General features: G+C 41.7%; 1 protein-coding gene across 1 annotated transcript; it reads right to left on the bottom strand.

Moving 5' to 3' along the window:
* Positions 1–20,538: 20,538 nt before the first annotated feature.
* Positions 20,539–104,582, bottom strand: PDK3 (pyruvate dehydrogenase kinase 3). The gene is made up of 12 exons (XM_080718649.1): positions 104,390–104,582; positions 78,210–78,351; positions 70,697–70,768; positions 64,790–64,974; positions 60,878–60,967; positions 43,690–43,767; positions 31,650–31,726; positions 30,150–30,251; positions 29,088–29,198; positions 25,519–25,632; positions 23,796–23,935; positions 20,539–20,627 (listed from the first exon to the last, which is right to left on the bottom strand). Exons 1-12 carry the CDS (start codon positions 104,493–104,495, stop codon positions 20,597–20,599), a joined length of 1,248 nt encoding a protein of 415 aa, XP_080574775.1. The 5' UTR covers positions 104,496–104,582; the 3' UTR covers positions 20,539–20,596.
* Between the last annotated feature and the right edge of the window lie 15,664 nt (positions 104,583–120,246).

Here is a 120,246-nt window from a genome sequence, read left to right as displayed (position 1 = left end):
CTGCCAGGACCAAGTCATTTGCAATAGAGGTGGCAAAGTGCTTCCAAGAGAGTCACGTCAAAGATGACTTCAGCCACTCAGACCCAACGTGGCGACGCACCAACTCTTTCCAGGGCCAGGACGGCGGCTCAGAGCCCAAGCCGCGCTTTGGGTCAGATGTGAAAGGTGACCTAGTGTGAACCTTAATTTGTCCTTCAGAGGATGGAGTTGTCGGGGACTCTGCGTCAGGCCTAATGTGCTCCTGGCTGTATCTTTTCATTATTGGTTTGACTTTATTGTTTTCCAGAAATTAGCTTAATCGGTAGGAACTGCAATAAGAAAAAAAGAAATATCCCGTATAAAAAAAAAAAAAAGAGGAGCTGCTTTGCTTTGGCTCCAACTTTGGCAGATGAGAAATGTCTCCTGAAGCTTCTCCTTAAAGGATGCTCTTACGGAATGGCTCTTCCCATTTCTGACCCATTAACAGTTTCCTAGACCTCAAGTAACAGTTTGACGTACCAAACACATAGTATACCGATAGGGGGTGCTACCTGCACGTAACTGTTCTATGTATGCTCCAAATATGCCGCCCCAGGGTGTAGACCATATGCAATATGAATATGTGGTGGTGGCACTTTACGATGCACTCCTCTCCCGCTCATATCCTGCTGAAATCCTTGCTCTGAAGGACCATCTGGTTCCCTTGACACTTTGGGCACTTGGTCAAAAAGCTCATGTCAGATCCCTGTAGAAATGTTTTGTCCCAAGCAGAAATCACTGCTGTTCTCATGGCCTCTCATAACATTTTGGGGTGAAGGGGGGGCTCGGAAGAATTTTGCAAAGAACTGTGGGCTAAGTTCTTCGACTGGTCCAGGTAGCATTAAAGATATCTCTGGCCCTGGGTTTCATGAATGGGACAAAGACTAGCAGATTCCCACGGGGTCATCTGAAGTTACTGCTCCCTAGTGACACGTAGACAATAAGCAGGGCCGGTCAAGGTTTAGAAGTAAATTCTTGGCTAGAAGTAGATACTGCCTGGTTATCCTGGGAAAGTCAGAGCTGGGCCAGACAGCGCAGGGGTGCCAACCAGCTGCTTGTGGGCCGACCAGGCACCTCTTGGGTCAGGAGCGCCTCTTTCAGAGGCCTTAGGAACCAGCCTTTTGGGGGCAACCAGTGAAGGAGGTGGCATGTCTTTCCCATTCATGTTAGGGTCAAACTACCTCCCTGCCCACCTGGTCTTCGTAGGAAAGCCAAACGAGGTGGCTAAAGCACCTTCAAAGCCCTTTGTTCCTGGCGCTTGCTGCAGAACTCTGAAAGTGCTCGCACAGGGCGCGAGGCTGGCAGGAACATGGCTGGCGAGGAGGAGAGTTCTTTCTGCAGAGCATTGCTCCACAGAGACAGGCCAGGACCCCATCCTCCCTTCGGGCCCATTTGGGCCTCTGCCTTCCACTGTGGCCCTAGGACAGACTGCGCAGGTGTCGCAGGCCTGCGTTTCAGTTGATTGACACTTGTAGCAGTGAAAGGACTAGAGGACCAGCTGGGCCAGGGAAGGTGGTGAGAAGATGGAGAGAGAAAACCAGAAAAGACGCTCCTGGAGAGAGAAAAGGGGAATGAAGGAAACCTGCTCTTCCCACCCATTTCACGACCTCATCTTGTGTGTGACAGTCTCTCTTGAGGCCTTTCAAAGCCCTTACTCCCTGGCCCGGGGCAGATAGATGAGCCTCCTTCACCTGAGCCCTACTTTTAGGCAAGCTGTGGGGTTACTCTATCAGGCTGACTATAGGTTTTCAGGCCTTACACACCATAAAGTCAGGGGCCACGTATGTGGCTCATCGGACAGTGCCACCATAGCTGCCAGCTCTTGGAAATGACCAGTGCCTGAGATATCCTAGAAACGGGCCAAAATGACCCATAATGTCTTCCTTCTGCCCACGATACCACTTGCCACCTTCCTGAGGCCGCGGCCTACTGCGGAGGGAGTGGGGAGGATTCTGTGATCCAGCGCTCATCGCTTCTTGGCCATCTCTTGGTCTCTCTCATCCCCTGCCCCCCTGCCCCACACCCAGGAGGTGCTGGGGTCCCACCTGTTTGGGCCATCCAGCCAACTGTTGGCCACGGCCAAGAGTGTGCTAAGGCTGGAATGGAAAATATAGAAAGTATGCTACAAACTCGGAGTAGACAGAAGTGACGGAAATCAAGATTCTTTTAGGAAGAGAAAGAAGCTTCAGACCCAGGGAGGCTAGAGGACCACGATTTAGGATTGTGGTCGGGGCAGGTTACGAAAAGCACGAGCCTGAAGAAGGGTGGGAGCAGGAGGTGGTAGCGTCAGCCCCTTCCAGGTGAACTTGGCCCCTAACAGGTGAGAGAGGACGGGTACCTGCTACGCACCTCCGAGGTCAGCGGACATGTGCTAGCAGGCCAGGCCCCCGTCTCTCGGGCTACTGCGTTCTGGCACTTTTACCTCCCCTTTCCGAGGACCCTGGGATCAAATGTGGACCCCTGCTTACAACAGGGGTGGAATTGTGACACCACCATCACACTTCCAAAGGCCAAGGAGCAGGACAGATGCGGCCTGGCTCCGACTTACCTTGGTTGCAAGAGACACAGCTGGGGAGTTTGGATTTTGCTCTATGCTTTAGGCTACTAGATACTGTGGTTTCATCCTGGAAGCAGGGGAGGCAGGAAGAGCATAGGTTTCTTTTCTCTCGGTCCTCAGGACTCATTTTAACACCCAGTCATACCCCAGGGGGAGATGCAAGATGGTGTCACTGGCTCAGATGAATGAGACGAGCCCCTGTCTAGCAGAGAGGTGCCTGTTCCTCAGGCTCCATTCAGCCTTAGTCCTGCCTGCCTGATTAAAAACAGAAAAAAAGAAATCGCTCACGAAGCATTTGCAATTCTCCTCCTCTCTAGTTTTTGTTGTGTCACTGCGATGTATCCAGGGACAAAGCCATAAGAAGAGCATACATACTTAAGACTCTGCTGTACATATAAGACAAGAAGACAACGACTCGTCTGGGTTAAAGCACGACTTTATGCCCAAGTATTTGTTCTGGTGCTGAATAATGCAAACTACTGGAATCAGCCCCCTACCCCGCCGAGCCCTGTCCCCACCCACCCCTGCTCCCGAACAGCACATGGCATTCCCAACTCGTTTATAAATAAAGGGATGCAGAATTGCACTTTGGCTTGTCGTGTTTCTGAAGTGTGCCGTTGGGTGTTCCAATCTGGGAGCTGTAGCTCAGCGTGGAAAAACGCAGGCACAGTAGCAGCTGTCTCTGCCCGCTGGCTGGCTCTGCCCTCTAAAGGAAGGCTGGCGGGCAGGTGAGCACTCCAAAAGAAGGCCTGGCTCTGCCCTGGGCCAAACCAGGGCTGACTCTTGGGGTTTTCAGATGACCCACATCTTGATGATTTCTTTTGGCAGTGCTGGGAATTAAACCTAGGGGCATTCTACCCCTGAGATATACCCCCAGCCCTGTTTTTTATTCTTTATTTTGAAACAGAGTCTTACTAAGTTGCAGAGGGCCTCACTAAGTAGCTGAGGCTGGCTGTGAACCTGGGATCCTCCTGTCCTAGCCTCCTAAGTACTGGAGTTACAAGCGTGCACCACCACGCCCGGCTACATCTTGACTTTTGTGTTTGTGTGTGTGGTACTGGAGATTGAAGCGAGGGGGGTTTGACCTCTAAGTTACACCCCCAGCTCCTCCTTTTAAAATAGATGTTTGTTGGTGCATTGTAGTCTCCCAGGTCTCAGCGTGAGAGGGACATCCGTGCACACAGCCCTTGGTGAGCCGCCCCTCGGCTCCCTGCCACCCCTCCCCTGCCCCATACAGGGTACTGTGGGTGGCATCGGTATTCTCACATATGTACATAATATCAATGGGAATCGTGCCTTCATTGACTCTTTCTCTCCCTCTGCCCCTTCCCCTAGACCACCTCCCTCGCTCCACTGAAGTTTCTTCGCCATTATCAAGAGTCCCCATTCAGATCTCGATCACTCCCCAGCTTCCGCATGGGAGAGAAAACAGACGACCCTTCCCTGTGACCGGCTGATATCACCTACCACAATGTTCTCCAGGTCCACCCATTTTCCTACAAATGACATCTTTTTGTTCTTTATTACGGAGTAGAATTCCATTGTGTGGGTATCCAGCCCAGCCCCCCTTTTTGCAGTACTGGGGATGGAACCCAGGGACATTCTGACTCTGAGCTGCACCCCCGGCCCTATTTTATATTCTTTATTTTGAGACAGGGTCTCCCTGAGTTGCAGAGGGCCTCACTACATAGTAGCTGAGGCTGGCCTCGAACCGTGATCCTCCTGTCTCAGCCTCCCAAATGCTGGGATAACAAGCGTGCGCCGCCACGCCTGGCTCCAGCTCTTTTTTATATTTTATTCAGAAACGGTTTTGTGCTAGCTTCAAACCTACGATCCTTCTGTCTCAGCCTCCCAAGTACTGGGATTACAGGTGTGTCCCATCTCGATTGAAAAGATAAGTCCTGAACAAACCCACCTGGAGGGGAGGTCAGTTGGGAGCCAGTCGGGACCCTGAATCGGCTTTGTGAACTTGCCAAACCACTCCACTTCTCTGGCCTCAGTGTCAGCTTTTGTAAAATGAAGGCGTTGTAGGAAATGGCTTCTGGGGTCTCCTCCTTCTGGAAATGTCTCTGGTTTGTGAAGCAGTGTGCAATGTCCCTTTGCTGTCACTGAGTGACCAGTCAGAGCTGGAGAGGTGGCCCCCAGCCCCCAGGGCCACCACAGCCAGCCGCACTGGTGACCTCACTCCCACACTTGGAACCTGCGCGCTCGGAGTCTGCGCACAAAAACTCTCAGTTTCCACCCACCTTTCTTATCTCACCACTTATTGAATGCTTTTCAAGGGCTCCTACACTTTGGGAAGTAGCCATTTCAACCACTTTTCCATCTTTGGGGAAAAGCTCCTTTGATCAGCTGGAGACCGACAGATGGAGGTGGATGTCCTAAATCAGGCCCAAATGTCAATAGTGAAGGCAGATGTCGAAGTTCTGGGAACTCTGCTCACGCCCTCCCCGCGCCCAGTTTAGGGGTTTCCATTAAGTCCATCTGGAGAGGTTTAGCCCTTTGAAATGACTACAGTCCTAACATTAGCCCGGGCTCCAGAAAGCCAGGGTTAGAGTCAGCAAGGGAAGCAATTTTAGAATACATAGTATTCATACACTACAATATTTGGCTTTTCCACACATCACATTCTTGACAAACTGTAGAGCTATTGGTTACTCTTGACTTTTATGACGCTTCACACATGTTCTCAAAGGGGAAAACAGCAAGTTCTAAGGTGTGATAAAACTCATATTTAAGAACCTTGATATTTGACCCAAAGAGAATTAGCCTTTGTTAATAAACAGAACTCCTGAGAAAAAGGTACACTATAAAAGATGCCCCCGCCCCACATACAAAATCCTCTTGTGCTGGAGTCCACATTGGCTACTGGAGTTAAATGTTTGAGAAATTTCTGCAGGGGTCCAGCAGGAACTATTAGATCAGAAGACTCCCATCAAGATATGTTTTCAGCAGAAAACACCAAAGTATACTCAGGGATCAAATTCTTTAAGAAACCAAGTCCCAACCAATAAATAAACAGTAAAATCTGAAAATATCTGTAGGTGTTAGTTAAAATAGACATTAGGCCTGTCATAACTTGTATTCTAGAAAAGATGTCACATTGACTGAATCTCAGCTTCCGTTAACCAATGTGGGAAAACAGAGATGCTTAGAGTAGGGATGACTTGTACTGTCCCCTCCAAACAATTCTGTCTCCTTAACTTTATGATCTTTCTTGAGTGGTGGGGGAGAAGGAATTAATCCACGAGGTTTCTGTACTCTATTCATAAAAGGAGAGTTCTGATGAAGGAATTAGATACAACTAAAATATTTGATATGTAAACTTTCATTTAAAAAGAATTAATGAATGTGGCATGGTGACACATACCTGTATTCCCAGTATTTGGGAGGCTAAGAAAGGAGGATCGCAGGTTCAAGGCCAGCCTCAGCAATTTAGTGAGGCCCTATGCCACTCAGTGAAATTCTTTTTCAAAATAAAATGTAAAAAATAAATATAAATAAGAATTAGTGAGCAAGGCATGGTGGCGCACACTTGTAATCCCAGTATTTGGGAGGCTGCGACAGGAGGATCACAGGTTCACAGCCAGCCTCAGCAACTTAGTGAGACCCTGTTTCAAATAAAAAATAAAATAGGGCCGGGCGTGGTGGCGCACACTTGTAATTCAAGTGCTTGGGAGGCTGAGACAGGAGGATCTCACAGGTTCAAAGCCAGCCTCAGCTACTTAGTGAGGCTCTCAGCAACTTAGTGAGACCCTGTTTCCAAATAAAATATAAAATAGGTCTGGGACTGTAGCCCAGAGGTAGAAAAGCCCCTGGGTTCCACCCCCAGTACCACAAAAAAAAATTAAATAAAAAATAAAACAGGGCTGGGAGTGTAGCACAGAGGTAGAATGCTCCTGGGTTCAAACTCCAGTGCCCAAACCAAACTAAAACAACTCTATAGATGAAATGGCTGTAGACAATTGCCCTGTCTAATATAATCCCACTAGCCACAAGTAGGTATTTCAATATTGTTTTAAAAATTAAAATTTAGGCCGGGTGTGGTGGCGCACGCTGGTAATCCCCGCGCTTGGGAGGCGGAGACAGGAGGATTGCGCAGGTTCGAAGCCAGCCGCGCTGGCTTAGGAGACGCTGTTTCCAAATAAAAATGTAAAAATAGTTCTGGGAGTGTAGCCCGGAGGTAGAAGGGCTTCCAGGAGCCCTAGTACCACCAAAAAAAAAAAATTAATTTACATTCTTTTTTGGTACTGGGGATGGAACCCAGGGGCATTCTACCTCTGAGCTACACCTCCAGCCCTGTTTTTTGTTTTGAAATAGTGTCTTTCTAAATTGCTCTTTAAGAGTCTTGCTACACTGCTGAAGCTGTCCTCAAACCTGCAGTCCTCCGGTCTCAACCTCCCAATGTTGCAATTACGGGGTTGCTTGCCACCGTGCCTGGTTAAAAATTGAAATTTAAAATTCACTTCCTCAGTTGCACCAGCCATACTTAAACCATTCGGGTGGCTAGTGGCAGCCACAACGAGCGGCGCCAACACAGCACTTCCTGTCCGCAGAGTGGCGGCGGATGGTGGTCTGCAGAAGCCCTTCCCAGAGGCGACCTCTGCTACACAATGCCTTATGATTTATTCATGTGATCAGAGCAAATCTATGTGTTATTATGAAGTGAACATCTGAAAATATTATCAGCAGATAATCACTTGTAAGCATACATTATTAAGTCATTTGGGAAAGATTTTGAGATGAAGGACAAGAAAGGAAAACTATAGACTGAAGTGCGATGCTCTGCGGTAGCTTCGCGGTCCGCAGGTTGGAGACTCTCCATGCATCTCAAACAAGGGGAGGGTGGCTGCCATTCCCATCACTCATGATGTCCTAGCACAGGGATTGATTTTTGGTAAGATATATATGGCTGTTTTTGAAATTCTGAGTAAAGCCACAGTCGCTTTTTGTGTTTTGTTTTGTTTTTGTGGTACTGGGGATTGAACCCAGGGGCATTCTATCTCCAAGCTATGCCCTCAGCCCTATATTATTTTTTAAATTTTGAACCAGAGTCTTAAGTGGCTAAGCCTTGCCAAGTTTCTGAGGCTAGCCTTGAATTTGTGATTCTCCTGTCTCAGCCTCCCAAGTATAGATTACAGGCATGTGCCACTATGCCTGCCTCTATTTTATTTTTTGTTCTGGTGTGTGTGTGTGTGTGTGTGTGTGTGTGTGTGTGTGTGGTATTGGGATTGAACCCAGGGGCATTCTACCTGTGAGCTACACTCCTTTTATTGCTTCAAAATAGGTTTCTGAGACTCTTGCTCCATTGCTGAGACTGTCCTAGAACCTGCAATTCTTCTGTCTCAGTCATCCAAGAACTGAGATGACAGGTGTGTGCCTCCACATCCAGCTTATTTAGGTTTTAAACAGCACCATAAAATATCTAGCTGGGTAAGAGCTTTGGAATCCAGTAATCCAATTCCCTAATTATACTAATGAGGAAACTAAGGTGCACTTAGTTAGCTGGTGGCAGAACATGTTTTTATGATATTAACCCTCCTAGGGAATCATTCAAATGTAAGGTTTTTGCCTCAAATTTTCAAGAACTTCATGTTTGGGGGGTAGATATACAATATAACAGTTAAATAGGTTTCATATTAAGTTAAAGACACGCCCTTTACTACTGAATGTTTAGTAACAGGACACATTATTAAATAACATGAAGATGGCCTCCTTTTAATAGTTTCAGACACACAGAATTGCCTCTAATTATCTTTAGGGGTACCGGATTCTGGTGTTGCTGCTGCCCCAATTTCCTCATAAGAGACCTTGGAACCAATATCCCTTTAAGTGAAAACTTCAAGTTGTTTATCTCCAGAATATTCCGTGTGGCAGTAGGTCCCAACTTATACTTTGTAAAAGAATTCTCCTGGAACATTTAAAATAGATTCATAGACCACAACCCCCCCCCCAAAATACAAATCAGTAGAGCTGAGGAAAAGCCTCCTCAGTTAACCCGCATTTCAGATCATTCTGGCACAAGTGGCCTACGACCAGGCCGTCCCAGTGTGTACGGCACTGTCCCAGTTTTGACCTGCTGACACACTCATATACCTGTTTATACATTTAAGGCAGAATTAATAATAGTGCTCTTATTTGCTCTCAAAATGTCCCGGCATGGACAATATATGATCCTCTTTCCCCACGATCATATTTTGAAAAACACCACTGAACAGTTTAACTGTTACACAGCTATATTTTGTTTCTAGATGTTTCCCCAAAAGTTGAGTTTGGTGTTTTCTGCTACAGAAAATTCAAATGACTTATTTTTCTTTGATTGATCATAAAAATTTAAGTCAGCTTTCATGTGCATTCCTAGCAACCTGCAGAGGTGCTTGCTGCTATTTATGTACTGAGTTTCCGAACCCGAGGGAGGAGATGAAGTTTATGGTGGAAGAATGAAAATACAGAGCAGGGCTCAGAAAGCACCACGCGATGCGCTGTGAATCACAACTACCATTTTATTGTTCCGTTTCTGGGGGTACAGAATTGTCCATGTTCTCCAAGACGAGTTTGGCAGGATGGACACCGCAGACGCTCCGCGACTTACAGGGAATATACCCAGCCACACACTCCTCTGGGTGTGTTTTTCCAACCATGACAACAAAACACTTTTCTTCGTGGAATATGGAAGGATAAGTGACAACATCCAAAGTTATCCTTCATTTGTGACTGAAGCCAGAGCCAGCCCGCCCACAGCACAGCACGGAACTTGGGGTCTGGGCCTTACATCTACAAATGGCAAGGCCGCCCCAAACAGGGACATGTATTTACACTTATTACTATCACTACACAGAGGCACAGAGTGAACCAATCAGGTCTGATTTGGACTTCTGGGGGCAAATAACTGTAATGAATGTTTATTTCATGTATACTTTAGTGGTTTTTTTTCTCTTATCAAATCAGTAATCATTCCCAGTTCAGATACCATTTTTAGAAATCAAGGAGTTAGGATGAAAAATTGGCAAAGCAAGGGACTTTTTCACTTAACTGCAGCATTAGGTATATTTACCAAGCTTTATTTTACCCCACGATGTCTTCCTTATTCAGTCCAAGCATTTATTAGGCATTCACAAGCTGTGTTCTAAATCTGGACAATATTGAAATTTCCAGTACTTGCATACTTTTGTGAGGGTGTGAACCCAGGGCAGCAGGTGGTGTGTCTATAAACCCAGCAAGGCAATTATAACCTCAAATGATTTCAACACCAAGGAATGCTGCAGAGATTATGGCTAGCCAGAATGCTAAAGCAGTATGTTCTGTTCTCAAAATGTGTCCTGTTGTCCAGGACAGACTCCGGCACAACTTAGAACCAGAGCATAGCATTCAGTTCTCGTGTAGCACAGCACGAGGCGAGGCATGACTGTCATGATGAATTAACTGGAAACAAAGGCCATAAAACTTGATTCCTCCAACACCATGATTAAAGCCCATTCCAATTTTATTCTTTTGCAGGTACCACTGAGCTACATCCCAGATGAGTCCATTGCCATTTTTAAATGACTCAGTACTTTATACTTTCTAAGTAAACCTTGCCTTGGCCATCAACTCAGGAGTCAACATACATTTAATTTAGTTTTAAGTATATGCACAATGTATTGGTCGAAATCACATGTTGGCAATATGGAAAACAAGCTAGCAAAGGACTTTAGGTGATGTTGTCCCCAAGAAGAGTTACTGGCATCCAGGGTAAAAGGGAACAGATACAGGGCCTTGTGTCTCTTCTATTTTTTTTTTTTTTTGGTGGTACTGGGGTTCCTGGAAGCCCTTCTACCTCTGGGCTACACTCCCAGACCTATTTTTTATATTTTGATTTGGAAACAGGGTCTCTTAAGCCAGCGAGGCTGGCTTCAAACTTGTGCGATCCTCCTGTCTCCGCCTCTCAAGCGCGGGGATTACAAGCGTGCGCCACCTTGCCTGGCTTTCCATTTTTTTTTTTTTATGCTGGTTACAACAGAGAGAAAATCCTACTTTCTGAGAGGATTCAGCAAGTGAGGCCCACAAGATTCAGCCTGGTCCCTCTTCAGTGGTAGGCGGGCTCAAGTCTTTGGCTCCCTACAGGTGCTGGCTGATATTCTAAAACATTCTAATTAAACATGTGGGATAGGAGCCGTGGCGTCATGTAGATAAGAACATAAGCCACTTCTCACGTAAGCATAGAGTGTATTTTTAAGGTAGCTGGAGGTTGCTTGCAGTTGTAACAAGTGACAGCATGCAAATGGAATTCATGAGGAAAGAATGCCATGCTTTACACAATATCGGTGTGTGTGTGTGTGTGTGTTAGTGGGACTGAACCTGGGGGCATTCTACCTCCAAGCTACAACTCCAGCCCCATCTTTTATTTTGAAACAGGGCATGGTGGCACACACTTATAATCCTGTACTTGGGAGACTGAGACAGGAGGATTGCAGGTTCATGGCCAGCCTCAGCTACTTACCTGTGCAACTTAGCAAGACCCTGTTTCAAAATAAAAAATAAAATTAGGGCCAGGCGTGGTGGTGCCCGCTTGTAATCCAGGCATTCAGGAGGCTGAAACAGTAGGACCGTGGTTCGCGGACAGCCTCAGCTACTCAGTGAGGCCCTCTGCAACTTAATGAGACCCTGTTTCAAAATGAAGAATACAAATAGGGCAGGGGGTGTAGCTCAGAGGTCTAAAGCCCCTGGGTTCCATCCCCAGACTTACACACACCCCAAAAATTTAGGGCTAGGAGTACAGCTTGGAGGTAGAATGCCCCTGGGTTCTATCCTCAGTACCCCCCCCACACACACACACACAAAGAGATGAAACAGGGTTTCACTAAGTTGTGAGCGCCGTCAAAATAGCTGAGGCTGGCCGCGAACCTGCCATTCTCCTGTCTTAGCCTCTCAAGTACTGGGATTACAAACATGGGCCACCACACCCAGCTACAATATAACATTTCAGACTCATCCTGCCTGGTTTCATTAAACTTCTTTTGTGACCTTCAGCATGGCTAAATGGTGAATGACACCGACTTGCAGTCAGATTTGACTTTTGCCACATCCTTGTTGATGTCTAGTCGATGTGAACATCCTGAACAGAGTCAGCACTGGATGCTAAGGTGGTTCTTTTCTCTCTCCAAGAGTCAAGGTACGAGGATGTTAAACATTAAGTAGCTCTCATAAGAGTCTCCATTCCATTCTAGGTTTTTCATTTTCAATCAACTGAGAACATGAAGATGAATTAAAGAGCAATTAAATCAGTCCTTCCTGCCAGCTAGACAGTACTTTGCTGACTGGAGGACAAACATTGCTTAGTGTGTGTGTGTGTGTGTGTGTGTGTGTGTGTGTGTGTATGTGACCTTTGACATGTGTGCTATTTTGGCCCATCTGTAAACATTATCCAGAGTATTTAAACTAACAAGCCACTTTTAGGTTAACAGAAGTTATTATTACTAAATGGAATGTTCTTTTAAGGGAAGTTTATCATCCCTAAAGGAATCAGTTCCAATGGGAAACAATTCTCACTGAAAATCCAAGAAGATGAAGCAAGTTATCAAATGATCAGATTGCAGGGTTTTCTCCCTAGGGAAACTTCAGAGAAGTATGATACTGAGCTCCTGATCACCTCCGGTGTCAAGGAAATATGGGTGTGATTTATCACAAAAAGGGCAAATTCAAGTTTCTTAGGTAAACTTGTGTTCCTGAGATGATACTTCTTTTGAAACTCTAGCTCTGAAACTTAGACAAGAACTATCAAATCTGAACACGCTGTGATACACTTCCAGAGATGCCCATGGGATTCTTGTCTTTCAAAGGTTATTCCCTGAGAGGTGAGGGTAGTGAAAATGTATCTCTTTGAGTACAAAAAATAGACATATGAAATCAATTTCATCTCTTTGCTTTTCTCCTTAAAGAAATTACAAAAATAAAATTTTTATCATTAGAGCCCAAACTCTTGTGCCTTATCTTTTTCCACATTTTTTTCTTTTAAATGCACATGTATTGTGAAGCCACTCATAGGCTAGATGCTTTTACGTACATTATCTTGACTCACACTTCTCTTAAAACCCTCAGAAACAGCCAGGTGTGGTAATACATGCCTGTAATCCCAGAACCCGGGAGGCTGAGACAGGAAGATCATAGGTTCGAGGCCAGCCTCAACAATTTAGTGAGTCCCTTTGCAACTTAGCAAGATTATATTTCAAAGTAAAAGAATAAAATAGGGGTAGGGGTGTAGCTCAGAAATAGAATGTAACTGGGTTCAATCCCCAGTGACAGACACACACACACACACACCCCTCATAAAGAAAAATACAGATCTTACAATTTATACAAACTTAGTGGAATCCTAAGTGAATTAAAATGCAACTGTAATTCTTCATTTTTGGAAACCTTAACAGGAAAAGTTAAGCAAACTTAATGGAATCCTAGAATGATTAGAACTTTTAAAGAATGCAAGCATAATTCTGTACTTTGGGAAAATATAATGTGAAAAACAAATCCAAAATACCTCACTATGTAAATTAAAGCTCAAGCCATGGTATTCAAAATTAAAATGATTTACATAATCTACTATACTTTGTGTTTTTTTAGTAATTAACCTTCCCGAGGCTGATTTTGTTCTCCTTAGTGTTTGCTTAACTAAAGTGCTTAATAAAATTTCTACAGAATATATTACACTCTCCATAGATGAATATTATTTTGAACTACAATCTGACAAAAATCTAACTACATTTAATTATGCTTGATTAATTCAAATGTCACTGCGAGATTTATAGAGAAACAGTTTGCAGGTTGAGCTCATTCTCTTTTTCACCGGAAGCTTCCTGGATCCGGTATTACCACCGATTTCCCATCTCAGTTCTCTAACATTTTTTTTTAAAAAAAAAGTTCCACAAAATATATCCTCCACAGTCCAAACTGGACCCTGGGACTCCTGACATAAAACTGATTCTTCTCATTTTTTAGAGACATGCAGACAGACCTCTATAAAAAACTGAGGTTACCACTCGGAGCTGGGAAGCGCCGTGTCTGTGGGGAGGCTCACACAGCAGAGGAAAAACTGAGGTCAGTTCACCATCTTGCCTAGGATTTTTGAACAAGGAAATGTACGAATAGACTTAATTAAAACACTGAAAAGGTGTTAATGTGAGACCAGGGGGTCACTTTGCTTCCCTTTGCGGTAGACACCATCAGACATTTGTTTGGAGACTTTCAGTAATGATGTTCCAGGGTGCTTTTGTTTATATGCAAATAAGTTCATTTAAATTGGTCCAACCTATGGGAATAATTGAAAGGTATCCATCTCCCCCATCAGCTACCCTTCCCACTGCTGGGTCACTGAGCTCTACACCAGGGTGACAAGAGAGATGGGTGTGGAGAACTAGGAGTGCCCATTGAGATTCTGGGGTTCCCTTTGGGGGAAAGTGGGACCCCTGCCATGAAGAGCCTTTGTGCACACGGAAAGGCACTGCTGTGTCCTCACCACACTGTCCCTATCAGGGAGATGGGAGGATTTGAATCTTTAGGAACAGATAAAAAGAGGTATCTCAAGAGTTCTGTGGTAAAAAGTTACCTTTCTTTTCTTTTCTTTTCTTTCTTTCTTTTTCTTTTTTTTTTTTGATGGTACTGGGGTTCCTGGAAGCCCTTCTACCTCCGGGCTACACTCCCAGACCTATTTTTATATTTTTATTTGGAAACAGGGTCTCCTAAGCCAGCGCGCGCGGCTGGCTTTGAACCTGCGCGATCCTCCTGTCTCCGCCTCCCAAGCGCGGGGATGACAAGCGTGCGCCACCACGCCCGGCGTAAAAGTTATCTTTCTATTGTCTCCATTTTTGGGGTGGGCACAGCTGACCTGTGGGCTTCAGAGAGGAACCTTCTAGGATACTCCTTTCCTCCACCTCTAAATGAGCTGGGAAGTATTGAATAGGGTCTCTTCTAAGCAGCTACTTGATCTGCAGTAGCAGCAGCAGCCAGATGCTTTAAATTTTTGCTTAGTTATTTCTGACATCTGAAAAAGATCTATCTGGAGGTTGTGGGGACTGTGCCTTTGTTGAGGAAACAGAAACCCACACCATTGTGTGCAATTTGACTGACGAGCTGGCTCTTCTCCCTGACCTCTGCCCCCTGTCAGTCAGCAGGACAAGGGTTGAAATGGAATCGGCCCCTGTGTCTACCTGAAGCTGCAGTGCGGGGACCTCGACAGGGTCCCCAGAGCCGAGCGGCACAGTCAGAGGCACAGAAAGTGGACTCTCTAAATTCAGATCAAGAACTCCGGAATCACTAACACTTCCTGCTCTGAGGAGCGCACCTGCCCGCGATGAAGGCGACACTCAGAAGGCTTCGTGCTGCACCCACGCCATCTTTCTTCATGGCACTCATCTCCCAATGGAAGCATACATGCTCCTCGTCTGCCTTCCCTAGCAGAGCATGAGCTCATGAGGAAGGGCTTTCTCTCTGATCCCTGCCATGTGCAGGGCCCTTAGCATGGTACTGACATGCAGTAGACACTAGCTGCCATTCGCAGGGACTGCTGCACATTATCTCCTTTCCGTGACACCTCTGCTGCCACCTTCGCTTCGTTAGTCTCCCTTACGTGAGTTCGAGTCTCCATTTCACACTAATGCGGGCTAGGGCAAGACCTGAGGTCAGCTCAGGAGAAGGCCCTGCTTTGGTGGAGTTCAGGGTAAGCACGAGGCCGTCACTTGTGCCTCTCGTGACCATTCTGCAGAAGCTCTGAAGGTGGTAAAAGTTTGCTGCCAGTTTCTAGTAGAATATGCTGGCAAGGGAGGCCAAATAAAATAAGTTGGCCAAATAAAACCCCACCCCAAGATCTATCTGCAAATCCACTTTTAAAAACATTAGTCCCTGAGCTTCCATGGTAGGCCCTGGGCCTCCAATCTGAATGGATATTCATATAAAACAACAACAAAATCCTGATAAAGACCTCAGCATCATTCTATTTCTTAATGAGCCACATTTAAAAATGGGTTGAATTAGCCAGGCGTGGTGGCGCACGTTTTGTAATCCCAGTACTTGGGAGGCTGAGACAGGAGGATCATGGTTTGGAGCCAGCCTCAGCTACTTAGTGAGGCCCGTTGAAACTCAGTGAAACTCTTTCAAAAAATAAAGACTGAAAAATAGGGCTGGGGGTATAGCTCGAAGGTAGACTGCCCCTGGGTTCCATCCTCAGTACTGCAAAAAAAAAAAAAAAAAAAAAAAAAAGGTGAATGAAAAGATGGGAAAGGAAGGCTGTGCCACACAAAACTCTGGAAAGGTTAACTGCCTTACTGAGACAGCTCCACTACAACCTGTTAATAAAAAGAGCTCATGTTTCTCTTGATCACTCTGATTACATACAAGTTTGAAATATTTGATTATAAATTTAATTAACTCAGTAATCACTGCCAATGGCCAATAGCTTCTTAACTTCATGAAAATGTCACATGTCTCATATTTCCAAACCAGAAGGTGTAGGAACCTGAGTTAAAGGTCATTTTTCTACACAAAATAGCGAAAGAAAATCTGATCCCATACTGTTGTTAATGGTGCTTCCATTCTGGCAACAGTAGTTCATTCTGTTTAGTAACATATAAATTAGTGTGTGTGGTGGGGGGACTGAGGATGGAACCCAGGGGCTTTCTATCTCTAGTCTACACTTCCAGACCGATTTTCTATTTTATTTGGAAACAGAGACTCACTAAGATGCTGAGAGCCTCACTAAGTAGCTGAGGCTGGCTTCAAACCTACTCAATCCTCCTGTCTCAGCCTCCCAAGCGCGGGGATTACAAGCGTGCGCCACCACGCCCGGCTGCAACATATAGTTCATGGAGGACATTATCTTTAAAGCCAACGTTTAGGCATCTGGACCACTGAAGGACGGCTGAACAAATGAATGGTCTGTTTGTCTATGTATTTGTTTTTGGTACTGGAGATTGAACCCAGGGGCATTCTACCTCCTAGCTATACCTCTAGCCCAATCAATCAATCAATCAATCAATCAATCTCCTTACTTACTTAGCTTATTTTGAAGTAGGGTCTCGCTGACCTGTGTTTGATCCTCCTGTCTTAGCCTCCCAAGTACTGGGATTACAGGCATGTGCTACCACACCCTGCTGAATGCATGTTTAGACTAAGTGTTCCTACTCTCCAACACGCATCCACAAACTGAGCAAGAAGCTGTCTACAGTGAACCTAAGAAAGCCACAAGCCCATTCCATGGACTCCAAAGGAGTGTCTGACAGAAAATGAAGCCCGTGAAATGGAGAATAAGACTTCGAGGGGGAAAAAATCACACAGCATGAATAAGGAGATGAAATGTATGGAAGGAAAGATAAAGAAGTCAGACAACAGAACCAACAGGATGACAAATTCTTGACAAACAGAACAAATGAGTTCAGAATGCTGTGAGGCCTGAAATGACAACATCGAATGCTCACTGTGTACCAGAGAAAACTAACACAAACTGTTAATCCTGATTTACATTCAAATGAAGTTAATGAATTTCAAGGATAGACAGAGTCACATGTATCCAGGGCAAGCAGGTCATCTGCAAAGGGGGAAGAAATGTCCATCTGCATCTGGACTCAGACCTTTCAGCATCACCAGATATAGGCAACAAGAAAGCAATGATAGTGCAGAGTCAAGAAAAAAGGATGTGATCCAAGAATCCAATAGCTAGCCAAGTTACTGTTCATAAGTAACGGCAATAAAACACATTTGTAAATATGCAAGAGAATCTAACTGAAGCTATAATCTAGTCCACCAAAAGATAAAAGCCTCAACTCTCAAATGTGAAGTCTTTGTATGAAGGGGCTGGCAGTGAGCACTGATTTCATTCAAACATAGAATTAAGTCTAAATAACTCTAGTAATTACCTGCAGCTATACACTTTAAGTTGCCTATCTTTCGAGGTAAAAGCTGCCAAATCCATCTGATTATCTCCTCAAACTATGCCAAAATGGAAATACACAAAAGCAAACCTCTCCTGAGCAGAATTACCTTGCATTATAGAAAATTTTTGGTTTAGAGCTTACCCTTCAGGATTAATACGTCCAAGAAATTCCTCAAAAGGGATAATGCTAATTACCTGATATACTGTTCAGAGCACTAGCCCAGGAACAAGAAGACCCAACTCCTCTCTTTGGTTCTTCTATTCGCTTACCATGCCACCCTGGCAAACCACTTAAGTGCTTTGGGATTCATAAGAAAAGTAGAGACATTCCTGTGTGGTCCACCTCATGGCATTGTAAGGATGGAATCAGAGGCTGATTGTGAAACTTCTTTGGAATCTATGAGCAAGGCTGTAAAACCATGTCACTGTCTGAAGGGGCAGAACTCCCGAATTATGGAGCCCCAACTAGATACTCAGAGACAGAGAAAGGATCAGATGGCTCTTGCGGATCTATCTCTACCTTTCACCATTTCTCTACATTTTAAAGACTTCTCTTAGCACTATAAAAAGGAAAGTTGGTACTTCCATGATTCTTGACCTGAACTGCTAATGATTAATTTGGCAACAAGGATCGCTTAAAACCTTAGAAAGACGATTCCCTACCACCCAGGGTAAATGTCTGGCCATTTTCATTCTTTGATTCAGTGAATGTTAATTAAGTACCTAATATATGCCAGGCACTATTTCAATTAGTAGACATTCCCTGCGTACTTAAAATAGATAAATGAGCGGGTGTTATTGAGGAATGGGGAAGATTTTAGCTGAGAAGGGGTCAAATTCCTACTTGTATTACAACCTATATGTAGAAATCTGACCATCTGCTTATGGACAAACCCAGCAACCACGAGAGATGCAGTTAGGTTCAGAGGAGCATGAAGAGCTGACAAGAAGAATAAATGAGTACAGGTACAGGGGCAGACAAACTGAGGAGCCTTTCTCTGGCTGCTTCAGGAGCAAAGTTAAATTTTTAATGAAGAAAACAAAGGAGAAGCCAGATGGTACTGGGGTCAGACGGGTATGAGTAGCCCTAAAGTATACTTAGTAAAAGACTAACATTAAGACATTAAAACAGATTTTTTACATTTGCCAAAAGGCTTGTAAAGAATGTGAGAGGAATGATGTGAGACTATAATGCAGGAGTAAAGGCATTTTTTAAAAAAAAGAATGTGATAGGATTTTTCCACACCAAGTTTCCCATTTGCTTGTTGTGAGGGCATGGCAATCAATGGGCATTCCCCGAGCATTGAAGACTCTATCTGAACAGGGCAGCAACATGACCCGAATCTGTTGCCTCCTTCCTCCTACAGTATATCACACGTGAGAGTGTAAAGCAGAACGGTTGGAAGTTAAGGCCTAGTAAGACATTCATATACTATCTAATGATTTTTAAGAAAGCTAGGGTCTTTAAATGTAAAGGAGCATTATTTTTACATCTTTTACTTCACAAAACAATAATCATGTGGAACAGCTCCATCTCCAAGACACTGACTCAGACCTCAAACCAACATGGCCCATTTCTCCCTAGTCACTCCAAAGTACATAGGTATTTATTCTGCCTGAATGATTATATGTGGGTTCTCTGATGAGATCTTTCTAACCATGGAAAAGAAAAGATCCTTCTGAAAGATGAAGGGAGCTATCTTGAGCGTAGGAAATACAATAAAAGAAAAGAAAATCAGACTCAGTGGAACTATGAGAAACATAGTGGCAACCAAGCCAAAGGTCCTTCCAGGGACCTCCCCGCAGGGGAGTAGTGGGGATACCTGCATTGCTACTATTGTAGGACTAAAGGAAGAGAAATACCTTACAAGTTAAAACTTCAAAATAAGTGGACTCAATACTTAAAAACTGACCCCAAACATTTATATGGACATTCAATGAGAGAAGTCAAAGGAGATGATATATATGAAAATTTATTGTATATATAATATGCTGGTTTTAATTTGGATTCTCAGATAGCTTCTAGTACTAAAGGTGAAATATAATGCACTCCTCTTCCCTTACCCCAATCCTCTGCTAATTCCCATTTCCTACCACTAGCAAAAAAGTAAAGGATTGTGAAAAAACAGACTGATTTTCACCTTAAACCTGGCTAAAATGAGTGACGATGAAAAGCATGAAGACTGGTAGCATTTTTCAAACTAAACTAGAAAGAACTTTTCTCTCCAGTGGTCTATCTTACAACTAGTCAGTGCGACACACGCGAACTTTCAATTCCTTACAAGACCACAGAGGAATATAGTGATGAAGAAGAGGATTAGATTAGTGAAGGTTTTATGCAAATGTAAAACTCTACTTCCCATTCCTTACAAGCTTGATATGGACTACTAGAAGGCAGTTTTTCACTTAAGATCTTCGAAACCAAGCTGTTAAGTGAAAAATTCCAAGACAACTTTTGGAATGTTTTAATCAATGGAATGGAAGTGTACAAATGGATTTTAAAATAAAATCAATCCACTGATTGGACAAAATCCAACACAAAAGTACCCTCGCTCACAATGAGAATACAATCGGATGGAAGAAGGCAGAAGTCTAAATTGGAACGAGGAGAGGGGATGCGTATGAGAGAGGAAGCACCTGAGGACTGAATGAGCAAGACATGTTCAGCTGATGTCTTCCACTTCCAGAATCCCCAGGTCCTAGATGGAGGTTTTGAGACAAATATGGCATTTGGTCAAAAGGGGCAGCTGTTGGATCTGCTGTGTCTGGAATGGGGAAGGGTCTCTCGACAGGGGGAACTTTAGACATTAGGCTACGACAGTGAGATGGGGCGTGCGAGGATATGAGAGCTCTACCAAGTCTCCGTGCCCTTTTGGTAACAGGCGCCAGTCACACCACAGCAAGATACCATGAAAAATGACTCAGGTTTACTACGTTAGTGGAAGATCTGGCTGCAATAACGACACGAAGGGCTCCACAGAAAGGTCCAGCTGGGATGAAGCAAATAGACTGTAAGCACTGGGAATAACTATGGTGCCACACTCAGAGTTGAAGAAGAAAGTTCTCTCTGGTTGACTTGGAGCACATGATCTTTCTTCACAGAGATGATCAGAGCATTTGGTTCTCTAGAAAGTTCTATTAGTCTTGATCTTGTCCCTATAAAAAATAATGGAAATATCCATAGTGAGTTTATGAGTATAACCACCTCTATTACAACCAATACTTACTGAAAGCATTTAGTTATAATAATAATTCCGAGAAATCCTTGCCTTAACTCAGAATTATTTTCTGTGGTAAACACAAAAAATTATCATTTAATTACATATGTATACTTTTAAAACAGTTCTTTACTCTCAGTTAAAAACCTGAATAGAAATGAAAGTGACTGTTAATGGATACGGGATTTCTTTTTGGTCTGATAAAAATATTCTAAAATTAGATGGTGGTTAGGGTTGCAAAACTCTGAATACACTATAAACATCTTAAATGTATACCTTAAAAGGGTGAATAGTATGACATGGGAATTATATCTCAATAAAGTTGTTACTTAAACAACTATCTAGGGAGTACATTTGCTTAGAATTTCTCATGTATAAGTACTCATCCCATACCTACTACTTTTCCAAGATCTCTAACAATTACTCTCTCTGTATAGTTTAACAGTTTTAATTGTCAAGCTAAAAATTTCAGAATTTACAAAAATGCTTTTCTGCTAAAGCTAAAATTCATTTGCCTAACCATAGGCTAGAAATTAAGACTCATATTTATAATCTACTATTTTGTTTCAAAATTGCCTTAAATACAATATTTGATTAAAGCTACCATTTCACAGCTGAATTGGACCTTATTATTTATAAAGATGGCTTCTATACTACAAAAATTATTCCATCTACCAGAATAATAGTTTGAACTAACGAAGCACAGATGCCCAACATGCTATCTGGTTTACAAACAGACTGCAATGAGGTCACGGGGAACCGATGCGATTCAGGTATTTCAAGCTGATTAGCTTCATCTTGGCTGCGAATGGTGGGTGAAGCCAGGTATGGTGGTGTGTATTTGTAATCCCAGTACTTGGGAAGCTGAGATAGGAAGACTATAAGTTCGAGACCAGCCTCAACCTTTGTGAGACCCTATTTCAACATAACAATAAAATCAGACTGGAAGTGTAGCTTAGAGACAGAATTCCCTTGGGTTAAATTCCCATTAACACACACACACACACACACACACACACACACACACACACACCCCGGAATGCTATGTAGTGCATGGTGAGAATGTGTAAGTGGAACTAAGGGAAAGAGATGCAAGCAAGACACCCAGGGAAAAACCCTTCACCGTGGTAGCAGTAGGGACACCTGTATTTCTACAGTCATATGACTAAAGGAAGAAAACTAACTCCTCTAAATTTCATCATTCTAGGCCTCCTTTCTGAACAGGTGTATTATCTGTATAAATATATATATATATATATGAACATATATACAAATTCATATTGATATTTTCATTCTATTTTAACTGTATTATTCCTCCCAATATATTTTTTATTATATATGTTTCTTCTTACCCTGAAAACCTGGGCCCTTAACATCATTAACACAATATAACAGAATGATTTTTATGCAAATATAGTTCAGGTAACTTTGAAATTTCATACCATTATAGTAACATTGGTCTTTTCGGGGTTTTTTGTTTGTTTATTTGTTTGTTTGTCTTGTAGGTCTGGGGATGGAACCCAGGGGCATTCGACCTCTGAGCTACACCCCCTGCCCTATTTTTATTCTTTCTTTATTTTTTGGGTGGTACTGGGGTTCCTGGAAACCCTTCTACCTCCAGGCTACACTCCCAGACCTATTTTATATTTTTATTTGGAAACAGGGTCTCTTAAGCCAGCACGGCTGGCTTCGAACCTGTGTGATCCTCCTGTCTCCGCCTCCCAAGCATGGGGATTACAAGCGTGCGCCACCACGGCCGGCAATTCTTTATTTTGAAACAGGGTTTCATGAAGTTGCAGAGGGCCCAAGTAGCTGAGGTGTCCGCGAACCATGATCCTCTAGTCTCAGCATCCCAAATGCTAGGATTACTAGTGCGCGCCACCATACCTGGCAACATAGGTCTTTTCTGATGAGGGATATAGAAGGTAAAGGTTATCTCTACTGATCCTTATTAGAAAAAATATGTTGGGAGAAATAACGCATAAATGAGGCTGTAATGGCAATCTCTGGGTTGTGGGAATACTGTAATTTTTCTTTTTTCACTTGTTTTCTAATTTTTTCCTATATATATGTATATATATATATATATATATATATATATATATATATATATATATATACTGCTTTTCTATTAACAAAAGGTCATTTTACAGTAAATAAATAAAAGAATCTTTATTCTTGCTAGTAGATTTTGAGCTTAAGGGTAGTCAGGAAAAAAATGAAAGCCAAAAATTAGATTGCGTTCCCTATTAATATAAAATAATGATAGTTGTTATTCTGTGATGACAACTTCTTTTTTCAGTTTTTATTGAGATAAACTATACATAAGATAGAACTTAACCATCTAAAGCATTGTTGTGTATAGTTTAGTAGCATGCAGTTTTATAAGTATTACCACTAGCCATATCTAGAATTTTTCATGATCCCAAACTGAAACTTCATACTCATTAAACAACTCTTCATTCCCTCTTCCTCCCAGTCCCTGGCAACCACTCTTCTACTTTCTGACTCTATAAAATGGATTGCTCTGGGCATCTCATATAAGTGAAACCAAGCCATATTTGTCCTTTTGGGTCCGGCTTGTTCACTTAGCATTAATGACTTCAAGATCGTTCACATTGCCGCACATGTCAGAATTTCTTTCCATTTTAAGGCCAAATGTTCGACTTTATAGATGTATCACATCTGTTCATCTTAATTGATAATTTTAACATGCATATTTCTTCTAGTTTCAACTCACAGAATTTCTCTAAACAGTTTTCTCTCAATCTCTAAGGATGACAACAAATGTCACACTTAATTGCTTTTTAAAGAAAATTCATGGCAGGACAAATCTCTTCTCACTGTCGTCAACACTTCCATAGTGCAAGGTTTCCTAGATGAGTGGCACCTCTACTTAAATGATAACTCTGGCTACCTAGTTCTTGCCATCCAAGTGCCTGAAGGTAGGTGAATAGCCTCCAGTCGTTCTTTCTCTAGTGATCACTATGCTTTTCAGTAATAAAACTGCAAAGAACATCTGGCAGACAATACCACTCAACTGTCTGGTGGCACATTCTGCGGACAAATCAGGTACTTTGTAAGGGAAAGCAAAGTGGTACATTACTGTTTAGCTTTGTATTTTGATGCATCTCTGGGTTCACTGCTGGGATTGCTCCAGTCATCAGCTTCAGGTGTGGTCTTGTAATGGCGCCACGCAGACTTATTGAAAACTGGCAGCCTCTCAAATGATTCACTTGAAAGAGCCTATTGGGAAAAAATATAAGGTATGTGGTGCCATTGTTCTCATGTGAAATGCTGACACAAATTTTGCTACTTGAAACATCAGAAACATTGACGTATGCCTTTAGAATCATATTAAAATTATATATTAGCAGTTAGATTGGCCAGGAAAACATTGATGCTATTTTAAAGGAATGAAACATGCACTCATTCAAAATCAGTATTTTAAAGTACATAACTAGAACAAAACATATTTTAATATGGTTAATCCTGATTTGAGATGCTCGATCTTTTTTGACTCTATATTCTTAAATCAAGCACTATTTTTCAGCAGGCAGCTGTTCCCCAAAAGGGCCCAGGAAGAAATAGAGTCTCATACATACCAGATTTATAAATATGCGCCATCAAGTGATACCAAATATCACATCATTTAGGGCCTGGGAATGTAACTTAGTGGTAGACTGTGTACTTAGCATGCACAAGGCCCTGAGTTCAATCCCCAGCACCGAAATAAACAAACAAATGAACAAATAAACAAACAAACCACATCATGTAGATGCCTTGGCATCTAAGACAAATGCTTCAAATAACTGGTTAAAGTATGTTGTTGCATAGTAGCATATTATGCCACGGTTAAAAAAGAATGAGCCCACCAGGCGCTGTGGCACATGCCTATAATACCAGTACTTGGGAGACAAAGGCAGGATGATGACTGTAGGTTCAAGGCCAGCCTCAGCAACTTAGTGTGACCCTCTTTCAAAATGAAAAATAAGAAAGGCTAGGGGTACAGCTTGGTAGAATACCCCTGGGGTTCAATCCTTGGTACCAAAGGGGAAAAAAGAATGAGCTGGTTCTATATAAACTGATATGGAAAGCTCTGTACAATATAATCAAAAGATAAAAAACCAAGGTGCTGAAAGTACATTTATGTGGGAAAATATTAGATTTTTCCATATGTTTATAAATGCAGAGGCAATTCTAGGAGGATCCATAAGGAACTGGGACCTGTGTTTACCTCTGGGAAAGAGAATTAGATTTAGAGCCTCTTGTAGTTTTAAAATTTTGTATTATGTGCCTTTATTACCTATTAAAATACTCCAAATACTCCAGAGTTTAGAAATAAAAATCTAATACTACCCACAAATGAGAAAAACTGTTATAAAGAACTTTGTTACTAGATAAGTGTTTTATATAAGCATATTAATCATTACTAAATTTGTATAACTTGGGAGAGACAGCAATTGTTAAAGCAAAAAGGACTTCGCATTACTGAAAATCTGCCTCCTTCTAGATTAGATCTTTCAATGAACATGCAATTTTGAGAAGTTACAATTCTGAACTATGGTTTGAAAAATCAGTATTTTAATTTTTATATCCCTGTGTTTCCTGTTTTGGTGTGTGTGTGTGTGTGTGTGTGTGTGTGTGTGTGTGTGTGTGTGTGTATATATGCATAAAATCAAAGGTGAGCCATTACATGATTTTCATGTGAAATGGAGGTAAATTTGAACTGACTGTAAGAGATGATAAAGTATTATCCTAGTTATTAGAACTACTTAAAGCTTTAAAATATAAAGAGGCTTTCACATTAATAGACAAAAATGTAGTACCTTCAAATAAATGACAGCATCAGTACCCACGCCTTCCATGGAATACAGTTTTAGGTCTCCCTGAAAATATCTGGCATACAGACGAGAAATTGGCAAACCATAACCAAATCCGGCCTAGAAAGAAAAGGCAAGTAGTACAGTGAGACAGGCACAGATGTTTCATATGAGGACCATTCAGAGAAGATGAAAATGAATTCTTGATTCAGATTTAAATCATATGAATTATTGATTCAAGCTTTACAATGATATGTATGCTTATCTATGGCAAACAATCTCTTCATCTTGCAAAAACACTTCTCAGACATTTAGATAATAACAGAAACATTCCAATTTTTTTTTTTGCAGCACTAGGGATGGAACCCAGGGGTATTCTACCTTTGTGCTACACCCCCAACCCTATTTTTTATTCTTTTTTTTTTTTTTTTGCGGGTCTGGGGATGGAACCCAGGGGCATTCGACCTCTGAGCTACACCCCCTGCCCTATTTTTAAAAATTCTTTAAATGAAACCGGGTCTCAAAATTCTCAAAATGAAACCGGGTCTCACTGAGTTTTAGAGGGCCTCACTAAGTAGCTGAGGCTGTCCGCGAACCATGATCCTCCGGTCTCAGCCTCCCGAATGCTGGGATTACAAGCGTGCGCCACCACGCCCAGCTTTTATTCTTTATTTTGAAAGAGGGTCTCACTGAGTTGCAAACAGCCTCACTAAGTAGCTGAGGTGGTCTGTGAACTGTGATCCTCCTATCTCCACCTCCCAAATGCTGGGATTAAAAGCGTGTGCCACCACACCCAGCTTTCCAATTTTTGATTAATGCTGTTTAGCATTTTGAAGTAAAATTTTAGCACTTTCTAAAAGCATATCCCACATCAAATGGAATTTGATCTAATGATAAAATGTCAACCACATTCATTTCAAAATTCCATTCTAAGATTTCTTTGCTCTCTTGAAGTGAAAATTAATAACACAAGAGTTCAGATTTACCATAATAAGGCTAAAATGCTAGAGAAAAAACAATTTCCTGAAAGGCTACTTCCTAAGCTCTGATAATGCTATAGTATGTTGATATATTATAGTTCTAATATTTTTAGAGGTAAGAAAAATATTTTAGTATCTTCCTGTATCTCTGTCATGGAACCCTGATGGTCAATAACAGTAATTTTTTAAAGGTCTCAAATACTTATAAGAACATTAAGAATAATGAAGACAAAATTCAGTATTCTGTGGTAGTCATGGGTGAAGGACGAAAGATGTTATCTTACCAAGCTTTATTACCTCTAAGTCTGTGATCAAGGTTATGGAAGGAGGTCAGTGGGTAAGGCTTTAGATTCAGAAAGACCTGAGTTTAAATCTACCTTTTTTGTGCAACTGAGAAGTATACTCAACCTTTTTGAGACTGTTTCTCATTTAAAACAAAAGAAAACTTATCTTAGAACTGCTATGAGGATCAAGTGATATAATAAGTGTAAAGTCTGTGTGCGTGGGGGGGGTACTGGTACTGGGTTATTGAGCCCAGGGGCGCTCTATCACTGAACTACACTCTCAGTCCTTTTTATTTTGAAAAAGGGTCTCACTAAGTTACCGAGAATGGCCTTGAACCATTGATCATCCTGCCGTATTCTTCCAAGTATTGGATTCGAGGTGTGTGCCAGCATGCCTCGCATAAGTGTAAAGTCTTGGCATAGTGCCTGACACATAGTAAGAATAAATATATGGAAGGTGGTATTATGGCTACTAAGAGCAGCAATTTTACCAAGATATATGTTTCTGCCATTTTCTAACATCTTAATAACGTTGATATCTTCCTCAAGGTTGGGTCTTGCTGGAAGTGTGGGGGCAAAAGAACACAACCTGTCATTTCAAAGCTTCAGGCCTGGCTGAATGTGGCTAGCAACGAAGATGAGATATCCGCGGCAGAGACTCAGGTTACTGCAGTAAATCAAAGGATGTGCTCCAGAAAGAGACCAGAAAGAAAGGGATCTCTCCCTGTGTTCAATGAAGGCCTGGAGCCTGCCCTCAGGTCTAACAGGAGCAGCTGAGAACACAGCAGTCCCTGTGAGGAGGCAGGGAAGCCCCAAGTTCTGACAAACACAGAGGAGGGGCCTCTGTCTTGGATTTACTAAGGTTCAGGAAAGGTTTCCCAGAATGTTAAAGGATCAGTAGGAGTTAGCTGGAATGCACAATCCTGGAAAAAAATGCACGTGTCAAGGCACAGAGGTATAAAACACTAAGTTGGTCAATGAGATAGTTATGTTTTCTAGTAGTCTATATCCATGTGCCCACTTTGAAGCTGTGAAGTTCACTAACTGGGGAAGGCACCAGGAGAAACCTTTGTTCAAAAGAAGCCATACAGGATACTGGGAAGAACTCAGGAGGAGCCATCCAGCTCTACCACTAATTAGCTCAGTGACCTCGGGAAGGTACCAATCTCACCTCCTCATCTGCAAGATGGGAAGGGTGTGGGTCCATATTTTATGGTTTCTTACTTCAATTCCTTAGTTTCATCATTGGCCTAACAGCGACTCTCAGGATGCTATTTTAAGGCCTAGAATAGACAATCCATATTCCTTTTAAATAACTGGGGAAGGCACTGGACTTGTTTGTAGTGCCCTTTTCCCTTCTGATGTTTATTTAAGTAGGTACCGGAACCTGGTCAAGGCAATGCCTTTCTAAATTGATCTTTCACGAGTTTTCCTGAATCCTATATAAATGATTTCCTCTCTGTTTTCCACATGCTGAGTTAACAAACTCTGTCTCAAATAAACGATGCAAAGTGTTTGATTTTATTCATACAAATACAATATAATCTTATGTGCTTATCAGTCAGGTAGGACTTTAAAATGAAACTTAATTTGTACCCTGAACCATTTTGCAGACTGATAGATATGTTGCTGTGTTTAATGACAAAGGGTTCAATTGTTGTTTGTCAATTAGAAACACTCAGCAGGGGAAGGAAGTGTGGCCCTACCAGGATCTAACTGCTGCCATGGTAACCAGAGGCTTTTCTCACTGCCTTAATAGGGCCCAAGGTTATTTCCCGAGTGCTACAGAAAGGGTTCTGAGAATGCATGCACCACCTATATTTTGTACTTAGGTTATTTAATATGAAAAATGTAATGTTTTCAAAATTGAACATTTTAATTATATAAACAAATTTAAAGGCAGAGATTTGCAGGGCCTCTATGATATGCATCACCCAAGTGCCCGGGACCAAGCTGCAGCTACACACCCTGCACGGTCCCTCTGCTCAACCACTGGTAACTTCCACCCCATCCAAGGCTAGCGCTAGGTGGTAAATGATGCTCCGGGAGCAGCCTTACCACAGCGAAATGCTTTTTCACCGTATTGGGAGTGAGGCACTCAGCTCAAGAGTGCTTCTTAGACAAATTAGAGAAGCAATCTAAGTCCAAAGGACACACAAAGAAAGTAGCCAAGGCAAAAAGTTCCCCTTCTTTCAAACCATACAGGAAACATCGTAATTCAACAAGGCTAGTTCAACAACCTGGGGAGAGGGGCAGCTTTCTCCCCCACCACGTTAATGACCTTCCTTCAGCAGCAGTTTGCAAAGCTTACCAAAGGGGCAGCTCTTGTGGGCTCCAAGCTAGGTCTAGGAGCAGTTGAATACATGTAGTTAAAAAGACGATCTATTTTTCGAAGTGGGACTCCACCACCTTGGTCACTAATCTGCAGTATACAAAATGTTAGCAAAAAGATGTCAATCTATACTTAGTAGGAGGCAATGAGTTCATTAAATAAAGTCCATGCTAGAGTGCTCTAAAACCCACGAGAGATTTGGACCTCCCACTGAAATATGATTCTTTTGGGAACAGTATAAAACAAGATAGGCAGAATAATGCAGTAGGATTCAACTGGCTTGGGGTTGAGGTCTTGTTTAGTGAACTTTATTCATCTGTTTTGCAGAACTGGGGATTGAATTCAGGGGCATTCTATCGCCAAGCTACACTCCCCCAGCCCTATTTTTTATTTTTATTTTTTGGTACTGGGGGTGGAAGCCAGGGGCTTTTCTACCTCCGGTCTATACTCCCAGACCTATTTTATACTTTATTTGAAAAAACAGGGTCTCACTAAGTTGCTGAGAGCCTCACCAAGTAGTCGAGGCTGGCTTCCAACCTGTGCGATCCTCCTGTCTCAGCCTCCCAAGTGCTGGGATTAGAAGCATGCGCCACCACGCCCAGCTTATTCTTTATTTTTTAAATAGGGTCTCATTAAGTTGCTGAAGCTGGCCACGAACCTGTGATCCTTCTGTCTCAGCCTCCCAAGTAATGGGATTACAGGCATGCGCCACTACACCTGGCTTCAGTGAAGTTTAAATGAGGTCAATCAAGCTAAGAATCCAGCACAGTACATTCACTTAATGATAGGGGTGTCACTTAATGACATGGATACATATAGAACATGCTTATACAACCTAAATCAGCTAAAATGTTACCAGGCAATATAAGCTTATGGGACACCATTGTATATGTGGTTGGCCCATTACCTACTGACCATCATAACATGATGATATTTGTAAATGAGACACAAAATAAACGTCAGTTTTATTCCCTTTCCTCTGATTTTTCAATGTCTAGATGCTATTAAATCAACTGATAATTAAAATATAAATGCAGGTACCTTAATAGACAAGTCTTCTTTACCCAAAGTAACAAGGGTTTTAACAGCCGGGTAGCCCTCTTTTCTATCTTCATATAGTTCGACTGTCGCTCTCATTGAATTCTAAAATAATAAGACCTTTTTAACTGTACTGTTGACTCACAAACTACATTTACTTGTTTATTTGTTGCAGGGGGTTGAATCTAGGACCCCACACATGTTAAACATGCACTCTACCACTGAGACATTCCTCCAGCCCCTACAAAACACAATTTAAAAAAATAAGCATGAAATTACTTCTATCCAACAGTTTACTGCAGGCCAAATATTCGGTGAATTTATATGGAATTTTTCTCTCTAAAGAGCATGTCTGAACCTGTGTTCAGATCAAGGAATCTCCTGCCACTTTCTTTTGTTTTGCAGCTAGTTTTAGCTCCATCCCACATGTTAAATATTTATTTTTCTTTCTTTCCTTCTTTTTTAAAATTTTTGCTTTAGGGTATTTAAAATATTCAACTCAACCTGGAGGAATGTTTTTTTATCACCTGTAACGAAGCTGCAGAGGCTAATTTGTGCACTTTACATCCTATTTATCAGTCTGCATTTCTAGAGCGCCTTTCCTCTGAAGGAGGTGGGAAAACTGCAAATATTCATACTTCCCACAAAAATTAATCATTTGGCGGAAAAAAAGTCGAAGTATCAGTTTAAAAGAAATTCTGAAAAAGCCACAGCTGTTGAGGAGAAAGTTCACAATTGAATGCCCATCTCTACCTTAAAGTGTTACATCAGTAACATTCTAATTTTTGGAAGCAAACCAACATAACTGATTTTTCAGGTGTTCAATTTAATGTTTTACACATTGGAAAAAATGCAAATCTAGCTCAAACGCCTTGTGTCTGTAATCCTACTGCTCTCAACGCCACTTGCTACCGGGTAACAAAAGCAGTAGCTTAGGTCACAGAGAGTCTAGAGAGATGGAGTTTGTTCTGTTGGTGTTTTTGTTTTTGTTTTTCTGTCCTTTTTGGTTCAGCCTATCCACATCTTTCTCCTCTGCCTCTGCTGGATCTTCTAAATTGATTTAAATATGTAAAAGGTTTAAAGACCCTCTTAGGACTGGAACAACTACTAATACACCGACACAGTGATCAGATGCATAGATATGCATAAATATGTTTTTATTTTGGTCTAGTTACTACCAAATAAAGCCTTTGCCAGGTTGAAAAACTAAAAAGCATCCCTAATCTCATAACTGAAGAGAAACAGTATGGATTTTATGTAAAGTCGCTAAAGTACAATTAAGTCTCCAAATCAATATGTACTAATATTCATGAAAACTATACTGTACACAGCAATTTTTCATCTCACAGTGTACAAATTATAAAACCCACAGGATATCAGAAATAGAATTTTAAAATGGTTATGCAAAACCTTTTTCTTATGCTAATCTAATGAATCCATTATGCCCTGAATCAAAGTAATTTAAAATGAAGACTTCTTTCCATGTTTTTAAATTCCACTTACCTTGAACAACTCAAATAGCATGTGAAATAGATGTGAGGGCACATAAACCACCTGAATAGGTTTGTCAGGCGCTTTGGCTGAAAACAGAGACAAAACCGTCAATGAATAAGGGACAAAACTAGAAGACAGTCAAGAATGATGTTTGCATTCTATTTTCCAAGAATACAAAACAGAACGCTATAAAAGGCTAATTTAGGTCCCCCTCCTCTCAAGGCAGGAATAACACAAACACATGATTCGGAATCAAACAAACCAGAGGTAAAACCCAATTCCTTCACGTACCAGCAACTCACTCAGGCCCTTCGAAACTTAGTTGAATCAAATCAGAATGTTATCCTATCATCTATGCCATGATGTCCTGAGCACTGCATAAGTCCATTCAAATACCATTTGGCATTTTTCAAACTGGGAGGACAACCCTGTCACCAACATTAGTGGTCAGTGGTCAGCTGGGGACATGGGAAACCACAAGAGAAAAAGAACTGGTGAACTAGAATAAACAGCAGTGTTCAGTTTTGTTAAAACATGGTAAATTGGGTTTATTGTACAGTAGAATATGCAAGGCTCACATAACTTTTATCTACTAGCACCTAGAAGCTAAACCCCAGGAGACCTACAGTCTCTTCTCCTTGCCTCAGGGATCTTCTGAGGAAACTGAGAAACACTGAATCCTGTGTCAAATGCTAAGAACAGCGTGGGGTGGAGAGGAGGTGCTCAGAAAATGTAGTCCTTCCTCCTCCTCATGACCCGAAATCACTTAAGAGATTGAAATTACAAGAACTTTCTCAAGTAGAACACAGACATATCTTAGAATCTCAGCCCAACTACTTCCTCTAATACAGTAAATAATTAACAATAATACAGCAGAATGTGGTAATGTACACGTGTAATCCCAGTATGTGGGAGGCTGAGAAAGGAAGATCATAGGTTCGTGGCCAGCCTCCACTACTTACTGAGACCTTCTGCAACTTAGTGAGACCCTGTGTCAAAATAAAAAAGAATAGAGCCGGGTGTGTTGGCGCACGTTTGTAATCCCAGCATTCGGGAAGCTGAGACCGGAGGATCGCAGTTCGCGGACAGCCTCAGCTACTTAGTGAGGCCCTCTGCAACTCAGTGAGACCCGGTTTCAAATTAAAAAATAGGGCTGGGGGTGTAGCTCGGAGGTCGAATGCCCCTGGGTTCCATCCCAGACCCAAAAATAATAATAATAAAAAAGAATAAACATAGGTCTGGGGGTGTAGCTTGAATGTAGAATGTCCCTGAGTTCAATACCTAGTAACACACACACACACACACACACACACACACACACACACACACACAAATAGAAATTAAGAGTTAATACTTGTTAGCTTTTTAGCAATTTACAAAGAGTTTTCACACACACCATCCAACTGAATCCTTGTGACCTCGTGGCTCATGGGTAGGTAGCATTATTGGCAGGTGAGCAAGCAATCTTTGGAGAGAAGCTGACCTCCCCACACAAAAAGAAGTGATGCTAAAACTGAGCACATGGACCAAGAGTGTTTTAGGGGAGGGGTGATAAACCCAGAGTCTTGCTCATGCCAGGCAAGTACTCTACCACTGAGCTATATCCCAGGCCCATCTTTCTTTTGTTGCTGTTTTTGAGTCAGGGTCTTGCTAAGTTGTTGATGCTGGCTGCAAACCTGTGACCCTCCTTTCTTAACCTCCCAAGTACCGGAACTACAGGTGTGCACCACCACACCCAGCTCCTCAAGAGCTCTTGATTCTAAAACCTGAACTCTCCGACGATCAGTTATTTTAAAATAATTTAGTTATATATAAATAACTAGATAAATATATATAAATGACAAGATATTTTTAAAAGAAGAAACCAACAGTCCCTCCACCCTTTCCCATCTCGTTCCTTCATCTGTGCCCAGAGTCAGATACTCTTTACTATTTCTGCTATAGTCTTTAGTTAATATTTATATGATGTTCTGTAGCTCTTATTAATTTATAGGCTGTCTATGGGTTCTTTTCAGAAAGTAGAAAATCAGTAATATTGGTCAAATGATAAATTTACAAATGTAGATCACTACAGAGCAACCACAGCAGTGTACCTGGGTGACACTTCCTTCCCTTGTGAGTCCAATGATATGACTCCCATGCCACTTGGAGGACAATGCTCTCACCCTCAAAGTGAAACGGATTCTCTACATTCTTCCAACTGCTCAATATCAGCTAGCCTTTTTATGCTGCTTCCTATTCAGTCTGCATCTTTCTGTGTAAGCTGTGTATTTTCCCTGGAGTTTCTAACTGCCTCTCCTCTTGGGCAACCGGACAAGAAACATGCTTTCCCCACTGCCTCACCAAGATCTGCCAGCTGCTGCTTCTTTTGCATGGTATCCATCCATTCTTTAAGATTTTTCAAATTGGAATTGATTGCTTTCCATAATGGTGCAAAGCCATCATCCTTAATATTTTTTTTTTGGCGGTATGGAAAATGGAACCCACGGGCATTCTACCTCTGAGCTACACCCCCAGCCCCATTTTTTTATTCTTTATTTTGAAACAGGGTGTCACTGAGTTGCAGAGGGCTTCATTAAGTAGCTGAGGCTGTCCATGAACCACGATCCTTCTGTCTCAGCCTCCCAAATGCTGGGATTAAAGCATCCGCCACCACATTCAGCTCTAAAATTGTTTTTTGTTAGCTGGGCGTGGTGGTGCACGCTTGTAATCCCCGCGCCTGGGAGGCTGAGACAGGAGAATCGCGCAGGTTCGAAGGCAGCCTCAGTTACTTAGTGAGGCTCTCAGCAACTTAGTGAGACCCTGTCTCCAAATAAAATATTAAAAAGGTCTGGGAGTATAGCCCGGAGGTAGAAAGCCTCTGGGTTCCACCCCTAGTGCCACAAAAAAATTGTTTTTGGTTGAAGCTATAGACTGTTTCCTCCTATATTTTATATCCATAATATTCTCCCCACTGAGTCAGTCGGTAACATACCCCAGTAAGGTGTGTGTGAGAGCTACATCTCTCAATCCTTATATTTATGATTCACTTGATTGAAGGTTTAGCTAGGTAGAGCATTCTGAGTTTGAAATCATTTTCTCCCAGAATTTTATAAAGGGAGGTCTTCTGGAAATAACAGTGGAGCTGATAAGTTATTGTTATATATGTGTTTCATTTATACGAATGGCTTTTGCCAATATCTGATAACGCCATGTTTGAAACATTCTTGTTTTAATAATGAAGAACTGAGCTGGGCCTGGTTGCACACACCTGTAATCCTCGTACTTGGGAAGCTGAGACGGGAGGATTACAGGTTCAAGGCCAGTGTCCGCTACTTAGCAAGGCCCTCGGTAACTTAGCGAGCCCCTGCTTCCAAATAAAAAATAAAATAGGGCTGGGTGTGTGACTCAGAGATAGACTATCCTGGGTTCAATTTCTACAACCACAATATCAACAAATAATAAAGAATTGGATTCATCGTTCAAGGTAGATGATATTCATTTCCTACCGATGATCTTTCCTAAGTGAGATAGCCTAGAGATAGAATGCTTCTGGGTTCAGTACTCAGTACCACAAAAAAAAAAGAAGTTTTTATAGAGGGGTTCCTTCTTTAATCAGTTGCTTTAATTTTTTTGCACTTTTGGGTGTGTTGGTTATAAAGCTTCTGTTTAGATAGGCATTCTTGATTGGGTTTTATTTTTTCTATTTCCTTTTGTGTTTTAATTGTCTTATAGCATTTTAAAACTGTTGATATGTTTGCATTATTTACAAGTTAAAAACCTAGTAGCATAGAGCTATCTTCCATAGCCCTCTCACACAAAGTTTACAGTTGTTAAAGTTGCCGTATCCTTTGAAGTGCTAACAATCACCATTTCTTTTTTAAACATTAATTTTTTAAAAGTGGTATTAACTCTGTAATCTAGCCCAGATCTGTTTTAGATTCTGTTCTGTAATCATGAGTTTGGGTGGATTAATTTTCCATAGATAATATTCTACTGAAATGCCTAAAGAACTCACAAGCTGGCTTCTGTTTTATTCAAGGATTTTTTTTTAAAGTCAGAAAAGGGATACTGGAGCGTCTTCATGTATGTAACAGCATATTAAACTGGGGATAGTGATAAATTAGCTACAAAGGTAATATTGTATTAAAATGTTTAAGATAGCTGTAAAAAAAAAAAAGCTGACTTGGAGCTCTGTATACCTGACCAAGACTTTTCAAGGCTTTAGGATGAACAGCTAGTAAGCTGGCCTCTGACCAAACAGCTTCCTCTTCTCTGGTTGCTACTATTCTGTCCTATCAATTGGCATACTCCCTACCATCTGGTTACCCTGGAGTTGGGATTGGTTGCCCTGGGTTCAGTGTTTGTCCCCCTCAATTCACACACTGAAACTTAATCCTTAAAGAAGATGGGGTCTTTGGGAGGTGATTAGCTCATGAGGGTAAAGACTTCATGAAAGGGATTAGCAATCTTATAAACGAGAACCTAGAGAGCTCCTTGGCCCCCTTTTCCATGTAAAGACAGAGCAAGAAGCCACTTATCAACCAGGAAGTGGGCTTTCACCAGACACCAAATTTTCTGGCACCATGATCTTGAATTTTCACTCTCTAGAAACATGAGAAATAAATGTCAATTGTTTAAGTCATCCAGTTTCTGGCATTTTTGTTATAGCAGCCTGAAGGAACTAGGACAGTGGTCCATTGATGAAACCCTCTGGTTTTCTTTACTGTTTTTCTCTGATTCTTTTACTGTCATTTTTTTTTTCTGGTACTGGGGATTGAACCCAGGGGTATTCTACCTCCAAGCTACACTCTCAGCCCTATGTTATTTATTTATTTTTATTTATTTTTTGGTGGTACTAGGGATGGAACCCTTCTACCTCTGGGATACACTCCCAGACCTATTTAATATTTTATTTGGAAACAGGGTCTCTTAAACCAGCGAGGCTAGCTTCGTGAACCTGCGCGATCCTCCTGTCTCCACCTCCCAAGAGTGGGGATTACAAGTGTGCACCACCATACCCGGCGTTTATTTTGAAACAGAGTCTCACTAAGTTGTGGAGGGCTTCACTAAGTATCTGAGGCTGGTTGCAAACCTGTGATCCTCCTGTCTCAGACTCTTAAGTACTGGGATTACAAGCGTGTGCCACCATGCCCAACTTTTTATTGCCAATTGTTTTGTGTAGTACTGAAGACTGAACCCAGAGGCATTCTGCTTTTGAGCTACACCCCCAGCTCTATTTTATTTTTTATTTTGAAATAGGGTCTCACTAAGTTGCTGAAGCTGGCCACAAACCTTCAATTCTCCTGTCTCAGCCTACCAAGTACTGGGATTACAGGCATGACCCCAGCTCTTTATTGTCATTTTAATGGGGTATGAGGAACAAGCTGAATGTTTAATCTATCTTGTACCAAAAGGTATGATTAGTTATATACACAGCCTCTGAATTCAACCTCTTCACTCCAAATCTCAAGGAAATGAAAATGACTTTTACAGTGTATACTTTTTTTTTTAGTTCAAACAACATTCTCTAGGAGCCATCTAAAGGCCTGCTCAATTACTTGCACTTTTCTTTGGGAATATTATAGTTTAGATTTCTTTCCTTTCTTTTAAAACCCTGTCAAGTGTTTTTGTCCATGACTCCTCTTTTTTCCCAGGTCTAGTAGCTATTAAATAGTGAATGTTTAATAGATGTTTGTGGACCTTCTAAAATAAGACACAAACAGAATATTAAATTTCCATCTAATAGTATATTTTTAAAAGTCAATGGAAAAAATGATCCAGGCTTTTCATGCTCAAGACCCAAGAAATAATGAAGACAATCATGGTCGTCACTGAAAATACCATTAGTTGAAACAACAATTAATAAATACCTATAGAACTCTAAATAGACATGAGGAACTGTATTTTCAGATAGATCTATAAGAATAAAAAAGGGAACTGGAGGCTAAGCAAGAAACTGTACTGAAAAGAAAAGACAGCAGTGCACTTAAGCACGGCTAATAAATCCTCAAAGTTAATTGATAAGGCTATTAACAACAGAATATGAAGCCAGGCATGGTGGCACACACCTGTAATCCTAGTACTTAGGAAGTTGAGACAGAAGGATCACAGGTTTGAAGCCAGCCTCAGAAATGTAGTGATGCCCTTAGCAATGTAGTGAGACCCTGTTTCAAAAAAAAAATAAAATAGGGCTGGGGGTGTAGCTCACAGGTAGAATGCCCCTGGATTCAATCCTGAGACACACACACACACACACACACACACACACACACACACTATAGTTCAAAGTCACACTGGGAACAAGTCTCACCTCTACCACTTGATAGCTATATACACACCTGTAATCCTAGTACTTAGGAAGTTGAGACAGAAGGATCACAGGTTTGAAGCCAGCCTCAGAAATGTAGTGATGCCCTTAGCAATGTAGTGAGACCCTGTTTCAAAAAAAAAATAAAATAGGGCTGGGGGTGTAGCTCACAGGTAGAATGCCCCTGGATTCAATCCTGAGACACACACACACACACACACACACACACACACACACTATAGTTCAAAGTCACACTGGGAACAAGTCTCACCTCTACCACTTGATAGCTATATTAATAGGTATTTGACCAACCTGGCCCTCAGTACTCTATTTATGAAGTGGACCCAATACATATTTCACTGGGTAAATACAAAGATTGTATCACATAATGATAACTTGGTATACACGGAACCTTCCACAGAGTAAGTACTTGATATATGTTGGCTATTATCATTACTAAAAATTAATTTCTCAAAGTTAACAAAGCCATCAGTAATAGCTTTCGGACTATATGAGACCACTTGATTTAGATGTTGGTTATTATTATCATTACTAAAAGGTAATTTCTCAATATTAACAGAGCTACCAGTAATGGCTTTTTTTTGCTACTGTGGATTGAACTCGGGGGCATTCTACCTCTGAACTACATCCCAGCCTTTTATTTATTATTATTATTAGTAGTATTTATTATTATTATTATTATTAATTTGTGGTACTGGGATGAAACCGAGATGCCTTCTACCACTGGGCTATACCCCTAGACTTATTTTATTTCTTATTTAGAAATAGGGTCTCACTAAATTACTGAGGCTGGCTTTGAACCTGTAATCCTCGTATCTCGGCCTCCCAAGTACTGGGATCACAAGCACTCACCACCACGCCCTGCTATTATTTTATTTTCAAATAGGATCTCACTGAGTTGCTGAGAGCCTCACTAAGTTGCTGAGGCTGCCTGTGAACTTGTAATTCTTCTATCTCAGCCTTCCAAGTACCAGGATTATAGGTATACGCCACACACCCAGCTTGTAATAGCTTCTGAACTGTATGCAACCACTTGATAGTATCCATAAAATGATCAAGTACGGAGAAACTAGACACTGCAGATCCCAGGATAAGGATATGCCTTTCATATAAACCGTCTCCAGTTATCCATGACATGAAGTGAACATTTTGTTTCCCCCTAAGCCCAAAGCTATGAATATCCTCTTAGCTGGAAAGACTGATGCATAAATAAATAGTGAAGAGATGCAATAGATGTGTGTGTTATCTCTCCTAACTCAACCTCGACTGCCAGTAGCCACTCTACTAAATAACCAGCATGCGCCAGAGCAGTATTTGAGGAGCTAAAGACATTCTCCTTCTACTGCCCTGCAAGGCAACCTTACGAGTGAGGAAGCTGAGCGCTACGTAGAGAGACTAAGTGGTCTAAGACCATGTTGCTTAGGCATCAGCATCAGGATGTCAATCACCTGGTAAGCTACGAAACTTACATCTTTCCGCTAAGCCAGGCTGCCATGCCGCATGGATGGAATAAAGGTAAAGCGATAGTGGTTATTTGCTTCATGTTTTGGAACCTGAATGAGAAGAGCAAGATCATGAGAACCAGTATGATTAAATCATATCTGGACTTCCAAGAAACTGATCATGGGCTGCCACATGTGGACAGTCAAATAGAAAGTAGAATGGGGGTACAGCTCAGTGGTAGAGCATGAGCTTAGCAAGTGTAGGCCCTGCATTGGCTCCCCAGCACCAGAAAGAAAGAAAAAAGTACTTCAAACTAGAGCTCAAACAAAATTCTGTTATTTTGAACGTTCCTGCTGAATTTGTTACAGAGGGCTGGGGAGTACAGTTCGGTGGTGGAGTCTTTGCCTAGCATGCACAAAGCCCTGGATTCAACCTCTAGTACTGACAAAAGTGTTACAGAAAAAAATGAAGAAAATTCACCACAGCTTTCCCCTAACACCCAGAGCTCTAGCAATGACTGGTAAATATTGGTGGTATTGCCCCTGTGTGTTCTCTGTAATTCTGGTTACTACTCTCTTAAAAGGCCATCCTGGGAAAAGGGAAAAACTCCAAAAAAAAAATCAGAAAGAAAAGATAATATGCCAAGCTAATAGAATTTCAGTTCTCAGGAAGCAAAAAATTGGTGTGTGTGTGTTTGTGTGCGCGCGCGTGTTGTGTATATGTGCACGTGCATATGTTACTGGAGATTAAACCCAGGGACATTCTACCTCTGTGGTACACCCTCAGTTCTATGCTATTTTTCATTCTGAAACAGGGTCTTGCTAGGTTGCTGAGGGCCTCACCAAGTTGCTGAGGCTGGCCTCAAACCTGTGTCCTCCTGTCTCAGCCTCTCAAGTACTGGGACTTCAGCTGGGTGCCATCGGACTCAGCTAATAAATTGTCCTTTAGTGGTAGCCTCGCTCACCTGAAGGCCAAGCAAGCGCTATCATTCTATGGTTAAAGGCACGCATTGTGGAATGGAAGCATCCTGAAAGGGAATGCTGTGTAGTTTAAATGAACTGTGAAAGTGCATCCATATGAAAGTGGACCTGACTCCTCCCTAGAAAACAGAGTCAGCTGCCCTACTGTGGGGATCACACAGTCTTTCATCACAAAGCAAAAGCATCTACTTAAGGCATTCAGGATCCCTAATACAGAATTGGTAAGAGCTCAAGTGCACTCCTTAATCATGCTCACGAAGAGCCTTGGCAGTCAAGAAATCATAAATACGGATCATAACTACTGCCTATAACCCCCAGCATTCACACTTCTCTCAATGATGGGGAAAAAAGAGTTATACAGCCGGGCGTGGTGGCGCACGCTTGTGATCCCCACGCTTGGGAGGCTGAGACAGGAGGATCGCACAGGTTCGAAGCCAGCCTCAGCAACTGAGTGAGGCTCTTGGAAACTTAGTTTCCAAATAAAGTATAAAATAGGTCTGGGAGTACAGCCTGGAGGTAGAAAGCCCCTGGGTTCCACCCCCAGTACCACACACACACAAAAGAGAGAGGTGTATCATCCATGAGATAGGGCCCCAAAGAGTTGTAAAGCTCTTGTTGTGGCTGCTCAGCATGCCGGCCTTGGCTGGGGAGGAATGTGCTGACCAAGCCCGCTCTGGGACAGCAAGCACAGGCCCACTGCTCTGCCTGCAGAATGAGCAAGGCTGGGGCACACGAAGGAGACGCGTGTTACTACCCGAGACTGTAAGCACCGTTGTTTGACCAGTACAAATCTGGGCAGTTAGGCCAGGTCCAGACCCAACTAGGCCAGACCTTGCCAGTAGGGGAAACAAGACAGGATGCTGACATGCTTCAAAATAGACGTATCCAAGCCAGGTCCACTCAGTTCTGACCGTGTATTTACTCAAAACAGAGGCACTGCCCTTCCCAGAAAACACAAGGAACTTTGAAAGCATCTCTGACTTTACACATTGAGCAAAAGTCCTTCAATGGTCACATTTTGGTCCTACTACAAGGCAAATACTACCTTTGGAACATTTTTAAGAGGGAATATATATATATATATATATATATATATATATATATTTTTTTTTTTTTTTTTTTGGTGGTACTGGGGTTCCTGGAAGCCCTTCTACCTGCGGGCTACACTCCCAGACCTATTTTATATTTTTATTTGGAAACAGGGTCTCTTAAGCCAGCACGGCTGGCTTCGAACCTGCGCGATCCTCCTGTCTCCGCCTCCCAAGCACGGGCATTACAAGCGTGCGCCACCACGCCCGGCTAAGAGGGAATTTTAATTGTAAATTTTTAGTTGTAGATGTTCATGTCCTAAGAATTAAGTCAACCTTCAGAAATACTCCCCACACGTTCGTGAATTCTCCTGGCCTCCAAACATACACACTGCACTTCACTGCTCATTATGTGGCATACAGAAAAATTAGTAGCCCTGAATGTACACCCAAAAGGAAATGGCTAAATAAATTATGGTCATCTGCACTACAGGTGATCTCTAAATGACATTAACACATGTGAAGATTTTCAAGGTGAAGCAAGAAACATAAATTAAGCCGGGTGTGGTGGTACATGCCTAGAATCCCAGTACTTGGGAGGCTGCGACAAGGAGGATTGTAGGCTCAAGGACGGCCTCTGCAAGTAGTGAGACTCTTAGCAGCCTAGCTGGACCCTGTTCCCAAACACAAAAATAAAAAGTGCTAGGGTATGGTTCAAGGTAGAATGCCCCTGAATTCAATCTGCAGTAACACACACACACACACACACACACACACACACACACACACACATACACACACACATACACACACACACACACATACACACACACACATACACACACACATACACACACACACATACACACACACACATACACACACACACACATACACACACACACACACACACACACACACACACACACACGAATGCCACTGGGTTCAACTCCCAGTACCACACACCCACATACAAACACAAACGGCTACAGAACATGCAGAGTTTCAATCCCGTTCATGTGAAAACAAAACAAACCAGAGCTCTACACGGTGACCGACAGCGGGGCTTTCAGTTTTTACTCACACCCCATGTTTGTATTTTTACGATGAGTTGTCTCTTTTGTCGTTTACAAGTAAAAAATAAAAGTAACATGTAAGTAAATATGTAATTATATGACTAAACATAAGAAATCAGCTAAAACACAACTATCTAGAGGGTTGTTGTTTGTATTCTTCTAGCATAAATCCAAAACATTTTAAATGAATTTGCAATATTACAAAATTTTATAGCATTTAGCATGTGATTAAAAAAAAACCTTAACTATTCTCACACATTATTCCTGTAAAGCATTATGTTGAAAGACTGAATAGTATTCTATCTTATGGCTATATTGCCATTTATTTAAGCAATCCTGTAATGTTGAAAATAGGCCATTTCCTAACTTTTCTCTTTAAGAAAATTACTGTGATCATCATTCTTGCATGTAAATCCATGTACATCTCTATTTTCTCCCCCCCCCGCCATGGCACTGGCAATTAAACCCAGGGGCATTCTACCTCTGAGCTACACTCCCAGTCCTTTTTATCTTTTGTTTTGAAACAGGGTCTTGAAAGGTTCCTGAAAGTCTCACTACACTGCTGAGGTTGTCCAGGAACCTGTGATTCTCCTGTCTCAGCGTCCCAAGTACTGAGATTACAAGTGTGCGCCACATACTCAGCTTTCCATTTTCTTAAAATCCATTTTTCTGAAGTTTAATTTACTATACTGAATAAATATGATCACTATTAACTTACTGGATGAAAGAGAAAGGACACTGTTAGCATATTTTAAAAAGGCTAAACCAATTTAAACTTACATAAGAAATGTATGGACTGATGACAGAGTATTTTTCTAGGCACAAATTCAAAACATTAAAATGTCTTAATCATTATAATTTTGAAAGACAAAAGTGCCATTTCTTTGTTTGCCCTTCTTTGCTTAATAAAGCCATACATTTTTCCACATTTACTGACTGCTTGCGTTTGTTATTTAAAAGTGCCTATTTATACCTTTGTGCATCTTTTTCCTTGATTACATGTGTTCCAAAAACTTGACATTCTAATACACATAACTGTACAACAACTCCTTATAATAATATTCCTGGCTAACCCAATGTCTAAGAAAAAGGTTTTAAAGGTTATAAAAGATGAAAACAGCATAATCTTGGGGTCTCACTGGAATATGCTTCAGATATAATCAGTTTTTTTAGTCAGATTCTTTGTATTAAAGGTTAAATGATTTTTCTTACCATTGAATTCTTCCACTTGCAGGTCTGGAGCTACCAGGTAATACTGTTCACAGAGCATCTTGGCTGTTTCGTATGCATCTGCAAAGAAAGAAAAGTTTAGCTGTTGCACTAAGGATACAAACACTGTGCATGTGCACGTGTGTGTGTGCACGCGTGCGTGCGTTCAATAAACTGTCTAAACTGATATATTTAGAGTTAATCAACTACAACCTTTAAAAATAGTCTTCTGGCTTTAATATATTAGAATGGGACTAAAACTAACTTTCTCTTTCCTTAAAGTTTTAATGCCCACAATGTCAAAATACTAGATTAATGAATATAGCCAGCTCTATGCCAAGCACACTTCAACTTTTAAATTTTCCTAAAAGGTATTTTTATAAAAAATCTATAATTCAAGACTATACTTCTAAATACCATACAACATGACTAAATCATTGCAAAAGGATATTTGTTATAATTTAAAAATAAATGCCAGCAGTTTTATAATTTACTGGTTATTTAAAATTGAAACTAATCAGTATTTGCCGAATGAATGGGCTTCCATGAGTCATACAATTTCAATTATTGGAGACACTATCACTTACAAATGTTCTTTAAGTTAGTTAAAGGTACTAGGTTGGTGCTGATATCTATCAAGACCAAGAGTTTGGTTTTAAAAAGAACAAATAAGACAGAAGATAAGAAATTCAGAGAGATTGTAGAAATAAAATGAAGAAGGCATTCAGGGGTTCAAAGGATGAGGAACAAATTCTGAAGGAAAACATCTCATGTGAAATATTGCTTTTTTTTCTTGAACTGTAAACAATTAAAAAAAGAAACAACAACAACAAAACACTCTGAAGTCAGAATTTGTCTCGCACTTGTGTAACTGCTTAGAACTTGATATAGTGTCTATGTAAACGGTAGATAGTAGACCTTGGTTTGATAAATTTTGGAGAGGTATAGTGGATTGAACCCAGGGGCATTCTACCTTCAAGCTATACCCCCAGTCCTATTTTATTTTATTATTTTGAAACAGAGTCTAGTTAAGTTGCTGAGGGCCCTGCTAAGTTGTTGAGGTTGCTTGTTAACCTGTGATCCTCCTGTCTCAGCCTCCCAGTTACTGGGATTACAGGCAGGCACCTGTCTGGTTTGATACATTTTTAATGTTTTGATAGCTTACTTTAAAACTTTACTGAGCTATAATTCTCATACTATATAGCTCACTCATTGACAGTATATATAAAACTTGGTGGAATTCACTATATTTGACAAGTTGTATGTCCATCACCATAATCACATTCACAATATTTTCACTACCACAAGAGGAAGCCTTGTACCATTAGCAGCCACTCCCCTCCCCTCGGCCCTAGGATCTACTTTGTCTTTAGTGGATTTGCTATTGTGGACCTTTCATACAAATGGAATCACAGAATACATGGTCTTTTGTCACTAACTTCGTCCACTTAGCATAACGCTTTCAAGGGTCATCTATGTCCTAGCATGAGTTAATCCTTCATATTTTTAAATTTCTGAGTAAGAGTGCAATAAGATGCACATAGTAGAGCTTACTTTACTGCTGGGGAAGGACTGAAGAAAAAAGTCATATAAAGGTGAGAAATAAGCCGGGCGTGGTGGCGCACGCTTGTAATCCCCGCGCTTGGGAGGCGGAGACAGGAGGATCGCGCAGGTTCGAAGCCAGCCTCAGCAACTTAGTGAGACCCTGTTTCCAAATAAAATATAAAATGGGTCTGGGAGTATAGCCCGGAGGTAGAAAGCCTCTGGGTTCCACCTCCAGTACCACAAAAAAAAAAAAAAGTGAGAAATAAAGGATCAAGGTTGAATGAGGCTCATCTTTTTTTTTTTTTTTTGGTGGTACTGGGGTTCCTGGAAGCCCTTCTACCTCCGGGCTACACTCTCAGACCTATTTTATAGTTTTATTTGGAAACAGGGTCTCCTAAGCCAGCGCGGCTGGCTTCACACCTGCGGGATCCTCCTGCCTCCGCCTCCCAAGCGCGGGATTCCAAGCGTGCCCACCACGCCCGGGGAGGCTCATCTTAAGATGCTTATTTCTTAGCCAATGGTGTGGTTCACACATAAGAAGAAAAAGAAAGTCCTCAGGAGCAGTAGAGGAAAAAATACAATCTACACCCTCTAAGCTAATGGAAACATAATGTCCCCAAGTAATACATTCAGCTCCATTAAAGTTTAAATAAATAAATAAATAAACTGCTGAGTAGTATCTCTGCACAAATACGTCACTCTGTCACCCACTCGTCATTTGATAGGCATTTCGGGTTGTTTAAACTTTTTAGTCATTCGGAATAAAGCTGCTGCAAACATTCATGTCTACATTTTTGTGTGAAATGTTTTCATTTCTCCTGGGTACATATCTAGGAGTGGAAAACGGCTGGATCGTGTGGTAATTCTACATTTAAACATTTAAGCAACTGCCAGACTGTTTGCCAAAGCAAATTCTTTTTGACGTTTCACCTTTACAGTTTCTCAAGATCAGATATTCAAATTACATTAAGATGTTTCACGGGAGCACTTGCAATATTCTCAACTATTTATCAGTTCCTTGGAGACAGGCGTGTACTTCTTTTATATTCCCACATCAATACTGCGCATAGAGAAATTATGCATTAAAAATTTAAGAGGAGAGAGAAAGAAGAGAGGGGGAAAATAAGCCCTACAGAATATATTTTGGGCACTGGGGATTAAACCCAGGGGCACTCTATCTCCAAGCTGCACCCAAGGCCCTTTTGATTCCTTCTTATTTTGAAACAGGGTCTCCCTAGGTTGCTGAGGGTCTCACTAAGTTGCTGAGGCTGTCCTCAAACCTGCAATCCTCCTGTCTCAGCCTCCCAAGTACTGGGATTACAGATGTGGACCACCGTGCTTGGTTAGCTCTACAAAATTTAAATATGTTAAAATTTGGCATTATTAACCTAAAATAAAACAAAGGCATGATTGGGGCATTTTCAAGCTATAAATTTTGGCTCATTTACCTCATATTGTTACTAAATTAGAATTTTATACATTATTTGGACCCAGAGTAAAATTTTTATTTTATTAAACTTTAGATTAAATCACAGTAAAAAACTAAAGATAAATTAGGATAATGCTAATAAAATGAAATAATGAGGAATAGCAAAAAGGAACAGCAATAAGAGGGAAAATTTTTTTTTTTTTGCAGTACTGAGGATGGAGCCCAGGGGCATTCTACCTCCAAGCTACACCCCCGGCCCTATTTTTTATTCTTTATTTTGAAACAGGGTCTCACTGAGTTGCAGAGGGCCTCACTAAGTAGCTGAGGCTGGCCGCGAACCGCCCATCTTCCTGTCTCAGCCTCCCGAATGCTGGGATTATATGCTTGTACCACCACACCCAGCTGAAAAATTTTTAAAAAGAATTAATCAGTGTTAAGTAGATATTAAAATATGATTGAATTTCAATCTCGAAAAAGAAAGTTAAAAATAAGACGAGCTGGTTGCATACACTTGTAATCCCAGAACTTAGGAGGCTGAGACAGGAAGATCCAGGTTCTTGACCAGTCTAAACTCCTTAGTGAGACACTCTGCAACTTAGTGAGACCCTGTTTCAAAATAAAGAATAAAACAATCAGGCTGGGGGTATCGGTCAGAGGTAGAATGGCCCTGGGTTCAACCTCCAGTACCACAAAAAAAGGGAAGTTAAATTTTTAAATTTCACTAGATTTGCAAGTTTTTTCCAGGAGATAATCAAACCTCATCAAATACCTGTAAGATATATTTGTAAAAAGAGAAATCAAGACTTCTTCTGCTTTAACTACACCGCCAAACAATGCTACATCTCCACCTAGTGACGTGACAGCACAAAGCCAGCCACGGACTTCCAAGACCACACATACTGAAACCTAAAAATGTTTTGCTTTCTCTATACAAAGGCAATACTGCACAAAACAATTCCTCGGGGCATTTATTAGAGATGTTTAAATATCGCTCATTTGTTCACTAAAAACAAGAAAATAAACTAAATCCATCAAATGTGCTAATTTCTTCTAGTATTAGCTTGTCCGGTAGCATGATTACGATAGCAATGAAAATCTGGTACACAAAGGTAACATGTGGAAGATAGTGGAGCCCAGAGAGAAGCAGCCAACTTCAAATTCAAAGACCCAGTATGGCTCCTAAAATCACATATGAATAAGAATTTTCTAAGCATCACTATAAATTATAGTGTATCAATGCTATAATCAAGAATTGCATGATGAGCTTTGAAAATCTCAAGCTATCACAATGTAGACTCGCATACACCAGCCAGCAAAAGCATTTGGGGGTATTAAGGGTAAAATCTATATTGATAGGCATCTTTATAAATTCTCATAGTGCATCCAAATGCCTTGGACACAATACACACTTAGTAAGCATGTGTTAAACAGAACAATCCTCTGGCCCATGATAAAGTTCTCAACATGCAGTCAATTACATTGATGGGATGTATTTTTTGTTGTTGCTAGATTGGGAACTGTAGGCCTTGAGTGGTTCCCAAACATGGCTGTATATAGAATTCGTTACCAAGTTAAAAAAGAATACAGATTATAAAATGAACCCCTGGAGATTCTGAGGCAGTAGCTCTGTATTGAGGCCTGGGAATCCACATTTTTAAAAACTTGGCAGGCAATTCTGAAAAGCAGCTAGATTTGGGGGCCACTTGCCTGCAAAGTCGAGGCCGGGTCACACCTAATTCTGGCATTGTCACCCCCTAGGACATGAATGAATGATTATGAGGGTATTAGGTCATTTGATAACGCATATATGCTCAAGTAAGGCACTTCTATTTAAGTAAAATAACAAGAAAATAAAAATGTTTTAAAAATCACCACTATAACAACCAATATTCAACAATTTGCTTGTAAAATTCTATTATGTCTAGAGCAAAATTCAAGCTGTACTTAAAATAATTTTTCTAACAAAATTTTTCTATTTTCTAGCTAGAAATAAAATTTTCAAAAAGGATAATTACCAAATTACTTTTATCTGCCATGTGTGAACCAGTATTTACCACTAATATCTAAAAGGTAATATTAGAAAAGTGTTATCCTTGCCACTGACCATAAGTGATAGTCACTGCTTCAAGAATCTGCAAAAGTGATAGGTGTTAATGACCAACTAACAAACAAAACTGTGGGTTTGGCACATACATACTTCCCCAGACAAAATGCTAAAACTACAAACACACACAATTCCAGAATTTAAAAGGTTACACCATACACATTAGAAGTAGGACAAGCTGGTGTGATAGTGCTCACTTATAATCTTAGTACTTCGGAGGCTGAGATAGGAGGACCCCAGGCAGGTTAGCAGGCAGCCTCAGCAACTGAGCACCCTCTGCAACTTAATGAGATCTAGTTTCAAAAATAAAAAATAAAATAGGGCTAGGGGTATAGTTCAGAAGCAGAATGCCCTTGGGTTCAAACCCCAGTACCACAAACCAAAGAAAGTAGGGTGAAGGTTCACACAGCACCTAGCCCCAAAGATACAACCAGGCTGCTTAGTGGAGCCCTGCTTCAAAATAAAAAATAAAAAAGGGCTTAGGGTATATAGTTCAGAGGTAAAATACTCCTGGATTCAATCTCTAGTCGGTCAGTCTGTGTCTGTCTGTCTGTCTGTCTGTCTGTCTGTCTCTCTCTCTCTCTCTCTCTCTCTCACACACACACACACACACACACACACACACACTTCCTCCCCAAATACAGCAATGCATGCCTATAATCCCAGTTCTTGGAAGGATTGTAGGTTCAAGGCCAGCCTCAGCAACTCAGTGAGGCCTTCAGCAGCTCAGGAAGACCCCATTTCAAAATTAAAAATAAAAAGGACTGTGCGTGTAACTCAGAGGTAGCCTGTCCCTAGAATTGATACCGAACATAAAAAATAGCCTCTATCCCAAAATCATTCAACCATTTGTTTACAAATATCTAATAAAAGGCTGGATTAGGATGAATTTGAGTGAGTGTTGAAGAATTAAAAATGAAAATGCCAAGGTTACCAGCTTTAATTCTAAGAGAATAGAGAAAAACATGAAGTTCCAGTTTAAGAAGGCACTGTCAGAACAAAATAACCGTAAGTGACCATAAAGCACACCAGCACAACAAGTCATGGATACACTGCTTTAATTATGTTCTGCTTAATAAAGACAAGCCCAAACCATTACTGTCACCTGGTAATAACAAAAGGGTAATCAAAACAATATGAACAAATGTTTAGAACTATATTCCTAACAAAAGATGCCTAAAAACCAAACTATTGCCTTCACAACAATTTATCACTTCATTGATCATTTCTATTTGGAGATACTTGAGAGCATTATCCAACCAGTTGTTTTCTTGACTGTGTTTTAGAATGAATCTAAATATACCATCTGATATGAAATTCATGTACTCACTAAAACCAATGATTCAGCCCTCTACCCACATCTTCACTTCCTTATAGAGCCATACCTGAATCGGGGATCTATTTCCCAAGCATCTAAAGATAAGGTGGATGAACAATATCTTAGGTCTTCTGCACCTTTTCATCCTGGCCACAGTACACCATGGTGGAAGTTCACAAAGACCACACTAACCACATGCTCCCTTAGAAAGAAACTTCCAGAATTGAGGTGCTACTTTTCAGAAACGCTTTCATGTTCCAAAGCAAATGGAATAAGCCATGTTTACCATGACCTTTCCTACCAAAATTGATCCCCACTGAGAACCACCAGAGGTTTTTAAATTAACAGACTCTCCCTGGTCTTTTTAAGCCATAGCAAACTGGAAGCGGGAGCAGAGTATCTAATGTAAAGGCAATCAATCTCTGGGCCGACAATAATTTTTTTTTAAAAAAAAAAGAATTGTACCGGGGACTTCCGGGAAAATGGCGACGGAGAAAAGCGGGGCTTACGAGCCCCGCTAACAACGAATCTCTATTACTACAAAATCAGTGCCTTTCATAGTCAGAAAACACCATCAGCAGAGAAACAAAAAATGTAATTACAAGGGATGGAGAAAAAGAGGGCTGGAAAAATGAGACACCAGAAAGAAACCAGACCGCAGTGCTGCGGCTGGAGCTGCGGTGCAGAACGGTGCGGGCACCATCTTCCCTTGCAGCACCAGGCCCCAGAGAGGAGGGGGACCCAGAACAGAGCTCAGAGCCAGAGAGGAGATACGCCGGCCACACGGCCAAGGACGCGGCAGCAGCGCCTTACTGCTGGCAGCAGCGGCGGGTTCACAGGACGGCTCCAGACGAACACACTCAACAGACCACCAGGCTCCAGAGAGGAGCGGCAGACAGCGAGCCGAGGTGAGCCGCTGCGGAACAGCCGGGAAGGATTCGGCAGATTTTTCGGTGCAGGGAGCATCTAAAGCTCCCAGTGGCTGGGCTCAGCACACCCTGCAGGGACTCAGAGCGGAGCGCAAAACCAGAGGAGAAATACGCCAGCCTCATGGCTAAGGGCGTGGCAGCGGCGCCATATTGTCACTGGCGGCAGCAGCAGCGAATTCACCGAGTCCACTAAAGCTCTATCGGCGCACTCAACAACAGTGAGTCAAATTGCGGCCCCTAGAGAAGAAATCCCAGTACAGCACTCCCAGGGACTTGACCCAGTGGGGGAGTGGTGGTGGCAGAGATATCACACCATGGGAGAACGCCCAACCTGGCACCCCCCATGGTCTAAAGCAGCCTCGATTGACTCCCTGGGTCTGAGACTCTGCGATACAACCCAGTAAAGGAGTAGTGGGGACTAAAATACCACAGACTCGAGATCCACAGCACCTTAAGTGAAGTCTTAGTGACCCAAGGGAAGAACCCAGAGAAGGCACAAACTTCCGAAATCATGGGAAAGAGGAATAACAATGGAGCAATAATGCCCACAACCCCACAACATCAGAACCCAATAAAACAGAAATTCAGAGATTTCTAGAAGATCAAATCAGAAAAATAACTGTAGAAATAATAGAGGTGTTTCGAAAGAATTCAAAAAGAGCCAAAGAGAGATAAAGGATGCAATTAATGAAGTAAAGGCCTCAATTCAAAGTACAAACAACGTATTAGACCACATGGAGAATAGAATCTCGCTCTTAAAAGATGATCACTCCAAAAATGAACGCATAGTTTCTAATTTAGAAAAAAAAATCCGACAGCAGGAATCTGACATTGAAGAAATATGGGCCCATTTTAAGTGAGCTAACCTAAGAATAATTGGAATAGAGGAGGGAAAAGAAAGTGAAACCAAAGGGATCAACAATCTCTTCAAGGAAGTAATAGCAGAAAATTTTCCAAACATAGAGCAAGAGGTCAATACACAGGTCCAGGAAACTTATAGAACTCCCGTTAGAGAGGATCAGAGAAGAGGATCCCCATGCCACATAATTGTCAAAGTGATCACTGTGGAAGCCAAGCAGAGAATCTTAAAGGCAACAAAAACAAAGGGCCAAGTGACATTCAGAGGCAAACCAATTAGAATCACTCCAGACTTCCCAAACCAAGTCATGAACGCCAGAAGGGCTTGGAGTAACATATTCCAAACTCTGAAAGAAAACAACTTCCAGCCAAAAATTTCCTACCCAGCAAAACTTTCCATCGAATTAGATGGGGAAATAAGCTTCCATGATAAACAGAAACTGAAGGAATTTGTCTTCAAAACCAGCGCTAGAGAAAATACTCAAAGAGATTAACTACAAAGAATTAGGCAACACACACCAGAACCAGAGAAACAAGATTTTCCATCCAACAGACAACTAAGATTGGTTATCTGTGGAGATTCATTATTTATGTTAGTCTTTTACCTATCTCTAAATGGTATTGTTTGCTTTTATTGTTGCTAAATTTTAGGATTTCTAGTTGGAATATTAATATACCTTCAGATATAGCATTTGGAAATATTTTATCCCATTCTATCAGTAACTTTTAACTCTGTTTACATTGTCTTTGGATATACAGTATTTTTTAATTTTTAGGGAGTTTGTTTACCCTTCTGTTGCCTGTGCCACTGAAATCATATCCAAGAAATCACTGCCAATTTCAATGTTGTGAGGTTTAATGACCCAGATTTTCTTCTAAAAGTTTATAGTCTTAAGATTTATATTTAGGTCTTTTATCTATTTTGAGTTAATATTTGTATATGGTGTTAGGTAAGGGTCCAATTTTATTCTTTTTTGTGTAATTATTATTGTTCAACAATATTTAGTTAAAAGATTATTTCCTCCACCAAATGTTTGTGGAAACCTTGTCAAAAATAACTTGACAATATATGGAAGATTTTAACTCTAGGCTTTTATTTAACTCCAATGGTTTATATATCTGCCTCTGTAACAGTACTACACTGTTTCAATTATTGTAGCTTTATATGGTTTGAAATCAGAAAATACACATCTTCTAGCTTTGTTCTTTTTTGAGATCGTTTTGGGTATCTAGAGTCCATATTCCACATTAGGATAGATTTTTTCTGAAAAATAAATAAATAAATGTATGATAGTTTCACCTAAAATAATGAAAAAATATTCTCTGGTAAGAAAGAAAGCAAAAAGAAATATTGAAATGTTATCTTTAAGTCATCAAAAGCTTGGTATCAGACAAATGAAACTGTTCTGTGAGATGATCATTGTTAATTTTGGATAAATGGCTATAATACTAGATGTCAACCACTAAGCCAAGAATGGGAAGGAGGGATGGGGAGGGAACGGGATGGGGATCGGGTATGGGCTAATTGGGCGATATGTGCATGTATGTCTACAAAAGTTTTTTTTTTTTTTTTTTTTTACCCCAGTATGATGTATGAATACAGTGCACCAATAAAAAATAAAAAAGGTAAAAATAAAAAAATAAAAAAACTGTACCAATTAAATTCATCTTTTAGGAATTTAGGATGGAGAGACTCAAGATTACTGGACAGGGCAGAAGCCAAGAGGGCACACTGAGAGTTTTATCATGATCCGGGAAGGCCTAGAGTGGCCGAGATGACCTTATACAGGCTGCACCTGATTCAAGCAGGGTAGAGGCAAACCGAGTAAAAGTAGAAGGCAGAGAAAGGGGGAGAGGCCACGGCTTGGCAACTCCAGCTGCAGAGATTCCCAGAACAAAACCTTGTTTTCTGTCTCACAATTCCAATTTCTATAGCTCTAACTGTAAAGTACGTCCTATCCTTGGATTACCACGGAACCTCCTAGGTTCTTTTAGTAAATCCGCTTCTTGAGCTAGCATAAGTGGGTCTCTGTTGCTTGCAACTTGAAGAGCCCAGAGAGGGAGCATAAGACATTATTTCTGAACCAGAATAATAATGTGAAGTTCTCAGGAGACCATTTGTATGCTATTATACTAAGCAATAATAGCATATAAGGAAAAAATAAGGCAAGTTAACATCGCCGTGAGAGCCGACTTTTGTATGGAGTATTTCAGTTTATACCTTTAAAGCCATCCTACCGCAGGATTTTCCATTTGAGTTCCTGGTTTCTTACAAAGAAGGGAGAGAAAAGGGTCACAAAGGAAGGCACCTCCCAAAGGATAATAGGACCTGCTTTACAACACTAATTCTAGCATTCACTACCCTGAGTCTATAATTTGCAGATGTGTAAAGGTAGATATTAATGTGCTAAATAAGCAGCAAGGAAGCATGCTTCAGGGTTCTGCACATTCAATGAATGTTGGGCAGGATTTAGCCCCACTTTTATATGCTTATACAACTGTCTAGTCAAAAATAAAAACATTGTCCCTATCCTTTTACATAAAAGTTTTCTGTAGTCTGTCTCAGGAGATCTGAGCATGGGATCAATGTTGGTTCCTTAAGGCTTATGGAGGCTGTAAAATACACCCCTGCACGCACACACACAGGCACGTGTACATGCACGCACATGCACGTGGGCGTCATCTGGACTGGACATCTGATTGTGCTCGAACCATGTAAAGATCTTCACAGCTGAGAAAATCACGGATAGAGCGATCATTAAAACCCAGAGCCTTTACACTCTCCACATCAAATTTCTTAAACAAAAGGAAGGAAAACATATTGGATATAGAGATGGCTGTGTGAGAAGATGAACTTAGCAGTCTCAGGGGACGGGAAGAAGAAACTGTGTATTCAAATGTGCATTTTAAGGTAATGTTTATGACTTTCCACTTTAATCCAACATTTTTATTAGTCATCTGGTTCCTGTTCCTAGTTTGGACAGTTAGAAGACTAATATATCTATCTTTTCTATTTCTTTCTTTCTTCCTTTCTTTCTTTCTTTCTGTACTGGGGCTTGAACCCAGGGACATTCCATATTTGAGCTACACTCCCAGCCCTTTTTTATTTTTTGTTTCGAAAGAGGATCTCGGTAGGTATCTGAGAGTGTTGCTACATTGCTGAGGCGTCCTTGAGCCTGTGATCTTCCTATCTCAGCCTCCCAAATACTGGGATTACAGTCGAGTGACACCATGCCTAGCTGAGAACTAATACCATATTTCCAAAATAATGAAAGTGCTTGCTGAAGAAAATTTAGAAAACTTTGGAAAAGAAAGAAGAGAATAAAAACAACCTGTTTTCAAAATCCAGTGAGAACATCATTTCATACCTTTGAACTCACACCAGATTCACTGATCACTGTGCAACTACAAATACTGTAAGTAATCCTTGTTTCTATGCAATTCATAGTGTTTATTTCCCCATCCCAGCACTAATGCCTGTCACACACCCCATCCCAGCACTAATGCCTGTCACACAGCCTTCCTGGCACCTGACAGAAGTAGCCTCCGTCTTTCCCTCTGTATCTACATCTCATTTGTGACACCCATCATCTGTATATTCAAGTGGTTTTTCCAGGCAAGCTGGAAAATAGTATAATCTTCATTCTTCAGTGAAGAATTGGGCCGGGCGTGGTGGCGCACGCTTGTAATCCCCGCGCTTGGGAGGCAGAGACAGGAGGATCGCGCAGGTTCGAAGCCAGCCGCGCGCGCTGGCTTAGGAGACCCTGTTTCCAAATAAAAATGTAAAAATAGGTCTGGGAGTGTAGCCCGGAGGTAGAAGGGCTTCCAGGATCCCCAGTACCACCAAAAAAAAAAAAAAAAAATAGGAAAAAGGGGCTGGGCGATCTAGAAGGAAACCTGAAGGTCTCCTTTTCTCCCTGTAGACTAAAGCACAGTTTGGCAGTCAGCTGTCTGCTCTGTTTCCTATGGGCTCTACTCTTTCCAGAGTATCCACATACCTCAGCACATGCTCTTTCTAGCTCTAAGTAAGACCAAACAAGAACACAAGGCAGAGTGCACCAAAGGTCAAAAAGCCTAAAAGTCCCCCCGTGTCTTCTAGCTGAAAAGCCCTACAGCCTCCCTCCTCAGACTCCCCAGCAGCAGTGATTGGAAAGCCTCATGCGACCTTGGCCTCCCCAGCTTTTCTCCCCAATACCTTCAGTCGTTGCCAAGGACAGGAAGAAGCGGACGTCGGCTTCCTTTCACTCTGAGTGAACTTCACCACTCCCTTCCTCTTTGTAGAGTGGTTGGTGTTTTTGCACTGGATTTTTACATCTCCCGTCCCCTGAGACTGCTAAGTTCATCTTCTCACACAGCCATCTCTATATCCAATATGTTTTCCTTCCTTTTGTTTAAGAAATTTGATGTGGAGAGTGTAAAGGCTCTGGGTTTTAATGATCGCTCTATCCGTGATTTTCTCAGCTGTGAAGATCTTTACATGGTTCGAGCACAATCAGATGTCCAGTCCAGATGACGCCCACGTGCATGTGCGTGCATGTACACGTGCCTGTGTGTGTGCGTGCAGGGGTGTATTTTACAGCCTCCATAAGCCTTAAGGAACCAACATTGATCCCATGCTCAGATGGAAGCAGAAATACAAAAGCATTCTAGACCCAAGAGAACCTAGAGAATTAGGGTATCCGTATGCATGGTTTAGGAAGGGAGAGCAATGTGTCAGAAAACTTAACTATGTCCATGTCCATTACAACATTTATGCACTTTTGGAATCTGAAACCAACCTCTGCTTTTTTGTTTGTTTGGTTTTGGTGGTACTGGGGATGGAACCCTTCTACCTCCAGGCTGCACTCCCAGACCTATTTTATATTTTATTTGGAAACAGGGTCTCTTAAGCCAGCGAGGCTGGCTTTGAACCTGCGCGATCCTCCTGTCTCCGCCTCCCAAGTGCGGGGATTACAAGTGTGCGCCACCATGCCTGGCCCTCTGCTGCTTTTTTCCCCTAAGGAAAGAGACTGGTAAGAGATTTTTAAAAAACTGTTTAAAAGATGAACAGAGGCCAGGTATGGTGGCACATGCCTGCAATCCCAGTACTTGGGAGGCTGAGACAAGAGGATTGCAGGTTCATGGCCAGCCTCAGCTAACTAGTAAGGCCCTCAGCAACTTAGTGACATCCTGTTTCAAAATACAGAATTGAGCCGGGTGTGGTGGCACACGCTTGTAATCCCTGTGCTTAGGAGGCGGAGACAGGAGGGTCGCGCAGGTTCGAAGCCAGCCACGCTGGCTTAAAAGACGCAGTTTCGGAATAAAAAATATAAAAACAGGTCTGGGAGTGTAGCCCGGAGGTAGAAGGGTTTCCAGGAACCCCAGTCCCACACAAAAAAAATATATTAAAAATAGGGTTGAGAGTGTAGCTCAGAGGTAGAATGCCCCTGGGTTCAATCCCTAGTGCCGCAAAACAAACAAACAAACAAACAAACAAACAAATTAATTAACTAATTAAAAAGATGAACAGAGAAAAAGGAGCATGCTAGTCCCATCTCTTTACCTCATAAGCATAGGGGTAGGATGTGTGTGCATACCTATGTATGTGTGTGCATACCTGGCACTGGATAGGGCTTGGCCAGGAATCTAGGCTTTAGTTATGTCAAACAAGTGGGAGGAATGATTACGCAAGAGGCTTGTAGTAAACTGTTCACAGTTTGTTACTAGGTATAAAGTCAAAACAGGCAGGAGAAAGAGTCAGAGCTATGAGTGAGCACAGGAAGATGGGGGAAAGAAAGGAAGGAATTTGAGGACAAACGTTTGAGTCTTAAATGTCCTCCAAAGGCCGTGTGGAGAAGGCTTGTTCACCAGCCTGTGGTGCTCTTGGGAGGTGCTGGACCTTTAGGAGGTGGGGACTAATGAATCAGGTTATTGGGGATGTGCTTTGCAGGAGATTTTGAGACCCTGGCCCCTTCTCTTTTTGCTAGGCTGCCCTGAGGTGAGCAGTTTTGGTCTGTCATGGGATCCCTGGCATGACATTCTGCCCAAAGCAACAGGGCCAGGCAATAATGAACTGAAATCTCTGAAACTTTGAGCCAAAATCAACTTTCTCCCCCTGTAAGTTGCTTAGCTCAGGAATTTAGTCACAGTGAAGGAAAGCTAACTAACACAAAAAGGCTGAGACAGACTGTGGGCATAAACTTCCAGGATTTTTCCAAATACGTATTGAACTAATCTGTGCAGTCTTCAGCTGGCTTTGGTATAAAACTTTTGTCACTGTGAGGAGTGATACAAAGGTGGACGTGAGCCAGGTGTGTGGTACACACCTATAATTCTAGTACTTGAGAGGTTGAGACTTTAGGATTACAGATTTGAGGCCAGCCTCAGCAACTTAGTGAGGCCCTCCCCAACTTAGTGAGACCTTGTTTCAAAATAAAAAATAAAATATGTCTGGATATGTTGCTCAGAGATAGAATGCCACTAGGTTCAATCACCAGTATTAAAAAAGTGTATGAATGCCAGGTGTGGTGGTGCACACTTGTAATCCCCGCGCTTGGGAGGCTGAGACAGGAGTATCGCGCAGGTTCAAAGCCATCCTAGGATACTTAGTGAGGCCCTTTGCAACTCAGTGAGACCCTGTTTCAAAATAAAGAACAAAAAATAGGGCTGGGGGTAAGTATAGCTAGGAGGTCGAATGTCCCTGGGTTCCATCCTCAGTACCTTCCTCCCCCCACCAAAAAAAGCACTGAGTTGGATGTACACCTTTTTTGATACTGGGAATTGAACCCAGGGGCATTCTACCTCCAAGCTACACCCGCAACCTATTTTATTTTTATTTTAAAATGGTCTCACTACTTCCCGAGGCTGTCCTCAAACTGACATAATCCTATCTCAGCCTCTCAAATACTGGGATTACAAGTATGTGCCACCAAGCCTGGCTGTATGTACACTTTAAACTGGTGAATTGTACAGGTCTAAATAAAGTTGTTTGAGTAAATTATCAAAAGGCTTAAAATTTATCAAACTAAAATATTTACAGATCATCTATAAAGTTACTCATTTACATAGAATCTAGGTTAAAATCATCCTAAAAATTAGTGAAAGACTTTATTTTTAAAGAAACAGTGAGATGGTAAAAATGACTGCTTTCAAAACTTCATCATTCCTCAGCAACGTGTGAGGCCCCCAGAAACTTAGTGACTCTTTTAAAATCAAGAATACAAAATAGGGCTGGAGGTGTAGCTCGGAGGTAGAATGCCTCTGGATTCAATTCCCAGTCTCACAAAATAAATTAAATAAATAAATAAATAAATAAATAAGCCGGATGTGGTTACACACGCTTGCAATCCCTGTGCTTGGGAGGCTGAAACAGGAGGACCGCGCAGGTTCGAAGCCAGCCTCAGCTACTTAGTGAGGCTCTCAGCAACTTAGTGAGACCCTGTTTCCAAATAAAATATAAAAAATAGGGCTGGGAGTATAGCCTGGAGGTAGAAAGCCTTTGGGTTCTACCCCCAGTATCACTAAAAATAATAATTAATTAATTAATTAATTAATTAATTCATCTTGAAGAATTTAAAACATCACCAGGTGTGGTGCACTTCTGTAATCCCTGCATTCAGGAGGCAGACCCCAGAGGATCTCACGGGCAGCCTCAGCTACTTAGTGAGGCCCTCCGCAACTTAGTGAGACCCTGTTTCAAAATAAAGAATAAAAAATAGGGCAGAGGGTATAGCTCGAAGGTCAAATGCCCCTGGGTTCCATCCCCAGACCCACAATAAACAAACAAACAAACAAACAAATAAATAAACTAGAAAAATAGGACTGGAGTGTAGCTTGGAGGTACAATGCCCCTGGGTTCCATCCCCAGTACCATACACAAAAAAAGAATTTAAAACACATACTAAAGCACAGAACATACTACATACTATAACAAATTTCCATATGCTTATCAGTAGCCGAAACAATATTGAACCTATACCTAATATTTTAACCCCTTCCCTCTATATAATTTTGAAGCAAGCTGGGTGTGGTGATGCACACTTGTAATCCTAGTACTTGGGAGGCTGAGACAGGAGGATTGCAGGTTCGAGGACAGCCTCAGCAGGTAGTGACACTCTCATCAACCCAGCGAGACCCTGTTTCAAAATAAAAACTAAGCCAGGCATGGTGGTGCACGCTTGTAATTCCAGTATTCAGGAGGCTGAGACAGGAGGATTGCACGTTCACAGTCAGCCTCAGCTACTTAGTGAGGTCTTCCACAACTTATTAAGACTCTGTTTCAAAAATAAAGAAAAATAGGGCTGGGGGTATAGCTTGGAGGTGGAATGCCTCTGGGTTCCACCCCCAGTACCACACACACAATAAGAAAAGACCAAGGAGAGCTGTGGTCAGGAAAAGTTATCAGGTGTGTGTTTCGAAGACAGAGGAGATGCAGTGCTGGGAAAGGTACTGGCTGGGAATCTGAGGCTGCACAGAGCAGCCATGACACTGAAAAAACAACTGAAGAGGTACAGGGCCCTAGGGGACCACTTACAACGAGGCAGGGCTTCTAGAAGATCATTTATCAAAACTGCTGCTTAAATTTCAGCTGCCTGAGTGCCAGAGATTTATGAGTACAGGGCCTAATTCGACCCTGAGACCGCTGGCCATGCGGATTCTAACAGCGGGAGGGCACAACAGGAAGATGCTCACATTTTACCAACCTGTGAACTCAGCCAAATTTTATAACAACGACAGTTTAAGATAATGGTGACAGTCAAAACTCAGGCTCTCATTTAAATATTTACATTTGATATAGGCCTACATATACAACGCTGATCAATGAAGCAGAAACTCAAGACTGAGCAATACAAATTATGCCTCTTTTCTTGAACTAAGAAAGAACATTTCATATCTGGATTACGTGGCTTGGGCCTCACATGGCCTGATGAATCATATGGCAACACAATGGCATAACCCCACAGCCAACTGCCTCAAATAAACCACAATGCAATTTGAGCTACAGCTGGTATTTGCATTGGTCTCCTTACCTTTCACCACATCGGCCACGTTACAGGTGGGGTCAATACTTCCGATGTGTTTAGGATGAGCAGGATTAATGTCACCGCCAAACAGAAGTGCTAGATGAACACAAGAGGGAAGGCAGGCGGTTAAAACACATCATTCTGGGATGGTCAGGAAGAAAAATATAGGGGTCTTAAGTGTTGAAAGGATTGCTTATCTGTAGGAATCATTATAGCAACTTAGAGCAATGGAATACGCACATGTGATGGGTGAGCAACTCCACCAGCCAATGCAGGATGAAGGATGTACACGAGGGCCCACCCACTGTAGTCCTAAAGCAGTGGCAGGGGCCAGGTGCCCAATCCTCGTCTCCAACCAATGTAACTTGGAAGGAGACACTTTCATCCTTAAGCCAAGTTTACCCATCTCCTCAGAACATGCACCACCAGGCCAGGCGTACATACATATTTAGATTATGAAGAATTGCAGTTACCTAAGTAATTCATTTAAATAGTATTTCAGTTCTTTTCTCCTCTAAATGTCCTGTAAATTGAACTTATATCTAATATTTTCTGTTTTCAAAAGATATGCATTGAAAATAAACCTTTAATGGTTATATATCATTTGCTTAACCAAATAAATCAAATTAATAAAATATAGGTGTTATGTCCATTTTCTGATTAAGCAAAGAAGATGAATTAGGCTCCTGACATGTTGGTGCTTTTATTTTTTTATTATAGTTTTTATTTATTTTTTTAATTTTTTATTGGTGCACTGTATTCATACATCATAGTGGGATACAAAGAAAACTTTTGTAGACATACATGCACACATCACCAGTCAACCCCCACCTAATCCCCACCCCATTCCCTCCCTATCCCTCCTTCCCATGCTTGGCTTAGTGGTTGACATCTAGTATTAAAGCAATTAATCCAAAATTAAAAATGATAATCTCACATAACAGTTTCATTTGTCTGATACCAAGCTTTTGATAACATAAAGATAACATTTCAATATTTCTTTTTGCTTTCTTTCTTACCAGAAAATATTTTTTCCTTTTTTTTAGGTGAAACTATCATATATTTATATATTTATTTTTCAGAAAAAAATCTATCCTAATATGGAATATGGATTCTAGATACCCAAAACGATCTCGAAAAAGAACAAAGTTAGAAGATGTATATTTTCTGATTTCAAACCATATAAAGCTACAATAATTGAAACAGTGTAGTACTATTCTAAAGGCAGATATATAAACTATTGGAGCTAAATAAAAGCCTAGAGCTAAATTCTTCCATATATTGTCAAGTTATTTTTGACAAGGTTTCCACGAACATTTGGTGGAGGAAATAATTATCTTTTAACTAAATATTGTTGAAAAATTAAAATTACATTAAAAAGAATAAAATTGGACCCTTACCTAATCCCATATACAAATATTAACTCAAAATAGATAAAAGACCTAAATATAATTCTTAAGACTATAAACTTTTAGAAGAAAATCTGGGTCATAAACCTCACGACATTGAAATTGGCAGTGATTTCTTGGATATGATTTCAATGGCACAGGCAACAGAAGGGTAAACAAACTTCTTAGAAAATAAAAAAATTGTACATCCAAAGACAATGTAAACAGAGTTAAAAGTTACTGATAGAATGGGATAAAATATTTCCAAATGCTATATCTGAAGGTATATTAGTATTCCAACTAGAAATCCTAAAAATTAACAACAATAAAAGCAAACAATACAATTTAGATAGGTAAAAGACTAACATAAATAATGAATCTCCACAGATAACTAATCTTAGTTGTCTTTTGGATGGAAAATCTTGTTTCTCTCCCTCCCCGTCCCTCCCTCCCTTGCTTGGCTTAGTGATTGACTTTGATATGTTTAAGTACTTTATGTGTTTTAGAGATTTTCCTCGACCCTCTCCTTCTCCTCCTTTAGGTTGTCTCCTTTGCTCCTCTATAGGATTTCCTCTTTCAAGAGTTCCTCCTATGACCCATTTCTCCCTAACTCTCACATATTAGGGAAAGCATCTGATTTCTTATTTTTTGTGACTGACGTGCTTTTTCTTAAGAATTATAAAATTGTCGGGTGTGGTGGCGCAGGCTTGTAATCCCCGCGCTTGGGAGGCTGAGACAGGAGGATCGCGCAGGTTCAAAGCCAGCCTCAGCTACTTAGTGAGACTCTCAGCAATTTAGTGAGACCCCGTTTCCATATAAAGTATAAAATAGGGCTGAGAGTACAGCTCGGGGATAGAAAGCCCCTGGGTTCTCCGGGCGTGGTGGTATAAGCTTGTAATGCCCGCACTTGGGAGGCGGAGGCAGGAGGATCTTGCAGGTTCGAAGCCAGCCTTGCTGGTTTAAGAGACCCTGTTTCCAAATAAAATATAAAAAAATAGGTCTGGGAGTGTAGCCCCGAGGTAGAAGGGTTTCCAGGAACCCCAGTACCACCAAAAAAAAAAAAAAAAAGCCCCTGGGTTTCATCCCTAGTACCACAAAACTAAACTAAACTAAACTCTGTAGTACACTTTTAAAAAAGGAATTATAAAATCAGCCAAAGAGACACTAAAAACAGGCCAATTTTTTTTTGAACTGAGAGAATTTTAAGTTTATTTTCACATCTGCTCATCACCTCAGAGAGTGGACTAAAACTCTCAATGCAGGATTATGTGCTGACAATCTTGCTTAATCGGATTTGACCAATCACTGTGAAATAAAGGATTGCTCATATCACCAACAAGCTGATTCAATATTACCATTTTTGGGTGTTCTCAAAACTAAAATGAAAAACACATCGCAACCTAGATAAAGAGTAGAATATACTCTCAGAGACAAATGAAAGTATTCAGAGATCAACACCCAGCAGCCATTAAAAAGCTGGTGCCTTTGTCCACCGTAATGGCAGAGGCTTAAAAGGCAGCCAGTGGTCCTGCCTCTAATATGAGTATCATAAATGCCTTTCAAGGATCACTTTTACTCCAAAATACTAATTAGGTTATTGAACACAGGGGCATAATACCTCTGAGCTTCATTGCCAGACCTATTTTTTTAGTTAAAACAGGGTCTAAGTTGCAGAAGGCCTCACGACATTGTTGACACTGACCTCGAATCTGCGATCCTCCTATCTCAGCTTCCCCAGTGCCTTGGCTTAATTAACAGCTTTTTTTTTTTTTGGTGGTATTGGGGTTCCTGGAAGCCCTTCTACCTCCGGGCTACACTCCCAGACCTATTTTATTTTTGGAAACAGCGTCTCTTAAGCCAGCGTGGCTGGCATCGAACCTGTGCGATCCTCCTGTCTCTGCCTCCCAAGCACAGGGATTACAAGCATGCGCCACCACACCCGGCGCTTAATTAACAGCTTTTAATAGATAGAATTCATTAAAGAAAATTTTAATTAAAAATGAAATTTCGCCCCGGGCGTGGTGGTGCACTTGTAATCCCCACACTTGGGAGGCGGAGAGAGGAGGATCACATAGTTTCAAAACCAGGCTTAAGAGACCCTGTGTTTAAATAAAAATATAAAATAAGTCTGGGAGTGTAGCCCAGAGGTAGAAGGGCTTCCAGGAACCCCAGTACCACCAAAAAAAAAAAATGAAATTTCCTTTTTATTTTGCGGTACTGGGGATGGGGATTCTACCGCTGGCCTACACTTCCAACTCTTTTTATTTTTTATTCTTTATTTTGAAACAGGGTCTCACTGAGTTGCAAAGGGAATCACTATGTAGCTGAGACTGACCACAAGCCCAGATGCTCCTGTTTCAGCCTCCCAAATGCTGGGTTTACAAGCATGAGCCACCATGCCCGGCTTAAAAATGAAATTTCAATAGCCAAAAATGCAAGTTAGCAAATTGATAATGAAACAACAGGAAAACTTTTGGGAGAAATTATTCCTGGTTAATTTTCAAGCCTGGACCAATAAAACCCAACTTACTGTGCTGGTTAATAAGCATACGGAAAGAGATGCGATTGGTATAAAAGCGGTCCAGAAAATATTGGATGTTACTGCTGATGAAGGGGTCAAATCCAAACTTCTCCTTGTATTCAATCACTCCTTGAGCCATTGTAGGAACCACATCATTGTGTCTATTTCTGACTTTAATCAGAACCTGTAGAAAACTGTGTGGAAAGGAAACACAACATGGTCAGTTTTTGTATCTCACAGGCTGATGCACACACTTCCCAGCTCTAGTTCTCTGCTTGTGTGTGTGCACTATATATATATGGTACTGGGGTTCCTGGAAACCCTTCTACCTCTGGGCTACACTCCCAGACATTATAGATAGATGATAGATAGATAGATAGATAGATAGATAGATAGATAGATAGATTGATAGATATTGAAGCAGCGTGATCCTCCTGTCTCCGCCTCCCAAGCACAGGGATTACAAGAGTCCACCACCTCGCCTGGCTCTGCTGGCATTTTTATAGGTAGAGAAATCACTCTGATTGTGTGCTAAAAGAAAGTACTCACAAGAAACTATAGTATTACAAGTTTCTGCTTGAAACTTTCTACAATAATACTTCTTGCAGAGATGCAAAGAATCAAAGGTTCTAGTAAAGAAAAAAAAATGCTCAAATGCCTTTCCAGGAATCCCTTGCTTTCTGAGGTACAGTGGTTACATATAATACAGGTTCTATAAATGTTTGTTGAATAAAGATTTAAAGAACATGTCAATGTTTCTTCTGATAAAAACTCCAAATTAATATACAAGGATTAATTAATGGAGTCTCAAAGAAAACACAGATATGATCAAAGAAAATCACTTAATACCAAAGGTAGAAACAAATAGTAAATAGAATTTTAGTAATTCTATAAGAATACTATAGTAATTCTAGAGAAATACATGATAAATAAAAACAAATCAAAACTGCAAAACTACATTTGTAAGAGTTGTTATACTTAATAAAAGGCAAGATGAGCATCCTATCAAAGAGCCAGACAAAAGATCAATATCAATGGAAATTTTACAAAAAAAAAAAAAGAAAAACAAATGCTAGTTGCTTTACTCTCACAAAAAAGAAAGAAAATTAAAATAATACTATTCTCCATTTATCAGATAGACACATAATAACCAGTGTCATTAGAGTGTGGGAGCTCAAATGGCATATTCTTATTTTATTTTATTTAGTTATTATTATTATTATTTTTGTGGTACTGGGGATGGAACCCAGAGGCATTCTACGTCCAAGCTACACCCACAGCCCTATTTTTTAGTCTTTTATTTTTGAAACAGGGTCTCGCTGAGTTGTGAAGGGCCTCACTAAGTAGCTGAGGCTGTCCGCGAATCGCGATCCTCTGGTCTCCACCTCTTGAATGCTGGGATTACAAGCTTGCGCCACCACGCCTGGTTCATATGCAGATCTTCTTAATGAGGTTTTTTTTTTTTTGGGTGGTACTGGGGTTCCTGGAAACCCTTCTACCTCCGGGCTACACTCCCAGACCTATTTTTATACTTTTTTATTTGGAAACAGGGTCTCTTAAGCCAGCAAGGCTGGCTCCTGCACATCCTCCTGTCTCCGCCTCCCAAGCACAGGGATTACAAGCGTGCACCACCACACCCAGCTCTTAATGAGGTTTGACACCACAACCTGCTGACATATTCTTAAGGGCAATGAACAACACAGATCAAAAGCCTGGAGAAGATAATTCCACTTCAGGGACTGATCCTAGGAAAATAACTGGAGGAGGGAAACAACTGGTTTTTGTTTTTTGTTTTTTATACTGGGGATTAAACTCAGGGGTATTCTACCTCTGAGCTACACCCCCAGCCCTATTTTATGTTTTTTTTTTATTTTGAAACAGGCTCTCTCTAAGTTACTGAGGGTTTCACTATGTTGCTGAGGCTGTCTTGAACCTGCGATCCTTCTGTCTCAGCCTCCCAAGCACTGGGATTACAGGTGTGTGCCATTGCACCCAGCTACAAACAACTGTTTTTGAAAGCTGAGGGTTAGGCTGGGGGCGCAGCTCAGTGATAGAGCACCCCTGGCCAGGTTCAATCTCTACAAACACACACACATGCTAGAGCATCTCATGCAGACCTTGAGCCAAAGTTCGGTCAGGGGGCGCGCAAGAGCCTGAGTCCCCCATGAAGTATGAATAACATCTCCTTCTTCAAAAAATTGTTTTAAGATTATTTGGACCAATATGTATGATTGGAATTTTTATGTATAAACATTATAACTAAAACAGGTGTGAGACGGCTTGTGACGGACTCAGTCAGCAAAGACTTTTTCCCAAGGACAAAGTCTGGGCCAAAAGATTAAGTTCAAACTGACCTTGGTTTGAGCCAACATATAAGACTAGGTTCAAGCTGACCTTGAGATAGAAGACAAAGCTGACTTTCTAGGACTCTTTAAGTGTCTGGCACTCTGCCCTGAGAATCTTTTTCTCTCTGAACTTTCCTGCTCACATGAATATGGTTTTTTCTGTGCTGCATGAAAAAAAAGTATAAAGATTGTTGTAAGTTCTGAATAAACGGAGAAGTTTGAATCTGATTCTCGTGTGGCAGATCTCTCATTCAACCTCGGATCTTCACTCATCGGCACACGAACCCCAGCTCTTGCTAGGGCTAGACCCTGGCACGCGCGCGCGCGCGCGCACACACACACACACACACACACACACACACACACACACACACACTATTCTTTAGAGTACTGTTGGTAGTAACAAGAAAACTACAAGCCAGTCTAAAATACAATAATGGGGGGAAGGAGAGCCAATTGCATGACATATCTGTAAAAGGACTGCTAATAGAAAGAGTCATGCACTGCTTAACAATGTTTCAGTCAATGACAGATGACAGATCACATATAAAGTGGTGGTCACATGCCGGGCGTGGTGGCGCACACTTGTCATCCCCGCGCTTGGGAGGCGGAGACGGGAGGATCGCGCAGGTTTGAAGCCAGCCGCGCTGGTGTAAGAGAGCCTGTTTCCAAAAATAAAAAAAGTATAAAATAGGTCTGGGAGTGTAGCCCGGAAGTAGAAGGGCTTCCAGGAACCCCAGTACCACCAAAATACATACATACATACATACATACATACATACATACATACATACATAAAGTGATGGTCCCATACGATTATATCACCTAGTAATGTCATAGCCATCTTACATGGGTAAATGTACAAAGATGAAATCACCTAATGATAGATTTCTCTGAATGTATCCCTGCCATTAGGTAATACACGACTATTAATAATGGTATAGATCTATGTAATATATTTATTTCAAAACATATTTTACACACAAAAATATGCATGATTAAGAAAAAGTATGAACAGAAGGAAAATGTTAATAGTGGTTGTTCCCTCTTACTGGAAAACTGGGATAAGTTTCTTTTTAGTTACCCAAATAGTCTTATTTTTTCTCATTGATAAAAGTACTTCCATAATAAACACATATAAACAGTAACAGTAAAGGTGAATAAATCAAACTGGAAATCAGAAGGTCATAAGTATTCAGAAGAAATTTTACAATGGACATCGTGTCCTTTTGTAACAGCTTTCCTAATATATTTACAAATCAAATAGTTCTAAAGGAAAGCAAATGATAGTTGAGAAGCGTCTCGGTTTATCTGAAAGGAGGAGACTCACCTCAGTGATTCGATTCTCAGAACACTTCCTCAATCTCGCAGGCTCTTGTAAACTCCACCGTCATCATCAACACGCTTTGTCCTCTAAGCTACTTTCACTTCGCTAAAACGAGTCCCCTGCTGGCAAGCAAGCTCACATAACCTCTCTCTGAACAGAAAAGGCTGCTACCGCGATGCTCACCTTTCACCCGGCCTCCACCCGGAGCATCGCATCGGGCTTCTCAAATCCCGACTCTACTAACTAGCTGCAAGAACCTGGCAGGGTACCAAGCTCACTGAGTGAGAGCGACGATCGAGATGACCACGCACACACCGCATTCAGTGCTGGCCATTTACAAAGCAGGCCCATGTCCGTATATCATCTCTCAACGTCACCTGTTCCGGGAACTGAGACAGGACTTTGGAGAAAGATGGTAGAAATTTAATACTGTGGACTTCCACAGATCAATGTCCCCAAATTTGGAGCTAGAGAGACCAGCACTAACTCTTAGGATTTTAGCCAAACGTTCGCTAGCTAATGACATTGGAGAATACAAAGCTCTTAGATACATTTAATATGGACACTTCAAATGAGGACAGTGGCTTGTATCAAGGTAACCACTGCATCTGGGGCTCTAACCTCAGGCATGCCCTTCCTGCGGTTCACAGATCCATTAGACAAAATACCCAACGAAGTATACAATAGGTCAGGGCATTTTTCCCTGTTTATCTTAATTTACAACTAAACTTGAACTAGCTACTTATAGGTTAAACTGCAGTTCTGGTACCCTGTAAAGAATCGTATACTAGGGCCAAGAAACCATGACCTGTAGGTCCAGTTCTGCTATAAACTGTCATAACCTTGGATGAATCACTTTATATCTCACTTCCTTATCTGTGCATTCAGAGGTCTGTGTTAAATATCTCCCAAAGTTATTTGTATCATGTAGCATCTTCCTAGTTGTTGTTTTTTTTTTTTTTACCGTTGTATTGGTGCATTGTAGTCATACATCTTAATGGGGTACAAGATGTGGAGGCACACATGCGCACATCACCCAACTAGCCCTTCCCCAATTCTGCCCCATTCCCTCCCACTCCCCCCTTCTCATGTTTGGCTTAGGGATTGACTTTGATATGTTTGTGAATGTACGTCATGACCATCAGAGAATTTCCCTCTTTCCCCTCCTATTCCCTTAGGTCACCTTATTTGCTCATCTATAGCACCTCCTTCTTCATCCAGAGTTCCTCCTATGACCCAATTTTCTCTCTAGCTTTTGCTAATAGGGAGAGCATCTAATATCTTATGTTTTCCCTAGTTGTTTTAATGGAACATCTATAAGGCAGGTACCTGTCTTACAACTATGTGAATTATATTTATATTTAGAAATTTCTCAGCAAAACAGATCTGCCGCATGCATTCACTCATGTGTACATGAAACAGGAAGAAAGTAATGTGAAAAAGATCCTAATTTCTCTTGGGGATAAAAAACACTCACAGCTAGGGTTAGTGTTCCCTGGCTAAATAAAAATCTTAAAAAAATAGCATAAATATTTTCCATCAGCATGAGAACTCAGTGGTCTTTATTCATATAATGGCAGTCACAGAATTCATTGTTATATAAAAAGAACACTTGCTTTTGCTTCTCTAAAATAAAACGATTACAGAATTTCTGAGCTTAAATGTACTATCCCATTGAAATTTTTTAAAAATTGCAAAGGATTGGGTAGATAATGCACGTACATATGGAAGCCACTGCATTCTTAAAACTACCACTAGATGGAACATTTACTGCAATGTTTATAGTTAACACCCAGTTCACTTTGACTAATATATTTACTTGAAGTATCTTTATTCCTTATGTACTATGTTAAGTTCTTAATCTAAAATTTCAAAAATAGCCGGGCGTGGTGGCGCACGCTTGTAATCCCCGCGCTTGGGAGGCGGAGACAGGAGGATCGCGCAGGTTCGAAGCCAGCTGCTCGCGCTGGCTTAGGAGACCCTGTTTCCAAATAAAAATGTAAAAATAGGTCTGGGAGTGTAGCCCGGAGGTAGAAGGGCTTCCAGGAACCCCAGTACCACAAAAAAAAAAATAAATAAAAATAAAAAAAATAAAATTTCAAAAATCTAACATTGAGCTGTTACTAAGAAAATAAATACTTTTAACTGAATTATATTTCTTGGGTATCAATGGCATGTGTTACATTTATGAAACTTTTTTTACCCTAGGTATTTTTACTTTCAGTTAAGTGGTGCCATACTTACTTATCTAAGACCTGTGGATCCTCAGGGCTCTTATTTTCATACTCTAAAAGTTCGAGAAAACTCTGCATGTACCTGGAAAAGAAGAGTTACTGTGTTAGTTGCCTACCCACTATCTATTCCTCCTTCCCCTTTTCCCAGTAGAATCCCAAATCTTCACTCCAGTTTCATTCCATCCCTACGTGCAGCTCAACTGGTTTCAGGAGAAGCTGATGCCTCTAAAGTGTGGGGAGCCCATTTGCCTCTAGGTAATCTGATTTCTATTGTCACTAAATTAGTCCAAGATACAGTCCGCTGAACCCAAGGACTGGCTCGGGAATAGACATACTGCCTCCATTCAGGCCAAAGAAAGAAGAGAAAAGACTGAAAAGACTTGCTGGAGGTCTCTGAGAAAGAAATCAACTTGCTTTGTTTTTTTTTTTGTTTTGTTTTGTTTTTGTTTTTTTGGTAGTACTGGGGTTCCTGACGTCCTTCTACCGCTGGGCTACACTCCTAGACCTACTTTTATACTTTTTTATTTGGAAACAGGGTCTCTTAAGCCAGCGCGGCTGGCTTCGAACCTGCGCGATCCTCCTGTCTCCGCCTCCCAAGTGCAGGGATTACAAGCGTCCGCCACCACGCCTGGATTGCTTTGTTTTTGTACAGTGTGCTATGTAGATGTGAAGTTGGGAGCTGCTGCAGCTATTCTGCCACCAGGAGGGAATCCAGCCTGAAAATAAAGCTAACATTATCAAAAGCAGGGCCTTCACAGCCTCATGAATCTGATTCAAACTGATGGGTGGACCTTCTAGTTACATAAACCAGGTCCAGCAGCATTATCTGCTATTACAAACATATCCTAACTGATAGTCCATGTCTATAGTTTGAACACCAAAAAAGTGTGTGTAAATTTTAAGAAGGATATATGTGACACTGAAGTGCACATCAAGAATTTAGAAACTATCCGGGCGTGGTGGCACACGCTTGTAATCCCCGCGCTTGGAAGGCGGAGACAGGAGGATCGCGCAGGTTCGAAGCCAGCCGCGCTGGCTTAAAGAGACCCTGTTTCCAAATAAAAATGTAAAATAGGTCTGAGAGTGTAGCCTGGAGGTAGAAGGGCTTCCAGGAACTCCAGTACCACCAAAAATAATAATAATAATTTAGAAACTAGAAGGCTCCTTCTCAGAGTGAAATTAATTTCATCAGCAGATAATCCTTCAGAAACAGCTTCTGGATTTAGAATAGCTGCATATGTCAATAAGGACCAGTACAATAAAAATGTGCAAAACATTAAGATCTGATACACATAGAAAGATGAGACTCAGGGCGGCACATCAGCAGTGTGGTTATATCCAGCTGGAACTCGCTGGATCTGGTAAGGATTCAGATATTTCAATTAGAGGTTTGTGATCTTTCCTTTGGGGCTTAATATGTCCTGAAATAATTATCCCTTTATTTTAATCAGTTCTACCATTTAATTACCACTAATCCTATTACAGAGGATCAGGACATTTCAGTGACTAAAATGACTACCACATATATACATCCATAAGCAGGGATGACATTTGAGTCATCAGCCTCATATAAACTTTATGATGATGCATCTGATACGAAAGTACACTCATATCCAGATATGTTAATAAGTGTCTGGGCACCTGAGGCTATGGGTTAGGGGTACTGTTAAAATCACCAGGCCAAAACACCCTAAGACATCAAAGTGGTCCAGCCCCAGTGAGACCCTCTGTCCTGCCACATGTGAGCAAACTTAAGCAGGCTTCTTTCCCTTTCCAAAGGGAACAGCGCTTTGAAGAGGAAAGTCATGTATGTTTGGAGAGAAATTCATATGTTGAGAATCCCAGCCTGAAAATAAAGAGAATAAGAGCACACTGAAGCATAGTGGACAGCCTGTTATACATCAAATTTGTTTTTTAAAACAAAAGGAAATAACAAGGACACACAAATGCATGATCTTAAAATGGATTCCTAAATCAGGAGGCGTGCTTTTCAAAAGGAGCGCTATTAGCCAGGTGTGGTGGCGCATGCCCGCAGCCCCAGTACTTGGGAGGCTGAGACAGGAGAATCGCAAGTTCAAAATCAGCCTCATCGACTTAGCGAGGTTCTCAGCAACTTAGCAAGACCCTTTCTCTAACCAAAAGATTAAACAGGGTTGGGGGTGTGGATCAGAGGTAGAATGCCCCTGGGTTCAATCCCCAGTTACCATGAAAAAAAAAAGTGCTATTAAGACAATTAGTGAAATGGTAGCAAGTTCAACATGTAAAAGATGTTACTATATTAATCTTTTTTGTGTGTGTGGTACTGCAGTTCCTGGAAGCCCTTCTACCTCACTCCCAGACCTATTTTTATATTTTTATTGGAAACAGGGTCTCTTACGCCAGTGCGGCTGGCTTCGAGCCTGCGCGATCCTCCAGTCTCCGCCTCCCAAGCACGGGGATGACAAGCGTGCGACACCACGCCCAGCTACTGTATTAATCTTAAACTGCCTGAATGTGACGGTCATGTTGTGGTTTCCTAAGAGTTATTTCTAAAAGATACACGCTGAAGTATTTAGGGTCTACCTAAACCCAAATGTTCAGGGAAAAATGTGCGTGCACAATATGCCCATCTAAATTTTTAAAACCAGACGTATTCTCTAAAGAGTACCAATATTTATTTGGGCAGAGCGCTGAAATGGGAATACATACCACAATAAACTATGAGGAGCTTCAAAGGAGTTGAGTCAAGGGGAGGTTTTTGTGTTTGTGGCCCTGGGGATGGAACCCAGGGCACTCTACCTCTGAGCTACACCCCAGCCCTATTTTTTTAGCCTTTTTTTTTGAAACAGTGTCTCACTGAGTTGCAGAGGGCCTCACTAAGTAGCTGAGGCTGTCCGCGAACTGCAATCCTCTGGTCTCAGCCTCAGCTGGGATTACAAGTGTGCACCCCATGCTCAGCTAAAGGGGAGTTTTTTGTTTGTTTGTTTTGCTTTGTTTTTGGTGGTACTGGGGTTCCTGGAAACCCTTCTACCTCCGGGTTACACTCCCAAACCTATTTTTTTTAATATTTTTTATTTGGAAACAGGGTCTCTTAAGCCAGCACAGCTGGCTTCAAACCTGTGTGATCCTCCTGTCTCCGCCTCTCAAATGCGGGGATTACAAGCGTGCGCCACCACGCCCGGCCTAAAGGGGAGTTTTTAAAGACAAAAAATGAGCCAGGCGTCATGGCGCCTGCTTGTAAAACTAGTACTTGGGAGGCTGAGACAGGAGGATCACGAGCTTGAGGCCAGCCTCAGCAATGTAGCAAGACCCTGTTTCAAAATAAAAATACAAAGTGCTGGGGGTATAGCTCAGAGGTAGAATGCATAGGTTCAATCCTCAGTGCCAAGAAAAAAAGGCAGGCAGGCAGGCAAAAAATAAGGAGGATTACATGAGATATTTTCAAACAATAATCCATTTCTATGATGGTTAATAACAAGAATGGCATCAGTCCAAGACTGAGCAGTTGCTGGGCAGATGTCCGTAGAAGCACTTTTGTGTAAGACTGTGACTGTCTGTACAAGCTTATTGTCCTGAAAGAGTCTTTTGTAAATTACTATCAGGCAGTCATGCCTAAGAACCCTTTCTTCATGACCTCTTCCTAGTTTTACTTTCTTTTGCTGAGGTTGACAAAAGTGATTCAATTTTGATTCTAACAACATTAACATCTCTTTCATACATAATGCAATATATATACATATATATACACATTATATGCATATATATGTATAGAGAGAACATGAATATTCATGTCATTCATGAATATGAATGGCAAAGATAGAACAAATGTGGACAAAGGTTAACAATCAATGAAAGCCGGGCGGGCGTGGTGGCGCACTCTTGTAATCCCAGCATTCGGGAGGCTGAGACCGGAGGATCGCGGTTCGCGGACAGCCTCAGCTACTTAGTGAGGCCCTCTGCAACTCAGTGAGACTTGGTTTCAAAATAAAGGATAAAAAATAGGCTAGGTGGGTGTAGCTTGGAGGTAGAATGCCCCTGGGTTCCATCCCCAGACCCACACACACACACAAAAAAAAAAAAACCAATCAATGAATCTGGGTGAAAGAATATGGGAATTTTTCTACTAGTGTTTCTCTCTCTCTCTCTCTCTCTCTCTCTCTCTCTCTCATTCTCACTCTCACTCTCACTCTCTCTCTCTGTTGGGCATACTGTGGGTTGAACCCATATGACATTTTACCTCTGAGCTACTTCTTAATCGTTATTTTGAAATAGGGTCTTGCTCTAAATTGCTGAGGCTGACCTCAAATCTGTGATCCTCTTGTCTCAACCTCCCAAATACTGGGATTACAGCTGTGGGCCACTACACCCAGCTAACCTTTCTCTTAAATAGAAAATTATTTCAAAATAGAATGTTTAAGAGCCGGGCGTGGTGGCGCACGCTTGTAATCCCCGCGCTTGGGAGGCGGAGACAGGAGGATCGTGCAGGTTCGAAGCCAGCCGCGTGCGCTGGTTTAGGAGACCCTGTTTCCAAAAATGAAAAATGTAAAAATAGGTCTGGGAGTGTAGCCCGGAGGTAGAAGGGCTTCCAGGAACCCCAGTACCACCAAAAAAAAAAAAATAGAATGTTTAAGAATCAAAAAGAATTAAATGGCATGCATGTGTTCAGAACGGATATAAAAGAATGGTGAAGAGACAAAAAAAGGAGTTGATTCCTGACATGGTTGTAAAAGCCTTCGAGTTTCCTAAATGAAAGGAGCACCTTTAATGATTCCGAGGAGCCCCTTCTGATCATAGCACAGTTTATGCTAATGAGGCGTAGGCTTGGGTTGGGCCCTAGAGAGCCTCAGGACGGGCCGCTCACCTTCATGGAAGACTAAGTCATTAGGAGGCTAGGACTTTCAGCCCCTCCCTCAACCTCGAGGGAGGATAAGGGGCTGGAGATTAAGTGGTCCAAAAACTTTTTAAGGAGATTCTGAAAGTATCTAGGCTGTTGAACACAGGAAGATCCTGGGGGGAAGGCATCCACACTGAGCATGAAAATCCACCGCGCCTTGTCCTGCTTGGTCTCCCATTTGGCTATTTCTCAGTTCTGTCGTGTGTGTGTGTGTGTGTGTGTGTGTGTGTGTGTGTGTGTGTGTGTGTTATACTGGGGATTAAGCACATGAGCATTCTACTCCAAGCTACCTCCTTTTTTTAAATTTTCATTTTGAAACAGGGTCTCATTAGGTTGATGAGAGTCTCACTACTGGCTGAGGCTGTCCTGGAACCTACAATTCTCCTGTCTCGGCCTCCCAAGTACTGGGATTACAAGTGTGCGCCACCACGCCCAGCTTTCTGAGTTTCTTTAACAATAAACCTGCAAACATACACAAAGTGCCTTCCGGAGTTCCGTGAGCCATTCTAGCAAACTATCAAACGTGAGAATAGAGTTGGAGAAACTCAATGTATAGTCTGAAAAGTACAGGTGAAAAGTACAGGTGGCCCAGGGCTTGCAGTTGTGCTTAAGCGCTTGGTTCCTCAAGCACTTAAGCTGTGGGGTCCATGCAAACTTCAGGTATTTAATATCAGGATTGGATTGAGTTGTTGAACAATCCCATGCAGCCATCAAGGGGCCGCGCGCGACCACAGTGGGCACTTGCCACCCCTCCAATGTCTAGAGAATCAGAGAATTAGCTGTTGGCGCTGACAAACACTACAGGGCAGAAAGTCACTTTGAAGCAATAGAAAAATGACTGCACCCCCCGCCATGACTTGATCTTGTCTACCTAGAATCCCTGCCACAGTGGTCCCCAAGAGTGATTTACACTTTCTACCGGAAAACCTGTAATGATGGTTTGAAGAAATAAAGATGTCTAACACAAACAAGTACTTGCAGTGCCTTTCTTTTCAAATTTGCTCTGAATCCAGAGCAGGATGCAGCTGGCTATGATATCAAAACCGTGGTTACTGTCTCTGACCCTTTCTGCATTCTAAGGTGTCCCTACCTTCGTTGGGAACTGCCGCTTTTCTGGAATACGGACTCGACACTGCAGCTCTAAAACCTTCCAACATAGTGCTTCTCAGATGACTCATTCTTAGCCCTAAGAATTTATTATACTGTAACTGAGGAATGACTGCTGGATGTCCATTCTCTTTCAGTAGTCTGGCCCCCAGGAACCCTCCAAATTCAAGCTAACAAATCGTTCCCTTCTCCTTTTATTTGTCCACAACATTCCCTTCTCCTAAGATGCTTTCCCTCGTCTGCGCTGGCCACGTCCACGTAGCCATTGAGGGGCAGCGCAAGACCACAGTGGGCACTTGCTACCCCTCCTCTGTGTTCCCAGGGCACTGCGCCTTCTCGAGAGAGCTCATGCCGTCTAGCCCCCGCACGCCTCCAGTTTTCTCCAGGAATTTCTACCCTGCTTTTATAGCACAGTGAACCTGAAAATGTTTCTCAGATATATACAAATCCCTTCCCCAAAGCGTCACCACCTGCTCTCACACTCTACTGCTCACTGGCCTCACCCCGCGTACCTAGTAGCGAGCTTCACCACAAACTCAACTTCCTCAAGGAAACAGCATCTAACTTTCTACACCAGGGCTATAAGTGCCCTAACTTGAGGTTGTATTCTGGTAAGATTTTTTCATACTTTTCAGAAGGCAGATAAAGCACAGGAGGGTACTGATATTTTTCCAATCTGAGGTTCCCCTTTAAGTAACTGAATTTGTTCTAAAAGAAGCATGGCCTTCAGGGAACTTCTTTAAAAGGAAAACAAAGGAAGCAAAGCTTAGACTTGACAAAAATGGGAAACACTCCTATCTGAAGGAGGGCAGGCCCGCTCACCGGGGCTAGCACACTGATATTTATTTTGTTTCCTCCTTTCCAAATTTTGTTCAGTTGAGCAAGCGCATCAATAAGCAGAAAAACAAAACTTGAAAAGTCAAGAAAATATCTATTATGGCATACAAATACTTTAATTAAAACCATTTATTTATTTATTTATTTATTTATTTATTTGGTGGTACTGGGGTTCCTGGAAGCCCTTCTACCTCCGGGCTACACTCCCAGACCTATTTTTACATTTTTATTTGGAAACAGGGTCTCTTAAACCAGCGCGGCTGGCTTTGAACCTGCGCGATCCTCCTGTCTCTGCCTCCAAGCGTGGGGATTACAAGCGTGCGCCACCACGCCTGCATAATTAAAACCATTTTAAATTGAACAATTAAAAATATTTTTTCATGTGGTTCTAGGGATTGATCCCAGGAACATTTTATCTCTGAGTTATACCCCAAGCCCTGTTTTATCTTGAAACAGGGCTACGTTAATAAGACTGCCCTCACACCTGTGGTCCTCCTGCCTTAGCCTCCCAAGTACTGGGATTACAGGCATGCACCACAGCACCCAATCAAAAAATCGTAGTAATAATAATGACAATGAAATCCCAGCTACCCTGAATGACTCATTCTCAAGTGGGTGGTATGTGCACTTTTGTGGAGAATGGTTCCAATGCCAAATGTTAAGAGCATTATGGGAAAGTCCATTTTAAGCCACATTATTTACTTACCAACTCTGAACCAATCCCACTGAAGGGCGGTTCAGTAAATTATCCGGCAGAAGATTCACTTCTCTCATTGTGTTAGCCAGTCGCACAGGAAGTTCCTTCCTTAGAAACATGTATGAAGTTTTCTCGCATGCATTATCTCTCCCTATTGAGAAAGGGAAAATGTTCCATGATTTTACAATCTAGCCAACGAATGGGAAAATAAAGTGCTTTCATGGCAACCATTATTATTGGTCAGAAAGAGAAAATTAAACAATCCTACAGTCTCTCCTTGAGTTTTTATCCTCTGAAACAACAAGTTTAAGAAAATAGCTTCATTAGAAGAGAAAAGGAGCACTTATCTCAAGAGGCAACCTTGAAAGCAGTTTTTTTTTTCTTAACACAAGTATATTCCTAGTGTTACCAACAGCAATATCAAAGTGACCCGGGATATAATCTGAATTTGTTTTCAAATAAATACTGTGGGCAATCTGCCAAATACAAAAGTAGTAGAACACATAAATCTACTGCGGTGGATACGGATTTTCAGGAAGTAACAGACCTGTTCATTCCACAAACACTCGCCTCCTGCGCGCCAACTGTTTCCTAAGGTTTTCTTCAAATGCATTTATTCAAGAATCCTATTTCTGCCCATCTGGGAAGTAGCCATAGACCCGGGAGGCTCTGTGCTTCCACATGAGGAGCTCTGACTGAGGCGGGGCACGCGCAGATGTGCCCGAGAGACCGGCTTATGATGCGCTCACAGGCAGAGTAGTCTTTTATGGCGTGTCCAAGAGGGCAAGACACGGTGTTGACTACAAAGGAGGTGGGTGAAATAAGCTGAACACGGAAAGACAAGTACCCAATGATCTCAATCTAATGTACAGCCTAAAAGAGGTGCTCTCGGAGATGGAACCAGTGGCCGACACGCCCCGGTCCTTCTCCTGCTCGGCGTGCGGGCCCATCCCGTCTCCTTCAGAGCGGGGCTCTCCTGCTCCGTGCTCCCTTGAGGCTCTTCTGAAATGCACGGCATCCGAGGGAAGCAGAGCTTACCGCACGCCTTCCTTCTTCAAACTCTCCTTGTTCTTCCTGATGTGATACAGGCAGCACAGGAGAGATTGAGAGACCCAATTTTCAAACCCTTTTGGTCACATTCTGCTTCCATCCTTTCCTCTACCAAAAAAGACTTGAAGTAAAAGAAGCCACTCTTGAAAGTCCTCTGCAGAACCTTTCTTCCCCTTAGAATGAAGGATTACAGTCTGAGACAGTCCGTTCCTCGTTTCCCTCATTCCTAGTGAGTACAGGAGCCCTTCCATACGCTAAGTCTTTAATTAATGGACGAGTCTTTCACTTCGACTTTGATGACTACTTTAATCCCCAAATATCTACTCCAAATAAGGGGCAAATGGGTATGATGTTCCAGAAATGACCATGCAACATCTACTTTCTGTTTAGTATCCTGGTTGTTTTGCTTCAAGTGATAATTCATTATTCTTAAAAAGTTCTAATGAATGTCATTTTAATTTTAAATGCATTAAAAGGCCAATATTTGTCATAGTGACTCTCCTTATGAAATAAAAGACCTATTACTAAGTTAAATATAAATCTAGATTTTCACAAACCAAGAGAAATATTTTGCATCCTGCTTAAATAGGAAATATTTTTAAAGCACAAAAGAAATACTTACTAAATCTTTTTATGAAGGGTACTAAAGATTGAATCCAGGGGCACTCTACCCCTGAACTAAACCTCGAACCCTTTTAACTTTTTAGTTTGAAACATGGTCTCACTGAGTTGCTGAGGGCCTCTCTAAAGTTGCTGAGGCTGGCCTTAAACTTTAAATTCTCCTAGCTCGGCCTCCAAGTACTAAGGTTACAGGTTTGCACCACTGAGCCTCATAAGACTCTCTCCTTTGGCCAGATTTGAGGCAGACTCCTCTGAGTCCTACTTCTCACTAGGTCCTACCCTTTGGCTTTAGCTTGACCATCTTAGACCAATTTTAGCAAGAATCTTGCTAAGATATCTTAGTAAAACTTCCCTATCCCTGGTACCCGATCACCCTTGAAATCTGATAAAATTCCTCATCCCTACCCTAGATATCTAATCACTCTGGCCTGCCTTGAGTGATCTAGAAAGAATAGTCCCCATTTTGATTCTACTTAGTAATTTCCACTCACTGACCCTTACCCAGCTCTTTGGCTATAAATCTCCACGTGTCCTTGTTGAGAGCTCAATCTCTCCCCAGTACTACAGAAGCCCATTGCAGTGGTCTCTCGAATAAAGTCTCCTTTCCCTTCTTTTACAAGGAACACCAGTAGTATCTCCTTTAACATGGAAAAGGCAGTTCTGGAATGGAAAAGGTGTGCAAGAACCCTGCGGTACTGGGTTGAAACTAGGAGTATCCACATATGGCAGCTAGGGGGAAACTGGGACACAGGAGGGACTCCAGACCAAGGAAGAGAAACTTTAGTGGAGTGAGAGGAGACCTAAGGGAGAGAGGGGGAGGAGGAGGAGACTCAATGAAGGAAACACTTTACTGGACATGAGGCACATACACAAGTTTATCAATGCCAACCACATGCACAGCGAGGGGGAGGGAGAGGGAGTGCAGTGCGAGCTGGGGGAGGGCTCGCCGAGTGCCGTGTACATGTGTACCTCTACCACGCTGAACCTCATCATGACAGATGATTGCAATGCACCAACAAAAAAACTGGGAGTATCAGTATGAACCTATGATTTAAAAAAATTATGTTTTAGCCGGGCGTGGTGGCGCACGCTTGTAATCCCAGCATTCGGGAGGCTGAGACCGGAGGAGTGCGGTTCACGGACAGCCTCAGCTACTTAGTGAAGCCTTCCGCAACTCAGGCCCTGTTTCAAAATAAAGAATAAAAAATAGGGCTGGAGGTGTAGCTCAGAGGTAGAATGTCACTGGGTTCCATCCCCAGTACTGCAAAATAAATAAATAACAAACCCATGGAAAGAAACTTCATGTCATCTGTTCCTGTATCTTCCCAGGGCACCTATTACAGTGCCTCACCTATGACAGCTTCTCAATGATTTCTTGGAAGAATAGATAATACTTTCAGAAGTGTATATATTTAAAAAAAGAATAGCTGGAGAATCTCGGGGTTTGCCTCCTACATTCTAATTTGGCTTTAGGGACAAATTCTTTGTACTTAGATACTTTAATTATACATCAGCTTAAAAGGAGAATAATTCTTTTTTAGCTGGTTAATTAGTGAACCTAAAAATAAGTATGAAATGCCTGATTTTGTGACCTTTCTTTGGCTTTTTTCATATACATTGAACATATTGTATCCTAGGTATCAATGCTGAATATTTAGTTTAAATCAAAGCGTTTTACAACCTTTTTATAATAAACTTACCAAAACAACTTCTGGTTTTAAATGAATGCCTTCTCAAAAGGATTCTGTTTTTATAACTCTGCTGGCATAGCAAATATTTTCCAGTAATTCTTTCTAATTATTTGACTTCATTCCCCCCCCACACACTTACTTTACCTCTCTACATTCCTTAATTTTAATTTTCTATTATTAGTCTGAATTTTTCTATATGCTTCCTCTTATTCAAGTTTACCAATTAATTTTTCCCTAGTATCAATTCAAAAAATGACAGAGAGAGAAGAGGTGAAGGGGTCAGGAAAATTCCGATTTGGTGGATGCAAATAAACTATTAATTAAAATATACTCAATTGTATCAGTTTTTCCAACCTAGTCTGATGACCCTTTAGGCCTCTGGTTTCTGTTTCTGTGTGTTTGTTTTTGGTGTTGGGGCTTCAATCACACTTAGGTGCTTGTTCTACCACGGACCTACAGCCACGGTCAGTTTTTCATTCTTTGCCCTTTCATTGAGAAGTTGGAGATAGCTACTTCATGTACAAAAAGCCCAATTTGCCTTGTCTGGGAAGGTTCCACATAGTTTCACATTCACTAAGACAGGATGAACAGACACAAGAAATACAAAACGCTTTCAGTTTAACAGAAGGAGCCCTTTCTGTGGTAGAACCAGGAGGTAGCCAGGAGCATTGGCTTAGCCACCTAACAGCAAGAGTTAACAAACATAGGGGTTTTTTTATACCAGGTTTCTATAGTGTCCGGCATTTCTGGTGAGTCTTTAATCCTCTTTTTGCCTAATTTATAGGAGATTGGGAAAACAATAATTTCTTCCGTGAATGAAATCACGTGATTATAAGTATCTTATAATTAAAGCAGAGGGCTGAGGACATATTCTGTGCCCACTTCCATCAACAGAGACAATGCTCCCTAAAGTGTAGAGTCTCCTCTGTGTGAGTTACCTAAAGGCTGTCTCTGTCCACATCTTTCAGCTTTAACACTCGGTGAGGGTTAGTTTGAGAGTGGCAGTAGGGAGAGAAAGGAGTGGAAAATTTACTACTGAGTCACCAAAAACAAACAGAATGATCCACCTCATTCTGCTAATACTGCTTTTTGTTAATACTTGTCAACTAAATGTGTTGCAATGTATGTTTCATTAACCATGTTTAAATGGGTTAAATATAGCCGGGTGTGGTGGTGCACACTTGTAATCCCAGCATTCGGGAGGCTGAGACAGGAGGATTGCGGTTCGCGGACAACCTCAGCTACTTAGTGAGGCCCTCTGCAACTCAGTGAGACCCGGTTTCAAAATAAAGAATAAAAAATAGGGCAGAGGGTGTATGTAGCTCAGAGGTAGACTGCCCCTGGGATCCATCCCCAGACCCGCAAAAAAAGGGTTAAATATAACTAAGAAAGTATTATTTTAAGGGTAACCATTTTATTTCTTTTCTATAATTGGATTCATAAGATTTCCCTCTTATGAAATGTTGAATTTTAGAATCATAAGTAATTAATATTTGGACTTAGCAGGGCTAAACAATAATTAATTGAATAGTCCTTCAAAAAGAACAATCTGAAGTGTGAAAGGAGAACTACCAATTAATTCTGAATATCCTTCAAAAGAATAACTTTTTTTTTTTGGTGGTACTAGGGGTGGAACCCAGGGGTTTTCTACTCCGGGCTATACTCCCAGACCTGTTTTTTTATATTTTCTTTTGAAACAGGGTCTCACTAAGTTGCTGAGAGCCTCACTAGCTGAGGCTGGCTTTGAACCTGCGCGATCCTCCTGTTTCAGCCTCCCAAGCGCGGGGATTACAAGCATGCGCCACCACGCCCGGCAAAAAAAAAAATAACTTTTTTTTTAAAAAAAGCTTCATTTAGTCATGTATGATGGTACATGCCTGTAATTCCAGTACTTGGGAGGCCAGCCTCAGCAACTCACTGACACTCTCAGCAACCTAGCAAGACTGTTTCAAAACAAAAAAATATAATTGGCCTGGGGATGTAGCTCAGGGATAGAATGAGCCTAGGTTAAATGGTTAAATCCTCAGTAACACACGCACATACTTACACACACACACACTCAAACACACACACACACACACACTTCATTTAGACTTTCATAATGATTGTTCTACTTCACGAGCAGTACTGGTATGTTACTACCTGAGAAACTTAAGAGTTTTCCTTTGTTTGGGAAAACGTATTCCTAAATTTAAGAAACCAAAGCACTATGGAAAATAGTATGAAGGTTGTTCAAAAACTAAAAATAACCTGCCACACGATCCAGCAATCCCACTATTGGGTATATATCCAAAAGAAATAAAATCAGCCTGTGGAAAAAACATCTGCACGTCCATGTTTATTGTAGCACTGTTCACAGGAGCCAAGCTTGACAAGACCCTGGGTGACCTAGCAAGACTCTGTTTCAAAAATAAAAAATAAGTCAGGCATGGTGGTGAAATACCTGTAATCACAGCACTTGGGAGGCTGAGACAAGAGAATGGCATGGTTGCAGCCAGCCTCAGCTACTTAGTGAGGCCTTCCACAACTTAGTGAGATTAAAAATAATGCAGTTTAAAAATAAAAAAGAATTAAACTAGGTTGGAGCTTGGAGGTAGAATACCCCTGGGTTTAATTCCCAGTACCACACACACACACACACACACAAAATAGGGCAGGGTGGTGGCACAGGCCTGTAATCCCAGTACTTTGGAGGCTGAGACAGGAGAATTGCAGGTTCAAAGGTAGCTTTGATAACTTGGTGAGGCTCTCAGCAACTCAGCATGCCCTGGGTTCAATACCCAGTACTAAAGAGTAGCCAGGAAATAGAAGTGTCTACAGTGGATTAATGGATAAGGAAAATGTAGCACACCCAATAGAATACTATTTGGCTATTATAATAAGGGAATACTGTCATTTGTGACAACATGGGTGAACCTAAAAGACATTGTGTTAAGTGAAATAAGCCAGGCACAGGAAGGCAAGTATTGTATGATCTTACTCATATACAAAACCGAAGAAAGCTGCTCTCATAGAAGCAGAGAGCAGAACAGTGGCTACCGGAGACTAGGGAAGGGAGGGGAAGAACGGGATGAGGAAAAGTTGGTTGATGGATACAAAGATGTAGTTAGATGAGAAAAATAGAACTGGGCAGGTAGCTCAGTAGTGCTTTCCCAACATGTATGAGGCCCTGGGTTTGGTCCCCAGCACAAAAAAAGTGTAGAAAATCCTTGTCACGGCCATTTTGGGAAACATAATCTTCCCTAAGATGTTAATGAGGAGTTACAGGAGATGAATCATTGCTCACAAAACATTCCAAAGTGCTACTGTCTGAGTGTATTTCTTCTGCAGTCAGTGTATGGCCTTTTGTCTCCAGTTTCTCTCTCATACACATTAAGGCTTCCCTCGGATGTTGTTTATCTGAGGGAAAAACCTCAGACTGGGTTTTTCAATCAGGTTGGAGAAGGAGACAGCCGAAGAACAGACTGGAAGCCCCGCTGGGCTTCAGGAGCGATGTGTTCCCGCCTGGCCTGGCACAGCAGCTACCTGTTGTCATGGTCAGGGTGGAGCCTGGCCCAGCAGACTTGCAGTTCGTTCTCCTGTGGGCACCCAGTCAGCACTATTTGTACCCCTGGCCTCTGTCTACTGCACCGCTGAAGTGGGAGCCCTTCCAGGTTCAGCAACTTCTCAGCCACTGGCTTCTAAGTGTGTTTTACACCTGAACTGCCTAATACAAGAGCCAGTAGCCACCAGGGGAAATTGAAATATTCAAAATTTTTGAGACAGGGTCTTGATATATTGCCCAGGCTGGTCTGGAACTCCTGGGCTCAAGTTACCCTCCTGCCTTAGCCTCCAGAGTAGCTGGGACTATATATACACCATGCCCAGTTGAATATCCAATCTTATTACTGTACAGATGATAAATTCTCCAAGTGTAATGCATGTGTCATGGCTAGTTAGGACACTACTCTTATGCTTCGGACATACAAACTTACCTAGGGGTAAACAGGCATGATATGTGCAACTTACTATTAAATGGTGAAGCAAATAAAGCCTGTGTATATGAGAGAGAGAGAGAGAGAGAGAGAGAGAGAGAGAGAGAGAGAGAAAAGAGAAAACAAATATGGCAAAGTAGTGAAACCAGGTGCTAGACGTAGATGTTAGCTATTATTTTTGCAACTTCTCATAAGGCCTGAAAATTTTCTAAATAAAGGTATTTAAGGGGACAAGGAAAACAGCCTAAATATACAACAATAAAGGAACAGTAAACTAAATTATAACATTGTACATTTACATGGGAAAACATTAAAAAGATTTTTTTTAAAGAAAAGAGTCTTCTAAGCTGGGCACAGTGGCACATGACTGTTATTCCAGTGCTTGGGAGGCTGAGACAGGAGGATGATAGGTTCAAGGCCAGCCTAGTGAGACCTTGTTTCAAAATAAAAAGGGATGGGGGTACAGATTACTGGCATAGCACCCCTAGGTTTAATCCCCATACCACAAAAACAAAAGAAAAAGGGTTTTCTGAAAATGTCTTCTTATAACTATAGCCATTCTATTCCAAAAAAGAAAAGAAAAAAACCCTACTACAGATTAGCCCTCCCCCTTTTCTGCAGTACTGGGGATTGAACCCAGGGGTATTCTACCTCCAAGCTATATCCTCAGCCCTATTTTTTAATTCTTTATTTTGAAACAGGGTCTCACTAGATTGTGGAGGACTTCACTAAGTTTCTTGAGACTGGCCTGGCCACAAAACTACAATCCTCCTGTCTCAGCCTCCCAAGTTCTGGGATTACAAGTATACCCCACCACACCTGGTTATCCTATTCTTTTAAAAACGCAAAAATATGCCAGGTGTGGTGGCACACGCTTGTAATCCCCATGCTTGGGAGGCAGAGACAGGAGGATCGCACAGGTTCAAAACCAGCCTCACTGGCTTAAGAGACCCTGTTTCCAAATACAAATATAAAATAGGTCTGGGAGTGTAACCCGGAGGTAGAAGGGTTTCCAGGAACCCCAGTACCACCAAAAAAAAAAAAAATCTCACATAAAACATGCTAATATATGCAGATCTTTTTTTTTTTCGGGTCTGGGGATGGAACCCAGGGGCATTTGACCTCCCAGCTACACCCCCTGCCCTATTTTTTAATCTTTATTTTGAAACCGGGTCTCACTGAGTTGCAGAGGGCCTCACTAAGTGGCTGAGGCTGTCCGCGAACCGCGATCCTCCAGGTCTCAGCCTCCCGAATGCTGGGATTACAAGCTTGCGCCACCACGCCCCGGCTCATATGCAGATCTTCTTAATGAGGTTTTTTTTTTTTTTTTTTTTTTGGTGGTACTGGGGTTCCTGGAAACCCTTCTACCTCCGGGCTACACTCCCAGACCTATTTTTATAGTTTTTTATTTGGAAACAGGGTCTCTTAAGCCAGCAAGGCTGGCTCCTGCACATCCTCCTGTCTCCGCCTCCCAAGCATAGGGATTACAAGCGTGCACCACCACACCCAGCTCTTAATGAGGTTTGACACCCAGGAGTACCTTCATGTGATCTTTGTTCTTCTGAGAGGAAAAGGAAGAAAAAGGTGATCAGGATAGGGTTCTTAATTAAAGTAGTAAGAGCTATGGATTTTCTTCTCTGAGGGACCCAGTATGTCTGTCCATTGAGTACTGTCCATTGGGTCCTTCTTTTTTTGGAAATCCTATTTGTTTATTCTCTTGAAACATATATGTCCATAAGCAAATTAGTTAAAAACATGTCTCTCTAAATACTAGATAAAGCCAAAGCGACTTGTGAATGAATTTCATTGTGGGCCCAGAACTTGTGCCCTCTGCTTTGGGCAATCTCTCTGCTATTGCCCAAATCACTGCATTGTAGATCCTGTGGGTCTCAGGATTCCTCAGAAAATTGAAAATCCGTTAGTACAATACCTAGGACATTGTAGGTATTCAATATTTTCTGACTGCAACTAAAAATTGAAACACTTAACTGTAAGTATAACCTTACTATAGCAAATAAAACTCAGGTTCAAGATAACATTTGCTGGCGATGGTAAATCCTTTTTATAGATAAATTTTATCCTACATATTTGGTTAAAGGTATTGAAGTCCTTAAAGTTAGGGAGTAAAAAACAAAAAGGGAAGTAAAAAGGTGATCAAAGCAGTGGCACTAACAGTCAACATGGTGTATCTGGCCAGAGAGCAGAACAAAGAGACACAGAAATATATAGAACTAATAACACAAAGTTGTTCCCAGCCAGAGCGTGTGAGCAGCAAGTGCAACATAGCCAAAGCCATTCATTCACATTCACATCACCCTAACTCCAGAAGGCAGTTAAGGATTTAGTCCTACCAGTAAAGTGGTGAGTTAAAGGATGCCTCGTTGTCATGGAAGCAGGAATAGTCAGGTAAAGGTCACACTGTACCCATCTTTGAGGTTTATTGCGGCAAAATGTTTAGTGAACCATCGAAGGGAATGAAGGGAGACCAAAGCCAGTTGTGCTCATAGAACAAATGAGCTGAAAGTGATGGTTCTTGAAAAATGATCACTTTGTATAGCTGAGACCTTCAGCTGGAAAACCTGAAGAAAATTAACATTCAAAGTTAAGAGCCCCCTACCCAGCTTTTATTCTCAGCAGTAAGTTGATTTCATCCAGGAATGTGCTGCTAACAATTCATAACCAATATCCACTATGCATCTACAATGTGCCATACACTGTGCTACATGTTCCCCATCTCATCAGTGAACAATTCTGATTCAATGCTGTCATTTCTATTTCATAGATAAGAGTACCATATTCTATATAATGTTGCTAAGTATCCAGGAAATGCTAGTTGACTCTATTTAAATCTTTTCCAGATGCAATATAGAGTCCTTTTTTTTTTTTTTTTTTTGCAGTACTGGAGATGGAACCCAGGGGCATTCTACCTTCGAGCCCCAGCCCTACTTTTTATTCCTCATTTGAAACCGGGTCTCACTGAGTTGCAAGGGGCCTCACTAAGTAGCTGAGGCTGTCCGCGAACCATGATCCTCCTATCTCAGGCTCCCAAATGCTGGGATTACAAGCGTGCGCCACCATGCCCGGCTTAGAGTCCATTTTAATTTTGTTCTCAAACAGCTCTGCTGAAGCCAAGCTCGGGTCAAAACTATAGGATGGCTGAGAGCAATGGTCAGGGTTGACATCTACCATATGTAAAGAACACTAACTAAAGAAACATTATTGCGTCCAGAAAGGAAACTCTCTAGAGAATGATACTCTCTGAAAGGCAAGCAGCTTCCTCCCAGAAGGATTTATTACAAATAAAATGCTCACTTGAGCACATTATATTAGAAGAATAGGAATAGTAACACAGCAATAACAGCTTTGCCTTCCATTTAACTGCAGAATCAGAAGGAGAAATAAACCTAATTTATACAAAGTCCAAAGCCATGTATCAAGAAAAATCTGCTACCAAGTTGAAGGAAAAGTTCTACTCTACAGATCCAAGGAAAGGTTCAGATATAGGCCCAAGGATGTTCTAGTCTATGATAACGTCAACGTTGTTGGAGAAAGATATGTATGTTGCAAAATTCAAAAGGCCTGTTTTCTGGCTAAAATCACAGGGAAATATTTAACTTCATCATGTGGGAAAATGTTAGAGAGTTGATCATTTATTCCCAACAGTGAGACTATTATATACTGACCTCCATGCTCTAGTAGAGAGAAAGCAACACTGTTACAACTCATATGTTCAAACAGAATCCTAGATCAAGTGAGTCTAAAAATGAAAATAAAAATCACAATGCCAGGCTGGTGGCACATGCTTATATTCCCAGTGCTTGGGATGCTGCTACAGGTTTAAGGACAGCCTCAGCAAACAGTAAGACTCTGATCAACCTAGTGAGATCCTATTTCAAAATAAAAATAAAAATAGGGCTGAGTGTGTAGCTAAGAGGTAGAATGCCCCAGTACCACCAAAAAAAAGAAAAAGAAAATCACAACTACTGATATAACCCTTAGGGAAATATTATGCCATTGCATTAAGCCCAAAGTATTCTATTGGAGGGAATATAAATATAGGCCTGTGTAAATGTAATTGTTTACTATAATTTTATACCATTTGTTACAGCAGAAGGTTTACTCTCGGAGTTAAGATGAGACCATGAACAGGAATGGAGTTCTCTTGGACACATATGAAGGGTATCTACGAGCGGTCATAATCAAACCCAGTTCTGCCAGGAAGAGAACTATGGAGATAAACTAGCCCTCCCTGCCATCAAAGTAAAACAGGCTAACTGGAGATACTTCAATACTACTTTTAATGTCAGCTTACATGACAAAGTAGGAAAGCCTAAGAATACCAGGTGGCCTGTCCACAATTCCCACTAGCACCTTTTTTTGTGGGGCAGGGTACTAGAGACTGAACCCAGGGACATTCTACATCTGAGCTACACCAGCCTCATCTTACTGGGTTGTTGTTTTTTTTTTTTGTGGTACTGGGGTTCCTGGAAACCCTTCTACCTCTGGGCTACACTCCCAGACCTATTTTTCTTATACTTTTTTATTTGGAAATGGTCTCTTAAGCAAGCGCGGCTGGCTTCGAACCTGTGTGATCCTCCTGTCTCCGCCTCCCAAGCACGGGGATGACAAGCGTGCGCCACCACACCTGGCACTTTTTTTTTTTTTTTGAAACAGGGCTTTGCTAAGTTGCTGAGGGCCTCACTAAATCACCTGAACTTGTGATCCTCTTGTTTCAGCCTCCCAAAGATTGGGATATGCCACTATGTCCAGATCCCTAAGCACATTTTTTATAACGTACTAGTCAGTGTGTTTACTGACTATCCATAAACACAAGAAATTCAGGTAAATTGTTAAAATCAAAATTCCAGTTACTAAATGGTCAAGTGTCTGTAATCCCAGTACTTGAGAGGCAGAGACAAGATTACAGGTTTCAGACCAGCCTCAGCATTAGCGAGACTCTCAGTAACCTATCAAGACCTTGCTTCCGAAATTAAAAAGATAAAAATAAAAAAGGCTGAGGGTGTAGTTCAGAGGTAGAAATACCCTGGGTTCAATCCCTAGTACCACAATAAATAGTCAAGGGTACTTTGCACACAACAAAAATGCAGAGAATAACCCTAAGCAGGGGGGAAAGCTCTAGTTCCTACATTACCTATCATACAATTCAAATCATAAAACCTAGCTGGGCATGGCGGCGCACACTTGTAATCCCAGGATTTGGGAGTCTGAGACAGGAGGATCCAGGTTCACAGACAGCCTCAACTACTACTTAGTGAAGTCCTTTGTAACTCAGTGAGACCCTGTTTCAAAATAAATAATAAAACAATATAGGGCTGGGGGTGTAGCTCAGAGGTAAAATGTCCCTGGGTCCGTCCCCAGCACTGCAAAAACAAAAAACAAAAAACAAAAAAACCCCATAAAACCTAGCCAGGCATGGTGGCACACACTTGTAATCTAGGTACTTGGGGGGCTGAGACAGGAAGATCACAGGTTCATGGCCAGCCTCAGCAACTTAGTGAGACCCTGTTTCAAAAAAAATAGGGCTGGGGGTATAGCTCAGAAGTAGAATGCCCCTGGGTTCAATCCCCAGTACTGTCAAAAAGAAATTATAAAACCTTATGTTAGCAATGCTATGGAAAAACTGGTACATTTACATTTTGCTAACAGCTGTGTAAATTAAAGCTATAAAATCTCTCAAAGCTGTTCACATGGTAATTCTTCTAAGAGACAGACACCCTATAGGTAAACTACCAGATTATCTGTTAGAGTCTTAGCTACCCCAAAAGTCACACTCCAGATAGGCAAGGTTTAGTGCTAGTCCCATACATAAGAAGCATCTGTACCACTTAAATGCAAATTAAGAACAATCATTTCTCAGTTCTTAAACTAGGAGTTGGCAAACTTTCTGTGAAGGACCAGAAAGTAAATATTTTTAGTTTTGTGGGGCATACCTTTTCTGGCAAAAAATTCTACTGTTGTGGTGGCACCAAAGACATGGACAATACATAAACAACAGACAAGTCTGTGTTCCAAGCAAATTTTATTTACAAAAACAGGTGCTATCAAAATCCCCAGAGTAAACAACACAAATAATGAGTCCTAATGGAAACTATGAGCTTTAGGTAATAATGATGAGTCAATATTGGCCCATCAATTATAACACTGGTCATTGTCTATTTATCAGTGTCCCACACTGGTCCAGGGTGTTAATGCTGGGAGGCTGTCTGTGTTTTAGGGTGAGGGGTATGTGGGAACTCTCTATATTTTCTGTACAATCTTGCTCTTAACTTAAAGAGATTCTTAAAAATAAAGTCTAGCCAGGTGTGGTGGTGCACACTTGTAATCCCCGCGCCTGGGAGGTGGAGACAGGAGGATCGCACAGGTTCGAAGCCAGCCTCGCTGGCTTAAGAGACCCTGTTTCCAAATAAAAATATATAAATAGGTCTGGGAGTGTAGCCTGGAGGTATAAGGGTTTCCAGGAACCCCAGTACCACAAAAATAAATAAATAAAGTCTATTGTTGCTGGGGCGTTGTGGCGCACGCTTGTAATCCCAGCATTCAGGAGGCTGAGACAGGAAGATTGCGGTTCACAGACAGCCTCAGCTACTTAGTGACGCCCTTTGCAACTTAGTAAGACCCCGTTTCAAAATAAAGAAGAAAAAATAGGGCAGCCCCGTAGCTCGGAGGTCAAATGCCCCTGGGTTCCATCCCCAGACCCGCAAAAAATAAAGTCTATTGTTTAAAAAACAATAACAGAATAAGTGGCAAGGTTATAATTAGACATTCTATCCTAAACCATGGTATTCCTTAAAAGGATTTGCCCAGTATTTAGGAAAAAAAAAAACCAATTTGGCCAACTCTGAGTGAGATTATCACTAAAAGAAAACAACTGAATTCTTGTATTTTTTTTTTAAAAAAGAAGAGCAGTAATGTTTTCTGATTCCAACCAGCAACAAAACTCTAGTTTCCCAAATCCTGCCAATAGTCTGATCAATTTCTCAAAAGCTTAATGGGAGGAAACCAAGCAGACATCAATAGGTCAGCAAATGTAGCTAAGTCTCCTCTTCAAAAGCACACAAAGCATACTCCAGCCTTGGAACAAACACGCAGTGACAACTTTAGATGGCTCAGAGATGTTCTTATCAATCAAGATTACTAGAAACCCAGCCCTCTCAGATCATAAGTGCCCAAAAGGCCAGTTCTTTGTTTAAAGCTAAATACTGACCAAGATACAATTAGCCAAGTTTGCTGCGTTTACCCTCAACAAAACTGTTCTTTTTAAATTCTGAAGAGTTGACTTCTGTCTCTGAACAGGTTGATCTAATTGTTGGCAACCCCTCACAGCAGAAAAACTTCACTGCTTACAGGTCTGTTGGCTTCATTTGTAAAGGTACAAAATAAACACTTGAAAAGCAGAGCAGATTGTTTTTCCTTTCCCTACACAGTCCTTTCAAGAAGTTTTTCATCTTCCTCAGGAACAAAATCACTGCTCACCGCAGTGGTAATCAGGCTTCAAGGAGCAAAATGTCTTTAAAAACTGAGACTTTGCAAGACCGGTCATTTGGAAGGAAGTCAACTTCTCAGTGGGTATCAGAATTTTAAAATACTCGTGAAAAAAAAAAAAAAAAAAACAGAAGGCAACTCAGAACTTAAAACCCCAAGAGTAAGAACAGGAGAATTGGTTGCTGCCTTCTCTATACTTTCTGCACAATTTTGCTCTGAACCTAACAAGACTCTTAAAAATAAAATATTGTAAAAAAAACAACAACAAAAACAAATAGCCGGGCGTGGTGGCACATGCTTGTAATCCCAGCACTTCAGAGGCTGAGACAGGAGGATCGCACAGTTTCTAAGCCAGCCTCAGCTACTTAGTGAGGCTCTCAGCAACTTAGTGAGGCCCTGTTTCAAAATAAAATACAAAACGGGTCTGGGGGTATAGCCCAGAAGTAGAAGGCCCCTGGGTTCCAGCCCTAGTACCATAATAATAATAATAATAATAATAATAATAATAATAATAATAATAAGTGGCCAGGCTATAGTTAGACATTTTATCTTAAAACTGTGGTGTTCCTTAAAAGGATTTCCCCAATATTTAGGGAAAAAAGAATTTGGCTAAATGCTCTGAGGTTCATAGAGCCAGTATGATTAGGGTAGAAATTAAAATATGAGGCTTTGTGGCAAGATGCAGAGGGTGGTTAAACAACCTAGTTTCTGGTGGTTTTATCTGGGGGATGCTCTACTTAAATGTGGGGACATTACAGACGTTTAAGCTTATATAACAATGGACCAAATTAAAATGACATAATGTTTAATGACCCCTGTATAGAGGAACTGCCATTCATGGAGTTCCCGCCCTGTCTGTGCAGAGCAAACCTTGAAGAAGCTGAGCGAGGTTATAAGCACCCTCCTTTGGGCAAGAGATGATTTATGATGAAACAAAAGACAGGAGCCAATAACTTGACTATACGTGATGCTGTGCAAAAGTCACTGCGACAGAAAACTAATGGACAGTAAGTCTGCGGGGAGGGGATAAAAGTGGTTAATGAAAGACCCAGATGTGGACATAATAAAGCTGGAAGAGGAAAAGTCCAAATGAAAATGAGAATAATCTCCTACCAACTCATTCAATATTCAGAAGGTTCTATTATAATTTATGTCTATAATTTATGGCATAATACCCCAAGTTCTCCTTTTCTCATATCACTAAGAGTACTTCTTTTTGAAGTGCTGGGAAAGCCAGAACTCAAATTTGTGCAGAGATACAAGGAGCCACCATAACATAACTGACAAAGACAATGGACTACTCCAAAAGCCAGAGATTTACAGAAAAAAAATGGAACAAAACATGTAAAAGTTATATTAAGGGATAAAATAAATGTTTATTCTGATATTTCCATTGTCTGTCATTGTCTGAAGCCACACTGGCCAATAAAAATATGTGAGCTACATATATAATTTTAAATTTCCTAGTAAGCCACATTAACATAAAAAAACAAAAATTTTATATATTATTTAACCCAACATATCATTTCAACTTGTAATCAATATAAAATGTGTTGCAGCCGGGTGTGGTGGCACACGCTTGCGGTCCCGGTACCTGGGAGGCTGAGACAGGTGGATCGCACAGGTTTGAAGCCAGCCTCAGCTAATTGGTGAGGCTCTCAGCAACTTAGAGAGACCTTGTTTCCAAATAAAATATCAAATAGGTCTGGGAGTGTAGCTCGGAGGTAGAAAGCCTCTGAGTTCCATCCCTAGCACCACAAAATAAAAAAGAAAAAGAAAAAATAAATAAAATGTGTTGCTGCGCGTGGTGACACACACCTATAATCCCAGTACTTGGCAGGCTGAGACAAGACAATCACAGGTTCAAAGTCAGCCTTGGCAATTTAGCAGAGGCCCTCAGCAACTCAGTGAGACTCTGTTTCAAAATGAAAAATAAAATATAGCTGGAGGTGTAGCTCAAAACTGTAATGCCCTGGGGTTCAAACCCCAGTATCAAATAAATAAATAAATAAATAAATAAATAAATAAACTAGAATGTATTTATATACCATTTTAAAATTTATTACCTGAAATACAGTGTGTATTTTATACTTATAACACATCTTAATTCAGAGGCTAAATTTCTCTCAGAAATAACTGACCTACAATTACATTTCACAAAATTTAAAGTTCATAAGTTACATTCACATATAAAAGTTGTGGGGGTTTTTTTTGCATGTTTGTGTGTGGTACTAGGGATGGAATCCAGGGGCATTATAACTCTGAGCTACACCCCCAGAGCTATTTTATTCTTTTTATTTGGAAACAGGGTCTCACTAAGTTGCAGAGAGCCTCACTAAGTTGCTGAGGCTGGCCATGAACCTGCCATTCTCCTGTCTCAGTCTCCCAAGTACTGGGATTGCAAGTGTGCACTACCACACCCAGCTTAAAAGTTATTTTAAACACATTTGAAAGCTAACTTAATTATCAATTTTATTTGATTATTTATTTATTTATTTATTGTAGTGCTGGGGAAGGAATCCAAGGCCTCTCCCATGCTGGGCAAGCGCTTGACCACTGAGCCACATTCCCAGCCCAAATATCAATCTTACACTTAAATTCAGTCAGTCCAGTTCCTCACCTACACTTGCCTCCAGAGGCTCGTGTGGCTGGCCATACTCATGTGGTCACCATACTGTACAAAGCTCTAAAGAAATGAAACAATGATTGTAAAGCTAGCCACTATTAAAATCTAATTATTAAAAGAAATATGGCAAAGCAAAGCAAAAAATATATAATATGAAATAAAAATAAGGGATTAGAAAACAAAACCCAAAGCCAGGTGTGGTGGCGCATGCTCGTAATCCCCGTGCTTGGGAAGCTGAGACAGGAGGACCACGCAGGTTCAGAGCCAGCCTCAGCTGGCTTAAGAGACCTTGTTTCCAAGTAAAAAATATAAAATAGGTCTGGAAGTGTAGCCTAGAGGTAGAAGGCCCCTGGGTTCCATCCCCAGTACCACCACCAAAAAAAAAAAAAAACAATGCCAGGTGTGGTGGTGCATGCTTGTAAACCCAATAGTTGGGAGGCTAATAGGAGGATGGTAGGTTTTAGACCAACCTTGGCAACCTAGTGAGGCCCTCCGAAATTTAGTGAGACCCTGTTTCCAAATAAAAAGAATAAAATAGGGCTGGGGTGTACCTCAGAGGTAGAATGCCCTTGGGTTCCATCCCCAGGACCACACACACAAAAAGCAAATTCCAGATGCTTAGCATCACAGATGACAGATATGTCAAATCAATCCATCTACAAAGGCTAAATTTATCACACAAAAGGATTGATTCACAGAGCAAAGCCCAACTTCACACTACATACAGAGTCATATTTAAAACAAAGTAATTCAGAAACACTGAAGATAAAAGTATACAGTATTGTACCAGAGATGAGCATGGTGGCACACACCTGTAATCCCAGTACTTCAGAGGCTGAGAAAGGATCACAGGTCTGAAGCCAGGCTCAGCAACTTAATGAGGCTCTCAGCAATTCAGCAAGACTCTGTTTCCGGATAAAAATAAATAAATAAGGGCTGGGAGTATAGTTCAGAAGCCAGATGCTCCAGAGTTCAATCCCCAACACCACACACAAATCAAACAATGTTGTACTAGAAAATATAAACAAGAAAATAGGAAACTGGATCTCAGTGTCAAATAAGGTTGAATCCTAGCCAAAAGCATTCAACTAGTAAAAGGGAGGAACTCTCTAATGCTAAAGGACACATCTCCCAAGGAGGACATTGCAGTTAATAAGCATAAAACATAATTTTAAAGGGTCATAAAACAAAAATTGGAGCCAGGTGTGGTGGCCCACACCTTTAGTCCCAGTACTTGGGAAGCTGATACTGGAGGATTACAGGTCCGAGGACAGCCTCAGTAAGTAGTGAGACTCTCATCAACCTAGTGAGACCCTCTTTCAAAGTAAAATAGGTCTGAGGGCATAGCCCAGAGGTAGAAAGCCCCTGGCTTCCATCCCTAGTGTCACAAAAATAAAAAATAAAACAAAAACTGTAAGAGTTATATGAAGTAGAATCATATTATTAGGAGACTTGAACTTCTCTCATGTTTGACCCATGACAAATCAAATGAATAAAAGAAGTAAACATAGCAGGCATGGTGGTACAAGCCTGTAATCTCAGTGTTTTGGAGGCTGAGACAGGAGATTTGCAGGTTCAAGGCCAGCCTTGGCAACTTTTGGAGAGAGACTCTGTTTCAAAGTAAAAAATAAAATAGAGCTGAAGGTGTGGCTCAGAGGTAGAATGCCCTTGAGTTCAGCCCCTAGTACCACAAAATAAAGCAGAACAAAGGTATACAAAACCTAAATAACATAGTTATGGCCAATTTGGTAAAATAAACTCTGCATCCTGAGAAGACAGTGTAACCTTCCTTTTGCTGCTCAAGGAGCACTCACAGGAAATGAGCATATACTGGGCTACAAAATAAACATCAATAAACTAGAGAATGACCCACAGATCACTCTTTGATAACAGTGCAATAGAATTAGACATACTTAATATGCACAGCACACATAGACTGGAAATGTTAAGACTCTGAAACAATCCTTAGTCCACAGAAAAATAAAAAGTTGAAGATGCAGAAGGGCTGAGGGAAGCATCGGATGTGCACATCAACTGCTAATGTGGTGATCAGAAGAACTGAAATAAACAACACAACAGAAAAAGGACTATACGATTAAAAATAAGCCTGAGGAGATCAGGAAATATTAATAACAGCAACATAGACATCAATAAATTAGAAAACAGAGGTAGGCATGGTGATGCACATCTGTAATCCCAGTACTTGAGGAGGCTGAGACAGGAGGATCACAGGTCCAATATCAGCCTCAGAAACGTATGGAGGCCCTCAGCCACTTAGTGAGACTATTTCAAAATAAAAAGTAAAATAGGGCTGGGAGTGTAGCTCAGAGGTAAAATGCCCTTGGGGTTCAATTCCAAGTTTCAAAAAATAACTAGAAAAGAAAAGCCATAAAACTAAAAAAGTTCAACCAAACAAATCATCAGTTAACCTAATCAACAACGGTGTAGGGAAAACAAACACAAAATTAAGAAATAAAAGAAAAAGAAGCACAGGGAAATTGAGACCGTAAGAGGCTGCTGTCTCAGCTATCCAGATTGACTTAAAACCTCCACAACTAGTATAATTTTCTTGAAAATATCTCAAAATAGACTCTGAGAGAGACAGAAAACCTATACAGATCAATAATAAAGAATAAAGTTGTCAAAGAGCAATATTTCCCCCAAACACATTAGGCTTAAAAAGTTTCATATGGAATTCTACCAAATCTTTTTCTGTGTGTGGTACTGAGGTTCCTGGAAGCCCTTTTACCTCCGGGCTACACTCCCAGCCCTATTTTTATATATTTTTTATTTGGAAACAGGGTCTCTTAAGCCAGCGGGGCTGGCTCCGAACCTGCGTGATCCTCCTGTCTCCACCTCCCAAGCGCGGGGATTACAAGTGTGTGCCACCACGCCCGGCTGTACCAAATCTTTAAAGAACATATAATTCAAAGAATAAATTGGTGTTAGTACAGAAAATGGAAAAAATATCTTTCTGAAACAAGCATGAGTTTGCTAAGAAAACTTAAGAGCCTGTACATACATACGCACATCCACAGGCAAATAACACATGGATATCAATATAATAAACCCAGGAAATCATTAAACTAGTCTATATTCTATTTCTCTTTCTCTATGTGTGTGTGTGTGTGTGTGTGTGTGTGTGTGTGTGTGTGAGAGAGAGAGAGAGAGAGAGAGAGAGAGAGAGAGAGAGAAAAAAGAGACACACACACACACACACACACACACACACTCTGAGGATTGAACCCAAGGGCATTCTACCTCTGAGATATACCCTCAGCCCTTTCTTATGTTTTAAATTTTTATTTGTTTCCTTTTGGTACTAAGAATTAAAAGCAGAGGCATTCTATCTCTGAGCTAACCCCCAACCCAATTTCACTTTTTATTTTCAAACAGGGTCTCCCTAAACTGCCTTGTCTTAAACTTGCAATCCTCTCTCTCAGCCTCCCAGTACTAAGATTCCTGGCAAGCGCCACCACTGGCCGGTTTAAACGTTTTTATTTTATTCTGAAACAGGGTCTTGCTGAGTTACCTAGCACTGGCCTCAAACCTATGATACTCTTGTCTCACCCTCTCAAGTCCTGGGATCTCACGCATGCATCACTGAGCCTGGCTTATTCTCTCTACTTCTGTGTATGTTTAAAACTTCCCGTATTAGAGCTAAAAATAAAGAAATGTTTAGCCGTGGCTTGCAACTGTAATCTCAGTACTTTAGTAGGAGGATTTCAGGTCCAAGGCCAGCCTCAGCAACTTAGCAAGACCCTTAAGCAACTTAGTGAAACCCTATTTCTAAATGAAAAATAAAATAGAGATGGGGGGTATGCCTTAGAGGTAGGAAACCCCTCCCTTGTGTTTAATCCCCAGTACCACAAAACATAAAGAAATGTTTACTCTGGGAGAAAACATTTCTATCCAGATACCATTTGTCACTTATCAAAAGTTTGACAACACTATGGTAAAAGATAGGAAAACAGGCACTCTCAGAAACTTCTAGTGAGAGAGTAAACAGACAACCTCTATGGAAGGCAATGTTCATCAAAATTACAAATGCACATCACCGTCGATGTAACAATCCCATGTTTAGGAATTTGTGCTATATACACTCAGACATGCATGAAATTACAATGCACAGGAAAAACTGGTTGTCACAGCAAAGGCTGGAAACAACCTGCTAGCCTTCAATAGGGGGTGGCTAATTATACTATACCCATGCAATCAAGTTCTCAGAAGCCATAAAAAGATAAAGGAAGTTTTGTAGGTACATATATGGAAAGCTCTCTAGTATATTAAGTTTAAGAAACAAAGTACAAGCTGGGCTCTGCAGGGAGGACTGCAGGTTCAAGGTCAGTTATAGAAACTTAGCAAGATCCTGTTTCAAAATAAAAAATAAAATAGGGCTGGGAAGGTAGTTTACCTTTAAGGGTAAGACATCCCTCAGTTCAATTCCTAATAATACACATACACAACAAAGTAGAGATAAAGATATACGCTTCCATTTATGCAAAAAGGGAGGTTAGTGAACAGAAGTAGGCTTTTCTGCCTATATGCTTCGGCATCTTTTTAATTAGGAACAATATGACTGAAATCTCAGGCCAAAAAAAATTTTTACTTAAAAAAAAAGTCCTGCCCTGTGTAATGTATTATATTAGTGCCTTTATAAACCAATGGCCCATTCAAAACACTTATTATTCCTGCTATACTTTCTGGGTGGCAGGCCTTATTTCCAGAAAAGGCTGGGTTCCCAAACTTTTATTATTTTAAAGGGCCTAGGGAAATACTGTACATAGATGAAAGGAAGAGGACTGTAGATTAGACAGAAGAGCACCTAATCAGAGGTATTTAACCCTTATGATGCTTTAGAATGTCCAGCTGACCTTCTAAAAATACCAATGCCCTACAGCCCACCCCCAGACCACTGACATCAGAAATTCAGGGCATGCTGCCCTGGCCTGAAAATCTCAATGCTTTAAAATAATGTATCTCAAAAGAGAACCCAGATGACCTCTTGCTCCCCCGGGGGACATTTGACAATGACTGGAGACATGTGTGGCTGTCAGAACTTGGGGTGTGGGATATGCTGCTGGCATCTAGTGGGTAGAGGTGAGAAATGCGTCAGTCTCTCGCAATGAACAGGACAGTCCCCTACAGCAACTAGCTGGCCTAGAATGTACGGAGCTGAGGTGGCAAACTCTGCTTTAAAATAAAATCATTCCAACTTATATGAGTGGCATTGAAATCTGCATATAATTGTATTTAAAATCAGCCGGCCATGGTGGCTCACACTTGTAATTCAAGTGCTTGGGAGGCTGAGACAGGAGGATCGCACAGGTTCAAAGCCAGCCTCAGCTACTGAGTGAGGCTCTCATTAACTTAGTGAGACCCTGTTTCCAAATAAAGTATAAAACAGGTCTAAGAGTACAGACCGGAGGCAGAAAAGCCCCTGGGTTCCACCCCCAGTACCACAAAAAAAAATAATAAATTAAAATCAAATGGACTAGAAGGCTACATATCAAATTACTGATAGTGTCTCTAGCAGGAGACTGGCATTAGGGGTGATGACTTAAAGGGGCCTTTACCTTTACTTCTTATGTTTATGCCTTAAAAAGCTCGGAGCATAAAAAATAAACTCTGTTAGTGATACAAAGAGTAAAATCATTGCTTCTGAAGTAACAGCCAGTTTCAGTCTTTACTCTTAAACATAGGAATTTACTATTTACTAATGTGGGATATATTGGCATAAGAAAGCTAGAAACTATAATTTGCACTTTGGCCACAGAACATTCAGTTTATTTGTTGACACGATTATAAAAAATACTGTACAAAATAATTCTTTGTACATCCTTTCTCTGGCTAAAGCATATATAACATTTTTTTTGTAAAGTACCCAAGGAGAATGGCACAAAGTTCACTAACAAATGGAGCCTGTGAGCCAATGCAGTCCATCCAACTAATTGGTTTATATCATAGGTTGTCTAAAATATATACTGAACTGGTACCAATCAGCTGCTCCTTCCGGAGCCATTCATGTACCAGGATTTTACCACAGTCCCCATCTGGCTGTTTCCATTCATTCACCTGCCACTCCCCACCTGGTCCAAGCATTTGAGCTGCCCCCCACTCTGCAGTTTCCTCCAGTCACACAGGGATATAATGTCTCTTTACTCCTCTCTCTCCTGCCCTATACAATTATGCCCACATCACCTGCTAAAACAGAACTTCTATCAAGAGACAAAACTAAGAGAAAAGTAGAAGTAGAGATGGCTTTCCTGTGTCAACTCTTCAGTCTCACGTCATTACAGGTAGGCACATTGCCACCCGATTTCTCTCTGGCTGTTATAAATAAGTTTCTAGCAAATTTAACAACAATTACATATACAGTTCCTCTGTGTGCATCCTTATAAGGAAAAGACTTTAATTATTATGCTTCTCTCATGATCACAGATGAGTGAATCCCTCTACCCCTTCCAAACAGGAAACATCGATCAGAAGATCTAGTAATATTTTTTTAAAAATTCACCCCTTTCCCTTTGAAATTACAATAATATGGTTTTGGAGCTGTGCTTTAGGATTATTGGATATAATCCATACTCTTTATTAATGAAGAAAATGAGCCCCAGTGAGGTTCAGTCACTAAGCCAAGGCCACACTCTGAGCCAGTGGCAGAAAGAATTAGAACATTCGTTTCCTGATACTGGCCCCATAGATTTTCCACTATAACATTATCCCCTGCTGTGGTTTTCCTACTTAAATAACATCCTTGCCAAGACACCTATTAACATGGGTAGACACTAGCTGTTATAGAAATAAACTAACTGAAAATTCAGCCGTACTATTACAGCTATCACAAAGTTTAAGAGTGGGAGGAATTGGGATTTGTTTCTGGATTTTTCTTCCTTTTGATGTGAATTAATCTGTACCAGTTTACCCTTACAAAAGGTTGATACCTTCAGAATAATCTTCTCTAAACCATAAATTAGACACAGAAAATATGCTGCTATAGCAAGAGCAACATTTTTATTCTAAACTTAGAAATCAGGGCCTGCCTCAAACCTCTAAAATTTTACAAGTAGCCAGAGATGGTAAAGTCCAACTATTGGTTAGCTTTGGGGAGTGAAATATAAGATTCAAAGATCACCACCTCACCAAATTTTTACTTTCATCATCAGTCTCTGGCAATAAAAACTTTATTTGGTCTCAACTTTTACCGATTCCTCTTTTCCTATCCCAACTTTGATAGGGGATACTGGGGATGGAACCCAGGACATTCTAACTCTGAGCTACATCCCCAGCCCTATTTTATTTTTTATTTGGAAACAGGGCCTAAGTTGCTGAAGCTGGCCTCGAACCTGTGATCTTCCTGTCTCCGCTTCCCATGTACTGGAATTAAAGGTGTGTCCCTCCATGCCCTTGCCAACTTAAGGTATGAACCACAGGTGGTGATACACGCTTGTAATCTCAGTACTTGGGAGGTTGAGACAGGAGGATCGCAGGTTCCCAGCCAGCCTCAGCTACTTAGTGAGGCTCTTCTCAACCTAATGAGACTGTTTCAAAATAAAGAATAAAAAATAGGGCTAGGGATATTGCTTGGAGGTAGAATCGCCCCTGGGTTCAACCCCCCCCCAGTACCACACACACACACACAAGTATGAACATCACATTTTGCATATCAGGTCTTACTGGAATGTTCTACCGACTGGGTAATTGAGTTTTTAGACCCAACTGACAGCATCTCTCAACATCTACCTAAAATTCATTAAACGAACAAACGCCCTATTATTTTTACTTGGGAGCTTAGAACATCTTTGCTGATCGGTTTTACTTTTCATCAGGAATGCGGAGTTCCATTCTGATACCTGGGTGCCCGCTTTCTGTTTGACTTTCAGGTGTTTAACAACTGCATTCAGCCACAGTTGGAACAGCATCCTCTGGGGACACATGATCCAGTTAACAGAAGGTGGTACAATCTATGTCCAGCTCGGCTAGGCCTAAGGCAGGTTGGAGACACAGGTTTTCTTCGCTCCCACCTCAATCTGTTTGAGCTGCCTTTTAGCCCACCCCAGGGGGGAAAGTGGATGGGACCCCAAAAGAGAGGAGCAAGGAAAGGTGCTAGCAACAAAGCTGCAGTTGTTATCGACCCTGCCTTGATCCTAGGAGCCCAACCTGTCCCCTCTTCCCCAGCATCAAGGTCTGCGCAGTTCAGGCCTCTGGCTGCTTTAATATAACGCGATGAAGACTACGGTTCAAGTCCTGCCACTCCAGCTACGCAGCAACACCTTAGAGCAGAAAAGGAACAAAATGCCATTGTATAATTTGCACAACCTCTAGGTGTTTCTAAACTGCTCTTACCCAACCCCTCCCCCAACCTAAAAACAAAAACATTGCAAAGCCGTTCACATTTCTTTCGGAAGTTTTAAGGGTGGCGAGGTTTGTTGTCAAGTAGATTTGAAGTTAATGGTGGCAGGTTTGGGGGATTCCCGGCTGGGATGAGGGTCCTTGGATGCAGTTTCTGGGTCTTCGGGATTGCCTTCAGCTGGGTGTGAGGGCACCAGGCCCTGCCTCTCCGCACCCCGAAATTGAAGCCTGGAGGAGAGCTCCCGGGCATCCCCTAGCCCCGCCTGCTGTTCCCACGGACTTTGCCCCGAAGCTCTGGAGACCCGGGAGATGTCCCGGGATGGCGGCGCCCCTGCAACCTGGGGCCCAGGGCGCCGGTGACCCCGCACTCACCAAAGTCCAGGAACTGTTTGATGGAGAGCGGCGATGGCGAGAAGCGCGAGTAGCGCTCGATCTGGTTGGGCACTGGCTGCTTCAGCAGCCACTGGAACAGCCGCATCCTCGCCGGAGAGACGGGCAGACCGGCGGAGACGTAAGGACGGCCGCGAAGGCCAGCACAGCTGAGCCGCGCGGACCCGGCGCGTTCGCTCGGGGGCACCTCGGCCTCGCTCTCGGCCTTGGCGCCGCAAGCGCAGCCGCCCCAGCCGCAGCAGCAGCTCACCGGCCACTGCCGGCCGCCCGCGGCTCCCCGAGGCCCCGCCCAGGAGGGCGGAGTCAGCCGGCGCACGTACACGGCGCGCGAGGGGCGCGGGGGGCGCCGGGGCACGCGGCCGCACGCGCGCGTCGCTGATTGGCGGGCGCCGCCTCCCATGCTTTCCTAAGCCCTGCCGCTGCTGCTGAGCCTCCCTCCCTCCCTCCGCAGTGGGACTCAGCCGGGGCTAACCTGCGTAGCCTTTCATGGCTCCGCCCCCCACCCCCCGCCAGGTTCGCCAGGGGCCAAAAGGTACCGAGGAGGGCACCGATTGCCAAGGATGGATTCTCTGCGCTGTTCCAGGCCTTTCTCAGCCAGAGGCGCCTCTTCCGGGAGGCCTTCCCTGGATCAGCTGACTGTCGCACTTTCCAGCAGCGGTCCTGGCATCTTGACACCCCCCCCCCGTACTTAGGATGGAACCCAGAAGCATTCTGCCTCCGAACTACACCCCAGTCCTATTTTTTATTCTTTATTTTGAAACAGGGTCTCACTGAGTTGCAAAGGGCCTCGCTAAATAACTGCGGCTGGCCGCGAACCGCAGTCCTCCTGTCTCAGCCTCCCAAATGCTGGGATTACAAGTGTGTGCCACCACGCCTGGCAATGACACTTTTGATGTTCACATTCTGGTCAGCCCGTCATTCTAATGGATGTTTCATGCCCTCCACCACTAGCACCACCTTGGGCAGGATCAAATGTTAGGCTCACTGTTTTCTGTTTCATGCTTGCCTTCAGCCTTGGACAAGATGGATTGTAATGTCACTGTCTCTGTTTCCTGGTCTCCGGCATCCCGCCCCCACTCCCGTGAACACCTTTGGACAGGATTGGTAGGTCACTGACTCTCTTTTGTGGCCGTTCACCCCTCGTTCCCACCTGGGCCAACACCTTTGGACAAGATTGCTAGGACACTTGTATTTCACCCCACACTCACACTTCCACCACTGGACATGATCTTTTGGAAAGGTTTCCTTTCCACCATTTACCCTCCAACGCCCTTGCACATGGTTAATTATAAAGTCACTGGTTCTCTATTTTAGGCCCTCTACCACTTCTACTAACTCCCCTTGAAAAAGATCAAATATGAGTAAGGTCACTGACACTATCTTTCATACTCCTCACCACCATACAGGATGCCAGTTCGGTTTTGTTTTACCACTAACACCACCACTTTGGGACTGGGCTTTCACTGTTGGGTATTCTTTGCCTTCATAAGAGTGAACTTGAATTCAAAGCTCAGTAAATTAAATCATTTTCCTAATGCAAATGCATGAAATGCTTAGCTTACTGTAACCATTTCCACCAAATCACCTAGCTTTTCTATGTCCCAGTTATTTTAATGTCACATGGAGACATCTGCTTTCCGTCTCTGGCATTCAAATGAAATAAATCACATCTGGTAAAAACATAAGGTATTGTACTTCTTTTGTACAGAAATACATGTGTTTTGTCTAATAGTTTCACAATATCTGGCAAAGTTGAGAAGCTAAAGTCGTGGTGGTGGTTATCAGAGAGTTTTTTGAGAGATACACATCTTGAACTTTTTCCAGTTCTTTATGCATGCTAAGTTCTTATGCAGGCCCCATTCCCAGTGGCTGCTGAAGTGAAATTTCTGGGTCAACAGTGCCTGGGAGCTTGTTAGAAATGCAAACTCTTTGACCCTGCTGTAGCCCTCCTCAATCAGGCACTCTGGAAGTGGTGCCCAGAAATCTGTGTTTTTACAAGCTTTGGGGGTTTTAAAGACATGGCCTCAAATTCTTTGATACCCTTCCTCTTCCTCCCTTCCTGAGGGAGCTTAATTTGCCTCCCCTTGAGTGTGGGCTAGACTTACTGCTCACTTCTAAAAGACAGAAAAGAACAAGAAGTGATGAGATCACACTTCTGAGATTAGTTTATCAAACAACTGGGGTCCCATGAAATGCCTGACCAGTACTCCTCAAAGCTATCAGGGTCATGAAAGACAAGGAAAGTAAAAATAAAAACTCACAGCCAAGAGGCCCCTAAGGAGATAGGATAACTAAACATAATGTGTTATCCTGCATGGGATTCTAGAACAGAAAGGGGGATATTGGGTTAAAACTCTGAATAAAGTTTGGACTTTGGACCAAACTTGTTTAAAAATCATGTATCAATATTGGTTCATCAATCAGGCATGGTAGAGCATGTCTATAATCCTAGTACTGGGGAGGCCGAGACAGGAAGATCACAGGTCCAAAAATAGCCTCAGCAACCTAGAGAAACCCTGTTTTAAAACAAAAAAATAAAGTAGGGCTGGAGGTGTAACTCAGGTGGAATACCCCTGAGTTCAATCAGTCCCCAGTACCACATACACATTCACACACACACACACACACACACACACACACACACACACGAGCTGTCATGTTGGCTCATGTCTGCAATTCCAGCTACTCAGGAGACTGAGGCAGGAGAATTGCAAGGTTGAAGCCAGCCTGGACAATTGAGTGAAATCTTGTCACAAATCAAACAGGGCTGGGGATGTATCTCAACAGTAGAGCATTCGCTCAGCATGTGTGAAGCCCTAGGTTTAATCCCCAGCACCACAAACAAATACATATAATGCATTTGTGAATTGTAGTAAGTGTGTCATACGAATACTCCTTGCCTTCTCCCCGGCCCATCCTTTCTCTTTCTTGTCTTCTCATCAGAAGCTCTCTGTAGCTACCTCCAGTGCTGAGACGATCCTGTGGAAAAGCCCACCCAAGCAAATGTGGAAGCAAATCCGTCCCCTGTGGAGCCTTGAGATGACATGGCTCCGACCAAAACCTTGATTGACATCTCAGGAGAAACGAGGAGGCAAAACCACTTAGCTCAGCAGCTCCTGGACTCTTAACTCCTAGAAACTCTCAGTTTGTTGTGATAAATGTTCACTGCTTCCAGCTGTTAAGTTCTTGGATCATTCGTTACGCAGCAATAGTTAACTAATAGACAAGGCCTCCGGGTGATTCTGATGCTTTGCTTGGGCGTAAAAACCGAAGGCCTAGGCTGTGTGTGCACTCCAACCCAAATCCCTACCCCTCCTAGCGAATGCCTCACAGCTCCACATAATCACCTAAACATCGAGAGGGGCCTTTCCTGACCAGAAGGCCTATTTGTTTCCCCTGCCACGTGGCTTGCTGATTCTCTGTACCTCCCACCATAGCCCTCCAAACACTTTGTTATCATTTAATTATAACAGTGGACTTGAGCAGCAGCCAGCATGCACACCAGTCACTATGTTGGTTTACGCCAAAAGTGTATTAAACAGATAAAAACCAACGAAAATAACAAAACCTGCCACAAATCACATTCCTTTTCGGCAGCTCTAAACGGGGGGAACAAAGGCAGTGGTAGCTTCCTAATTGAAGTAATTGAAACAATAGTAATTGGTCACTATTAATATGTGGGCACTGTAGCCAGGTGCATGCTTTTAATCCCAGCATTTGGGAGGCTGAGACAGGAAGATTGTGCAGGTTCAAAGCCAGTCTCAGTTACTTAGGCCCTTTGCAACTCAGTGAGACCCTGTTTCAAAATAAAGAAAAAAAATAGGGCTGGGGGTATCGCTCGGAGGTAGTATGCCCCTGGGTTCCATCTCCAGTACCACAAAAATATGTGGACACTGAATTGATAATAATGGACACTGTGTTAAATCATAATATGATACAGACAAAACCCAATGTTTAAAGCACAGTGGAATGGATGAGAAAAAAGAACCTCAGATTACCTCATCATCAATCACTAAGATCTTGTTGCAAAAGACCTCCACCATCACTAGACTGGGCCACGAGAGGCTGTTAGCCCTCTTTTTCTCCTCTTTCCCTCTTCCCTCTCATCTGACATTTCTGAGCACCTAGCGTGTGCTCTGTGAATGTACCTATGTTGTCTCTTCACAGTAAATATGATAAATAACCTCATTTTGCAGGTGGATGAACCGAGGCACAGCGGGGTTCAAATGATCCAAGTGTGCCCAGCTCGTACGTGACAACCTAGATTCAAGTCTAGTCTCTAGACTCTCAATTCCGTGTCCTCTTATAATATCAGCTACCTTTAAAAAAATAGACCTTATTTTTGGGTGTGTTATAATTTTACATTATATTGGGGTACCGAGTGTCAGAAAAATACAGGCTCATAGCTTTTGATGCCCTCCTGACTGGGTCCCTCCTCTTTCTTCATCTTTATTTCTTAAAGCACTTTTAGGTTCACAGCAAAATTGAGTAGAACATTCAGGGAGTTCCCATGAACCCTCCCCACACACACACATGCACATATAGCCTCCCCACCATCAACAACCCACGCCAGAGTGGTACACTTATTATAACTGACAAACTATTATTACCCAAATTGCATCATCTACACTGGTTCATTCTTGGTGTGGTCCATTCTATGAAACCATATGTATTCTATTATACCATATGTATTCTATTATACCATATGTATTCTATTATATGTATTATATGTATTCTATTATACCGTATGTATTCCATGTAACCATATCTATTCTATTATACAATGTGCAATGCACAAAATGACAAGTGCCTCCCCATGATAGTGTCCTACAGAATACCTTCACTTCCCTAAAAGCCCTCTAGGCGCTGGCTGTTCATTCTTCCCTCCCACTAATCCCTGACAGCTTTCAGACCTTTTTACCGTTTCTACAGTTTCACCTTTTCTAGAATGTCATGTAGTTGGGTCATACCTATGTAGCCTTTTCAGATTGGCTCCTTTTACTTAGCAATATGCATTAAAGTTTCCTCTGTGTGTGAATTTTCATGGCCCAACAGCTCATTTCCTTTTAGGTCTGAATGATACTCCATGCTGTGCCTATGCCACAGTTTATTTGTCTGTTCAACTACTAAAGGACATCTTGGTGGATGATTCCAAGACGCACCAGCCGCCTTTTGACTTTAAGAGCAGGAAGTGAGATTGTAAAGATGAGCGAATTAGAAGGAGCAAAGCGTACTTACTAAAGTTTTACTAAATTTACTTTACTCAAATATGTGTAGGATTGAAACAGCAGCTTTTTTCTTCCAAGTGTCTGGATTCTAGATTTTTTTTTCCAATAAACTATTTTGGGTGGCCCAAACCCTCTTAAAGCCCATTTATCCTGGTCCTTTCACTTCTAATTAGGAAGGGTCATTAGCCATAGTGGTCTTTGTCTTCTCCCTAAAAGAGGTCAGAAAATACTTTAAGTACCTGGATGGTGTAACAGGACACTTCATTAAGAAATAAAATGTGTACTTTGTTTTTGCTAGTCTTGGAGGTACAAAAGAAAGGAATACTTTATCTTCCCCAACCTAAAAGTTGGCAAAATCTTTGGCTGTGGGCTCTGGGCTCCTTTGACTTGCAGTTTTGTTAGCTGTTGGGCATCCTTGCTACCTCTGCACACATGAATTCAAATTCAGAATAAAGCTGGGCGTGGTGGCGCACACTTGTAATCCCTGCTCTTGGGAGGCTGAGACAGGAGGATCGCACAGGTTTGAAGCCAGCCTCAGCTACTGAGTGAGGCTCTCAGCGAACCTTAGTGAGAACCTGTTTCCAAATAAAGTATAAAATAGATCTGGAGGTATAGCCTGGAGGTAGAAAAGCCCTTGGGTTCCACACCCAGTACTACCAAAAAAAAAAAAAAAAAACTCCAGAAGAAAGAAAAACATAATGGCATAATGGGAAGCTGGAAAGCCAGATGTCGTGGCACATGCTTGTAATCTCAGCATTTGAGAGGCTGAGACAGGAGGATCACGGTTCAAGGACCACCTCAGCTACTTAGTGAGGCCCTCTACAACTCAGTGAGACCCTGTTTTAAAATAAAGGATAGAAAATAGGGCTGGGGGTGTCACTTGGAGGTAAAATGCCCCTGTGTTCAATCCCCAGTACCACAAAAAAAAAAAACATAATAGGGATTGGTTTAAAAAATCATGGCAGCCAGGTGTGGTGGTGCACACTTGTAATCCCAGCGCTTGGGAGGCTGAGACAGGAGGATCGCACAGGTTTGAAGCCAGCCTCAGCTACTGAGTGAGGCTCTCAGCAACTTAGCAAAACCCTGTTTCCAAATATAGTATAAAATAGATCTGGGAGTATAGCTCAGGGAAGCCCTTGAGTTCCATCCCCAGTACCACAACAAAAAAAAAATCATGGCATATATACTCCATGGACCATTATGCCACCTTTAAGGATTCATTGTATGAAGCCCATATGAGAAAATCGGAAATTCAACCATTTAAGTGGAGGGGAAGCAAAATATCAAATTATGTATTATTAAATTTGAACTCAGCTAAAAAGAGTTCAGATAAATTTTGTCATAGAAAAAGGCATGGGAGGAAATAAAGCAAAATGCTAGCAATACAACAACCACTTAAGAATCCTTTGAGTGATATCATGGTTAGTATTGACATTTGAGGAAATCCTAGAGTCTCTGGAGATGAATGCATTCTAAAAATGTGAACCAAGGATAAGTAACACAAATGGCCTTATTCAGTTCTCCTTGAGACCCCAAAATGAAGGTTAATTATACAAAGCCTTGCTTTTGTATTTTATCTCAAACTTGATCTTATCAGTTTCTATTAATATATACTTAGACCCTATAATTAACTGAACACAAACCACTATTTGCAGTGAACTTTAACATCCAAGATGCCACCCATTATTTGGAAAATTTGGTGTTTCTTACATGAGTAAGTCTAGAAAAGTCTTTATCCATCCAAGCTGTTTACCAAGGTGCAGCCTCTGCCCCTACCCCTGATCACTGACACCGAACTTGACATTTTTGAGGTTCAAAGCCAGCCTCAGCTACTTAGTGAGGCTCACATCAGTGAGTTTCATCAAAGAAGGCTATTTGATTACCAAGATGGCCACTTCCTCAGGCCACTGGAGATTCTTTTTTTTTTGGTGGTAGGGTTGGTGGGGGGTTATTGAGGGTTGAAGCCAGGGCCATTCTACCAGCCCTATTTTTTTTTTGAAACAGGGTCTCATTAAATTGCTGAAAGTCAAGCCAGGCATGGTGGTGCATGCTTGTAATCCCAGCAATTGGGAGACTGAGACAGGAGGATCATGGTTCATGGACAGTCTCAGCTACTTAGTAAGGACCTTTGCAACTCAGTGAAACCCTGTTTCAAAATAAAGGATAAAAAATAGTGTACCTCAGCAGTAGAATGCCCTTGGGTTCTATCTCCATTACCGCAAAAAAAAAAAATTTTTTTTTGAGAGTCTCGCTAAATTGGTGAGGTTGGTCTTGAACTTGCAATCCTCCTGTCTCAGCCTCTCGTGTACTGGGATTATAGGTATGTACCACTGGAGTCTTATTGTCAGCACCAATTCTTTTCATCTTTCCCAGTCCTCCTTACCCTAATTTTTCACTTACCCTAATTTTCTGAATGTTTGAAATCTGTAAGGAAAGCCAGATATGGTGGCATATGCTTGTAATTCCAGTACTTGGGAGGCTGAGACCGGAGGATACAGGTTTGTGGCCAGCCTTAGATACTTAGCGAGTCCCTCTGTAACTTGGTGAAACCCTGTTTCAAAAATAAATTTAAAAAATAGGGCTGGGGATGTAGCTTAGAAGTAGAATGCCCCTAGGTTCGATCCCTAGCACAAGAAAGGAAGGAAGGAAAGAAAAAGAAAAGAAAGCTGTAAGGAAAAGATAGCTATTCCTCACAAGGACTTGGAGGTTTCCTGCTGTAGAATAATCTATCCTTTATATCATCTGATGTATGAAACTACTATAAATTAGTGACTCTAAATAGTGTGACTGAGCACCTCCCACAGTTTGAGATGTGCTACAGAACAGAAGAGAAAAGACTGGATTTCAAAATCTAACAAGATTCAATCTCATTTAGAAGTTCGAGAACTGCACCGCGCAATATTGCACTCTTGCCCACACGGGGCTGGTCCTCACTGAGATGTATAATATGTGTAAAATTCACACCAGTTTCAAAGACTTAACATAAAGCAGAATGAAAACTCTGTGAGTGATTTTATATTGGCTACATGTTAAAATGATAACCTTTTTGTGATACTGATCTAGTAAAGATATTAAATTGATTTCAGTCATTTACCCTTTTATTTTTTATTAGCACATTACAATTATACCTCATAGCGAGGTTCAATGTGATAAAAACACACAGACACACAGCTCTTGGTGTATTTCCAAAGCCCATCTGTCCCCACCTCCCCACATACTAGCAAAATTGGTAGTATAATAGCCTATATATTGTGCTCGCTTCGGCAGCACATATACTAAAATTGGAACGATACAGAGAAGATTAGCATGGCCCCTGCGCAAGGATGACACGCAAATAGCCTATATATTGCCATCGTATCACTTGAACTATTTCCTTCTGCAGTCCTCCTTCCCCTCCCTCTCTCCCTCGATCCCCTTTCACTGCTCCACAGGTCTCTTTCTGCATTATTTATAGTCCCTTTTGTTTCCTGTCTTCTCTCTAGCTTCCACATATGAGAGAAAACATACAACTCTTAACTTTCTGAAACTGACTAATCTCACTCAGCATAAAATTCTTCAGTTGTACCTACTTTCCTGCCAATGACATAATTTTGCTCTTCTATTTAGGGCCGAGTAAAATTCCATCGTGCACACAGACCACGTTCTCTTTATCCAAAAGGATGACTCCTAGAAAATGCAAAATGGAGTGTGTGGCTAGCCCTCAGAGTTTACTCTAGGTCTCTACTAGACAATGCTATATACCGGATATATTGAGGCATCTCCTATGCTTATTCCATGTGGGAAGGTAGCTAACATCTGTACTTTTTTGTGCCAGTGTTATATCAGGTGCAATTACCTCTTTTTATTCCTCATATTCATCCTGCCAGTAAATTCAACACTGGATTATTGTTCAGGATGTTATTCGGTTGCCAAGAATTTTCTCTCTGCCATGATTTGAAGAGCTGCACAAGCAGGGGAGGGAATGCCAAACCCTCCCCCCTAAAAGGAGAGGAGACATTTTCCCTAAAATTAAAATTGCTTTGCACAATAGAGCCTCGTTGAAAAATGAAAAGTCCACCTCCCTAGTCCTTGATGCTAAGTTCATAAGCATATGAGTGGTGAGGAGTGACGTAGTACTGCTTTCCTTTTTAGCGAATCATAACTTAGAGTTGTTTCTGTGTACTGCTGGGTATCTGGACCCTCCTCCACTCAAGAAAGAAAGATTCCCCTATTTGTTTATAGTTTTACATGTGGAAGGATGAAAAATTTTGCTAGGGACTCCTCTAATTTCCTTGTCTCGAAGAGCATCTCGATAAGCCTAGATATTCAACTTTGGGGTTGGAACTGTAGAGAGAAAAGGTTGGGGGGCCCACCAGAGTGATCGGTGGAAGAGATGGAGAGGAGAGACTAGAAGAAAACTGTGGGTGGAGTCTTTAAGAAGGCTGAGCAGCAGCCAGGCGAAACAAGGAGCCGGGCAGCAGAGGAAGGAGTCTAAGGGGACATAGTACTGAGAACTGTGGAGGGCTTTGGGATTTGAGAGGTTGGCGGGGAAGGGCAAAGGAGTGAATGGGAGTGGGTGAGACACTTCCGTCTCAGTCCCCCAGGGCATGAGGAACCGCTAGCTAATATCTGCATAATATATGATACTGAATTATTGGTGAAAGCATCTAGGTAAGCACGTGTGAAAAAATGTTTGAGATTGACTCTTTTGGGTTTTTTTTTTTGTTTTTGTTTTCTGCACTGGGGATTGAACTCAGGGATATTTACCATGAGCTATATCCCTGGCCCTATTTCATTTTATTTTATTTTATTTTATGTTTGTTTGTTTATTGTGGTGCTTGGGATTGGACCCAGGAGCTTTTACCTCTGAGCTATACCTCAGCCCTATTTTAATTTTTATTTGGAAATGAGGTCTTGCTAAATTGCTGAAGCTATGTTCAAACCTGTGATCCTCCTGTCTCGACCTTTCAAGTGCTAGGATTACAGGTATGTGCCACCACTCCAGGCTTTTTTGTGTGTGGGGGGGTCTGGGGATGAAACCTGAGGGGCATTCGACCTCTGAGCTACACCCCCTGCCCTATTTTTTATTCTTTGTTTTGAAACAGGGTCTCACTGAGTTGCAGAGGGCCTCACTAAGTAGCTGAGGCTGTCCACAAACCACAACCCTACGGTCTCAGCCTTCCAAATGCTGGGATTACAAGTGTGCGCCACCATGCCCGGCTATTTTTTTTTATTATTTTTTACTTTGAAACAGAGTCACAATAAGTTGCTGAGGGTCTTGCTAAATTACTGAGGTTGGTCTCAAACCCACAATCCTTCTGTGTCGGCCTCTCAAGTACTGGAATTATGGGTATGCACCAATATGCCTAGCTAAAACTGGATCTTCCATTAATATTTCTAAAGTTCCATGTGTCAAACTAAATATATCATCATAAAGATCTTAGATATGAGATTCATTTGTGTCTTTCCCCAAAGCAGACTGCTATGGTTTGGATTAGTATCTCCCAGAGGGCCGTGTGTTAAAGGCTTCGTCTCCAGGTTGTGGTACTATTGGGAGGCAGTAGAACCTTTAGGAGGTGGGTCCTAGTGGGAAGAAGTTAGGTTATTGAGAGTATGTCCTTGAAGGAGATATTAGGACCCTAGTCTCTTACTTTCTTTCCTTCGGTTCCAACCATGGGCTGAGGTCTTTCTCCACCATGTACCCCTCCTTGATGTACTACCACACTGAAGGCCCAAAAGCAGCAGGCCAACTGATCATAGGATGAAACCTCCAAAATTGTGAGTTCACAATTTTGCTTAGTGTGTGCTTAGTGTGCCTGAGGCCCTGGGTTCAATCCCAGTATCCCTCATAAACATTTTCATTTTTTATTATGTGTGTGTGTGTGTGTGTGTGTGTGTGTGTGTGTGTGCTGTTTTGTTGGGGATTGAACTCAGGGCTTTGCACATTCCCTACAAGTACTCTATCACTGAACTATATCCCTAGGCCTTTTCTCTTTTTTAAGTTATTTCAGGTATTTTGTTACAGCAACAGAAAGCTGACTAATACACACATTGTGTCCAACTTGCTTATTTGAGATATGTTGCCAAAATACACCTCCAGAAGAGTAGGAGAGCAGGCTAATTAAGGACTTGTAATCATACAAGTTACCACAAGTAGCTGGAGCTTCATGCTATGGAGAAACTCCTTGAAATAACATAAACATGCATCTTAGAGTTATCCTACCCAAGAGGCAAGGGAACTGGGATATTTTCACACCAAGTTAGCAGTTGAGAGTCGCTCCTGGCCAGGAGAGGCAATTCCCTAGCACCCCTGGCCTGCTGTGTATACTGCCCTGAAATTTATCCTCCTCTGAATTTTATGAAATGTAGTTTTATCACACATATGTATGATTACATGATTTTATTTCAGTTGTTTGGAACTTAACAAAAATAGTTCAGGCTGTCAGAAGACTTCTGGAACTAGCTTGTACACTCAGCATTAAATTACGACGATTCATTTTATATTACATGTACATTTAGGGTGTTTCTGATTACTTTTTCCTTTCTTTCTCTACTTTTCCTCCTTCCCTCCCTTCCTCTATTTCTTCCTTAATCTACCCATCTATATATCTTTTCTTGTAAAGAGTGAACATTATATCTGGACAGGTTTATAGACCTAGAAGTGAAATGGTAGGATCAAAGGTTGAGAATATTAAACTCTACAAAGTAGTTAAACTGACTTTGATGAGTAAATAAGTTTGTTAATCCATATCCTCTTATTCAAAACTTGGTGTTATTAGACCACTTTGTCAAGTGCTCTAATTCTTATTTTGCATGTTGGGCTCATGGTAATTAATATCTGTTTTTATATTTATTTATTTTAAAAGAGGGCTATACTTGGAAGGCTGAAACAGGAGGATTACAGGTTTGAGAACAGCCTCAGCAATAGTGAGACTTAGCAACCTAGCAACACCCTGTTTCAAAACAAAGTACTTAAAAAGGGACAGGAGTATAACTTGGAGGTAGAATGCCCCTGGGTGGTTCAATACCTAGTACCACAAAGAGAGAGAGAGAAAGAGAGAGAGAGAGAGAGAGAGAGAGAGAGAGAGAGAGAGAGAGAGAGAGACAGCACTAAGCTAGGCACAGTGGTGCATGCCTGTAATCCCAGTACTTGGGAGGCTAAAATAGGAGAATCATAGGTTTGTGGCCAGCCTCAGCAACGTAGTGAGGCCATAAGCAATTTAGTAAGACCTTGTTTCAAAATAAAAAAATAAAAATAGGGCTAGGGGCACCTACGCTCAGTGGTAGAATGCCCCTGGGTTCAATCCCCCGGACCATAAAGATAAATAAAAACCAAAAAGAGGGCTAAGCATGGACCTACGTATCCTCAGCTCAGGATTATTACTGGTTCAATTCTCTGCAACTATGGACTCCCATATCTCCCAGTATCTGCTTCCATTTTTCTACTTCTTTCTCCAGAGACCACTTCTCGTGCTGCCTCTCCCTAACCAGCATCACACTATTATGCCTGAAGTGTCTCCTCGCTTCTAAGAGTTGCCCTTGTCACCATTCAAAACACGGTGCCCATGAGACTGTTCTTTTCTGGCAGTGATTACAGATGCGACCTTTAGCTACTCTAACAAAGAAGTTGGGTGGAACCAGGTGTGGCGGCACATGCCCAGAATCCCAGTACTTGGGAGGCTGAATCAAGAGGATCACAGGTACCAGGAAAACCTCAACAACTTAGCAAGACCCTGTTTCAAAATAAAAACTAGAGCAGGATGTGATGACCCACACTTGTAATCCCAGCATTCAGGAGACTGAGACAGGAGGATTGTGATTTGCGGGCAGCCTCAGCTACTTAGGCCCTATGCAACTCAGTGAGACCCTGTTTCAAAATAAAGAATAAAAAATAGGACTGGGGTGTAGCTCAAAGTTAGAATGCCCCTGAGTTCCATCCCAGGTACTGCAAAATAAATAAGTAAATAAATAAATAAACAAACAAACAAACAAACACAAAGAGCTAGGTGTGTAGCTTAGAGGTAGAATGTCGCTGGGTTCACACCCTAGTACCACAAAATAAAATAATAATAATAATAATAATAATAATAATAATAAGAAGAAGAAGAAGAAGAAGAAGAAGAAGAAGAAGAAGCAGCCAGGCACAGAGGTGCATGCTTGTAATTCCAGCATTTGGGAGGCTGGGACAGGAGAATCACGGTTCATGGACAGCCTCAGCTACTTGCAACTCAGTGAGACCGTGTCTCAAAATAAAGAGTAAAATATAGGGCTGAGGGTATAGCTTGAAGGTAGAATACCCCTGAGTTCCATCCCCAGTACCACAAAAATTTTTAAATAAAAAATAAATACAAAGAGCTAGGTGTGTAGCTTAGAGGTAGAATGCCCCTGGGTTCACACCCTAGTACCACAAAATAAAATTAATAATAATAATAATAATTAATAATAATAATAATAATAATAGTAAAGTTGGGTTGATAATTTTGGCTGAGAGGGCCTATGGTCACCCTTTATGCCACCAGGCAGGCCATTACGGGTCACTCTTGGAGATCAGGCAGACCTGTTTCTGCCATTCACTGACTATGTGGTCTAAGGTGAGCTATCTACCCTTACCGAGGTTTGCTTTTCTCATCTGGAAAATGTGATGTTGAAGAAATAAAGCCCCCATGACAGGTTTGTTGTGAAGACTAGAGACCAGGCCTTCAGGTCCTCAGTCTGGAGCCGCTGCTTTGTGTCAATTCATTCCAACAAGACAGCAGCAGAGTGTAGGCAGACTTGACCTTGGAGCCGCAGACCTGGATCTGCCACTCCCTGGCTCTGCGAGCTTGGAGCAATCGCTTCCTCTCTGCACACCAAGTTCCTCATATAGAAAGTGACAGGGCTAGAGTTCAGCTGATCTTTACAAAGGAGATCATGAGTCTCCGAGAGGGGCACTGACTGCAATAGTAAATTATTTATTGATGCCAACGGCAGGTACCTGCAGCTATTGTTCCTCAAGTACTAACTTATTCAGTAGATCCTGGGGGAAGAGTTAGGACAAGTACTTTCCCAGGGAACAAAACGAAATCATTTGATTTGACTTGAGAGAATAATTGCCAAATCCAAAGGACAAAGGAAAGAGTGAAAACGATGCTGAAATAATACTCCAAACTTTACAAATCAAAGCTGTTTGAGTTCAAAACATTATTCAAAACTGAGTTCAGGACAGAGATATTAATCCTCAGTCATTCCAATTATTTTTTCACCACCTTACCAAAAAAAGCTTATTACATGAGTCAGGGCTGGATTCTGTTTCTCCTTGTAGAACTTGTTCTATAGCCCTTTTCTTCTTTAATTCCCAGCCCTCAGAATGGCTTCATTCTTTCACCTCATTGTTTTTTTTTCTTCTCAGCATTCCTGTTGTCACTCTGGTTTCAGCGAGAAAGTCACTTTGATCTTAGGTAACTTTTATTTGCAGCACAACTAGAAAGATATCTATTCCTATTATTGTGCTATGTCACTTCACAGGGTGCAGAAAGTTAGATTCCTACATATACCCCCGAGTCATCGTCAAGGAATTTCATTTGAGTTAGGCATAATCTGAATTTCAGAAGTCAATAAAGAAAAAACAGATGAACATTCTCCTTCCTCTTACTTATCATGCAGTGCTGGGGGTCAAACTCAGGGCTTCACACATGCTAGGTGAGCACTCTGCCAACTGAACTACCACCCCAACTCCATTTCAATTCTGGGTCCCCAATTTAAATCTCTTTTCCTATAGATTTGAGTGCTTTCTGGCTATTTCCACTTGAATTAAATGTCTCAGTGACCCCTCAAGCCATATATGTCCAAAATTATGCAATTATGTTTCTGCCGAGTTCCTTTTCTTCTGGCATTGTTTCCTTCCTTAGAAAATGGTTTTAGTGGGGTGTGGTGATACATGCCTGTAATCCCAGTACTTGGGAGGCTGAATCTGGAGGATTGCAGGTTGGAGACCAGCCTTAGCAACACAACAAGACTCTCGGCAACTTAGTAAGACTCCTAGCAATTAGTGAGGCTCTGTTTCAAAATAAAAAATAAAGTAGGGCTGGGATGTAGCTCAGAAGTTGAATGTCCCTGGGTTTAGTCCCCAGTACCAGCGAAAGAAGAAGGAGGAAGAGGAAGAGGAAGAGGAGAAGGAGGAGGAGGAGGAGGAAGGGGAGGAGGAGGAGGAGGAGGAGGAGGAAGAAGGGGAGGAGGAGGAGGAGGAGGAGGAGGAGGAGGAGGAGGAGGAGAAGGAGGAGGGAGAGGAGGGAGAAGACGGCGACGACGACAGTGACTCTGCTGACCTGATTTCAACTTTTGCATTGCATCAGTGCTTGGGCCTCCTCATTCTGTGTTCTCTTTATCTCTCAAATCCTCTGCAGAGTCTTTCGTGGCCAAGGCTACTGTGACTTCTCATTCAGTTATTGCAATGTCATTATAACTGGTCTCCCGGCATCTTCTCTTGTCCCTACCCCATTCTTTCATCCACTGAAGCCTATGTCATCTTTAAAAATGTAAACATGGCCAGCTACTTTAATGACCTAGAAGGCCCTGCCTGATCCAGCTCTTATTTTGTTTGTTTATTCTGGTAGTATTGGCTTAAATTCCTTAAAATGCAGTGCTTGGCCTGCC

Source organism: Muscardinus avellanarius (genome assembly GCF_963383645.1).
Source record: "Muscardinus avellanarius genome assembly, chromosome: X".
Taxonomy (NCBI): Eukaryota; Metazoa; Chordata; class Mammalia; order Rodentia; family Gliridae; genus Muscardinus; species Muscardinus avellanarius.
Note: the sequence above shows the minus strand (reverse complement) of the source record. Positions and strands in the feature narration are given on the sequence as shown.

What these genes read in the sequence shown, in the direction of transcription:
- PDK3 (XM_080718649.1), bottom strand. Translation starts at nt 104,495, where the DNA reads ATGCGGCTGTTCCAGTGGCTGCTGAAGCAGCCAGTGCCCAACCAGATC. An exon ending in CAAACAGTTCCTGGACTTTG is followed by an intron (nt 78,352 to 104,389) that starts GTGAGTGCGGGG and finishes CTTTCTCAATAG; the next exon opens with GGAGAGATAATGCATGCGAG. An exon ending in TATGCTTATTAACCAGCACA is followed by an intron (nt 60,968 to 64,789) that starts GTAAGTTGGGTT and finishes GTGTTCATCTAG; the next exon opens with CACTTCTGTTTGGCGGTGAC.